General features: G+C 44.5%; 5 protein-coding genes across 7 annotated transcripts in view; 1 reads left to right on the forward strand and 4 right to left on the reverse strand.

The window, feature by feature from the left end:
- Window positions 1-1,400, reverse strand: part of LOC121572215 (transmembrane protein 54-like) — a 17,517-nt gene extending 16,117 nt beyond the window's left edge. The window contains exon 1 of the mRNA XM_041884152.1: window positions 1,250-1,400. Coding sequence (XP_041740086.1) covers window positions 1,250-1,262 — 13 coding nt within the window. The 5' untranslated portion in view covers window positions 1,263-1,400. The remainder of the gene's footprint in view (window positions 1-1,249) is intronic.
- A 547-nt stretch (window positions 1,401-1,947) lies between these two features.
- Window positions 1,948-5,024, reverse strand: LOC121572216 (gap junction beta-3 protein). Its single transcript, XM_041884153.2, has 2 exons — window positions 4,878-5,024; window positions 1,948-3,857 (listed from the first exon to the last, which is right to left on the reverse strand). Exon 2 carries the CDS (start codon window positions 3,771-3,773, stop codon window positions 2,991-2,993), a length of 783 nt encoding a protein of 260 aa, XP_041740087.1. The 5' UTR covers window positions 3,774-3,857; window positions 4,878-5,024; the 3' UTR covers window positions 1,948-2,990.
- A 1,246-nt stretch (window positions 5,025-6,270) lies between these two features.
- On the reverse strand, window positions 6,271-8,332 carry LOC121573003 (gap junction beta-4 protein-like). Its single transcript, XM_041885042.2, has 2 exons — window positions 7,463-8,332; window positions 6,271-7,224 (listed from the first exon to the last, which is right to left on the reverse strand). Exons 1-2 carry the CDS (start codon window positions 7,996-7,998, stop codon window positions 6,927-6,929), a joined length of 834 nt encoding a protein of 277 aa, XP_041740976.1. The 5' UTR covers window positions 7,999-8,332; the 3' UTR covers window positions 6,271-6,926.
- Window positions 8,333-10,309: 1,977 nt separating this feature from the next.
- Window positions 10,310-34,163, forward strand: LOC121572217 (homeobox-containing protein 1). 3 transcript variants are annotated; one of them, XM_041884155.2, is made up of 11 exons: window positions 10,310-10,874; window positions 11,350-11,484; window positions 14,354-14,786; window positions 18,436-18,521; window positions 23,439-23,561; window positions 24,851-25,105; window positions 28,344-28,500; window positions 31,623-31,705; window positions 31,886-31,981; window positions 32,323-32,441; window positions 32,594-34,163. In XM_041884155.2, exons 2-11 carry the CDS (start codon window positions 11,406-11,408, stop codon window positions 32,738-32,740), a joined length of 1,578 nt encoding a protein of 525 aa, XP_041740089.1. In that variant the 5' UTR covers window positions 10,310-10,874; window positions 11,350-11,405; the 3' UTR covers window positions 32,741-34,163. The 3 variants fall into 3 exon arrangements, with proteins under 3 accessions (XP_041740089.1, XP_041740090.1, XP_041740091.1); XM_041884156.2 differs by having other exon boundaries at window positions 10,559-10,874; window positions 23,439-23,549; XM_041884157.2 differs by lacking the exon at window positions 24,851-25,105 and having other exon boundaries at window positions 10,563-10,874; window positions 23,439-23,549.
- A 13,753-nt stretch (window positions 34,164-47,916) lies between these two features.
- On the reverse strand, window positions 47,917-117,633 carry LOC123491416 (CD276 antigen-like). Its single transcript, XM_045222135.1, has 4 exons — window positions 117,300-117,633; window positions 101,669-102,031; window positions 78,095-78,373; window positions 47,917-48,702 (listed from the first exon to the last, which is right to left on the reverse strand). The coding sequence occupies exons 1-4, from the start codon at window positions 117,493-117,495 to the stop codon at window positions 48,515-48,517; spliced, it is 1,026 nt and encodes a 341-aa protein (XP_045078070.1). The 5' UTR covers window positions 117,496-117,633; the 3' UTR covers window positions 47,917-48,514.
- Between the last annotated feature and the right edge of the window lie 26,546 nt (window positions 117,634-144,179).

Raw genomic sequence — 144,179 nt, forward strand, 5'->3', positions numbered from 1 at the left:
AAGGTGTATGTAAACTTCCGACTTCAACTCTATGAGAAGCTGACCTGGGTTCAAATACTATTTGAAATAATTTCAAATATTTAAGATGTGCTTGATTGAGCTTGCCTTTCGCAATGGACTAATAGAAAAGCCCCAAAAGTGCAAACTCAGCCGACAGGCCATTCCATTCAAACGCTTAAATTATTTGAAAGATGTCAAATAGTATTTGAACCCAGTTCATGTATGAGGTTGGGTTAACGGTGTGGTATAACAGGCAGACATGCCATCTAAAATCAGACCACATCCAGGCAGTGTGGAATAATGACAGTCTCAACACTTCTCACAACACTGTGAAACTGATCCTTTATAAATCGAGCCTAGTGACAGATTAATGTTGTATTTAGGATATGTACTTTACTTTATCATATTTCGTTTTACAGGTACAATGAGTCTTGTTGGACAGTGAAAACTGAGTAGAACATGTCTATCATAAAAATAAAAATAAAAATTTCAGAAGTTTAATTGAAAATTAACCAACGCATTTCACCACTATACGGCTTTAACAGGGTGCTTATGTAAGTTTAGATGTTTATAGGCATTTAGCCTTGGGTAGCTTCATCACCTCTGTATTACCATAAGGGGTGTCCACCCCCTTCACACAACCACAACGTTGTTTCACAACATCCACACTCCCACCAATCAAGGTTCTAATTAACAGCCAGGCCTACATTATGTTTCACCGGGCACATTTTCACACTGTTCCTCCCTACCTACTGGCCTGGCAGGTGATGGATAGACCGACTATAACTGATGCATTGGTCTGGTCCTGCCCCCCCGTCTGTCAGTATGACATATTAGATGTTGGTCATAAAACATGTGTCGACTGTGGGAATTCTAATCATCAAACATTCAAAGTGTAATGTCTATTCCCTTCAGTTTAACACAATGTCAGGAAATTGATGTGTGGAATATTTCTGTAATTTTTTTTGCAGCGGGAAACGTTCCAATTCAACCACTGGTCACCAGGCTCAGAGTGGTTTATACAACCATAAAGATCCTTCTATTGTCTAACGGCCTGGCGGTGACTTTTACCTCACTCTAACCCCATTCTTCAGTCAAAACAGTTCAAACAGAAACCTGATGGGACAGGATGGCTCAGTGGCTGAACTGAATAACTCACTATATTCTCTATCCTGTCTACCAGAATACTGTAGCACTCGTGTCAATTGTCAAAGGTTAAACAGATTATGAACTGCGGTCCAATATTCACCTGTATTGGCCATTGTTGGTGATTTGATCCCCCCGTTTAAGTCAGCATCTGTCCAGATTTTGTGTTAATGTAACAGATTCTATACGATGATTTTATATATGTTTTCTCTTTCCCTCCTCCGGTCGAACGTTCCACGTCAGTCCGTCCCCGACCCGACCACACAGCCGCATATATATATATATATATAAAAGAATTGGCGGATCCCCCTGGAATTTAAACACACACGTGACTTGTTGTTGTGATTTTCTCTTTTATTTTAAAAACAACATGAATTCAATCATAATACTTACGGAAACAAATGACATAAACTATAGTCAAAATGCAGTTATCAAATATTTCAAATAAAGTTACCCCCCCCCCAAAAAAAAAAGTTATTCAACGGAAAGGATATGATGGTACTTTGTCGCCACTAGGTGGAGAGATAGACCAATCAAAAAGCAAATATAACAGCCAGGCACGTGCACAGATAGGGTCTAACTGTGTCCAAGCACCTGCCCCATAGCCCTCCCACTTGCCAAGTGCACTTTTGTGTGGTGGTTTTTTTTATATATATATATATATATATATATATATATATATATATATATATATATTATTTTTTATTGTGTAGAATATTTGTCGTTGTTGTTCCGAACCCACCTCAACGAAGTCGTCGTGACGTCGTCAGTTCGCCCCCCCGCAAACCCCCGCCCCGCCCGTTGGTCTGCCCTGTATATCCACACAAGCCACTAGCCAGCCAGCCAGCCATATTTCATTAGTTTGAAGGTTATGAATATTAGGCTGTTTATCTGAAGTTATTAATTAAGAGCATTGAAGATAAATCACAATCAGTAAAAAAAAGTAATCTTAGCTAGCTAAATAGCAGATTTACATCAATCATCAATATCAATGATCAGCTGCTAGCCCACCCTCTTTCAGATGTCAATCATGTCTTCAGGAGGCTCTGTAACAAGCTTGCTTACAGTTTGTGATGAGTGAGTGTGTTGTGGTAGAAATAAACAGGCCTATGCTGAAAACATTTAAAATGTTTGCTAAAGAGGCAGTTAGTAGTTATGTCGCACGGGGGGCCAGTATGAAAAATAAAATAAAAAATAATGTATGCACTCACTAACTGTAAGTCGCTCTGGATAAGAGCGTCTGCTAAATGACAAAAAATGTCAATGTTATGTTCGAGATATGACTTTCATTTTGAGCACCTGCTCCCTGAAAGGTCTGTACACTGCCCTGCATTTCATTGTAAGCAAACTAGAAATTACTAAGGAACCAAAAATAAAACAAATTAAGATAATAATTAGAAGTTATCATGGCTAATCAATGAACTGTAAATCTTAAAAGCTAAAACAGTACAGAAAAATGCAGGGGACCAGATCAGATGAGCAGGGGGTTGCGTTCCCTTGCTCAGATGTTACATGCATCAACCAATGGTTGCATGCGACAACATCGACTGTGCCATCGGGCAACAGATTAGCACATGATGTGGTTAGCTGATACGTAAAATACCTACCAGGCGTTGTTAACTCTGGCATTCGTCAGTAACGTCTGAGCAGGGGAACACGACCTGTCAAATCCCTTTCAAGAACTCTTTCACCCTCACAGGGGTGTGTCCATAAGGGAGGGCGAGGTGTTGGCCATACAAATTACATTTGACTAAAATAAATGTATTGATAACAGTCAGATTTCGCTTACAACATTTAGTCAATAAAAGATTTGCATCTTAATAGAAGTTCAATTGTAAAAAGTTTCATGTCTGACTCAAAAGACAGATGTTCTTCTCGTTGCCCTTCTGCTCCTCTGCTGTCACCGCCAGCGTCTGACACCCATCACAGTCCAGCTCAGAGCAGCTCATCTTGGGGGAGGTGTGGAGGCTTCTGCTGTGGCTGATCCTCAGCACCCGGATGGCTATCAGGTAAAATATCTCACACACGTTGAGCACTATACACACAGCCGACGCTCCCACCATGAAGTAGGTGAACACCCTCTTCTCTGTGGGCCGGCCGACGTAGCAATCCACCTGGTTGGGACAAGGCCAGAGGTCGCACTTGACGCGTCGCGGCAGGTCAAAGTTGTTGTAGATGAGATGCAGGAGGTAGAGGAACGCCACCTCGATGGTCGTCTTGAAGAAGAGGCTGAGGAGATATGTCCACCAGAGTCCTCCGTGCTTCTGTCCTGTGTTGTCGTAGAGATGGGCGTTCTCACCATGTTTGATGCGGTACTTGCGTTCGCGTTCCTCGCGGTACGCCACGTGCATCACGACCATGAAGGTGGGACAGGTGACGAAGATGAGCTGGAGTGCCCAGAGCCGGGTGTGGGAGACGGGGAAGAAGTGGTCGTAACAGACGTTGGCACAGCCGGGTTGGCGGGTGTTGCAGTCAAAGTCTTTCTGGTCCTCACTCCAGACGCGTTCTGCGGCCACGACGAAGACCATGACGCGAAACACGAAGACCACGGAGAGCCAGATGCGTCCAAACGCGGTAGAGTATTTGTTGACCCCGCTAAGCAGCGCCTCAAACGTCTTCCAGTCCATGGTGAGATCGGAGTGGGACCCCCTTCTTTCACCGTTGAACTTTCACCCGGCTGTGTGGATGAGCTTCTGTCTTTGGACTTGAAGCTGGAGGAAGAAGAGAAAGTGATTAACTAATAAGTGTATGAATAATGGTTGAACAACCAGGGTATGGATTGAGCCAGGCCATCCTCCATGTCAGGGAAAGGGAACTACTTAAAATCAAGGTCCAGACCTCTTGGCATTACCTAACACTGGCATTGCCATCGCCTGCCCTACTGGAAGGCTACAGAATGATAGGTCAAAAAGCTTTCTGGATAAAGCTGCAAACAACAGGAAATCATCTACCAGCTGAAAAACATATACAGTACCAGTCAAAAGTTTGGACACACCTACTCATTCCTGGGTTTTTCTTATTTTTTTAAAAACGATTTTCTACATTGTAGAATAATAGTGAAGACATCAAAACTATGAAATAGCACATATGGAATCATGTAGTAACCAAAAAAAGTGTTAAACAAATCAAAATATATTTTATATTTGAGATTCTTCAAATGCCTTGATGACAGCTTTGCACACTCTTGGCATTCTCTCAACCAGCTTCACCTGGAATGCTTTTCCAACAGTCTTGAAGGAGTTCCCACATATGCTGAGCACTGTACTGTAATATGTTTACAACTCTTCAATGACAAATAGAAAGACGTTTCTTCTGGGTGTTAAAGTATTTTTCTTTTGAAAGATCTGTTCACAGCCTTTTATTTAGACTCTGATCAAGCTTTTCATCCAAATCTCCCTGCGACTCTCTCTTCACCTTCTGAAGCTGTTTGCTTAAAGGCGTGGGTTCTTTGAAGAAAGGCTGCTTTAATATTTGATCAAAACACACTATTTGCCTTCCATCAAGAGTCTAATGCTCACAAAATCACATTTTGTTGTTGCGGGATTTCATAGGGGAACATCTTGAGCAAAGTAATTTTTATGAAAACAGTGGAATGATATTCAAAAACAGGTACTTGTTGCTGAATACACATCATTTTGAGGCATTGTAAATCATGTTAACATATTTCCATTCAAACACAAAAGTAACTTGCATCACTATTACAGATTGATTATTAGTCAAGTCATACTTACAGTTGTTTCAGATCACTGGGCTGATGTTCAATCCATTTTTAGCTTGTCTGTCTCTCTGTTCAACGTTGCCTCAGTCTGATTTGAATATTGAATGCCAGGGCTGAACAAGGGCTGGTCTAGGTCTGGACATGGACTTTTAGCCCCACTCTGGAGGTGTGGTCAAGCTTTGGAATCAGTGAAGCTTTTCTTTTCACAGGCCAGTTAGTGATGCAATAATACCCTGTTAAAATCAAATGCACTATCAACATTGGAGTTGTCATGGTGACTAAGTGTTCCCACCAGGTGACTCTGATATTGGTACCAACCCAGGCCCACACAGGTGAGTATGGTTTGGTACCACCCTATGTCTGCCTAGTCGCCCCTCCTTTATCCGGCACTGCCACAGATTCCGAGATAAAACGCTGATCCTTTATTTGCCAGGAGAGCTGGAACTTTGGTACGGAGGTATCGGGATATGGGACATAGTGCTCTCCTGTCTCACAGAGAACTGATATGGTGACCACTAGTGGTTGTAGTATTTGTTGATTCACAGTTGTAGATACTCAAACACTGGGCATGAACATTGGTGTTCATGCCCATTCAGCAATGTACACATGCACATTTTACATTTTGAGTCATTTAGCAGACACTCTTATCTAGACTGACTAGACAGTTCATTCAGCTAGAGAAGGTGGCACCTGTCACCATCCCACAGCTGGACAGCTAGTGCTGCTGCCTAGTCTGATGGAGTAGAGTCATGCCGGATGTGACTGTGATCAGGTCATTTAATCTAGAGAGTCCAGTCTACCACCCCTGTTTACTGACCACTCCTGTCCTACTACCGCCAACCTGTAGATTAAACTATGATTTAATTCATTTCATTATCAAGGTGTGTCATTTTGTGGTTCTCTTTCATTGCAAAAACACTTTGATCACATCGGGTGTTTTGTAAGTTGCATGCCACTTGCACAAGGAATTAACTTTGTTACATTTAAGGTTCCGTGTGAATGTTTTTTAGAGTGGCTCTTGAACAAAACTTCATTCAAAGTTTATACATCACATATGATCATTGTCTGTGAGATTTGTTTCATAAAATATGTGATCCGTTTAATTACGTAAAATGTAAAGCGCTGAGAGCTTACTACTCAATTCAACACCTTCTAATGGAGCACTGTTGCATCTCCTGTGGTCGTAGCATGTGGTATGTAAAGTGCCCTAAAATGGTTGCTGGAATAAAAAAGACGGTCCAATCTGATTTACTCTAAGTTTTGTGCTCAATGGAGCCAAGTCAACTTGACTTAAGTTGAAAATCATCATGATATTTTAGTTGAAATTGAAGAAGCATTTATATTTATAGAAAATACAAAAAAATAATTCATAATAAAATGTTTTATTTCAAATTATTAGCAGACTACAATCATTAGGCTTGAAATTATATTACACATGGTATCAAAGAGCATATCAATAACTGAACAAGACTACAAATAATGTACATTTCATGAAATAAAAACTTCTTACAAAAAACAGATGTCATGTCATTCTCTAATCAATCATGACTAAAACATGTAAAAAATAAATAAAAAAAAGATGTCCCATTTTGGCAGTGACTTTGTAAACAGCATTTTGGAGTATTAGACCCATATCTTCATACTCAGACTAAACAGTGTATGAGGTCCTTGATACAGACATGACAGAACGTTGTGCACTGCCAAACACCCCGTAGGCTTTTGTTCCAGACCAGCATTAACACACAACTGATCAACTAATCATTTTACATTTACATTTTTAGTCATTTAGCAGACGCTCTTATCCAGAGCGACTTACAGTTAGTGAGTGCATACAATATTTTTTTATATATTTTTTTCATACTGGCCCCCAATGCCTTGATTACTGCCAAACACTCCATAGGCTTTCCATAGGCTTTTGTTCCGGACCAGTACTAACACACAACTGATCAACTAATCATCAATGCCTTGATTAGATGCATCTAATCATGTATTAGTACTGGGCATGAACGAAAGCCTGCACTATGCTATGGCGTCTCCAGGACCAGAATTAAAGATAACAGTCTTAGGAGATAGCCACACTGTAACCCGGAGCAGGGCTCTCTGTCTCAGCCACTCCACCATCAGCCATCTTCGTCTTCTCCAGTTCAGACTTCTTGAACACAGAGTTATCGTTCGCCATCAGGTGTATGGTAGCTGGCATGTTGAACCGGGGGCTCTCCCTGATGGCACGGGGCCCTCCACCGCCGACACACTCCCTGCACTTCTTCCCCAGCAGGTAGAGGATCTCACACAGAGTCAGGAGGATACACACGAAGCTAACCACCACCATGAAGACTGTGAACACTCGCTTCTCTGTTGGTCTGGGGGGGAGCAGAGAATAAAGATGAGCTTCATGAAATAATACAGGCCTATGGCTGTTCAAAATAACAATGCATTGTAATCACATCCTGGATTAGCTCATGTCATTCGCTACATTTGTGATTACTTAGGGCTCAGAGATTCTCCTGGTGGTCAGGTCACATGGTCAGGAGAACCGCAGGGCCACGGCAATGATCAGTACAAAGTGTTGTGCTCTGTTTGTAATAATAGCAAAAATACCTGGCAATAAAGCAGTCCACCTCGTTGGGACAGGGGTCCTCTGAGCACTTCACCACCAGCGGGAAGAAGTACGCCTCGTAGATGTAAAACAACAGGAAGATGAACACGCCGTCCACCACCATCTTGAAGAGCAGACTGAAGAAGTAGGTCCACCACAGGCCGCCACGCTTCTTCCCCGTATTGTCGTAAAGACGGGTGCATCCCTCGCCGTGCTTCAGACAGTGTTTCCGCTCTCGTTCATCTCTGTACGCAACATGGAGGACGACCAGTAGCGAGGGACACGTGACGAAGATGAGCTGGAGTGCCCAGAGCCGGCTGTGGGAGACGGGGAAGAAGTGGTCGTAACAGACGTTGTGGCAGCCGGGTTGGCGGGTGTTGCAGTCAAAGTCTTTCTGTTCGTCGCCCCACACCTTCTCCGCAGCCACGACGAAGACCATGAGTCTGAAGATGAAGACGACGGAGAGCCAGATACGACCGAACGCCGTGGAGTACTTATTGACCCCGCTAAGCAGGCCCTGCAAAAACGCCCAGTTCATAGTGGAGGTACAAGTTGTCGAATTTGTAGTAGAAGTTCAGTTCGGCCTCCAACAGGCCCCTGGCTCTTGCCTCACGTCTAAATTGTAAGTCTTGTCACAACTGCCAACTGTGGGCTTCTACCCTTGGTTAAAAAAAAATACTCAACTGCAAAAGTCAGGTAAGGTGTCTCTTTAATAAGACTTACTCAGCTGTGCCACATCGCAAAAGAGGGGAGGGAAGGACTGCATGCCTATACTGAGTGGACTAGCTGGGTAAACACACCTGCAACAGCCTCAGTGTAGGGAGTGGCTGATAACAACTCATTGTTCAACTTTTACCATAGAAAGAAGGAGACTGTGATTCCAACCACAAAAATGAGAGAGAGAGAGAGAGAGAGAGAGAGAGAGAGAGAGAGAGAGAGAGAGAGAGAGAGAGAGAGAGAGAGAGAGAGAGAGAGAGAGAGAGAATTTATGTCAAACTAATTGACAGAGTGAAAAGAAGGAAGCCTGTACAGAATATAAATATTCCAAAACATTACATTTACGTCATTTAGCAGGCGTTCTTATCCAAAGCGACTTACAGGAGAAATTAGGGTTAAGTGCCTTGCTCAAGGGCACATCGACAGATTTTTCACCTAGTCGGCTCGGGGATTAGAAGCAGCGACCTTTCGGTTACTGGCACTACGCTCTTAACCACTAAGCTACCTGCCGCCCTAATAAAAAAATAAAAACATGTATCCTGTTTGCAACAAGGCACTAAAGTAACACTGCAAAATATGTGGCAAAGCAATTCACAGTTTTCCCTGAATACCAAGTGCTATGTTTGGGACAAATCCAATACAACACATTACTGAGTACCACTCTCCATATTTTCAAGCATAGTGGTGGCTGCATCATGTTATGGGTATGCTTCTAACTGTTGAGGACTGGGGAGTTTTTCAGGATAAAAACATAACGGAATGGAGCTAAGCACAGGCAAAATCCTAGAGGAAAACCTGGTTCAGTCTGCTTTCCACCAGACACTGGGAGATGAATTCACCTTTCAGCAGGATAATAACCTAAAACACAAGGCCAAATCTACACTGGAGTTGCTTACCAAGAAGACATTGAATGTTCCTGAGTGGCCGAGTTACAGCTTTGACTTAAATCTGCTTGAAAATGTATGGCAAGACTTGAAAATGGCTGTCTAGCGATGATCAACAACCAACTTCACAGAGCTTGAAGGATTTAAAAAATAATAATGTGTAAATATTGTACAATCCAGGTGTGCAAAGCTCTTAGAGACTTACCCAGAACGACTCACAGCTGTAATCTCTGTCAAAAGTGTTTCTACAAAGTATTGACTCAGGGGTGTGAATATTTATGTGACTGAGATATTTCTGCATTTCATTTTAAATAAATTTGCTAACATTTGTAAAAACATGTTTTCACTTTGTGTGTAGATGTGTGAGAGAAAAATCAATTTAATCCCTTTTTGATTTCAGGTTGTAACACAACAAAATGTGTAATACTTTCTGAAGTCACTGTATCTTTCACTTGATGCCATTTATAAGTCTGCATGCAATCTGCATGATATGGGATCATGCCGATTGAAATACATACAGACATCCACTGAGAATGAAAAACCTTAAGGACAGACTGACCAGGTGAATCCAGGTAAAAGCTATGATCCCTTATTGATGTCACTTGTTAAATCCACTTCAATCAGTGTAGATGAAGGGGAGCAGATAGGTTAAAGAAGGATTTTTAAGCCTTGAGACATTGATTGTGTGTGTGTGCCATTCAGAGGGTGAATGGGCAAGACAAAAGATTGAATTGCCTTTGAACGAGGTATGGCAGGCGCACCGGTTTCTGTCAAGAACTCTAACGCTGCGGGGTTTTTCACACTCAACAGTTTCCCGTGTGTATCAAGAACGGTCCACCACCCAAAGGACATCCAGCCAATTTGACACAACTGTGGGAAGCATCGGAGTCAACAAGGGCCAGCATCCCTGTGGAACAACACCTTGCCTAACCAGTGTCCCCGCACATTGACTCTGTACCAGTACCCCCTATATAGCCCCTCTACTGTTATTTTATTTTACTGCTGCTCTTTAATTATTCGTTTTTTTTGTATTATTATTATATTTTTCCTTCTTTTTTTAACTTATCTTTATTTTTACACTTTTTTTTCTTTTCTTAAAAACGGCATTGTTGGTTAAGGGCTTGTAAGTGAGCATTTCACTGTAATGTCTACACCTGCTGTATTCGGCACATGTGGCAAATACTATTTGATTTGATTTGATTTGCCCTGACGAATTGAGGCTGTTCTGAGGTCAAAAGCCCTTAGTGCACTAGCTCCTGGACTATCACTAGGTCTACTTAATAAACAGATCAGATATAGAAATACCAACAGTCTACAGAAGGAATATAATCAAATGTAGCCTAATAGAGTTTTATCAATCAATGCATCAATCAAATGTATTAACAAAGCCTTTTTTTCATATTTGTCACAAAATGCTTTGCCACAAAGTGCTTTACGGATAACTTTATTATAGGCTAATAGCTATAAGGTTTGCACTATCAACTTTTTTTTTTTTTTAGCACTGAATGTATTAATAAATAAATAAACGTTTTGATTTTCCCTCCCAGATGTATAACTTCCTATATCATCCCGGGACAGTGTGGTGGGGTTGGAGGTCAGAAACTGAGACCGACTCGGTTTCTCTACGGTGCTGCTGCATCCCGGGACAATGTGACCGTGCACGGATCACCTTCATTAGCTAGTTGGAAACCGTTACGAAGTGGGTCGGTCGACGTGCATGGTTGAGCATTTCAAGAGAAGTGCCCAGATAGCGTCGCCTCCTGCAGCGTTAGCTACCCATCTACACGGCTGCAGCTTGCCACAGCAGCGGGAGGTAAGATAAAAGGGCCGCTGCGGGTTAGCACCATCAGTCTGCATTAGCATTCCATTACCTCTCACTCCGGCTAAATCAAGATCATTTTTTTGTGCAACGTTCTCTGGTTTATGACCTAATTAGCGTGTGCTAGCTACTGCTGCAGGGTGGATGCAATGAGCTAGCTAACTATCCAATGTAGCTGAAGTTAGCTACTTTTAATAGCAAGTTGCAAGCTAGTGTCAACAGATTATAGATAGCTAGCAAGCTAATAATTAGCTAGCATGATAAGCTAACCAGCTAACCGAACCAGACTGCAGCACGTCAGTGAAAGTGACTGGCACGTCTCACTTGGCAGATGGCTAGCAACAAGCTAACTTGAATAGCTAGTTAGCTAACTTGTTTAACAACAGACCATATCTAATTTAACTACAAAAACTTTTATCTTATCTGAAGTGAAGTTGCTAGCTGACTACAGTAGCTTTTTCCTCCCTAGTCCCTACACCGCAACAGCAACTGTCGCCTACCTCTCCCCGGCAGCTCCATCGAGCCATGCGACAGTGGTGCCTCCCGGCTGCGGCACCGCGAACCGAACCTCTGCCCACAGGGCGCCTCTCACCCCCGCTATCAGGTAGGCTGCAGGCTGGCACTGGAATGCCACGGGCAGGGGCAATGACACGCATTATTTTACAATCAATGCACATATTAAATTATTAATGTACAGTACATACTAGCATTCAACATCATGGCAATAAATACATAGGCTATTTTAGCCCAAGTTATGGTTGTTGTTTTTTTCCCCAAATGCGCCAGACACTTCCTTTGAAAAGCTGTTGCTAGTGGGTAGCTACAGTGCATTCATAAAGTATTCAGACCCTCTGACTTTTTACACATTTTGTAAGTTACAGCCTTATTATAAAATTGAAACAAAACAACCACACACACACACACACTCATCAATCTACACACAATACCCCATAATGACAAAGGGAAAACAGGTTTTTAAAATATAGAACGGAAATATCACAGTTACATACTTTAAGTATTCAGACCCTTTACTCAGTGATTACAGCCTCAAGTCTTCTTGGGTATGATGCTACAAGCTTGGCACACCTGTATTTGGGAGTTTCTCCCATTCTTCTCTGCAGATCCTCTCAAGCTCTGTCAGGTTGGATGGGGAGCTATTTTCAGGTCTCTCCAGAGATGTTTGATCGGGTTCAAGTCTGGGCTCTGGCTGTGGCACTCAAGGACATTCAGAGACTTGTCCTGAAGCCACGCCTGCGTTGTCTTGGCTGTGTGCTTAGGGTCGTTGTCCTGTTGGAAGGTGAACCTGATTGGTGTAGTGCTGCAGAGATGGTTGTCCTTCTGGAAGTTTCTCCCATCTCCACAGAGGAACTCTGGAGCTCTGTCAGAGTGACCATCGGGTTCTTGGTCACCTTCCTGACCAAGGCCCTTCTCCCCTGATTGCTCAGTTTGGCCGGGCGGCCAGCTCTAGTAAGAGTCTTGGTGGTTCCAAACTTTTTCCATTTAAGAATGATGGAGGCCACTGTGTTCTTGGGGACCTTCAATGCGGCATAATTTTTTTGGTACCCTTCCCCAGATTTGTGCCTCGACACAATCCTGTCTCAGAGCTCTATGGACAATTCCTTCGACCTCATGGCTTGGTTTTTGCTCTGACATGCACTGTCAACTGTGGGACCTTTATATAGACAGGTGTGTGCCTTTCCAAATCATGTCCAATCAAATGAATTTACCACAGGTGGACATCAATCAAGTTGTAGAAACATCTCAAGGATGATCAATGGAAACACGATGCACCTCAGCTAAATTGAGTCTCATAGCAAAGGGTCTGAATACTTATAAGGTATTTCTGTTTTTTTATTTTTAATACATCTGTAAAAATGTTGAAACCTGTTTTTGCTTTGTCATTATGGGGTATTGTGTGTAGATTGATGAGGGGGGGGGGAAAACTAATCCATTTTAGAATAAGGCTGTAATGTAACAATACTTTCCGAATACATTGTATGTTATTATAACTTTATGAGTAATCAGACAGTGAATCAGCACTGTCTTATGCCCAGGACAAATATGGCAGGGTGAGTGTAAGCATTGTGACCGTTGCCAAATATAAACTGTGCCAAAGTTTGGACAGGCAACTAGGCATTTATATTAACATTTAACGTTTCTGACTTGTACTTTTATGTTCACTGATGCCTCAGTAAAAGTATGTCAAATGTTAAATGCTACTATAAATGCCTAGTTGTTATTATGCTAAATGCTACTATAAATGCCTAGTTGTTATTATGCTAAATGCTACTATAAATGCCTAGTTGTTATTATGCTAAATAGTAGAGAGAATGATTTATTTCAGCTTGTATTTATTTCATCACATTCCCAGTGGGTCAGAAGTTTATATACACTCAATTAGTATTTGGTAGCATTGCCTTTAAATTGTTTAACTTGGGTCAAACGTTTCGGGTAGCCTTCCACAAGCTTCCCACAATAAGTTGGGTGAATTTTGGCCCATTCCTCCTGACAGAGCTGTTGTAACTGAGTCAGGTTTGTAGGCCTCCTTGCTCGCACACGCTTTTTCAGTTCTGCCCACACATTTTCTATAGAATGAGGATCTTTGTCCCCATGTGCAGTTGCAAACCGTAGTCTGGCTTTTTTATGGCGGTTTTGGAGCAGTGGCTTCTTCCTTGCTGAGCGGCCTTTCAGGTTATGTCGATATTGGCCTCGTTTTACTGTGGATATAGATACTTTTGTACCTGTTTCCTCCAGCATCTTCACAAGGTCCTTTGCTGTTGTTCTGGGATTAATTTGCACTTTTCACACCAAAGTACGTTCATCTCTAGGAGACAGAACGCTTCTCCTTCCTGAGCGGTTTGACGGCTGCGTGGTTTATGGTGTTTATACTTGCGTACTATTGTTTGTACAGATTAACGTGGTACCTTCAGGCGTTTGGAAATTGCTCCCAAGTATGAACCAGACTTGTGGAGGTCTACAATGTTTTTTGAGGTCTTGGCTGATTTCTTTTGATTTTCCCATGATGTCAAGCAAAGAGGCACTGAGTTTGAAGGTAGGCCTTGAAATACATCCACAGGTACACGTCCAATTGACTCAAATTATTTCAATTAGCCTATCAGAAGCTTCTAAAGCCATGACATCATTTTCTGGAATTTCCCAAGCTGTTTAAAGGCACAGTCAACTTAGTGTATGTAAACTTCTGACCCACTGGAATTGTGATACAGTGAATTATAAGTGAAATAATCTGTCTGTAAACAATTGTTGGAAAAATGACTTGTCATGCACAAAGTAAATGTCCTAACCGACTTGCCAAAACTATAGTTTGTTAACAAGAAATTAGTGGAGTGGTTGAAAAACGAGTTTTAATGACTCCAACCTAAGTGTATGTAAACTTCCGACTTCAACTGTACAGTATTTTAGAGACTTATTGAAAGTGTGTCTGTGAACAAGTCATGTGTGTTTTAACCCGTTAGATGTCAGGATGGAGTGTTGTGAGGTGGAGCCACGCTACACCATCGAGCAGATCGACCTCCTCCAGCGCCTCCGTCTCTCAGGGATGACCAAGCCACAGATCGTCCAGGCCTTGGGATCCCTAGAGCGACTAGACCCCGACTACTGCAATGACACCCACACAGCCAACCCCACAACCAACGCCACCCCTACCACAGCCTCCGCCCCGGCCCCCTCCTCCTCCTCTTCCTCCTCTTCCTCTTCCTCCCTCTCCCTGGCCTCTGCCACCACGCAGACACCCGGGATGGATGGCGCCTCCCTGTCGCCTAGCAACAGCTACGAGGCCTCGCCCCCGCCGCTTTACCCCCCGGGGGTCGGAGTTCAGAGGTCATTCAGCTATGACATCATGGCGGAGGAGGACTGGGACCTTGAGGAGAAGGTGGAGGAGTACATGAGGTGAGTTGGTTGAGGGGTTGGTTGAGGGTTTCAGTTATGGAGACAGGTAAGGAGAAAAGAGATGTAGGCCTATAGGATAGTATTGAGGAGAGGCCTACTGCTTAAAGATGGTAGAAGAAGCTTAGGAGAGATCAGTGAATCATGAAAAAGAGAAGGAGGGTTATTTGAGGTGAACACAGTAAGCGGAGGAAGAGAAGCTAGTCTTTGTTGCGCTGGGAGAGGATGATGATTACATCATTATCAGAAAATAACGGCCAGTCCCTGGTGATGATGGCTGTTAGCCTGACTAATTTGGGTCAGGTGTGTAGGGAGGGATGGGATGAAGAGAGCAGCCAGGCTAACAGGATCTACAGAAGGCAGAAGGCTTTATGACAGAGAGGGAGTTATTTTATGCTGGCCCGTTTTCAACCGGAGGGGGAGAGAGAGATAGAGAGAGAGAAGACTGGGACCTGGAGGAGTACATGAGGAGAGGATTTGAGGGCAGACCGACACCAACACACACACAACATGCACACACATTTATACTGACTCTACACACACTCGCATACAATCTTCATTTACACTGCTGCTAATCTGTTTATCAAATATCCTGATGCCTAGTCAACTTACCCCTATACATATCTGGCTATACATATCTGGCTCTTCGCTGGCCATGGCAGAACACTGACATTCCTGTCTTGCAGGAAATCATGCACAGAACAAGCAGTATAGCTGGTGGCATTGTCATGCTGGAGGGTCATGTCAGGATGAGCCTGCAGGAAGGGTACCACATGAGGGAGGAGGATGTCTTCCCTGTAACGCACAGCGTTGAGATTGCCTGCAATGACAAGCTCAGTCCGATGATGCTGTGACACACCGCCCCAGACCATGACTGACCCTTCACCTCGATCCTGCTCCATAGTACAAGCCTTGGTGTAACGCTCATTCCTTCGACGATAAATGCGAATCCGACCATCACCCCTGGTGAGACAAAACCGCGACTCGTCAATGAAGAGGACTTTTTGCCAGTCCTGTCTGGTCCAGCGACGGTGGGTTTGTACCCATAGGCGACGTTGTTGATGTCTGGTGAGGACCTGCCTTACAACAGGCCTACAAGCCCTCAGTCCAGCCTCTCTCAGCCTATTGTGGACAGTCTGAGCACTGATGGAGGGATTGTGCGTTCCTGGTATAACTCGGGCAGTTATTATTGCCGTCCTGTACCTGTCCCACAGGTGTTATGTTTGGATGTACCGATCCTTTGCAGGTGTTGTTACACGTGGTCTGCCACTGCGAGGACGATCAGCTGTCCGTCCTGTCTCCCTGTAGCGCTGTCTTAGGCGTCTCACAGTACGGACATTGCAATTTATTGCCCTGGCCACATCTGCAGTCCTCATGCCTCCTTGCAGCATGCCTAAGGCATATTGACCCTGTATATAGTATGCTTACCCCTATACATACATCCCCCTTGGTGTTTTTCCTATTTTGTTGCATTACAACCTGTAATTTATATAGATTTTTTTAATGTAATGGACATACACAAAATAGTCCAAATTGGGTGAAGTGTAATGAAAAAAAGAACTTCTTTCAGAAAATTCCTTCAGAAGTCACATAATTAGATTGCACACAGGTGGACTTTATTAACTAAGTGTCACATGATCTGTCACATGATCTCAGTATATATACACCTGTTCTGAAAGGCCCCAGAGTCTGCAACACCACTAAGCAAGGGGCACCACCAAGCAAGCGGCACCATGAAGACCAAGGAGCTCTCCAAACAGGTCAGGGACAAAGTTGTGGAGAGGTACAGATCAGGGTTGGGTTATAAAAACATATCCAAAACGTTGAACATCCCACGGAGCAACATTTAAATCCATTATAAAAAAATTGAAAGAATATGGCACCACAACAAACCTGCCAAGAGAGGGCCGCCCACCAAAACTCACGGACCAGGCAAGGAGGGCATTAATCAGAGAGGCAACAAAGAGACCAAAGATAACCCTGAAGGAGCTGCAATGCTCCACAGCGGATATTGGATTATCTGTCCATAGGACCACTTTAAGCCGTACACTCCACAGAGCTGGGCTTTACGGAAGAGTGGCCAGAAAAAAAGCCATTGCTTAAACAAAAAAATAAGCAAACACGTTTGATGTTCACCAAAAGGCATGTGGGAGACTCCCCAAACATATGCAAGAAGGTACTCTGGTCAGATGAGACTAAAATTTAGCTTTTTGGCCATCAATGAAAACGCTATGTCTGGCGCAAACCCCGAGAACACCATCCTCACAGTGAAGCATGGTGGTGGCAGCATCATGCTGTGGGGATGTTTTTCATCGGCAGGGACTGGGAAACTGGTCAGAATTAAAGAAATAATGGATGGCGCTAAATACAGGGAAATTCTTCTTGAGGGAAACCTGTTTCAGTCTTCCAGAGATTTGAGACTGGGACTGAATAGTTTTTTTATTTTTTATTTTATTTTATTTTTTTATATTTTGCATCTTCAAAGTGTTGTGTAAATCAAATGATACAAACCCCCCAAAAAATCCATTTTAATTCCAGGTTGTAAGGCAACAAAATAGGAAAAATGCCAAGGGGGGTGAATACTTTCACCTTACCCCTATACATATTTATTGTGTGTTTTCTGTTGTACCTTATCTAATTTTTAGTGCTACATTGATATTGATTACTGCATTGTTGTGTTTGGAGCTTGACACAGTAGTTGTGACATTAAAACTTGAAACTAGGCATCACGGTGCATCGTCCAGAAACAAACATCTCTTTAACATAAAATCAATGTTAGAATTTTATAACTAGTTTTCATTAGGAAAGCAGATAAAGCGTTTTTATCAAAACACAGAATCCTATTAATTACTACACATAATTAATTACGTGTTTTGTTTTGAGCCTGCTTTTTCGTCTGACAGAGCGGGGCACCTGGCTCACGCCCTGGAGGCAGCCCGGTTCCAAATCGAATGCAATCAACTTTCAGCCGGTGCAAAACAAGCCTACACGGGCGCCCGGGGCGAGATTAATCATACCCCCTCAGTCTCTGGCAATAGAGGGGTTAGTTGACAACGTCACGAAAACGATGCCCACGCTTCAATGGGGCAGAAGTCCACGTGTTGTGATTCTGGATGGCCAGATCGCTAGCAACAATGACAAGAAGCTGCCATGTGGGGAATCGTGGTGGCTCGTTTCCAGCTAGTTTTATCTTGTTCTTCGTGCCATGTCTTGTTTTGACTGATCTATTTTGCCACCTATGCTAATATGCTAGCTAGCTAGCTAACAACAACTCTAATGTTGTATTTGAGAGACAAGAGCTCGTTGTGCAAATGTATTTATGTTTTCAATAAACATTTGGAGACTAAATATAGTTTACATGTTGTTAATCTAAGCCCCGTCTGTTTTTCCCCACAATTTTGTAGACATTCCAGAAACCACAGTCGCTCTGATTCTGTGTGTACATTGATCTCCAAAAATGGTGAACCTCGAGTCATAGGCTCCGAATCTGTCAATCGTCAATCCTTCATCTGTTTGTCTAAAAGTACAGGGGAGGTAAAGCCCATGTGGTGGAGAATGTATTCACTTCCACCAGTAGTTCCACATTAGTGCAGATGTGAGGAAGCAGGAAGTGTGTGGTCTGTTCTTACTCTGTGGTCCCTGTTGTTTGTAGGAGGGACAGTAACCTGGTGAAGGAGGAAATCAAAACCTTCCTCAACAACCGCAGGATCTCCCAGGCCATCGTGGGACAGGTCACAGGTAATGCATCTATTCTGCTCAGACAGCTTTTAGTGTACCGGTCGCATCTGTTTTTTAGTGTGTACTGTTTACATCGTTTTGTATGACTATTACTGTCTTTCTCTCTAGGATATTTTATAATGCGTTCTCCCTGGCTCTCCTCTTCTCCTCTTCTTATCTACCTTCCTTCTCCTCCTCTCCTCTCCCTAGGTATCAGTCAGTTATATCTCCTCTCCCTAGGTATCAGTCCGAGTTATATCTCCTCTCCTCTCCCTAGGTATCAGTCCGAGTTATATCTCCTCTCCTCTCCCTAGGTATCAGTCCGAGTTATATCTCCTCTTCTCTCCCTTGGTATCAGTCAGAGTTATATCTCTTCTCCTCTCCCTTGGTATCAGTCAGAGTTATATCTCCTCTCCTCTCCCTAGGTATCAGTCCGAGTTATATCTCCTCTCCCTAGGTATCAGTCAGAGTTATATCTCCTCTCTCCCTAGGTATCAGTCAGAGTTATATCTCCTCTCCTCTCCCTAGGTATCAGTCAGATATATCTCCTCTCCCTAGGTATCAGTCAGAGTTATATCTCCTCTCCTCTCTATAAGTCAGTTATATCTCCTCTCCTCTCCCTAGGTATCAGTCAGAGTTATATCTCCTCTCCTCTCCCTAGGTATCAGTCAGAGTTATATCTCCTCTCCCTAGGTATCAGTCAGATATATCTCCTCTCCCTAGGTATCAGTTAGTTATATCTCCTCTCCTTAGGTATCAGTTAGTTATATCTCCTCTCCCTAGGTATCAGTCAGAGTTATATCTCCTCTTCTCTCCCTAGGTATCAGTCCGAGTTATATCTCCTCTTCTCTCCCTTGGTATCAGTCAGAGTTATATCTCTTCTCCTCTCCCTTGGTATCAGTCAGAGTTATATCTCCTCTCCTCTCCCTAGGTATCAGTCAGTTATATATCTCCTCTCCCTAGGTATCAGAGTTATATCTCCTCTCCCTAGGTATCAGTCAGAGTTATATCTCCTCTTCTCTCCCTAGGTATCAGTCCGAGTTATATCTCCTCTTCTCTCCCTTGGTATCAGTCAGAGTTATATCTCCTCTTCTCTCCCTAGGTATCAGTCCGAGTTATATCTCCTCTTCTCTCCCTTGGTATCAGTCAGAGTTATATCTCTTCTCCTCTCCCTTGGTATCAGTCAGAGTTATATCTCCTCTCCTCTCCCTAGGTATCAGTCAGTTATATATCTCCTCTCCCTAGGTATCAGAGTTATATCTCCTCTCCCTAGGTATCAGTCAGAGTTATATCTCCTCTCCTCTCCCTAGGTATCAGTCCGAGTTATATCTCCTCTTCTCTCCCTTGGTATCAGTCAGAGTTATATCTCTTCTCCTCTCCCTTGGTATCAGTCAGAGTTATATCTCTCTCTCTCCTAGGTATCAGTCCGAGTTATATCTCCTCTCCTCTCCCTAGGTATCAGTCAGAGTTATATCTCCTCTCCTCTCCCTAGGTATCAGTCAGAGTTATATCTCCTCTCCTCTCCCTAGGTATCAGTCAGATATATCTCCTCTCCCTAGGTATCAGTCAGAGTTATATCTCCTCTCCTCTCCCTAGGTATCAGTCCGAGTTATATCTCCTCTTCTCTCCCTTGGTATCAGTCAGTTATATCTCTTCTCCTCTCCCTTGGTATCAGTCAGAGTTATATCTCCTCTCCTCTCCCTAGGTATCAGTCAGAGTTATATCTCCTCTCCTCTCCCTAGGTATCAGTCAGATATATCTCCTCTCCCTAGGTATCAGTCAGTTATATATCTCCTCTCCCTAGGTATCAGTCAGTTATATATCTCCTCTCCCTAGGTATCAGTCAGTTATATATCTCCTCTCTCTAGGTATCAGTCAGTTATATATCTCCTCTCCCTAGGTATCAGTCAGTTATATATCTCCTCTCTCTAGGTATCAGTCAGTTATATATCTCCTCTCCCTAGGTATCAGTCAGTTATATATCTCCTCTCCCTAGGTATCAGTCAGAATTATATCTCCTCTCCCTAGGTATCAGTCGAGTTATATATCCTCTCCCTAGGTATCAGTCAGTTATATCTCTTCTCTCCTAGGTATCAGTCAGTTATATATCACCTCTCCTTGGTATCAGTCAGTTATATATCTCCTCTCCCTAGGTATCAGAGTTATATCTCCTCTCCCTAGGTATCAGTCCGAGTTATATCTCTTCTCTCCCTTGGTATCAGTCAGAGTTATATCTCTTCTCCTCTCCCTTGGTATCAGTCAGATATATCTCCTCTCCTCTCCCTAGGTATCAGTCAGAGTTATATCTCCTCTCCCTAGGTATCAGTCAGAGTTATATCTCCTCTCCCTAGGTATCAGTCAGAGTTATATCTCCTCTCCTCTCCCTAGGTATCAGTCCGAGTTATATCTCCTCTTCTCTCCCTTGGTATCAGTCAGAGTTATATCTCCTCTCCTCTCCCTAGGTATCAGTCAGAGTTATATCTCCTCTCCCTAGGTATCAGTCAGATATATCTCCTCTCCCTAGGTATCAGTTAGTTATATCTCCTCTCCTTAGGTATCAGAGTTATATCTCCTCTCCCTAGGTATCAGTCAGTTATATCTCCTCTCCCTAGGTATCAGTCAGAGTTATATCTCATCTCCTCTCCCTAGGTATCAGTCAGATATATCTCCTCTCCCTAAGTATCAGTCAGATATATCTCCTCTCCCTAGGTATCAGTCAGAGTTATATCTCCTCTCCTCTCTATAAGTCAGTTATATCTCCTCTCCTCTCCCTAGGTATCAGTCAGAGTTATATCTCCTCTCCCTAGGTATCAGTCAGTTATATCCCCTCTCCTCTCCCTAGGTATCAGAGTTATATCTCCTCTCCCTAGGTATCGGTCAGATATATCTCCTCTCCCTAGGTATCAGTCAGATATATCTCCTCTCCCTAGGTATCAGTCGGATATATATCTCCTGGGTATCAGTCAGTGTTATATCTCCTCTCCCTAGGTATCAGTCAGAGTTATATCTCCTCTCCCTAGGTATCAGTCAGTTATATCTCCTCTCCCTAGGTATCAGTCAGTTATATCTCCTCTCCTTAGGTATCAGTCAGATATCTCCTCTCCCTAGGTATCAGTCAGATATATCTCCTCTCCCTAGGTATCAGTCAGTTATATATCTCCTCTCCCTAGGTATCAGTCCGAGTTATATCTCCTCTCCTCTCCCTAGGTATCAGTCCGAGTTATATCTCCTCTCCTCTCCCTAGGTATCAGTCAGAGTTATATCTCCTCTCCTCTCCCTAGGTATCAGTCAGAGTTATATCTCCTCTCCTCTCCCTAGGTATCAGTCCGAGTTATATCTCCTCTCTCCCTTGGTATCAGTCAGAGTTATATCTCTTCTCCTCTCCCTTGGTATCAGTCAGAGTTATATCTCCTCTCCTCTCCCTAGGTATCAGTCAGTTATATATCTCCTCTCCCTAGGTATCAGAGTTATATCTCCTCTCCCTAGGTATCAGTCAGAGTTATATCTCCTCTCCTCTCCCTAGGTATCAGTCAGAGTTATATCTCCTCTCCCTAGGTATCAGTCAGATATATCTCCTCTCCCTAGGTATCAGTTAGTTATATCTCCTCTCCTTAGGTATCAGTTAGTTATATCTCCTCTCCCTAGGTATCAGTCAGTTATATCTCCTCTCCCTAGGTATCAGTCAGAGTTATATCTCATCTCCTCTCCCTAGGTATCAGTCAGATATATCTCCTCTCCTCTCCCTAGGTATCAGTCAGATATATCTCCTCTCCCTAAGTATCAGTCAGATATATCTCCTCTCCCTAGGTATCAGTCAGAGTTATATCTCCTCTCCTCTCTATAAGTCAGTTATATCTCCTCTCCTCTCCCTAGGTATCAGTCAGAGTTATATCTCCTCTCCCTAGGTATCAGTCAGTTATATCTCCTCTCCTCTCCCTAGGTATCAGAGTTATATCTCCTCTCCCTAGGTATCGGTCAGATATATCTCCTCTCCCTAGGTATCAGTCAGATATATCTCCTCTCCCTAGGTATCAGTCGGATATATATCTCCTGGGTATCAGTCAGTGTTATATCTCCTCTCCCTAGGTATCAGTCAGAGTTATATCTCCTCTCCCTAGGTATCAGTCAGTTATATCTCATCTCCCTAGGTATCAGTCAGTTATATCTCCTCTCCTTAGGTATCAGTCAGATATCTCCTCTCCCTAGGTATCAGTCAGATATATCTCCTCTCCCTAGGTATCAGTCAGTTATATATCTCCTCTCCCTAGGTATCAGTCAGTTATATATCTCCTCTCCCTAGGTATCAGTCAGTTATATATCTCCTCTCCCTAGGTATCAGTCAGAATTATATCTCCTCTCCCTAGGTATCAGTCAGTTATATATCCTCTCCCTAGGTATCAGTCAGTTATATCTCTTCTCCCTAGGTATCAGTCAGTTATATATCACCTCTCCCTTGGTATCAGTCAGTTATATATCTCCTCTCCCTTGGTATCAGTCAGAGTTATATATCTTCTCCTAGGTATCAGTCAGTTATATATCACCTTCCCTAGGTATCAGTCAGTTATATATCTCCTCTCTCCCTTGGTATCAGTCAGAGTTATATCTCCTCTCCCTAGGTATCAGTCAGTTATATATCTCCTCTCCCTAGGTATCAGTCAGAGATATCTCCTCTCCCTTGGTATCAGTCAGAGATATCTCCTCTCCTCTCCCTTGGTATCAGTCAGAGTTATATATCTTCTCCCTAGGTATCAGTCAGTTATATATCACCTCTCCCTAGGTATCAGTCAGTTATATATCTCCTCTCCCTTGGTATCAGTCAGAGTTATATCTCCTCTCCCTAGGTATCAGTCAGTTATATATCTCCTCTCCCTAGGTATCAGTCAGAGATATCTCCTCTCCCTTGGTATCAGTCAGAGATATCTCCTCTCCTCTCCCTAGGTATCAGTCAGAGTTATATCTCCCAGTGGTTGCTGCAGCAGGGCTTGGAGATGAGCGACTCCAAACGCAGATCTTTCTACCGCTGGTACCTGCTGGAGAGGAACAACCCAGGTAACAACCACGGTAGGAGGGGGGGCTACTGTTGGCTAGTCTATGGTGCTAGGGGAGGAAGGGGTTCATGTTGACTCTATGACAATTTAAGTGATCTTGGAAGCTGCTTGAGCTTGCCATCTGTCCCTCTGTACATTTTAGTTTATGTCCCATCCCTATGGCCAAGCATTGTGACACGGACGGACTCGCTCACACACACCACACACATGGTCCTGGAGGGCTAGATAGAGTTCAGTGAAGGACGGAGGTCAGGAGACAGAGATATTTATGACTCGTAGTAGGATAAAAACATAACTGTTACTGTAGATACTAATCAATAATGTGAAAGGAATCTGGTTTGAATGAATGTGGTTTCCATCTAGCTATATCTTAAAGGGATAGTTCTAGATTTAGGCATTTAAGCTCTATTTTTGGCAATTAAGCTAGCTGTTCCTGTCGACTTACTGTGTTTGCGCTAACGCTAGTTAGCAATGGCTCCAGCAACTACCTTCAACTTCGTTCAAACTGCACAGAGACATACAAATGGTGTCCATGAGTTCATCTGACTCTGGTTAAGTTAAAAAAAAAAAAAAAGGGTTAGTTTTCCAAATCTCCAACTATCCCTTTTAAGACAAGTTAGAGTGACATCATGATCTGGTAAGAGGATAACACCACCTTCAGACATGTGTGGGACTGTTTTCTAAACTATACTAAACTTTTTTTGCTCAATTCTACATCAGCGGAGATGGAGCCTAAATAATGGAATGTTTAGGCTATGTCCCATTTTTTTTTTTGTCTTTGAGTCACCATACAAGTCACATGAGCAAAAATGCATGAAATAAGCCCTCATCTCACCATCCCCGCCTCCTCTCCTTCCCAAGCTTTGCCACAGCTTCTGTGGTACTCAGACCTGATCCTGGAGGTGCTGGTTTTCATTCCTACATGGCTAACGATAATAACCCTATCTAACACTAACAGTGATGCTAATTCTGGATCCTAATGCTAACATGTTGTCTAGCATTTCTCTATGCCATTTCTACCAAGCAGGCACTTAATAATGCTACAATTATTAGCTTCTTAGGAGCTGTATACCTGTTCAGAACAGAACTCAACGATCAGTAGGATTCAGTTATAGAACAAGTTATGTCTGGCCTGCCATTTTAATAAACTATATTCCTGTTGATGGACATATAAACAGGTGATTTTTGACTGCAAGTGGCAACTTGGCTTCTGCTAAAACTCTCAAACCAATACTGCCAAAACTCTGTCTCCCTATATCTGGCTTTGGCCTGACCACTGGTTTGGTTTTGTCCTGACTGAAGGGCTGAGGTGGAGTGAAAGCCAGCACGGCCCGGCGGGTCTGGGGCTCGGTGGTCTCGGTCAGGGGTTGGGCCAAAACCCGGGCTCTGGACCCAGGGCAGCCAGGGGAGGGGACAGAGACGTCATGGTGACGGGCAACGCCGCTACGTGCACCACGGCCACTTCAGCCGTGACCGCCTCCACCACCTGGGGCAGACAGAGAGAGCTGCTGATGCACCTGCTGCCATGGTACACTGCAGCCGCTGCCGCACAGCCAGGTAACCACCAGCCACAGCCAGGTAACCACCAGCCACAGCCAGGTAACCACCAGCCACAGCCAGGTAACCACCAGCCACAGCCAGGTAACCACCAGCCACAGCCATGTAACCACCAGCCACAGCCATGTAACCACCAGCCACAGCCATGTAACCAGCAGACACAGCCAGGTAACCAGCAGCCACAGCCAGGTAACCACCAGCCACAGCCAGGTAACCACCAGCCACAGCCAGGTAACCAGCAGCCACAGCCAGGTAACCAGCAGCCACAGCCAGGTAACCAGCAGCCACAGCCAGGTAACCACCAGCCACAGCCAGGTAACCACCAGCCACAGCCATGTAACCACCAGCCACAGCCAGGTAACCACCAGCCACAGCCAGGTAACCACCAGCCACAGCCAGGTAACCAGCAGCCACAGCCATGTAACCACCAGCCACAGCCAGGTAACCACCAGCCACAGCCAGGTAACCACCAGCCACAGCCAGGTAACCACCAGCCACAGCCAGGTAACCAGCAGCCACAGCCAGGTAACCAGCAGCCACAGCCAGGTAACCAGCAGCCACAGCCAGGTAACCAGCAGCCACAGCCAGATAACCAGCAGCCACAGCCAGGTAACCAGCAGCCACAGCCAGGTAACCACCAGCCACAGCCAGATGACCAGCAGCCACAGCCAGGTGACCAGCAGCCACAGCCAGGTGACCAGCAGCCACAGCCAGGTGACCAGCAGCCACAGCCAGGTGACCAGCAGCCACAGCCAGGTGACCAGCAGCCACAGCCAGGTGACCAGCAGCCTCAGCCAGGTAACCACCAGCCACAGCCAGGTAACCAGCAGCCACAGCAGCCACAGCCAGGTAACCAACCAGCCACAGCAGACACAGCCAGGTAACCAGCAGCCACAGCCAGGTAACCAGCCGCCACAGCCAGGTAACCAGCAGCCACAGCCAGGTAACCAGCAGCCACAGCCAGGTAACCAGCAGCCACAGCCAGGTAACCAGCAGCCACAGCCAGGTAACCACCAGCCACAGCCAGGTAACCACCAGCCACAGCCAGGTAACCACCAGCCACAGCAGACACAGCCAGGTAACCACCAGCCACAGCAGACACAGCCAGGTAACCACCAGCCACACCAGCCACAGCCAGGTAACCACCAGCCACAGCAGACACAGCCAGGTAACCACCAGCCACAGCCAGGTAACCACCAGCCACAGCCAGGTAACCACCAGCCACAGCAGCCACAGCCAGGTAACCACCAGCCACAGCCAGGTAACCAGCAGACACAGGACACAGGAAACCTTCCCCCTTAAATCCTCCTGACCAAAACAGGGTGATCAACTCCACTCCTCCAGGTTTGTAGTGCAGTGTGTTCTGGGTTTACATTTAGTTTTGTGTCTTGTTTCACATTTTAATTTTCTTTTTGGCCAAAGTAGATTTTGGAATGGAATAAAGGTGGGAGGAATATGCTGTATTTGTTTTTTAGACTCAATAGGGCACTGTCTGTCTTAGACATGGAGGACTGGAGTTGAGCACCCATGTCTGGCTGAGACATGCCTGTCATCACATGGCCTAGCCTGCATGCCTACAGTGCCTTAGGAAAGTAGTCAGACCCCTTCCCTTTTTCCACATTTTGTTACGTTACAGCCTTATTCTAAAATTGATTAAATCACATTGTTTTTCCTCATCAATCTACACAAAATGCCCCATAATGAAAAAGCGAAAACAGGTTTTTAGAAATGTTTGCAAATGTATTAAAAATAAAAATAGAAATGCCTTATTTACATAAATATTCAGACCCTTTTCTAGGAGACACGAAATTGAGCTCCGGTGCATCCTGTTTCCATTGATGATCCTTGAGATGTTTCTACAACTTGATTGGAGTCCCCCTGTGGTAAATTCAATTGATTAGACATGATTTGTAAAGGCACACAATTGTCTAGATAAGGTCCCACAGTTGACAGGGCATGTCAGAGCAAAAACCAAGCCATGAGGTCGAAGGAATTGTCCGTAGAGCTCCGAGACAGGATTGTGTCGAGGTACAGATCTGGGGAAGGGTACCACAAAAATTCTGCCGCATTAAAGGTCCCCAAGAACACCGTGGCCTCCATCATTCTTAAATGGAAGAAGTTTGGAACCACCAAGACTATTCCTAGAGCTGGCCGCCCGGCCAAACTGAGCAATTGGGGGAGAAGGGCCTTGGTCAGGAAGTTGACCAAGAACCCGATGGTCACTCTGACAGAGCTCCAGAGTTCCTCTGTGGAGATGGGAAAACCTTCCAGAAGGACAACCATCTCTGCAGCATTCCACCAATCAGGCCTTTATGGTAGAGTGGCCAGATGGAAACAACTCCTCAGTAAAAGGCACATGACAGCCCAAAGACTCTCAGACCATGAGAAACAAGATTCTGTAGTCTGATGAAACCAAGATTGAACTCTTTGGCCTGAATGCCAAACGTCATGTCTGGAGGAAACCTGGCACCAGAGATCCTTGATGAAAACCTGCTGCAGAGCGCTCAGGACCTCAGACTGGAGCAAAGGTTCACCTTCCAACAGGACAACGACCCTAAGCACACAGCCAAGACAACGCAGGAGTGGCTTCGGGACAAGTGTCTGAATGTCCTTGAGTGGCCCAGCCAGAGCCCGATCGAACATCTCTGGAGAGACCTGAAAATAGCTGTGTAGCGACGCTCCCCATCCAACCTGACAGTGCTTGAGAGGATCTGCAGAGAAAAATGGGAAAAACTCCCAAATACAGGTGTGCCAAGCTTGTAGCATCATACCCAAGAAGACTCGAGGCTGTAATCACTGCCAAAGGTGCTTCAACAATGTACTAAGTAAAGGGTCTGAATACTTATGTAAATGTGATATTTCCGTTTGTTCTTCTTTTTTTTGCAAAATGTTCTAAAAACCTGTTTTTGCTTTGTCATTATGGGGTATTGTGTGTAGATTGAATAGGGGGGGAAAACTAATCCATTTTAGAATAAGGCTGTAATGTAACAAAATGCGGAAAAAGTCAAGGGGTCTGAATACTTTCCGAATTCACTGTATGTCCACTGTCGGCCTTCCTGGTGTGGGGGATTTTGTTAATTTGTAAATGTTAACTTGTCTTGAAACAGTTTTATACTTAGCAAAAGAAAATGGTTATTGAACAATCAGGCTACTAGTTGCAATCAGTGATCTTTTTTTGTAGGTGTGCCTTCTCCTCCATTATTTTCCTTCTCATCTCTCCCTCTGTCGCCCCCTGTAGGTGCTACCCTGTCGATGCGCTCCCTGGTGAAGGAGGAGCCTGATTGGAGGATGGGGGTCAGTCCCGGGGAGAGGGGCGGGGTGGTGGGCGGTCCTCTTAGGCTGCGGAGGGGAAGCAGATTCACCTGGAGGAAGGAGTGCCAGTCAATCATGGAGAGGTGAGCCAATCACAGACCCTGATTGGGTCAGGTTTCCACGACAACATACAGATCCAAAACGGATTAATCACCCAGCTATTGGCTGCCCGGGCTTTCGTTCTAGCCCAGCACTAACCAATGGTGGTTGAGTCTATTCATGTTAGTGATTCTGTCTCTAAAACCTTTTAGGGGTGCGTTCATTTCGCTTCAACATTTGCTACGTTGCGGTTTTGTATTGAATGACACGTTTCCTCAAAACGGTGCCTTTTTGAGGTACGTTTGCTCCCGTCAGGTGGGTGTGGTGAGGTGTGGCCTGATCAATATGGGTGTGACCCATTTTTGAAATGGGTTGACGGTTGGGGAAATTGCTTGAGCCGCACTGAGAATTCGAAAAGTGTGAAAGCCAACGGTCCAATATTCTAGAACACTGCTTTGTGGACATGTACAGGTTTATGGACTCTACTAGGCCAGTGGTCACCAACCCTGGTCCGGGCTGGAGGGCTGTGGGGTGTCCAGGCTTTTATTCTAGCCCAGCACTAACTAATAATAGTGGTTGAGTCTATTGAGGTTAGTGATGGGGCCTCTAAAACAGTCCACGTGATTCAATGTTTTGTTGTGCGACCAGGGGTTGTATTTTGGGAGTACTGTGCGACTATGGGAAAAAAAAAAAAAAAAAAAGATCTCCCAGATAATATTTGTTGTAATAAGGATTCACTGTACTGTTGTTTCACCAATATCACAGCGAAAAACGACTAGCTTCTAGCTCAACCAGGTCAAAAGATCTGACCTACAGTACATTTTACATTTTGAGTCATTTAGCAGACACTCTTATCTAGACTGACTAGACAGTTCATTCAGCTAGAGAAGGTGGCACCTGTCACCATCACACAGCTGGACAGCTAGTGCTGCTGCCTAGTCTGATGGAGTAGAGTCATGCCGGATGTGACTGTGATCAGATCATTTAATCTAGAGAGTCCAGTCTACCACCCCTGTTTACTGACCACTCCTGTCCTACTACCGCCAACCTGTAGATTAAACTATGATTTAATTCATTTCATTATCAAGGTGTGTCATTTTGGGGTTATTTTTCATTGCAAAAACACTTTGATCTCATCGGGTGTTTTGTAAGTTGCATGCCACTTGCACAAGGAATTAACTTTGTTACATTTAAGGTCCATGTGAATGTTTTCGCTTTGTCATTATGGGGTATTGTGTGTAGATTGATGAGGGGGAAAAATATATAAAATATATATTTAATCCATTTTAGAATAGCGCTGTAACGTAACAAGATGTGGGAAAGGGAAGGGGTCTAAATACTTTCCGAATGCACTGTATATTACCGGCGCAAAATCGTTTATCGTACTATAGCGGGATCGCTGGGAGGCCATTTTACATTCATAAACCATGTCGTGGGCCGTTCGAAAACCACTCTCGCGTTGACGTCGTCGTTAACCAGTTGTTGACGCTTTGTTCAGTCATGTTACCTCGTTGGTTAGCTAGCTGTGGGGGCACAGAAAGGGAAAAGGATAGCTTCTTCAGGAGATCAATGATCGTAGCAACACACATTCATTGATTGCAATGAATGAATGACACATCTCCTCTTGCATGTTGTCATCACAAACCTGCCGTTTTTTAAAGAGACAGTGTACAATTTTCAATGTAATACATCTCAATAGGAAAATAGTGCTTTTAGACAATGTAGAAACCTAATATTCCACAAATGACTTTGGAATTACAGGTATTTGTATCAACACTTAAGCTTTTTGTAATAATCTAATGTATTTACAGTGTTACATATTAGGTTATAGGGCACAACATGTGCATCAAAAGCATCTAGAATTCAGATAGGCCCAATATATAGGCTTTCTCTCAATCAATGTAAAAAAATATATTTTCTGGTGCTCCTAACTTTTTTAATATGGGAACACCAGTGCTACCAATGCAATGTTTTAATTTAGAGCCCAGTATGTACCTAACAGATTCTTTATAACCAGTTTATAACTGTTGTTTTTCTGTTTTTTAAAGGAAAGCATATCCTAATATAAGCGGTCGACTCTGTGATATTTCTAAGCAGAGGGCGCTCTCGGTAATGAGAATACACAGGCACTTAGACCAGCCGCGCCAACACACGGCTGTATGGATTACGCAAAGCCACTGCAGTGCTGCTTCTCTTCAGAGTCACTCTGAAGGACGACACTGTAGAGGTTATTGTGATGGCGGGAGGGAGGGAGAGGTGGGAGGCATGGAGAAGGAGGGAGAGACAGCGTAAGTGCTGCTCCTACATTTTGTGAAGTTATTCTTATTCAGACAGAAAAGGGTAAAGAAGGACAAATGGAGAGAGGAGTGGAGAGAGGAGGGGGAAGGAGAGAGGTGGAAGAAGGAGAGAGGAGTGGAGAGAGGAGGAGGAGGAAGGAGAGAGGAGTGGAGAGAGGAGGAAGGAGAGAAGAGGAGGAAGAAGAGAGGAGGAGAGAGGTGGGGGAAGGAGAGAGGAGGAGGAAGGAGAGAGGAGGAGGAAGGAGAGGAGGGGGAAGGAGAGAGGAGGAGGGAGGAGGAGGAAGGAGAGAGGAGGAGGAAGGAGAGAGGAGTGGAGAGAGGAGGGGGAAGGAGAGAGGAGAGGAGAGAGGAGGGGGAAGGAGAGAGGAGGGGGAAGAGGAGAGGAGAGAGGAGGAGGAAGGGGGAAGGAGAGAGGAGTGGAGAGAGGAGGAGGAAGGAGAGAAAAGTGGAGAGATAAAATGGAGGGGAGGAGTAAGCGGTCGTCACTACCCCGTCTGTCTCCTTAAAACCCTAACCACACTGCTACGTTGTGTCTGTGGTAACTAGTGAAAACTAGTGGTGCAATATATCTTTCTGTTTTTGTAAAATGTTTATTTGTATTTTTTTATGGCCTCCTAGGAGAGGAAAGGGAGAGTTATAAAAACTGTACTGAATGTAATCGACCTAATGTGTCCATTAATCTACTATACCACTTCAATGAGAGTGTCTCTGATTGGTTAATGGCCCTGATTGAGGCTGATGTAGCTGCACTCTCATTGGCTGGTTGGTGTCTGGATGATGTGTTTCTCCCGCCTCCACTATGATGAGAGCTTTTGATTGGTTATGGTCATGGGCAGGACTCTTCTTTCTGTTTTCTTATTGGCTATCAGTTTCTTCATGGAGAACCAGTACCCTGACGAGGCAAAGAGAGAGGAGATCGCTAATGCCTGCAACTCCGTCATCCAGAAACCTGGTCAGTTTGGTTTGTTTGTCTAGAACACACCTGCAACCAATATATCCCTTGGGTCTCTCAAACCTCTGATTTTGTCAATCAAATCCCATGTTTAAAAGGCTCTCACTAGCATGAAGAGGGAGCAGCTCACCCAATTTCATGTATTCACCTGTTCATCTCTTTTCTGTTGTCATTACCCAGGATGCAAGCTGTCTGAGTTTGAGCGTGTCACGGCTCTGAAGGTGTACAACTGGTTCGCCAACCGCCGGAAAGAGATGAAGAGGCGGGCTAATATAGGTGAGAATCTCTAATGCTCGATACCAAGTCATGCACGATACCAAGTCATACACGATACCAAGTCATGCACAAAACCTAATCGACCAATAGCAGACCTCTTGGAACATTGTGTAGATCTGAGAGGATTGGATAGGTATTAGCAATATGGTGATAGCTCCACCTTTCCCTCTGCTAAGCTAGTTGGGATTCTCACCTTGCTTACATCCATCCGATCCGTTCAGATCTAGCAGAGGGATCTACTGGTGGAGGGCAAGTGCTACATTCTCTTACCTGTTGCTCCCACTCTCTCATTCCTTATTTACCCACCTTCCTCTTTCCTTCCTCCCCTCTCTCTCCATCAGAGGCGGCCATCTTGGAGAGTCATGGTATCGAGGTTCCCAGCCCGAGCTGTCACTCCAACGGGGAGGAGCTGGAGCCACATGACTACGCAGAGCAAGTGAATCAACGATTCTTAGAGCGGGTGAGTCAGTGAATCAACGATTATTTGAGCGGGTGAGTCAGTGAATCAACGATTCAGTTAGCGATTTTGTTAAACTATCCCTGAAACACTGAACTGAATCGCATGTATCGGGAGACAACTGTTTAAGAAATTAATACCTTTTTCCTTCACAGGAAGAGATTTCATCCAGGAAGGACCTTGATCCACAAGACCCCTCCTCATTGGCTGCCGTCAATGTCCTTCCCCCTCCTAGCCCCGCCCCTCAGGTCCTAGAACACAAAGCTGACGAATCGAAAAGGGAGACTGTGGATGAGGAGTGACCTATGGGAGATGTGGATTTTTACATATATAATGGGATATAAAAATGAAAAATGACTGCTCTGAGTGTGTGGCCCCCTGGAGGTCTTCATGGGCTATGACTGCTCTGTGTCCCCCTTGGAGGTCTTCAGGGGCTATGACAGTGAGTTAATAGTGGAAAAGGGTGCTACAGCTCGCTCTGGTGCCTCTAGTGGTAGGGAGGCCACTATGTATACAGTAATCATGCTTTATAGTGATGGCAATATTTATCTCTATCTCTCTGTATGTATTCCAAGACGGTCTTAAACGAAAGACAACTCCTTAGAAGGAAGAGGGTTGTACCGGTAAGCGGATATATCGCCCCTTCTATAAGCTAAAAGCCTTTCTTTAAAAAATGTATTTGCAACTTTTCTTTTTAAAGGTATTGACAAGTGGTTGTGTAAATGGACTGGAGAGTGGAGTGAGTAAGGAATGTTTTGAACCTGCAGGTCAGGTGTGTTTGATAAGGTGACAGGTGTGTTTGGCTGAAGTGAGCGAGGTGAGTTTGGTTGATCTTTGGTGTGATGATAGTGTTTCCATAATATCAACATGAGGATGCCTTCTCTGCTAGCTTGAATGTCTTGACCCTATCTTAGTAACCTTGTTAGACTTTGGGCTCAATCAATCGATCGGACAAGTGATCAATCAAGTAGTCTGGTCAGAAGAGTCCAACCCTGAGGGACAAACGGAATCTCAGGTAAACCCAAAGATGGTGGATGAAGATGATGAATCGTCCAATGGAATGTTTCATATCATACAATACTGTTGACTGTTTTCTGCCAAAACATGGACACCCAGTGAGCAAAATGTGTTGAAATGATGTCTTTTCAACTAGTTTTCCTCACTGCGTCTACTATGTATTATGTCTGTCTATTGTTAATGTCAGCAAGCCGAGCTAGCCCATGGTTCCCCTTCTATATGCTTCCTCATGCTCCTATTTTGTCAGTGAATGTCCATTAATCAAAGGAACATTATGTATTAATAACTAATAGTAATTAGTTAATGATGTCCCCCTTCTCTTATCAACATACATTAACCATTTCAAGTCCACTGTCCTCTGAAACCCAAATAAGCTAGTCTGTAGTCTTAAAGGTTTGAGTTCTACAAATGTTCTAGGTAACATCAAATGTGTTGTTAATCATGACTTGTAATGTCTATGTGTGCCGTAAGCACCTCTCCTCATTCTAGAATAAGCTAATCTTCATATATGGTATCTGTGTATGACCGAAAGCTGCACTTCCTGGTGATTCCTTTACTCCATATATTTCCAAGAAGAGGAAAGAACACACACACACAACTATGTTAATGTATTTGCGCGTTCATTTTGTGTCAACTCTTTGCTCCTGGTCAAAACCTTGGGTTTCTGGGATGAAACTAAATGACATTTATGCATATGTAACAAAATTCTCTGCATGTGTTTTTGCCTTCTTTAAATGATATAGACAGTGTTTAAGGAAACACTTTGTTTTGTTTCGAATAAGGATTTTTGCGGTTCTCCCCCCTTAGCCACTGGCGCCAAGGCCTTAAGGGTTGTTATTCTCTATTGGTCATGGAATGCACCAAGTCATTTCTGTCGTTATCCTCACAGGGTTGAATCCTAACTTCACAGGCAAATCCCTAACTCTGTGACCTCTGCCTAAATCATACATTTTAAATAAATGGGGAAGATGTGCCTGAAAAGGCAAGTAGTAAAGCTTAAAGTGACTTCGCTGGTTAAATAAAACGTTAGGTTTCAGCCCCTAGATGGTCATGAAATGCTCCGAACCGCTTTCCTGCATGTGATTCCCCCCATTCTCATATAGGAACCAGTAGACACAGCTCTGTGATTCTCCCCCCCATGCTCATATAGGGAACCAGTAGACACAGCTCAGTGATTCTCCCCCCATTCTCATATAGGAACCAGTAGACACAGCTCTGTGATTCCCCCATGCTCATATAGGAACCAGTAGACACAGCTCAGTGACCCCCCCATGCTCATATAGGAACCAGTAGACACAGCTCTGTGATTCCCCCCATTCTCATATAGGAACCAGTAGACACAGCTCTGTGATTCTCCCCCATGCTCATATAGGAACCAGTAGACGCAGCTCTGTGATTCCCCCATGCCTCATATAGGAACCAGTAGACACAGCTCTGTGATTCCCCCCCCCCATTCTCATATAGGAACCAGTAGACACAGCTCAGTGATTCCCCCCATGCTCATATAGGAACCAGTAGACACAGCTCAGTGATTCCCCCCATGCTCATATAGGAACCAGTAGACACAGCTCTGTGATTCCCCCCATGCTCATATAGGAACCAGTAGACACAGCTCTGTGATTCCCCCCATGCTCATATAGGAACCAGTAGACACAGCTCTGTGATTCCCCCATGCTCATATAGGAACCAGTAGACACAGCTCAGTGATTCCCCCCATGCTCATATAGGGAACCAGTAGACACAGCTCAGTGATTCCCCCCATGCTCATATAGGAACCAGTAGACACAGCTCAGTGATTCCCCCCACCCCCATGCTCATATAGGAACCAGTAGACACAGCTCTGTGATTCCCCCCATGCTCATATAGGAACCAGTAGACACAGCTCAGTGATTCCCCCATGCTCATATAGGAACCAGTAGACACAGCTCAGTGTATTCGGAAAATATTCACACCCCCTGACCTTTTCCACATTTTGTTACTTTACAGCCTTATTCTAAAATTCATTAAATAGTTTTTAATTCCATCCATCTACACACAATACCTCAAAATGACAAAGCAAAAACAGTTTTTTTGTTTTTACACATTTTTATAAAAAATAAAACAGAAATATCACATTTACATACTGTAAGTATTCAGACCTTTTACTCAGTACTTTGAAGCACCTTTTGGCAGCAATTTACAGCCTCAAGTCTTCTTGGGTATGATGCTACAAGCTTGGCACACCTGTATTTGGGGAGTTTCTCCCATTCTTCTCTGCAGATCCTCTCAAGCTCTTGTCAGGTTGGATGGGGAGCTTCGCTGCACAGATATTTTCAGGTCTCTCCAGAGATGTTCGAAAGGGTTCAAGTCCGGGCTCTGGCTGGGCCACTCAAGGACATTCAGAGACTTGTCCTGAAGCCACCCCTGCATTGTCTTGGCTGTGTGCTTAGGGTTGTTGTCCTGTTGGAAGGTCAACATTCTCCCCAGTATAAGGTCCTGAGCGCAAGGATCTCTCTGTACTTTGCTCTGTTCATCTTTCCCTCGATCCTGACTAGTCTCCCAGTCCCTGCCGCTGAAAAACATCCCCACAGCATGATGCTACCACCACCATGCTTCACCATAGGGATGGTGCCAGGTTTCCTCCAGACATGACGTTTGGCATTCAGGCCAAAGAGTTCAATCTTGGTTTCATCAGACCAGATAATCTTGCTTCTCATGGTCTGAGAGTCCTTTAGGTGCCTTTTGGCAAACTCCAAGCGGGCTGTCATGTGCCTTTTACTGAGGAGTGACTTCTGTCTGGCCACTCTACCATAAAGGCCTGATTGGTGGAATGCTGCAGAGATGGTTGTCCTTCTGGAATGTTCTCCCATCTCCTCAGAGGAACTCTGGAGCTCTGTCAGAGTGACCTTCTCCCCGATTGCTCAGTGTGGCTGGGCGGCCAGCTCTAGGAAGAGTCTTGGTGGTTCCAAACTTCTTCCATTTAAGAATGATGGAGGCCACTGTGTTCTTGGGGACCTTTTAATTCTGCAGAAATTTTTCGGTACCCTTCCCCAGATCTGTGCCTTGACACAATCCTGTCTCGGAGCTCTACGGACAATACCTTCGACCTCATGGCTTGGTTTTTGCTCTGACATGCACTGTCAAATGTGGGACCTTTTATATAGACAGGTGTGTGCCTTTCCAAATCATGTCCAATCAATTTAATTTACCACAGGTGGACTCCAATCAAGTTGTAGAAACATCTCAAGGAAGATCAATGGAAACAGGATGCACCTGAGCTCAATTTCGAGTCTCATAGAAAAGGGTCTGAATACTTATGTAAATAAGGTATGTCTGTTTTTTATTTGTAATACATTAGCAAACATTTCTAAAAATCTGTTTTCGCTGTGTCATTATGGGGTATTGTGTGTAGATTAATGAGAAAAATAACAATTTAATACATTTTTGAATACGGCTGTAACGTAACAAAATGTGGGAAAAAGTCAAGGGGTCTGAATACTTTCCGAATGCACTGTATGTCCCCTGATTTATCCCGGTTATGACACAAACCACTGTTTAGGTTAGCACATTAGCTTGATCTAGGATATTGTAGGGAATTTGGGAGTAGCCCTGACCAGGACTCGAACCTGGGTCCAGGGACTGTCAACCCAACAGCTTTGCCGTTACGCCAAGAGATCCAATCCCCTTGAAGGGGTTGCTCGGTGTTGGTTTAAAGTCGCTGCAATATCTACAGTAACTCTAGCCAAGTAGCTGACCTCAAATCTGGGTTAGGGTCATGACAGGAGGTTATAAAGTCAGTGGTCATATACATAGCATTAGCTGTCACGACTGTTTTATGACACCTGTTATGTTATTGCTGAGCCAGCGTTCTGTAGGTCGGACGTTAGCGAGCCGGCGTAAAGTTATGTTACAACAGTGCAATAACTACAGACTAGGGTTGCACAATTCCGGTAACTTTCCCCCAAAATTCCCAGGTTTTCCAGGAATCCTGGTTTGGAAGATTACTGAAATGAGGAGAGCACAAGCAGGAATTCTGCAACCAGGGAACGTTCGGGAAGTTACTGGGATTGTGCAACCGAGGGGGACGGGGTTGAAGATGCCACTAGACACTGTTCTAAGGCCTGCTATAGGATCAGGGTATGTTGAATGGAGGATAAGATGATCCTAGATCTGTTCCAATTGACAAGAGGGATATAGTTACCCATGGACACTGATATTAAGTCAGTTATGTGTCCTCCCCCCATAATGATTAATGGAGGGTAATCTGATCCTATACTGAACAAAAATATAAAACGCAACTTGCAACAATTTCAAAGATTTTGACTGAGTTTATAGAAGGAAATCAGTCAATTGAAATAGACTCATTCGTCCCAAATCAATGGATTTCACATAACGGCGGTGGTGCAGCCTGGGAGGGCCAGCCAATCAGAATGAGTTTTTCCCCACAAAAGGGCTGTATAACAGACATAAATACTCCTGAGCACCCCTCTCCTCAGACGATCCCGCAGGTGAATAAGCCGGATGTGGAGTTTCCTGGGCTGGCATGGTTACACGTGGTCTGCGTTTGTGAGGTCGGTTGGATGTACTGCCAAATTCTCTTAAAACAATGTTGGAGGCGGCTCTGTTGGACAGTCCTGCAGTCAGCATGCCAATTCCACGCTCCCTTAAACGTGAGACTTCTGTGGCATTGTGTTGTGACCAAATTGCACATTTTAGAGTGACCTTTTGTCCCCAGCACAAGGTGGGGAAATAAGCTTTTTGTGCATATGGAAAATTTCGGGGATCTTTTATTTCAGCTCATGAAAAATGGGACCAACACTTTACAGGTTTGCGTTTATATATTTGTTAAGTATAGATCTGTGGTCAGGGGCAACTTGTATCTCAGGCTCTCCGTACAGACAGACAGGACCCTTAAAGACTATCTAAAGGTCTCCTTTTCTGTCTGCTTTTACCAGACAACTAAAAAATAAACATGTAAACAAACTTTAGTGTTGTTTGGTGTCATCGGTCTGACCATGTAAAGTCATTTAAAAAGTACAGTGTGTATGTATGCAGTACAGTGTAATTCCAGTGTAGGTTTACATAGTTCCCATATATCATTACAAAGTACCGGCCTGTAATAACTTATGTAGATGCATGTAAAGACAAAGGGAGACTTTTATGGATTTGTTTTTTTTGTGGGAGACTCAAGCCTGTGACTTCTCTTTTTCACCACCAGGTGGTGACATGTTGGCCATTGTAGGCTGATGTAAAAGTCCCCTGTCTAGTCTGACATACCAGACCTAAGGCAACTGGTAACATTGTGGGATGCCACCTGGCTTGTCTAGATCACAGGTGTCAAACTCATTCTGTGGAGGGCAGAGTGTCTGCAGGTTTTCACTCCACCCTTAATTATGAACTCCCCCTCACCTGGGGTGTATTCATTACGTCTTTGCGACGCAAAACATTTACCATTTAAGAACCAAAATGGAAGCAAAACGGAACAAAAAACGGGGAGGAACCTAGCTGCATTTGTCTAATAGAAACTGGTTTAAGTTGCAAAACATTTGGAGTAAACGATTTCTGTTGCAAAAAAAGTTTTGCAACAGACAATGTTTTGCAACAGAATTAGCGTAATGAATACACCCCTGGTACTTTAGGTCTTAAATTGGACACTAAATTAAACTAGCAGACACAAGGAATGAGTTGGACAGCCCTGGTCTAGACTCTAGGGAGACTATTGCCTGGCTAAAGACAAGTCAGACACTCATTACTGTTGTTTACTAACCTCTGGCTGAATCCATGTATTACGGTGTCTGGTTTCACACTGAGTGGCCTAGTTACAGTTATGAGTAAATCGGCGTGAAAAGCCGATTAGTAAGAATGTCTCACCCCATGTTCCAGAATGTCCTTTTTCCCTTTAAACAGATTACAACCCATCACTTTTGGTTATTGAAGAAGAAAAAAATCTATATTGCTATTTTTAAAACAAGCCATAGAAGGTTGGTTGCAATTTCAGTTTAATCCACCAGAAAACACAGAACAAATATTACAACAAATATTATGGTTAAACTCAAATATACTAATACATAACCAATATTTTTTAGAAAACATGTTTAAAAAAGGTATAATCTTTGTTAATGATATCATAAATAGGACTGGTGGAGTTACGTTACACATGCAGCTAATAAAAAAATATGGAGACGTCTGCTCTACTCAAAATTACAATCCAGGTATGCAAAGCTCACAGCTGTAATCGCTGCCAAAGGTGATTCTAACATGTATTGACTCAGGGGGTTGAATACTTATCTAAAGAAAATGTATTAGCAATAATTGAATATCTACGTAAGTAAAAGTTAACAATAACGAAAAATATTAAAAATTAAACGACAAAGCTAGTAAAACAAGTCATGTAATTATTTCCCATGTTCATTGTTTCAGATGTATGTTCCCTTCAACCCCAGTATGCAGTGCATTCGGGAAGTATTCAGAACCCTTGACTTTTTCCACATTTTGTTACGTTCCAGCCTTATTCTAAAATGAAATAGTTATTTTTTCTCTCTCATTAATCTACACACAATACCACAAATGTATTAAAAATAAAAAACGGAAATAAAACATTTACAAAAGTATTCAGACCCTTTACTCAGTACTTTGTTGAAGCACCTTTGGCAGCGATTACAGCCTCAAGTCTTCTTGGGTATGGCGCTAGAAGCTTGGCACACCTGTTTTTGGGAAGTTTCTCCCATTCTTCTCTGCAGATCCTCTCAAGCACTGTCAGGTTGGATGGGGAGCGTCGGTGCACAGCTATTTTCAGGTCTCTCCAGAGATTTTCAATCGGGTTCGGGCTCTGGCTGGGCCACTCAAGGACATTTAGAGACTTGTCCCAAAGCCACTCCTGCATTGTCTTGGCTGTGTGCTTTGGGTCGTTGTCCTGTTGGAAGGTGAACCTTTGCTCCAGTCTGAGGTCCTGAGCGCTGTGGAGCAGATTTTCATCAAGGATCTCTCTGTACTTTGCTCCGTTCATCTTTCCCTCTTTCCAGACTAGTCTCCCATTTCCTGCTGCTGAAAAACATCCCCACAGCATTATGCTGCCACCACCATACTTCACCGTAGGGATGGTGCCAGGTTTCCTCCAGATGTGACGCTTGGCATTCAGGCCAAAGAGTTCAATCTTGGTTTCATCAGACCAGAGACCAGAGAATTTCATCAGACCAGAGAATCTTGTTTCTTTGAGTTCCCAACTCAACCACTTTGAGTTCCCAGGTCACTTTGAGTGCACTGGGAGCTGGCTGGCTACGCTCTGAAGGCACCACTAGAACTCTCTATTCGTTTGATTTACTATAAGAGCTGGAATAGAGAGCTAAGCACCTTGGCTCTCTATCTAATCTAGTTATTGTAGGTTTCCGTAGGTAATTATTGTAGGTAAGTATTGTTTACGGCGGAGCCCGGCGAAGCACGAGGCTAGCTAGCTAGCGGGTAGCTACTGGTAACGTTTATTGGTAATTATCTGTTTAGTGCAACGGTGGAGAGTTGTTTCCAATGTTAATGTGCTAGCTAGCCAACGTTTAATTTTTGCTGCGTTATGAAAGGAACTAGACACGGACATGAATTATCTGTTTAGTGTGTTAACACACTCTTGGTATGCTAGCTAGCTAGCGGGTAGCTACCGGTAACGTTTATTGGTAATTATCTGTTTAGTGCAACGGTGGAGAGTTGTTTCCAATGTTAATGTGCTAGCTAGCCAACGTTTAACTTTTGCTGCGTTATGAAAGGAACTAGACACGGACATGAATTATCTGTTTAGTGTGTTAACACACTCTTGGTAGTTTGTTGTAACCAAGTATTGGTGCTAAACTGTGTGTTATTGGATGCTCGCATGCTAGTTAGCTATGGCGTCATAGCTAGGCATCGTGGGCTGTTGTGGGTAGTTACTGTAGGTTGGCATTGTTTTTCGACGGTGCCGGGGGTAGCACGAAGCTAGCTAGCTAGCCGTTCTTCAAACAAGGTCAACACAGTGGCCATTGCTAGCTAGCCAACACGACCAGCTAACTGTACTGTAGTAGCTAAATACAATATATTTGTGCTACATAGCCAACGTTAATTATTGCTGCGTTATGAAAGGAACTAGACACGGACACGAATTATCTGCTTAGTGTGTTAACACACTATTGGTGGTTTGTTGTGACCAAGTGTTGGTGCTAAACTGTGTGTTATTGGATGCTAGCATGCTAGTTAGCTATGGTGTCATAGTTAGCTAGCTGAATAAAGTGGGTTGAGTCTATTCCTTTAAACATTGAACCGCTGTGGTTCACAACAATTCTGATTTCTAAAGGTGGAAGTTGGTAGAGTTTTTGTTCGGGTGGTTCAGTGAAACAATTATAGTTTCTGAGGTAGAAGTTTTTTGGTGAGGGAGGCCCTGCTCTCTACTCTCCCAGATGTTTAGTTCATTTCATTCCGATCTCCTCTGCATTATTGTAGCCATTTGCTACAGCCTGTCAACTATGCCTCTGCCTATCCCTGTTCTCTCCTCTCTGCACAGGCTACACAAACGCCCCCACACCGCGTGGCTGCTGCCTCTCTAACCTGGTGGTCCCTGCACGCACCCCACACCTGGAGTTCCAGGTCTCAGGCAGCCTCTGGAACTGCCGTTCTGCTGCCAACAAAGCTGACTTCATCCCAGCCTATGCTAATCTCCAGTCCCTCGACTTCCTGGCGCTGACGGAAACATGGATTACCACTGAAAACACTGCTACTCCTACTGCTCTCTCCTCGTCTGACCATGTGTTCTCGCATACCCCGAGAGCATCTGGTCAGAGGGGTGGTGGCACAGGAATCCTCATCTCTCCCAAGTGGACATTCTCAATTTTTCCCCTAACCCATCTGTCTATCTCCTCATTTGAATTCCATGCTGTCACAGTCAGTAGCCCATTTAAGCTTAATATCCTCGTCATCTATCGCCCTCCAGGTTCCCTTGGAGAGTTCATCAATGAGCTTGACGCCTTGATAAGTTCCTTTCCTGAGGATGGCTCACCCCTCACAGTTTGGGGGATTTCAACCTCCCTATGTCCACATTTGACTCATTTCTCTCTGCCTCCTTCTTTCCACTCCTCTCCTCTTTTGACCTCACCCTCTCACCGTCCCCCCCTACTCACAAGGCAGGCAATACGCTTGACCTCATCTTTACTAGATGCTGCTCTTCTACTAATCTCACTGCAACTCCCCTCCATGTCTCCGACCACTACTTTGTTTCCTTTTCTCTCTCGCTCTCCTCCCACACTACTCACTCTGCCCCCTACACAGATGGTAATGCGCCGCCGCAACCTTCGCTCTCTCTCTCCCACTACTCTCTCCTCTTCCATCCTATCATCTCTTCCCTCTGCTCAATCCTTCTCCCTCCAATCTCCTGATTCTGCCTCCTCAACCCTCCTCTCCTCCCTTTCTGCATCCTTTGACTCTCTGTGTCCCCTATCCTCCCGGCCGGCTCGGTCCTCCCCTCCAGCTCCGTGGCTTGATGACTCATTGCGAACTCACAGAACAGAGCTCCGGGCAGCGGAGCGGAAATGGAAGAAAACTAAACTCCCTGCCGACCTGGCATCTTTTCACTCCCTCCTCTCTACATTTTCTTCATCTGTTTCTGCTGCTAAGGCCACTTTCTACCACTCTAAATTCCAAGCATCTGCCTCTAACCCTAGGAAGCTCTTTGCCACATTTTCCTCCCTGCTGAATCCTCCCCCCCTCCTCTCTCTCTGTGGATGACTTCAGTCAACCACTTTGAAAAGAAGGTTGACGACATCCGATCCTCGTTTGTTAAGTCTAATGACACTGCTGGTCCTACTCACACTGCCCTACCCTATGCTTTGACTTCTTTCTCCCCTCTCTCTCCAGATAAAATCCTGCGACTTGTGACTGCAGGCCGCCCAACAACCTGCCCGCTTGACCCCATCCCCTCCTCTCTTCTCCAGACCATCTCCGGTGACCTTCTCCCCTACCTCACCTCGCTGATCAACTCATCCTTGACCGCTGGCCATGTCCCTTCCGTCTTCAAGAGAGCGAGAGTTGCTCCCCTTCTCAAAAAACCAACACTCGATCCCACTGATGTCAACAACTACAGACCAGTATCCCTTCTTTCTTTTCTTTCCAAAACTATTGAGCGTGCCGTCTTTAGCCAACTCTCTTGCTATCTCTCTCAGAATGACCTTCTTGATCCAAACCCAGTGGCGGCTCCTGAAAAAATTCTCAGGAGGGGCAATTTTTCTGATGATTTAGGTGACCTACACACATTTAAAAAAAGATATGTCCAGCAACAACATGAAGACAGGGGCAGCATATAAGTCAATACCAGAAGCATTTATTGACTGATCTCAAAAGTGTTGGCTTACCAGGGTTGGTGGAGCCCTCAGTTTCATCTTTGCCTCGCAAAGCTAACTCAAACACTCCGCAAAACTTCACACACTGGATTAGCCGGCTGAGGATGTGGCGGTTCTTGCTAATGTCGTAGTAAATATATTTGTTATAGTGAATATGGAATATGATATGTTGAGTAAAATGTTGTGCTAAGATCTATTTAGGTCAGGAGCTGGTTATAAGTTATGTTCCTATCCAATAACAATGGACAAAAGGGTCCTATCTTGTCAGCCTTGTCAGCAGGTGGCCAAGGACAACACCCACGCCATAGGCCTCTCAGTTCTTCCAACTCACGAGTTCTTGCTCTGAGGACACACACACACAAACACACACACACACACACATCATCACTGTTAAACACACACACACACACACATCATCACTGTTAAACACACACACACACACACACACACACACACAAAAATCCCTCTCTTAGGCTGAACATTTGAAGACAGAGAACCCGACTCAGAGCCAATGCAACAGTGACAGTAGCCTGGAGGGGACCTCGCCCAACTCATCAGGACCAATCAGAAGATCAGAACTACTAGATTGAAACCTACTTCATTTATTGCATAAAATGTCTGCACACAATGTTTGGGGCTCTCTTCAGATAATAATAATAATAATAATATGCCATTTAGCAGACGCTTTTATCCAAAGCGACTTACAGTCATGCGTGCATACATTTTTGTGTATGGGTGGTCCCGGGATCGAACCCACTACCTTGGCGTTACAAGCACCATGCTCTACCAGCTGAGCTACAGAAAGTGGATACTCATGGATGCGCATTGCAATTGTAAAATGTCAACACAATTGGAGACACCACGTCATTTTTGGAGACATGTTATTGACAGTAAACTATTGTAGATGCGACCGCTAACTAAATAAAACATTTTAGCTGGCTAGCTAATCATCTTAGCTAAATGTGGGGCAAACAATTCAGTTATTTACCGTTAATTTGAGGGATTGGGGTGAAAAGAAATCGAGTTACATAGTGATACTTTACGATATACTGTATTGACAATATCGCAATATTTTAGCGCTAGTTGGCTGTACCTGCACCAAAACACCATTATTGTTCCTTCATAGCTTGTTCTCAATCTTTTCACATTGGGAGCCAATTTGTTTTCAGCACTTTTATTTCCATGACTGATCAAAACTCGTTCTCATGGCTTTCTGATCCCTCTGCAACAGACATATGGTGCGCAATAAAATCACAGTATCGAATCGCAATACGTATAGAATCATGAGACTACGCAATGCTGATGCATATATCTTATCGTGAGGTTCCTGGCAATTCCCAGCCCAAGTTCATTTGCCACAACAAATCTCTTCGCTAGCAAACGCAATGTGTCTCCAGCAATGTTTACTTTTTTGACGTTCTATGGCATCTCCACTTTCCAAGCATATATGACCACATGTAATATTTTGGTAAGTGATGCAAATAGTGAACTATGTAGGGCCAGGATGTAAAATATATGTAGCTGCAGCAATTTCTCTTATCTGATATGGTAAGTAATGGGGCTTGATTTATAGCTCCCTAAGAGTTTGACGAACGGGTCCGTGAACGCGATTGCAGATATCTTTACCTCTGAATAAACTGCCTTATATTATACAATTATCCACCTTGTCCAAAAGTCTCTACTTTTTCTCCGTTCTCCAGTAAACTTGTTTTATCAACAATAGTAAGGTTCAATGACACAGAAAGCAGTTCAATGTCGGGGTACAGTCGCTCTCTTACCAGGATCGCGGTCCGCTCTGACCAGGGTGAAGGTGGCCGGCTCCACCTCTCTGCCAGCAGCGTTTTCATTATTTAGTCCGTTCGTAGCGGGTATGTACACGATCAACAAGATCAGTCCAAAACCGAAGATCAGTCCAAAGCAGAATGTTTGCAGAATGTTTGTAAACTAAGTCTACAAATTAAAAACATAAAATAACGCCACACTGCAGGTCGCAACATAGACGCTGATAGCCGCCATTGTCTTAGTTACGTTCAACGTTACGTCACGTATGACGAAAGCGCGTAAGTGCATGCACACAGACACCCATAGAGAATGTATTGAAAGCTTTGAAATGTGAAAAAAATAGATTTTACATGACAGGCTATGAGAGACTTCTGGGCGATTTTCAACCTGACTGAAATCGCCCAAAAACGAGCGAGGGCCATTTGAAGCACTACTTTAGCCTGATTTGACATTTAGTGGCTGGCAGATCAGACGTGAACACTGATAACTGCTGTTGCCGTGATATAATTTTTTATAAATTTATAAAAAAAAATATATTTTTTTATTTTTTTTTATAATTGATTAGAAAAAAATCCCTTCCTTTTCCCGTTTGGCAGTGCGTCGCCCATATCGCCCTATTGAACAAGCCGTCCCTGTCCAAACCAGTCAGGTTTCAGGACTGGTCATTCAACTGAGACTGCTCTTCTCTGTGTCACGGAGGCTCTCCGCACTGCTAAAGCTAACTCTCTCTCCTCTGCTCTTGTCCTTCTAGACCTGTCTGCTGCCTTTGATACTGTGAACCATCAGATCCTCTTCTCCACCCTCTCCGAGCTGGGCATCTCCGGCGCGGCTCACTCCTGGATTGCGTCCTACCTGACCGGTCGCTCCTACCAAGTGGCGTGGCGAGAAGCTGTCTCCGCACCACGTGCTCTCACCACTGGTGTCCCCAGGGCTCAGTTCTAGGCCCTCTCCTTTTCTCCCTATACACCAAGTCACTTGGCTCTGTCATATCCTCACATGGCCTCTCCTATCATTGCTACGCTGACGATACACAACTAATCTTCTCCTTTCCCCCTTCTGATAACCAGGTGGCGAATCGCATCTCTGCATGTCTGGCAGACATATCAGTATGGATGACGGATCACCACCTCAAGCTGAACCCCTGGCAAGACGGAGCTGCTCTTCCTCCCGGGGAAGGACTGCCCGTTCCATGATCTCGCCATCACGGTTGACAACTCCGTTGTGTCCTCCTCCCAGAGTGCGAAGAGCCTTGGCGTGACCCTGGACAACACCCTGTCGTTCTCCGCTAACATCAAGGCGGTGACCCGCTCCTGCAGGTTCATGCTCTACAACATTCGGAGAGTACGACCCTGCCTTACACAGGAAGCGGCACAGGTCCTAATCCAGGCACTTGTCATCTCCCGTCTGGACTACTGCAACTCGCTGTTGGCTGGCCTCCCTGCCTGTGCCATTAAACCCCTACAACTCATCCAGAATGCCGCAGCCCGTCTGGTGTTCAACCTTCCCAAGTTCTCTCACGTCACCCCCTCCTCCGCACACTCCACTGGCTTCCAGTTGAAGCTCGCATCCGTTACAAGACCATGGTGCTTGCCTATGGAGCAGTGAGGGGAACGGCACCTCTGTACCTTCGGGCTCTGATCAGTCCCTACACCCAAACGAGGGCATTGCGTTCATCCACCTCTGGCCTGCTGGCTCCCCTTCCTCTGCGGAAGCATAGTTCCCGCTCAGCCCAGTCAAAACTGTTCGCTGCTCTGGCACCCCAATGGTGGAACAAGCTCCCTCACGACGCCAGGACAGCGGAGTCACTCACCACCTTCCGGAGACATTTGAAACCCCACCTCTTTAAGGAATACCTGGGATAGGATAAAGTAATCCTTCTACCCCCCCCCCAAAAAAATTGTAAAGTGGTTATCCCACTGGCTATAGGGTGAATGCACCAATTTGTGAGTCGCTCTGGATAAGAGCGTCTGCTAAATGACGTAAATGTGCCCTTGAGCAAGGCACTTAACCCTAATTGCTCCTGTAAGTCGCTCTGGATAAGAGCGTCTGCTAAATGACTAAAATGTAAATATGTAAATGTTTCTCATGGACTGAGAGTCCTTTAGGTGCCTTTTGGCAAATCATGTCCAATCAAGTGAATGTACTACAGGTGGACTCCAATCAAGTTGTAGAAACATCTCAAGGATGATCAATGGAAACAGGATGCACCTGAACTCAATTTCGAGTCTCATATCAAAGGGTCTGAATACTTATGTAAATAAGGTATGTTTTTTAATACATTTGCCAACATTTCTAAAAACCTGTTTTCGCTTTGTCATTATGGGGTGTAGATTGATGAGGAAAATAAGCCTGTAACGTAAGAAAATGTGGGAAAAGTCGAGGGGTCTGAATACTTAACGAATGCACTGTACACAGGAAAATAAATGAAAACATTGTGAACAAATGTCTAACGAACAAATGGTAAATGGCATTTCTCCTGCTCTGGAAAACAGGTTATGCCATAGGGCTCTGGTCAAAAGTAGTGCACTATATAGGGAATAGGGTTCCATTTGGTATTTATGTCTACTTGCTGTTGTCCATTCATTCACTCGTTTCCCATAAACACTGCTCTGGAATGTTGCTAGTTTCATCTCCCACCACAGCTATCAGATTGCTAACCCCTCAGGTCTGTAATGAGGATCTCAATAGCAGCTTTGTGTCTAGTTTCTTTCCTAGTCATCTAGTTTCGAAATGAAAACTGTGATTCATGGTTACTGCCAGACTGCCAACTTGATTTCCAGCTTTCTCAGGTCCAGGAAGGATGATAACATGAGACTACTAGACCAGAAACACACTATGGACTTGGCAGAGAACGAACAACGAGTCCCTTAAACTTCAGGGTGTACTGGGGCTAGGAGGTGAGGCGTCCGAATCGCAGTTGGATGTCTTTGCCACTATAGGATTAGTGTTCTAGTCACAAGTTTGTTCACGCCCAGTTATTTCTGCCATATTTTGTGATGTATATGTGGCTTTCCTTGTCCGTTTGTGTCGTAAGTAAAGAACTATGAGGACGATGACCAGGACTCCTGCAGGGATGAAAAACAACAGCAGTGTAGATCTGTCTCTGGGACAGTCGTCATGGTTTCTACTGCTTGACACTGTTGACACAAACAGAACAAATTATTAAACACCCAGTATATATCCACCCTGAAGAATGCAGTAATATAATATATTTGATTTTATTAGGATCTATTTTAGTCCTCATTTGGACTAATCTTCCAGGAGTACTTAAACATTAAAATATAATTTACAATACAATCACATTTTCACATACAGTATAACACACTGTTAAAAACAACATACATAATACACTGCCACAATGACCAGATAAATACTCTGACAGTCTGAAAAGATAGATTTGTTCCTTCATCTACCATAGTCAATGTATTATATGGTTCTAAGGTATTGTTTGAATGTACAGTACCAGTCAAAAGTTTGGACACACCTACTCATTCAAGGCTTTTTCTTTATTTTGACTATTTACTACATTGTAGACTAATAGTGAAGACATCAAAACTATGAAATAACACATATTGAATCATGAAGTAACAAAAAAGTGTTAAACAAATCAAAATATATTTGAGATTTGAGATTCTTCAAAGTAACCACCCTTTGCCTTGATGACAGCTTTGCACACTCTTGGCATTCTCTCAACCAGCTTCACCTGGAATGCTTTTCCAACAATCTTGAAGGAGTTCCCACATATGCTGAGTACTTGTTGGCTGCTTTTCCTTCACCCTGCGGTCCAACTAATCCCAAACCATCTCAATTGGGTTGAGGTCGGGTGATTGTGGAGGCCAGGTCATCTGATGCAGCTCTCCATCCCTCTCCTTCTTGGTCAAATAGTCCTTACACAGCCTGGAGGTGTGTTGGGTCATTGTCCTGTTGCTAAACAAATTATAGTCCCACTAAGCGCAAACCAGATGGGATGACATATCGCTGCAGAATGCTGTGGTAGCCATGCTGGTTAAGTGTGCCTTGAATTCTAAATAAATCACAGACGGTGTCACTAGCAAAGCACCCCACACAATCACACCTCCTCCTCCATGCTTCAAGGTGGGAACCACACATGCAGAGATCATCCGTTCACCTACTCTGCTTCTCACAAAGACACTGCGGTTGGAACCAACAATCTCAAATTTGGACTCATCAGACCAAAGGACAGATTTCCACCGGTCTAATGTCCATTGCTTGTGTTTCTTAGACCAAGCAAGTCTCTTCTTCTTATTGGTGTCCTTTAGTAGTGGTTTCTTTGCAGCAATTTGACCATGAAGGCCTGATTCACGCAGTCTCCTCTGAACAGTTGATGTTGAGATGTGTCTGTTACTTGAACTCTGTGAAGCATTTATTTGGGCTGCAATTTCTGAGGCTGGTAACTATAATGATTATCCTCTGCAGAAGAGGTAACTCTGGGTCTTCCTTTCCTGTGGCGGTCCTCATGAGAGCCAGTTTCATCATAGCGCTTGATGGTTTTTGCGACTGGACTTGAAGAAACTTTCAAAGTTCTTGACATTTTCCGGATTGACCTTCATGTCTTAGGGCTATCTTCTGTATACCACCCCCCTACCTTGTCACAACACAACTGATTGGCTCAAACGCTTTAAGAAGGAAAGAAATTCCACAAATTAACTTTTAACAACGCATACCTGTTAATTGAAATGCATTCCAGGTGACTACCTCATGAAGCTGGTTGAGAGAATGCTAAGAGTGTGCAAAGCTGTCATCAAGGCAAAGGGTGACTATTTTAATATATATTTTGATTTGTTTAAGCCTTACTACATGATTCTATGTGTGTTATTTCATAGTTTTGATGTCTTCACTATTATTCTACAATGTAGAAAATAGTAAAAATAAAGAAAAACCCTTGAATGAGTAGGTGTGCCCAAACTTTTGACTGGTACTGATATATATATATATATATATATATATATATATATATATATATATATATATATTGTGTACAGCGCCTTCAGAGTGTATTCATACCCCTTGACTTATTCCACATTTTTTGTGTTACAGCCTGAATTCAAAATGAAATAGATTGTTTTCTCTCACCCATCTACACACAATCCACCATAATGACAAAGGGAAAACATATATTTAGACATTTTGGCAAATGTATTGAAAATGAAATACAGAAATATCAATTTACATAAGTATTCACACCCCTGAGTCAATACTTTGTAGAATCACCTTAGGCAGTGATTACAGTTGTGAGTCTTTCTGGGTAAGTCTCTAAGAGCTTTGCACACATGGACTGTGCAACGTTTGACCATTATTCTTTTCGAAATTCTTCAAGCTCGGTCACATTAGTTGTTGATCATTGTTAGACAACCATTTTCAAGTCTTTCCATAGATTTTCAAGTAGATTTAAGTTAAAACTGTAACTCGGTCACTCAGAAACATTCACTGTCTTCTTGGTAAGCAACTCCAGTGTAGATGTGGCAGTATGTTTTGGGTTATTGTCCTGCTGAAAGGTGAATCCATCTCCCAGTGTCTAGTGGAAAGCAGACTGAACCAGGTTTTCATCTAGGACTTTGCCTGTGCTTAGCTCCATTCTGTTTCTCTTTTATCCTGAAAGACTCCCCAGTCCTTAACAATTACAAGCATACCCATAACATGATGCAGCCACCACTATGCTTGAAAATATGGAGAGTGGTATTCAGTAATGTGTTGTATTGGATTTGCTCCAAACAGAACACTTTGTGTTGAGGACAAAAAGTTATTTTCTGTGCCACATTTTTACTTTAGTGCCTTGTTGCAAACGGGATGCATGTTTTGAAATATTTTTTATTCTGTACAGGCTTCCTTCTTTTCACTCTGTCAATTAGGTTAGTATTGTGGAGTAACTTCAATGTTGTTGATCCATCCTCAGTTTTATCCATTCACAGCAATTAAACACTGTGACTGTTTTAAAGTCACCATTGGCCTCATGGTGAAATCCCTGAGCGGTTTCCTTCCTCTCCGGCAACTGAGTTAGGAAGGACGCCTGTATCTTTGTAGTGACTGGACGTCTTGATACACCATCCAAAGTTTAATTAATAACTTCACCATGCTTAAAGGGATATTCAATGTCTGCTTCTTTTTTAACCCATCTACCAATAGGTGCCATTCTTTGCGAGGCACTGAAAAAACCTCCTTGGTCTTTGTGGTTGAATCTGTGTTTGAAATTCACTGCTCGACTAAGGGTCCTTACAGATAATTGTATACAGTGCCTTCGGAAAGTATTCAGACCCCTTGACTTTTTCCACATTTTGTTATGTTACAGCCTTATTCTAAAATTGAATAAATACATGTTTTTCCTCAGCAATCTACACACAATACCCCATAATGTCACGACTTCCTCCTAAGCTGCCTCCTCTCCTTGTTCGGGCAGGCTTCGGCGTTCGTCGTCACCGGCCTTCTAGCCATTGCCGCATCACATCGCATCATTCCATTTGTTTTGTTTTGTCTATTACACACACCTGGTTCATATCCCCTCATTAGTATGTGTATAAGTGTTCCCTCTGCCCCCTTGTCCTTGTGGGTGATCGCTTAATGTGAGGAGAGTAGCTCGGTTGAGCTCAGTGTATTTTGTATTGCCGGGGTATATTTTCCCTGTGTGCCTGTTTTGTTCCAGTGTGCCTGTTTTGCACACTGGACTGTTTGACGCTATTCTGCGTAACTCTGTATTCCGGAATAAACTCTGTATTCTGTGATTTACACTCCTGCGTCTGACTCCTTCAAATCACAGAATCAAAGGAAGCGATGGATCGGGTTCTCCAGGTCGTCCAACACCTGGAGAGGAGAGGACCCGATCTGTCGAGACCAGCTGGGCGACCGGATCCAGCCACCCACACCCCAGCACCCAGAGGGATCCAGATATCCCGACCACGGGATTTCGACGGGACAGCTGCTCTCTGCCAGGGATTCCTCCTCAAACTGGATCTCTTCTATTCCAGCATCAGGCCGGCCCCATCGGAGCGGGAGAAGGTGTCTTCCCTCGTCTCCTGCCTCTCAGGGAAAGCCCTGGAGTGGGCCAACGCAGTTTGGAATGAAGGAGGAGCCGTGTTGGACAACTACGGGGAGTTCGCTCGCCTCTTTCGGGCTGTCTTCGATCACCCGCCCGAGGGTAAAGAGGCGGGCGAGCGGCTGGTCCACCTGAGGCAGGGGACGAGGACTGTGCAGGACTTCGCCCTGGAGTTCCGGACTCTAGCAGCTGGGTCCGGGTGGAACGAGCGGGCCCTCATCGACCACTTCCGGTGCCATCTGCAGGAGGACGTCCGAAGGGAGCTAGCCTGCCGGGACACCATGTTGTCCTTCAATCAACTGGTGGACATGGCCATCCGCTTGGACAATCTGCTGGCGGCCAGAGGACGTCCTGGAGGGGGTCTGCCCGTTCCAACCCCACCTGACTCGGATCATGTGCTGATGGAGCGGTAGAGTGGAGGATGACAGCGCCAGTGTCTGACTCCTTCAAATCACCCATCACACAAGCGAAAACAGGTTTTTAGAAATGTTTGCACATTTATTGAAAATAAATAAACAGTAATACCTTATTTACATAAGTATTCAGACCCTTTGCTATGAGACTCGAAAATTGAGCTCCGGTGCATCCTGTTTCCATTGATCATCCTTGAGATGTTTCTACAACTTGATTGGAGTCCACCTGTGGTAAATTCAATTGATTGGACATGATTGGAAAAGCACATACCTGTCTATATAAGGTCCCACAGTTGACAGTGCATGTCAGAGCAAAAACCAGCCTTGAGTCTTCTTGGGTATGACGGTAAAAGCTTAGCAACCTTTCCAAATTATGTCCAATCAATTGAATTTATCATAGGTGGACTCCATTCAAGTTGTAGAAACATCAAGGATGATCAATGGAAACAGGATGCACCTGAGCTCAATTTCGAGTCTGATAGCAAAGGGTCTGAATACTAATTTAAATAAGGTATTTCTCAAGGGGTCTGAATATATATATATATATATATATATATATATATATATATATATATATATATATATATATATATATATATATACACACACACAAAAGTATGTGGACACCCCTTCAAATTAGCGGATTTAGCTATTACAGCCACACCTGTTGCTGACAGGTGTATAAAATCTAACATAGCATTCAATCGCCATAGAAAAACATTGGCTGCAGAATGGCCTTACTGAAGAGCTCAGTGACTTTCAATGTGGCACCATCATAGGATGCCACCTTTCCAACAAGTCAGTTCGTCAAATTTCTGCCCTGCTAGAGCTGCCCCGGTCAACTGTAAGTGCTATTATTGTGAAGTGGAAATGTCTAGGAGCAACAATGGCTCAGCCGCGAAGTGGAAGCCACACAAGCTCAAAGAACGGGACCGCCGAATGCTGAAGTGTGTGGCACGTAATAATCGTCTGTCCTCGTTTGCAACACTCACTACCGAGTTCCAAACTGCCTCTGGAAGCAACATCAGCATAATAACTGTTTGTCGGGAGCTTTATGAAATGGGTTTCCATGGCCGAGCAGCCACACAAAAGCCTAAGATCACCATGTGCAATGCCAAGCATCGGCTGGAGTGGTGTAAAGCTCGCCGCCATTGGACTCTGGAGCAGTGGAGTGATGAATCACGCTTCACCATCTGGCAGTCCGAGGGACGAATCTGGGTTTGGCGGATACCAGGAGAACGCTACCTGCCCGAATGCATAGTGCCAACTATAAAGTCTGGTGGAGGAGAAATAAGGGTCTGTTTTTCATGGTTCGGGCTCCTTAGTTCCAGTGAAGGGAAATCTTAACGCTACTGCATACAATGACATTCTAGATGATTGTGTGCTTCCAACTTTGTGGCAACAGTTTGGGGAAGGTCCTTTCCTGTTTCAGCCTGACAATGCCCCCATGCACAAAGCGAGGTCCATACAGAAATGGTTTGTCGAGATCAGTGTGGAAGAACTTAACTGGCGTGCACAGAGCCCTGATCTCAACCCCATCGAACACCTTTGGGATGAATTGGAACACTGACTGCGAGCCAGGCCTAATCGCCCAACATCAGCGCCCGACCTCACTGACGCTCTTGTAGCTGAATGGAAGCAAGTCCCCGCAGCAATGTTCCAACATTCAGTGGAAAGACTTCCCAGAAGTGTGGAGGCTGTTATAGCAGAAAAGGGGGGGGGGACCAACTCCATATCAATGCCCATGATTTTGGAATGAGATGTTCGACGAGCAGGTGTCCACATACTTCTGGCCATGTGGTGTAGCTAGCTACGTTCCCTAGCTACAGTTACAGTTATAGAATTCTGTAAAGAACTTGCTTTCTATTTTCAACCCAGCCTCCCGGCCCTGGGACAGACGGACACACGCAACATCAGGGGATTTAGGTTCCTCTTTCTAATAATAGGTTGCGGTTGAGAGATAATTACATTGGCCTGGATGTTCCCATGGTAGGGTGTGGGTAATTTATGTGTTGTAAACACTGCTCAGCCCCTACATTAAAGGATTAGCTTATTCCAGAGTAAATGTTTGTCAGACATGTCACGCAATAGTTGGCATGGAATATTGTCTCGGCTTGACTCAGTGTCACAGGTTGGGTCTGAACCCCAGTCTCCCACAGGAGGAACCAGGCATCTTAACCAGTAGCCAAATAGGAAATTCACTCTTCGCCCAAGGGTGACAGTATCTATGTTTCCATTTTTTTTGTTGACGTTTAGAAAGTTTGCATAGAAAATAGATGTGACGATTGGTGCGTTTCCATTCAACCATCTTCTGTCGATTAAATCAGCTGGACGTGATGACGTCACACACAAAATATGCGAAAGTATTCACCACCCTTGGAATTGTCCCTATTTTGTTGCCTTACAACCTGTAATAAATAAAAAAAATTTGGGGGGGGGGTTTGTATCATTTGATTTACACAACATGCCTACCACTTTGAAGATGCAAAATATTTTTTATTGTGAAACAAACAAGAAATAAGACAAAAAAAAACAGAAAACTTGAGCGTGCATAACTATTCACCCCCTCCCCCACCCCACACAAATAGCAAAGACTGTAGCAACCCTGTGTTTATAAACGCTGATATCGACTTGACCACTTCAGCATTTGTGGCACAGTCGATGCCACGCAGGGCTATGGACTAGAAGGTTGAGGGTTCGCCGACCACCACAGACGAACGAACTCTCCCTGTCTGTTTCATTACACTATGATCCGAGCCGGCTGCAGACACTGATCAGCTAGGGGGGAAATCCGATTTTCAACATTTTGAAGCCATATTTATATACTGAACAAAAATATGAACGCAACATGTAAAGTGTTGGTCCCCTGTTTCGTGAGCTGAAATAAAAGATCCCAGATATGTTCCAATCCATCATAATGAAGCAGTAATCTCTGGATACACCCCATCCCCCACCCTACATATCCCATAGAAACCAATCCATCATAATGAAGCAGTAATCTCTGGATACACCCCATCCCCCACCCTACATATCCCATAGAAACCAATCCATCATAATGAAGCAGTAATCTCTGGATACACCCCATCACCCACCCTACATATCCCATAGAAACCAATCCATCATAATGAAGCAGTAATCTCTGGATACACCCCATCACCCACCCTACATATCCCATAAAAACCAATCCATCATAATGAAGCAGTAATCTCTGGATACACCCCATCACCCACCCTACATATCCCATAGAATCCAATCCATCATAATGAAGCAGTAATCTCTGGATACACCCCATCAACCACCCTACATATCCCATAGAAACCAATCCATCATAATGAAGCAGTAATCTCTGGATACACCCCGTCACCCACCCTACATATCCCATAGAAACCAATCCATCATAATGAAGCAGTAATATCTGGATACCCCCCGTCACCCACCCTACATATCCCATAGAAACCAATCCATCATAATGAAGCAGTAATATCTGGATACACCCCATCACCCACCCTACATATCCCATAGATTGTAGGTAGGTATTGTAGTTAGGTATTATAGGTAGTTTACTCAGGTAGTTATTGTAGGTTATTGTAGGTAATTATTGTAGGTAAGTATTGTATTCGGCAGACCCCGGCGAAGCACGAGGCTAGCTTACCCACTACTTGGACCAACAAAGCTAGCTAGCTAGCGGGTAGCTACTGGTAACTTTTAGCAACTGTGGTTAGTTGTTTCCAATGTTATTTCATGCTTAAGAGTACCTGTGATTGAGCCAGCTAGATGCCACCATTCAGCTGTTTTTCTAACCTCATTATCCGAGGCATTAACGTTAGGTGGTTGGTAGCTGCTGTACTTAATTACAGCTACTGATAACAGTCTGCTGTAGTTTACAACAATTCTAATTTCTAAAGTGGAAGTTGGGAGAGTTTTATTCGGGTGGTTCAGTGAAACAATTATAGTTTCTGAGGTGGAAGTTGGGAGAGTTATATTTTTTTGGTGAGGGAGGCATGCTCTCTCCTTTCCCAGATGTTTAGTTCATTTCATTCCGATCTCCTCTGCATTATTGTAGCCATCTGCTGCAGCCTGTCAACTATGCCTCTGCCTATCCCTGTTCTCTCCTCTCCGCACAGGCTACACAAACGCCTCACACCGCGTGGCTGCTGCCTCTCTAACCTGGTGGTCCCTGCACGCACCACACACCTGGAGTTCCAGGTCTCAGGCAGCCTCTGGAACTGCCGTTCTGCCGCCAACAAGGCTGACTTCATCCCAGCCTATGCTACCCTCCAGTCCCTCGACTTCCTGGCGCTGACGGAAACATGGATTACCACTGAAAACACTGCTACTCCTACTGCTCTCTCCTCGTCTGACCATGTGTTCTCGCATACCCCGAGAGCATCTGGTCAGAGGGGTGGTGGCACAGGAATCCTCATCTCTCCCAAGTGGTCATTCTCAATTTTTCCCTTAACCCATCTGTCTATCTCCTCATTTGAATTCCACGCTGTCACAGTCACTAGCCCATTTAAGCTTAATATCCTTGTCATCTATCGCCCTCCAGGTTCCCTTGGAGAGTTCATCAATGAGCTTGACGCCTTGATAAGTTCCTTTCCTGAGGATGGCTCACCCCTCACAGTTTTGGGGGATTTCAACCTCCCTACGTCTACATTTGACTCATTTCTCTCTGCCTCCTTCTTTCCACTCCTCTCCTCTTTTGACCTCACCCTCTCACCGTCCCCCCTACTCACAAGGCAGGCAATACGCTTGACTTCATCTTTACTAGATGTTGCTCTTCTACTAATCTCACTGCAACTCCCCTCCATGTCTCCGACCACTACTTTGTATCCTTTTCTCTCTCGCTCTCCTCCAACACTACTCACTCTGCCCCTACACAGATGGTAATGCGCCGCCGCAACCTTCGCTCTCTCTCTCCCACTACTCTCTCCTCTTCCATCCTATCATCTCTTCCCTCTGCTCAATCCTTCTCCCTCCAATCTCCTGATTCTGCCTCCTCAACCCTCCTCTCCTCCCTTTCTGCATCCTTTGACTCCCTGTGTCCCCTATCCTCCCGGCCGGCTCGGTCCTCCCCTCCAGCTCCGTGGCTTGATGACTCATTGCGAGCTCACAGAACAGAGCTCCGGGCAGCGGAGCGGAAATGGAAGAAAACTAAACTCCCTGCCGACCTGGCATCTTTTCACTCCCTACTCTCTACATTTTCTTCATCTGTTTCTGCTGCTAAGGCCACTTTTTACCACTCTAAATTCCAAGCATCTGCCTCTAACCCTAGGAAGCTCTTTGCCACATTCTCCTCACTGCTGAATCCTCCCCCCCACCCCCCCACCCCTCCTCCCTCTCTGTGGATGACTTCGTCAACCACTTTGAAAAGAAGGTTGACGACATCCGATCCTCGTTTGTTAAGTCTAATGACACTGCTGGTCCTGCTCACACTGCCCTACCCTATGCTTTGACTTCTTTCTCCCCTCTCTCTCCAGATAAAATCTTGCGACTAGTGACTGCAGGCCGCCCAACAACCTGCCCGCTTGACCCCATCCCCTCCTCTCTTCTCCAGACCATCTCCGGTGACCTTCTCCCCTACCTCACCTCGCTGATCAACTCATCCTTGACCGCTGGCCATGTCCCTTCCGTCTTCAAGAGAGCGAGAGTTGCACCCCTTCTCAAAAAACCAACACTCGATCCCACTGATGTCAACAACTACAGACCAGTATCCCTTCTTTCTTTTCTTTCCAAAACTATTGAGCGTGCCGTCTTTAGCCAACTCTCTTGCTATCTCTCTCAGAATGACCTTCTTGATCCAAACCAGTCAGGTTTCAGGACTGGTCATTCAACTGAGACTGCTCTTCTCTGTGTCACGGAGGCTCTCCGCACTGCTAAAGCTAACTCTCTCTCCTCTGCTCTTGTCCTTCTAGACCTGTCTGCTGCCTTTGATACTGTGAACCATCAGATCCTCCTCTCCACCCTCTCCGAGCTGGGCATCTCCGGTGCGGCTCACTCCTGGATTGCGTCCTACCTGACCGGTCGCTCCTACCAAGTGGCGTGGCGAGAAGCTGTCTCCGCACCACGTGCTCTCACCACTGGTGTCCCCCAGGGCTCAGTTCTAGGCCCTCTCCTTTTCTCCCTATACACCAAGTCACTTGGCTCTGTCATATCCTCACATGGCCTCTCCTATCATTGCTACGCTGACGATACACAACTAATCTTCTCCTTTCCCCCTTCTGATAACCAGGTGGCGAATCACATCTCTGCATGTCTGGCCGACATATCAGTATGGATGACGGATCACCACCTCAAGCTGAACCCTGGCAAGACGGAGCTGCTCTTCCTCCCGGGAAGGACTGCCCGTTCCATGATCTCGCCATCACGGTTGACAACTCCGTTGTGTCCTCCTCCCAGAGTGCGAAGAGCCTTGGCGTGACCCTGGACAACACCCTGTCGTTCTCCGCTAACATCAAGGCGGTGACCCGATCCTGCAGGTTCATGCTCTACAACATTCGGAGAGTACGACCCTGCCTTACACAGGAAGCGGCACAGGTCCTAATCCAGGCACTTGTCATCTCCCCGTCTGGATTACTGCAACTCGCTGTTGGCTGGGCTCCCCTGCCTGTGCCATTAAACCCCTACAACTCATCCAGAATGCCGCAGCCCGTCTGGTGTTCAACCTTCCCAAGTTCTCTCCACGCCACCCTCCTCCGCACACTCCACTGGCTTCCAGTTGAAGCTCGCATCCGTTACAAGACCATGGTGCTTGCCTATGGAGCAGTGAGGGGAACGGCACCTCCGTACCTTCAGGCTCTGATCAGTCCCTACACCCAAACGAGGGCATTGCGTTCATCCACCTCTGGCCTGCTGGCTCCCCTTCCTCTGCGGAAGCATAGTTCCCGCTCAGCCCAGTCAAAACTGTTCGCTGCTCTGGCACCCCAATGGTGGAACAAGCTCCCTCACGACGCCAGGACAGCGGAGTCACTCACCACCTTCCGGAGACATTTGAAACCCCACCTCTTTAAGGAATACCTGGGATAGGATGAAGTAATCCTTCCCCCCCACTGGCTATAGGGTGAATGCACCAATTTGTAAGTCGCTCTGGATAAGAGCGTCTGCTAAATGACTTAAATGTAAATGTAAATGATAGAAACCAATCCATCATAATGAAGCAGTAATCTCTGGATACACCCCGTCACCCACCCTACATATCCCATAGAAACCAATCCATCATAATGAAGCAGTAATCTCTGGATACACCCCGTCACCCACCCTACATATCCCATAGAAACCAATCCATCATAATGAAGCAGTAATCTCTGGATACACCCCATCACCCACCCTACATATCCCGTAGAAACCAATCCATCATAATGAAGCAGTAATCTCTGGATACACCCCATCACCCACCCTACATATCCCATAGAAACCAATCCATCATAATGAAGCAGTAATCTCTGGATACACCCCATCACCCACCCTACATATCCCATAGAAACCAATCCATCAGATAGAAGAACAGCGCCGGAGAAGATGGCTGCCGTTTTACAGCCCTCTAACCAATTGTACTATTATGTGTGTTTTTCCGCGTTATTTGTAATTTATTTTGTACATAATGTTTCTGCCATCGTCTCTTATAACCAAAAAGAGCTTCTGGATATCAGGACAGCGATTACTCACCTCGCATTGGACGAAGATTTTTTTCTTCAACGAGGCGGTCGCGATGGATATCCTACAGACACCCGACAAGGCCCAGATCCCCGTCATTCGCGTGAGGAAGAGACGGAGATATCGCGGACGCAGATCCGGGTGCCTTGTAGAGATCCGACGGCGAGCGAGTAAACTGCCTCTCCCATCAATCCTATTAGCCAACGTTCAAGCTTTTGAGAATAAAATGGACGATTTAAGATTACGGTTATCCTACCAACGGGACATTAAAAACTGTAATATCTTATGTTTCACGGAGTCGTGGCTGAACGACAACAATGATAACATTCAGCTAGCAGGCTATACGCTACATCGGCAGGACAGAACGTCTGACTCTGGTAAGACAAGGGGTGGCGGTCTCTGTATATTTGTAAACAACAGCTGGTGCACAAAATCAAATACTAAGGAAGTCTCGAGGTTTTGCTCGCCTGAGGTAGAGTATCTTATGATAAGCTGTAGACCACACTATTTACCAAGAGAGTTTTCATCTATATTTTTCATAGCTGTCTATTTACCACCACAAACCAATGCTGGCATTAAGATTGCACTGAATGAGTTGTACAAGGCCATTAATCAACAGGAAAACGCTCATCCAGATGCAGCGCTCCTAGTGGCCGGGGACTTTAATGCAGGGAAACTTAAATCTGTTCTACCTAATTTCTACCAGCATGTTAAATGTGCAACCAGAGGGAAAAAAACTCTAGACCACCTTTACTCCACACACAGAGACGCATACAAAGCTCTCCCTCGCCCTCCATTTGGCAAATCTGACCATAACTCTATCCTCCTGATTCCTGCTTATAAGCAAAAACTGAAGCAGGAAGCACCAGTGATTCGGTTAATAAAAAAGTGGTCAGATGACGCAGATGCTAAGCTACAGGACTGTTTTGCTAGCACAGACTGGAACATGTTCCGGGATTCTTCAGACAGCATTGAGGAGTACACCACATCAGTCACTGGCTTCATCAATAAGTGCATCGATGATGTCGTCCCCACAGTGACCGTACGTACATACCCCAACCAGAAGCCATGGATTACAGGAAACATCCGCACTGAGCTAAAGGGTAGAGCTGCCGCTTTCAAGGAACGGGACTCTAACACGGACGCTTATAAGAAATCCCGCTATGACCTCCGACGAACCATCAAACAGGCAAAGAGTCAATACAGGTCTAAGATTGAATCATACTACACTGGCTCTGACGCTCGTCGGATGTGGCAGGGCTTGAAAACTATTACAGACTACAAAGGGAAGCACAGCCGCGAGCTGCCCAGTGACACAAGCCTACCAGACGAGCTAAACCACTTCTATGCTCGCTTCGAGGAAAGCAACACTGAGGCATGCATGAGAGCACCAGCTGTTCCGGATGACTGTGTGATCACGCTCTCCGTGGCCGATGTGAGTAAGACTTTTAAGCAGGTCAACATTCACAAGGCCGCAGGGCCAGACGGATTACCAGGACGTGTACTCCGAGCATGTGCTGACCAACTGGCAAGTGTCTTCACTGACATTTTCAACATGTCCCTGACTGAGTCTGTAATACCAACATGTTTCAAGCAGACCACCATAGTCCCCGTGCCCAAGAACTCTAAGATAACCTGCCTAAATGACTACCGACCCGTAGCACTGACGTCTGTAGCCATGAAGTGCTTTGAAAGACTGGTCATGGCTCACATCAACAGCATAATCCCAGAAACCCTAGACCCACTCCAATTTGCATACCGCCCCAACAGATCCACAGATGATGCAATCTCTATCGCACTCCACACTGCCCTTTCCCACCTGGACAAGAGGAACACCTACGTGAGAATGCTATTCATTGACTACAGCTCAGCATTCAACACCATAGTGCCCTCTAAGCTCATCACTAAGCTAAGGATCCTGGGACTAAACACCTCCCTCTGCAACTGGATCCTGGACTTCCTGACGGGCCGCCCCCAGGTGGTAAGGGTAGGTAACAACACATCTGCCACACTGATCCTCAACACGGGGGCCACTCAGGGGTGCGTGCTCAGTCCCCTCCTGTACTCTCTGTTCACCCATGACTGCATGGCCAGGCACGACTCCAACACCATCATTAAGTTTGCCGACGACACAACAGTGGTAGGCCTGATCACCGACAACGATGAGACAGCCTATAGGGGAGGAGGTCAGAGATCTGGCCGTGTGGTGCCAGGACAACAACCTCTCCCTCAACGTGACCAAGACAAAGGAGATGATTGTGGACTACAGGAAAAAAAGAGGACTGAGCACGCCCCATTCTCATCGACGGGGCTGTAGTGGAACAGGTTGAGAGCTTCAAGTTCCTTGGTGTCCACATCACCAACGAACTATCATGGTCCAAACACACCAAGACAGTCGTGAAGAGGGCACGACAAAGCCTATTCCCCCTCAGGAGACTAAAAAGATTTGGCATGGGTCCTCAGATCCTCAAAAATTCTACAGCTGCACCATCGAGAGCATCCTGACTGGTTGCATCACCGCCTGGTATGGCAACTGCTTGGCCTCTGACCGCAAGGCACTACAGAGGGTAGTGCGTACGGCCCAGTACATCACTGGGGCAAAGCTCCCTGCCATCCAGGACCTCTATACCAGGCGGTGTCAGAGGAAGGCCCTCAAAATTGTCAAAGACTCGAGCCACCCTAGTCATAGACTGTTCTCTCTGCTACCGCACGGCAAGCGGTACCGGAGTGCCAAGTCTAGGTCCAAAAGACTTCTCAACAGCTTCTACCCCCAAGCCATAAGACTCCTGAACAGCTAATCATGGCTACCCAGACTATTTGCACTGCCCCCCACCCCATCCTTTTACGCTGCTGCTACTCTGTTAAGTATTTATGCATAGTCACTTTAACTCTACCCACATGTACATATTACCTCAACTACCTCAACTAGCCCGGTGCCCCCGCACATTGACTCTGCAACGGTACCCCCTGTATATATAGCCTCCCTACTGTCACTTTATTTTACTGTATATATAGCCTCCCTACTGTCACTTTATTTTACTTCTGCTCTTTTTTTCTCAACACTTTTTTTGTTGTTGTTTATTCTTACTTTTTTTGTTTAAAATAAATGCACTGTTGGTTAAGGGCTGTAAGTAAGCATTTCACTGCAATGTCTGCACCTGTTGTATTCGGCGCATGTGACCAATAAAATTTGATTTGATTTGATTTGATCATAATGAAGCAGTAATCTCTGGATACACCCCATCACCCACCCTACATATCCCATAGAAACCAATCCATCATAATGAAGCAGTAATCTCTGGATACACCCCGTCACCCACCCTACATATCCCATAGAAACCAATCCATCATAATGAAGCAGTAATCTCTGGATACACCCCATCACCCACCCTACATATCCCATAGAAACCAATCCATCATAATGAAGCAGTAATCTCTGGATACACCCCATCACCCACCCTACATATCCCATATAAACCAATCCATCATAATGAAGCAGTAATCTCTGGATACACCCCATCACCCACCCTACATATCCCATAGAAACCAATCCATCATAATGAAGCAGTAATCTCTGGATACACCCCATCACACACCCTACATATCCCATAGAAACCAATCCATCATAATGAAGCAGTAATCTCTGGATACACCCCATCACCCACACTACATATCCCAATAGAAACCAATCCATCATAATGAAGCAGTAATCTCTGGATACACCCCATCACCCACCCTACATATCCCATAGAAACCAATCCATCATAATGAAGCAGTAATCTCTGGATACACCCCATCACCCACCCTACATATCCAATAGAAACCAATCCATCATAATGAAGCAGTAATCTCTGGATACACCCCATCACCCACCCTACATATCCCATAGAAACCAATCCATCATAATGAAGCAGTAATCTCTGGATACACCCCATCACCCACCCTACATATCCCATAGAAACCAATCCATCATAATGAAGCAGTAATCTCTGGATACACCCCATCACCCACCCTACATATCCCATAGAAACCAATCCATCATAATGAAGCAGTAATCTCTGGATACACCCCATCACCCACCCTACATATCCCATAGAAACCAATCCATCATAATGAAGCAGTAATCTCTGGATACACCCCATCACCCACCCTACATATCCCATAGAAACCAATCCATCATAATGAAGCAGTAATCTCTGGATACACCCCATCACCCACCCTACATATCCCATAGAAACCAATCCATCATAATGAAGCAGTAATCTCTGGATACACCCCATCACCCACCCTACATATCCCATAGAAACCAATCCATCATAATGAAGCAGTAATCTCTGGATACACCCCATCACCCACCCTACATATCCCATAGAAACCAATCCATCATAATGAAGCAGTAATCTCTGGATACACCCCATCACCCACCCTACATATCCCATAGAAACCAATCCATCATAATGAAGCAGTAATCTCTGGATACACCCCATCACCCACCCTACATATCCCATAGAAACCAATCCATCATAATGAAGCAGTAATCTCTGGATACACCCCATCACCCACCCTACATATCCCATAGAAACCAATCCATCATAATGAAGCAGTAATCTCTGGATACACCCCATCACCCACCCTACATATCCCATAGAAACCAATCCATCATAATGAAGCAGTAATCTCTGGATACACCCCATCACCCACCCTACATATCCCATAGAAACCAATCCATCATAATGAAGCAGTAATCTCTGGATACACCCCATCACCCACCCTACATATCCCATAGAAACCAATCCATCATAATGAAGCAGTAATCTCTGGATACACCCCATCACCCACCCTACATATCCCATAGAAACCAATCCATCATAATGAAGCAGTAATCTCTGGATACACCCCATCACCCACCCTACATATCCCATAGAAACCAATCCATCATAATGAAGCAGTAATCTCTGGATACACCCCATCACCCACCCTACATATCCCATAGAAACCAATCCATCATAATGAAGCAGTAATCTCTGGATACACCCCATCACCCACCCTACATATCCCATAGAAACCAATCCATCATAATGAAGCAGTAATCTCTGGATACACCCCATCACCCACCCTACATATCCCATAGAAACCAATCCATCATAATGAAGCAGTAATCTCTGGATACACCCCATCACCCACCCTACATATCCCATAGAAACCAATCCATCATAATGAAGCAGTAATCTCTGGATACACCCCATCACCCACCCTACATATCCCATAGAAACCAATCCATCATAATGAAGCAGTAATCTCTGGATACACCCCATCACCCACCCTACATATCCCATAGAAACCAATCCATCATAATGAAGCAGTAATCTCTGGATACACCCCATCACCCACCCTACATATCCCATAGAAACCAATCCATCATAATGAAGCAGTAATCTCTGGATACACCCCATCACCCACCCTACATATCCCATAGAAACCAATCCATCATAATGAAGCAGTAATCTCTGGATACACCCCATCACCCACCCTACATATCCCATAGAAACCAATCCATCATAATGAAGCAGTAATCTCTGGATACACCCCATCACCCACCCTACATATCCCATAGAAACCAATCCATCATAATGAAGCAGTAATCTCTGGATACACCCCATCACCCACCCTACATATCCCATAGAAACCAATCCATCATAATGAAGCAGTAATCTCTGGATACACCCCATCACCCACCCTACATATCCCATAGAAACCAATCCATCATAATGAAGCAGTAATCTCTGGATACACCCCATCACCCACCCTACATATCCCATAGAAACCAATCCATCATAATGAAGCAGTAATCTCTGGATACACCCCATCACCCACCCTACATATCCCATAGAAACCAATCCATCATAATGAAGCAGTAATCTCTGGATACACCCCATCACCCACCCTACATATCCCATAGAAACCAATCCATCATAATGAAGCAGTAATCTCTGGATACACCCCATCACCCACCCTACATATCCCATAGAAACCAATCCATCATAATGAAGCAGTAATCTCTGGATACACCCCATCACCCACCCTACATATCCCATAGAAACCAATCCATCATAATGAAGCAGTAATCTCTGGATACACCCCATCACCCACCCTACATATCCCATAGAAACCAATCCATCATAATGAAGCAGTAATCTCTGGATACACCCCATCACCCACCCTACATATCCCATAGAAACCAATCCATCATAATGAAGCAGTAATCTCTGGATACACCCCATCACCCACCCTACATATCCCATAGAAACCAATCCATCATAATGAAGCAGTAATCTCTGGATACACCCCATCACCCACCCTACATATCCCATAGAAACCAATCCATCATAATGAAGCAGTAATCTCTGGATACACCCCATCACCCACCCTACATATCCCATAGAAACCAATCCATCATAATGAAGCAGTAATCTCTGGATACACCCCATCACCCACCCTACATATCCCATAGAAACCAATCCATCATAATGAAGCAGTAATCTCTGGATACACCCCATCACCCACCCTACATATCCCATAGAAACCAATCCATCATAATGAAGCAGTAATCTCTGGATACACCCCATCACCCACCCTACATATCCCATAGAAACCAATCCATCATAATGAAGCAGTAATCTCTGGATACACCCCATCACCCACCCTACATATCCCATAGAAACCAATCCATCATAATGAAGCAGTAATCTCTGGATACACCCCATCACCCACCCTACATATCCCATAGAAACCAATCCATCATAATGAAGCAGTAATCTCTGGATACACCCCATCACCCACCCTACATATCCCATAGAAACCAATCCATCATAATGAAGCAGTAATCTCTGGATACACCCCATCACCCACCCTACATATCCCATAGAAACCAATCCATCATAATGAAGCAGTAATCTCTGGATACACCCCATCACCCACCCTACATATCCCATAGAAACCAATCCATCATAATGAAGCAGTAATCTCTGGATACACCCCATCACCCACCCTACATATCCCATAGAAACCAATCCATCATAATGAAGCAGTAATCTCTGGATACACCCCATCACCCACCCTACATATCCCATAGAAACCAATCCATCATAATGAAGCAGTAATCTCTGGATACACCCCATCACCCACCCTACATATCCCATAGAAACCAATCCATCATAATGAAGCAGTAATCTCTGGATACACCCCATCACCCACCCTACATATCCCATAGAAACCAATCCATCATAATGAAGCAGTAATCTCTGGATACACCCCATCACCCACCCTACATATCCCATAGAAACCAATCCATCATAATGAAGCAGTAATCTCTGGATACACCCCATCACCCACCCTACATATCCCATAGAAACCAATCCATCATAATGAAGCAGTAATCTCTGGATACACCCCATCACCCACCCTACATATCCCATAGAAACCAATCCATCATAATGAAGCAGTAATCTCTGGATACACCCCATCACCCACCCTACATATCCCATAGAAACCAATCCATCATAATGAAGCAGTAATCTCTGGATACACCCCATCACCCACCCTACATATCCCATAGAAACCAATCCATCATAATGAAGCAGTAATCTCTGGATACACCCCATCACCCACCCTACATATCCCATAGAAACCAATCCATCATAATGAAGCAGTAATCTCTGGATACACCCCATCACCCACCCTACATATCCCATAGAAACCAATCCATCATAATGAAGCAGTAATCTCTGGATACACCCCATCACCCACCCTACATATCCCATAGAAACCAATCCATCATAATGAAGCAGTAATCTCTGGATACACCCCATCACCCACCCTACATATCCCATAGAAACCAATCCATCATAATGAAGCAGTAATCTCTGGATACACCCCATCACCCACCCTACATATCCCATAGAAACCAATCCATCATAATGAAGCAGTAATCTCTGGATACACCCCATCACCCACCCTACATATCCCATAGAAACCAATCCATCATAATGAAGCAGTAATCTCTGGATACACCCCATCACCCACCCTACATATCCCATAGAAACCAATCCATCATAATGAAGCAGTAATCTCTGGATACACCCCATCACCCACCCTACATATCCCATAGAAACCAATCCATCATAATGAAGCAGTAATCTCTGGATACACCCCATCACCCACCCTACATATCCCATAGAAACCAATCCATCATAATGAAGCAGTAATCTCTGGATACACCCCATCACCCACCCTACATATCCCATAGAAACCAATCCATCATAATGAAGCAGTAATCTCTGGATACACCCCATCACCCACCCTACATATCCCATAGAAACCAATCCATCATAATGAAGCAGTAATCTCTGGATACACCCCATCACCCTACTGTTTACTACCAACATTGTTGACGTTTAATTAATCCTTTGACTCTAAACAAGAGTGATCAGTTTAGTTTCAGTTAGACCTATATTCTATATTCTTTTCTTAAAGTGGCAATATCACAATATGTGATTGGTACAGCCATTATTAGCCTAAATAAATTCTGGACTGAAAATGTGCTTAACAAGTCACATAATAAGTTTCAAAGAGTGTTTAACATGATTTTTGAATGACTACCTCATCTCTCTCCACACATTAAATTATATGTAAGGTCCACAAAGACCAGGCAGGTCTTCCAATGCCTCGCAAAGAAGGGCACCTATTGGTATATGAAAAATCAAAAATAAAAGCAGACATTGAATATCCCTTTGAGCATGGTGAAGTTATTAATTACACTTTGGATAGTGTATCAATACACCCAGTCACTACAAAGACATAGGCGTCCTTCCTAACTCAGTTGCTAAAGAGGAAGGAAACCGATCAGGGATTTCACTATGATGCCAATGGTAACTTTAAAACAGTTACAGAGTTGAATGGCTGTGATAGGAGAAAACTGAGGATGGATCAACAACATTGTGGTTACTCCACAATACTAACCTAATTGACACAGTGAAAACAAGGAAGCCTGTACAGAATAAAAATATTCCAAAACATGCATCCTGTTTGCAATAATGCACTAAAGTAAAACTGCAAAGAAATTGGCAAAGAAATGACATTTATGTCCTGAATACAAAGTGTTATGTTTGGGGCAAATCCAACACAACACATCACTGAGTACCACTCTCCATATTTTCAAGCATGGTGGTGGCTGCATCATGTTATGGGTATGCTTGTCATCGGCAAGGACTAGGTAGTTTTTTATGATAAAAATAAACGGAATATAGCTAAGCATAGGCAAACTCCTAGAGGAAAACCTGGTTCAGTCTGCTTTCCAACAGACACTGGGAGACAAATTCACCTTTCAGCAGGACAATAACCTAAAACACAAAGCCAAATATACACTGGAGTTGGTTACCAAGATGACATTGAATGTTCCTGAGTGGCCTAGTTACAGTTTTGACTTAAACCGTCTTGAAAATCTATGGCAAGACTTGAAAATGGCTGACTAGCAATGATCAACAACCAATTTTTAAAAGAATAATGTGCAAATATTGTACAATCCAGGTGTGCAAAGCTCTTAGAGACTTACCCAGAAAGACTCACAGCCGTAATTGCTGCCAAAGGTGATTCTAACATGTATTGACTCAGGGGGTTGAATACTTATGTAAATGAGATATTTCTCATCAAGATAGTGTTTTATTTTTATTTTTTAAAAATGTTAGAATTTGTCTTCCACTTTGACATCACAGAGTATTTTGTGTAGATCGTTGACCAAAAAATATATATTAAATCAATTTCAATCCCACTTTGTAACACAACAAAATGTGGAAAAAGTCAAGGTGTGTGAATACATTCTGAAGGCACTGTAAATACCTAATGAGCTTAGTTCAACAGTCTTACCCCATCAGAACCCAACATATACAATTCCGTGAAAAGGTACTTGCCCCCTTTTAAATTTCTCTACTTTTGCATATTTTTGATACTGAATGTTATCAGATCTTCAACCAAAACCTAATATTAGATCAAGGGAACCTGAGTGAACAAATCACACAACAATTACAGTGAGGGAAAAAAGTATTTGATCCCCTGCTGATTTTGTACGTTTGCCAACTGACAAAGACATGATCAGTCTATAATTTTAATGGTAGGTTTATTTGAACAGCGAGAGACAGAATAACAACAAAAAAATCCAGAAAAACGCATGTCAAAAATGTTATAAATTCATTTGCATTTTAATGAGGGAAATAAGTATTAAACCCCTCTGCAAAACATGACATGGCAAAACCCTTGTTGGCAATCACAGAGGTCAGACGTTTCTTGTAGTTGGCCACCAGGTTTGCACACATCTCAGGACGGATTTTGTCCCACTCCTCTTTGCAGATCTTCTCCAAGTCATTAAGGTTTTGAGGCTGACGTTTGGCAACTCCAGACCTTAATGTGCTTCTTCTTGAGCCACTCCTCTGTTGCCTTGGCCATGTGTTTTGGGTCATTGTCATGCTGGAATACCCATCCACAACCCATTTTCAATGCCCTGGCTGAGGGAAGGAGGTTCTCACACAAGATTTGACGGTTCCTGGCCCCGTCCATCGTCCCTTTGATGCGGTGAAGTTGTCCTGTCCCCTTAGCAGAAAAACACCCCCAAAGCATAATGTTTCCACCTCCATGTTTGACGGTGGGGATGGTGTTCTTGGGGTCATAGGCAGCATTCCTCCTCCTCCAAACACGGCGAGTTGAGTTGATGCCAAAGAGCTCGATTTTGGTCTCATCTGACCACAACACTTTCACCCAGTTCTCCTCTGAATCATTCAGATGTTCATTGGCAAACTTCAGACGGGCCTGTATATGTGCTTTCTTGAGCAGTGGGACCTTGAGGGCGCTTCAGGATTTCAGTCCTTTACGGCGTAGTGTGTTACCAATTGTTTTCTTGGTGACTATGGTCCCAGCTGCCTTGAGATCATTGACAAGATCCTCCCGTGTAGTTCTGGGCTGATTCCTCACCGTTCTCATGATCATTGCAACTCCACGAGGTGAGATCTTGCATGGAGCCCCAGGCCGAGGGAGATTGACAGGTCTTTTGTGTTTCTTCCATTTGCGAATAATCGCACCAACTGTTGTCACCTTCTCACCAAGCTGCTTGGCAATGGTCTTGTAGCCCATTCCAGCCTTGTGTAGGTCTACAATCTTGTCCCTGACATCATTGGAGAGCTCTTTGGTCTTGGCCATGGTAGAGAGTTTGGAATCTGATTGATTGATTGCTTCTGTGGACAGGTGTCTTTTATACAGGTAACAAACTGAGATTAGGAGCACTCCCTTTAAGAGTGTGCTCCTAATCTCAGCTCGTTACCTGTATAAAAGACACCTGGGAGCTAGAAATCTTTCTGATTGAGAGGGGGTCAAATACTTATTTCCCTCATTAAAATTCAAATCAATTTATAACATTTTTGACATGCATTTTTCTGGATTTTTTTGTTGTTATTCTGTCTCTCACTGTTCAAATAAACCTACCATTACAATTATAGACTGATCATTTCTTTGTCAGTGGGCAAACGTACAAAATCAGCAGGGGATCAAATACTTTTCCCCCCTCACTGTACACACTTATTTCTGAAAACAAAGTTATGCAACACTCAATGCCCCTGTGTGAAAAAGTAATTGCCCCCTTATGCTCAATTACTGGTACGCTTCCTGTAGTTGTTGTCTTTGGCACACTCTTCCATGATGATTGGTCCCATTAAGTCTGGCGAAAACCAAACACTGCATTCCCACAGTATAATAATAAGCCATTTAGCAGACTCGTTTATCCAAAGCGACTTACAGTCGTGCGTGCATACATTTTTTTTTTGTGTATGGGTGGTCCCGGGGATCGAACCCACTACCTTGGCGTTACAAGCGCCGTGCTCTACCAGCTGAGCTACAGAGGACCACAGTAAGAACCTCATACCAACAGTCAAGCAGGTGATGGTTTAGAGATGCTTTGCTTCCTCAGGATCTGGACGACTTGCCTTAATAGAAGGAACCATGAATTCTGCTCTGTATCAGAGGATTCTAAAGGAGAATGTCAGGCCATCCGTCTGTGAGCTGAAGCTGAAGCACAGCTGGTTGATGCAGCAAGACATTGATCCAAAACACACAATCAAGTCTACATGAAAATTGTTTAAAAAAGCAACACATTTAAAGTTTTGGAATGGCCTAGTCAAAGTCCTGACCTAATCCCAATTGAGATGTTGTGGTAGGACTTGACACAATCAGTTCATGCTTGAAAACCCACAAATGTCGCTGAGTTAAAGCAGTTCTGCATGCAAGAGTGGGCCAAAATTCCTGATTGGTCAACAACTACAGGAAGCATTTGGTTGCAGTCATTGCAGCTACAGGTGGCACAACCTGTTACTTTCTCACAGAGGGGATTTGGGTGTTGCATAACTTTGTTAATTAAATAAATAAAACGGCCCTGTAAGCTTGCTTTATTCCATGTTAGTAAAACATATAATGGTAAACAAACACTGTATTCAAAACATGTTTAAAACTATATTTTTGATCTCATGAATGGCCAGTCTTTGCATCCATAGCTCTGTCTATGAATTTTATAGAATGGTCACATTTCTCCATCCCCACCCCTCAGCCATTTACCAAAAAAGGGCAGATGACTGCTTTGTTATTGTTTGAACAGATTGCCCCTTTAAGAAACAGTATGATCAAATCAAATCAAATTTTATTTGCCACATGCGCCGAATACAACAGGTGTAGACATTACTGTGAAATGCTTACTTACAGCCCTTAACCAACAATGCATTTATTTCTTAATAAAAAAGTAAAATAAAACAACAACAACAACAAAAAAGTGTTGAGAAAAAAATAGCAGAAGTAAAATAAAATAACAGTAGGGAGGCTATATACAGGGGGGTACTGGTTAGTTGAGGTAGTTGAGATAATATGTACATGTGGGTAGAGTTAAAGTGACTATGCATAAATAATGAACAGAGTAGCAGCACCGTAAAAAGATGGGGTGGGGGTGCAAATAGTCTGGGTAGCCATGTTTAGCTGTTCAGGAGTCTAATGGCTTGGGGGTAGAAGCTGTTGAGAAGCCTTTTGGACCTAGACTTGGCGCTCCGGTACCGCTTTCCGTGCGGTAGCAGAGAGAACAGTCTATGACTAGGGTGGCTGGAGTCTTTGACAATTTTGAGGGCCTTCCTCTGACACCGCCTGGTATAGAGGTCCTGGATGGCAGGAAGCTTGGCCCCAGTGATGTACAGGGCCGTACGCACTACCCTCTGTAGTGCCTTGCGGTCGGAGGCAGAGCAGTTGCCATACCAGGCGGTGATGCAACCAGTCAGGATGCTCTCGATGGTGCAGCTGTATAACTTTTTGAGGATCTGAGGACCCATGCCAAATCTTTTCAGTCTCCTGAGGGGGAATAGGCTTTGTCGTGCCCTCTTTACGACTGTTTTGGTGTGTTTGGACCATGATAGTTTGTTGGTGATGTGGACACCAAGGAACTTGAAGCTCTCAACCTGTTCCACTACAGCCCCGTCGATGAGAATGGGGGCGTGCTCAGTCCTCTTTTTTTTCCTGTAGTCCACAATCATCTCCTTTGTCTTGGTCACGTTGAGGGAGAGGTTGCTATCCTGGCACCACACGGCCAGGTCTCTGACCTCCTCCCTATAGGCTGTCTCATCGTTGTCAGTGATCAGGCCTACCACTGTTGTGTCGTCTGCAAACTTAATGATGGTGTTGGAGTCGTGCCTGGCCATGCAGTCATGGGTAAACAGGGAGTACAGGAGGGGACTGAGCACGCACCCCTGAGGGGCCCCCGTGTTGAGGATCAGCGTGGAAGATAGGTTGTTACCTACTCTTACCACCTGGGGGCGGCCCGTCAGGAAGTCCAGGATCCAGTTGCAGAGGGAGGTGTTTAGTCCCAGGATCCTTAGCATAGTGATGAGCTTTGAGGGCACTATGGTGTTGAACGCTGAGCTGTAGTCAATGAATAGCATTCTCACGTAGGTGTTCCTCTTGTCCAGGTGGGAAAGGGCAGTGTGGAGTGCAATAGAGATTGCATCATCTGTGATCTGTTGGGGCGATATGCAAATTGGAGTGGGTCTAGGGTTTCTGGGATAATGGTGCTGATGTGAGCCATGACCAGCCTTTTAAAGCACTTCATGGCTACAGACGTCAGTGCTACGGGCCGGTAGTCCTTTAGGCAGGTTATCTTAGTGTCCTTGGGCACGGGGACTATGGTGGTCTGCTTGAAACATGTTGGTATTACAGACTCAGTCAGGGACATGTTGAAAATGTCGGTGAAGACACTTGCCAGTTGGTCAGCACATGCTCGGAGTACACGTCCTGGTAATCCGTCTGGCCCTGCGGCCTTGTGAATGTTGACCTGCTTAAAAGTCTTACTCACATCGGCTACGGAGAGCATGATCACATAGTCATCCGGAACAGCTGGTGCTCTCATGCATGCTTCAGTGTTGCTTGCCTCGAAGCGAGCATAGAAGTGGTTTAGCTCATCTGGTAGGCTTGTGTCACTGGGCAGCTCGCGGCTGTGCTTCCCTTTGTAGTCTGTAATAGTTTTCAAGCCCTGCCACATCCGACGAGCGTCAGAGCCGTGTAGTACAATTCAATCTTAGTCCTGTATTGACTCTTTGCCTGTTTGATGGTTCGTCTGAGGGCATAGCGGGATTTCTTATAAGCGTCCGGGTTAGAGTCCCGCTCCTTGAAAGCGGCAGCTCTACCCTTTAGCTCAGTGCGGATGTTGCCTGTAATCCATGGCTTCTGGTTGGGGTATGTACGTACAGTCACTGTGGGGACGACATCATCGATGCACTTATTGATGAAGCTAGTGACTGATGTGGTGTACTCCTCAATGCTATCTGAAGAATCCCAGAACATGTTCCAGTCTGTGCTAGCAAAACAGTCCTGTAGCTTAGCATCTGCGTCATCTGACCACTTTTTTATTAACCAAGTCACTGGTGCTTCCTGCTTTAGTTTTTGCTTATAAGCAGGAATCAGGAGGATAGAGTTATGGTCAGATTTGCCAAATGGAGGGCGAGGGAGAGCTTTGTATGAGTCTCTGTGTGTGGAGTAAAGGTGGTCTAGAGTTTTTTTTCCTCTGGTTGCACATTTAACATGCTGGTAGAAATGAGGTAGGACGGATTTAAGTTTCCCTGCATTAAAGTCCCCGGCCACTAGGAGCGCTGCCTCTGGGTGAGCGTTTTCCTTTGCTTATGGCCTTATACAGCTCATTGAGTGCAATCTTAATGCCAGCATTGGTTTGTGGTGGTAAATAGACAGCTATGAAAAATATAGACGAAAACTCTCTTGGTAAATAGTGTGGCAAAACCTCGAGACTTCCTTAGTATTTGACTTTGTGCACCAGCTGTTGTTTACAAATATACACAGACCGCCACCCCTTGTCTTACCGGAGTCAGCCGTTCTATCCTGCCGATGTAGCGTATAGCCCGCTAGCTGTATGTTGTCCATGTCGTCGTTCAGCCACAACTCGGTGAAACATAAGATATTACAGTTTTTAATGTCCCGTTGGTAGGATAAGCGTAATCGTAGGTCATCTAATTTATTTTCCAATGATTGAAGATTGGCTAATAGGATTGATGGAAGAGGCAGTTTACTCGCTCGCCGTCGGATCCTTACAAGGCACCCCGACCTACGTCCACGATATCTCTGTCTCTTTCTCCTGCGAATGACGGGGATTTGGGCCTTGTCGGGTGTCTGTAGGATATCCTTCGCGGCCGCCTCGTTGAAGAAAAAATCTTCGTCCAATACGAGGTGAGTAATCGCTGTCCTGATATCCAGAAGCTCTTTTTGGTTATAAGAGACGATGGCAGAAACATTATGTACAGAATAAATTACAAATAATGTGAAAAAACACACATAATAGTACAATTGGTTAGAGGGCTGTAAAACGGCAGCCATCTTCTCCGGCGACATCATCACTCCCTAGGATATTTCCTAGGAAACAGGCACAGCTGTTTCCTAGGAAATATAAACACACCATGTAAAGTGTTGGTCTCATGTTTCATGAGCTGAAATAAAAGATCAACAGACATTTTCCATACACACAAAAAGCTTATTTCTCTCCAATTTTGTGCCCAAATTTATTTACATCCCTATTAGTGAGCATTTCTCCTTTGCCAAGATAATCCATCCACCTGACAGGTGTGGCATATTTTTTTTAGTGATCCAATTGACATTTTAGTCATTTAGCAGACGCTCTTATCCAGAGCGACTTACAATTAGTGAGTGCATAAATTTCATACTGGGAATCTCAAGTTTTGAGGGAGTGTGCAATTGGCACGCTGACTGCAGGAATGTCCACCAGAGCTGTTCCAAGATAATTGAATGTTAATTTCTCTACCATAAGCCAATTACCAATTTCTCTCAATGTCATTTTAGAGATTTTGGCAGTACGTCCAACCGGCCTAACAACCGCAGACCATGTGTAACCATGACAGCACAGAACCTCCATATCTGGCTTTTTCACCTGCGGGATCATCTGAGACCAGCCACCCGGACAGCTGATGAAACTGAGGAGTATTTCGTTGAAATTATTGCATGTTGCGTTTATTTTTTTGTTCAGTATACAAAGCTACAAATGTCCAGGGATGCTCAAATCAACGTGTTCAATCGAAAAGTAGTGTTTCTTGTTGGACAAGTTCAGATAGTATCTCCCCGTTTCACTCCCTGTTTCAGACACTGAACATGTCTCCATAGACAACGTGGTCCCTCAGTAGTCCAGGTTAACATCCCTACTCTAATCAGTTCAATGCCCATCAGTTCTCTGAATGGGCGAAAGGTGGCTTCTATCATTCTAGTTATACAGTCCATTGATTCATGGGAACGCAGCAGCAGTACAGGGCACCACACAGTATTTCCGGTGTCACCTACTGCCGTTGTTCTCTTGAACAAGGCACTTAGCCCCCAAACTGCTCCAGGGGTGCTGCTCTATGGACTGTGTGTAGTAGTGTCTTGTGGAGTTGTGAATTGTGACAGAAATAAAATTACTACTAATTTCCGTTCTAGCATCTATTCTACTCCCCTGTAATTTGTTGTGGGCTATGGAAAAAATGTAATCTTGAAGGTCAATCAGCATTAACAATCTGTAGGTGTGCTTCTTTCTCAATAAGATTACAAGGACTCCTGACCACATAATAACTAGGCCTACTCCTCCCCAAATCTAGTGGGGACTGTAGATATGTCTCATTGTTGTTTTTTTGTCCTGATTTTATTAATCCGCTTTCAACATTAATTGTTTTTCTTCTGTTTGTTTTTTTTCATATTTTTTTATAACGCTTTTTAAAATGTAACTTAAAAGAGTATTACTATTATCATTAATCAATCAATTAAGTATTCAATCAAACCATTCAGTGGACATCAGCTCACCATAGCTCACTGGCCTCTCTATGACCTGATCCAGGAGCTGGTTCCTCAGGGAGAAGGTGTAGTTGACTGCTCCTCCAGCCTGCACCACCAGCTGGGTACGGAGGGAAAGGAGCAGGCCCGGGGCCCTGGAGGACTGGGTCACTGAGATGTTATGGGTGAGGTTATGGCCATGCGGGTCCAACCAGCGGACCTCTGGTTCTGGGTAACCTTCAGTCTCATAGAGGAAGGTGACTTTAGAGGGGTGGGCCTGGAATGTGAAGTGAGGCTCTGTGTAGAATGCTAGAGAGAGAGAGAAGAGAGGGAGAGAGAGAGAGAGAGAGAGAGAGAGAGAGAGAGAGAGAGAGAGAGAGAGAGAGAGAGAGAGAGAGAGAGAGAGAGAGAGAGAGAGAGAGAGAGAGAGAGAGAGAGAGAGAGAGAGAGAGAGAGAGAGAGAGAGAGAGAGAGAGAGAGAGAGAGAGAGAGAGAGAGAGAGAGAATGAGCATGCAGCAACAGAGTTAAGGGCCTGGGCCCGGTTGCACAAAACATCTTAAGTACATTTTACCCTTATCTTTTCCTTTAAAGTTTCTTAATTTTAAGTCAGTTGCACAAAACATTTTCCCATTCAATTAAAAACTTAAGAGTGCCCATGAGGTCCCTTAACTGCTTCATTCAGTATGTACTGTATAACAATCTAAACAGCATTTGTGGAGGTGAATGTTGCTTTCCTCTGCCCTGGTTTCAAAAAGAAAACATCCACCAGCAAGCTAGGTAGCTAAACAATGAAAGGTGCACAATCCATGCCTACAAAGCTAGCTGTCTTGCTAGCTACCTACTCTGTAAGCTAGCTGTCTTGCTAGCTACCTACTCTGTAAGCTAGCTGTCTTGCTAGCTACCTACTCTGTAAGCTAGCTGTCTTGCTAGCTACCTACTCTGTAAGCTAGCTGTCTTGCTAGCTACCTACTCTGTAAGCTAGCTTGACGTGCTAGAAAGGAATAGAAACAAGTTGATAAAAGTAGTTAAAGTAACTAAAATAAACCTCTTATTATGTTCTGAATCCATTCGTTTCTCCTGTCTTGAATGTAAAAGTTATATTTTGCAATCACAAAATAAATGTGATCTCTTTGACATTCATTCAGTGTATTAGGTCATCTCCGTGGTAACCAGAGACTCTTTTTTGCCATACATGCCTTCAAACTACAGTAAAACCCTTAGATTACGCCCCTTACCTAATGAAATGTTTGAGGGGCTCTATGCAACGCCCATAAACAATTCCTTTAGGTAAGTGGAAATTATTCCTTAAGGTAAACCCTTAAGGGAATCACTTATGACCCGGTTGCATAAAACACCTTCAGCTAATGTTCCTCTTATCTTTTCCCTTAAAGTTTCCTTAACTAAGTCAGTTGCACAAAACATTTTTAAGGTGAATTTCCCCCTTAAATTAAGTTAAGAGAAAAGATAGAGAGAAAAGATACGAAACATAACAACTGTTCAGAGACGATAAAAGATGTGTAGGACAAAATCCATATTTTCACTTTTAGTGTTTGCATGTAGGCTACAACATGTCATGGAACTTCTGGAAGCATGGCCCCATCACTGCCAAGTGGCACAGAACAGATAGAGCACCCAAAGGAGATTCCTACACTCTGTGCCCTTTCAAACTTCACCTGCTTTCAAATGAGTTACAGCTCGGTCCACACTCTTGGCTCCCCTCTTCCTGCCACTGTAGCCATATAACATCTCTCCTCCAATCAACTCTTTGATTTCTTGCCTGACAGACTAACTACAGAGTTTGCCAATGTTAGCTGATTAGTTACAAAGCTGGGACAGTTTCCAAATGAATTGCATCGGTAGAAACGGGACAAATCATGCAACATGTTAGCTGGCTATGTAAACACATATACAACTCATCGTATGAGCTCCACTGTGCGGGAATCTACTACCCTGACACGACAGCTAAGCTGTAAAATGCTAGGAAAACGAGGCACTGTATAGTCTATGTGGCACGTTCGTTTACAGACGGGTCAGACCAAGGCGCAGCGTGATATGCATACATGTTTATTAGACTTGTAAACACAATGACAAAACAAGAAACGAAACATGAAGTCCAAGGTACACAAACAACATACCTCACACGGAACAAGATCCCACAACCCACTAGTGCCAATAGGCTGCCTAAATATGGTCCCCAATCAGAGACAACGAGCTACAGCTGCCTCTGATTGGGAACCACACCGGCCAACATTGAAATAGACATACTAGATTCTACAACATAGAACTAACACAACAAGGAATACTGTCACGCCCTGACTCAGGGGACGCTTATATGTTGAGTCAGGGTGTGTGTATTCCTTGTTGTGTTAGTTCTATGTTGTAGAATCTAGTATGTCTATTTCAATGTTGGCTGGTGTGGTTCCCAATCAGAGGCAGCTGTAGCTGTAGGCCCGGCCTGTTCCTGCCCCTCGCACCAAGCCAGTGGTGCGCGTCGCCAGCCCGGCCCGGCCTGTTCCTGCTCCTCGCATCAAGCCAGTGGTGCGCGTCGCCAGTCCGGCCCGGCCTGTTCCTGCTCCTCGCACCAAGCCAGTGGTGCGCGTCGCCAGCACGGCCCGGCCCGTTCCTGCTCCTCGCATCAAGCCAGTGGTGCGTGTTCCTAGTCCGGTCCGGCCCGTGCCTGCTCCTTGCACCAGACCAGTGGTGCGTGTGTCCAGCCCGGCACGGCCCGTGCCTGTTCCACCGGTGCCTGGTCCGGCACCGGTCAGCTGCTCCACTCCGGAGCCAGAGCAGTCCGCTCCACCGGTGCCTAGTTCAGCTCCGGTCAGCTTATCCACTCCGGAGCCAGAGCAATCCGCTCCACCGGGGTCCAGTCCAGCTCCGGTCAGCGGCTCCACTCCGGAGCCAGAGCAGTCCGCTCCACCGGTGCCTGATCCAGCTCCGGTCAGCGGCTCTACTCCGGAGCCAGAGCAGTTCGCTCCACCGTCGTCGGGTTCAGCTCCAGTCAGCGGTTCCAGTCCAGACCCAGACGTCAGCCCCTCTCCAGGTTCGGGGTCTCCCACACCAGGGTCCAGACAGGGCTTGGTACTTCGTGGGAGGAAGGAGAGGGCAAGCAGTGCGCCGAGGTCCAAACCAGACCAGAACAGGGAGGCAGAGAATAGGTGGTGGTCACGCCCGGAGCCGGATCCGCCTCCGAGGCGGAATGCCCACCCAACCCCTACCCTGTTATGTTTATGTTGCGAGGTCGGCGTCCGCACCTTTGGGGGGTACTGTCACGCCCTGACTCAGGGGACGCTTATATGTTGAGTCAGGGTGTGTGTATTCCTTGTTGTGTTAGTTCTATGTTGTAGAATCTAGTATGTCTATTTCAATGTTGGCCGGTGTGGTTCCCAATCAGAGGCAGCTGTAGCTCGTTGTCTCTGATTGGGGACCATACTTAGGCAGCCTATTGGCACTAGTGGGTTGTGGGATCTTGTTCCGTGTGAGGTATGTTGTTTGTGTCTACCTTGGACTTCACGTTTCGTTTCGTTTGTTGTTTTGTCGTTGTGTTTATTCGGTATAATAAACATGTATGCATATCACGCTGCGCCTTGGTCCGTCCCGTCTGTAAGCGATCGTGACACTATGAATATCTGTACCTGGCAAACATGACAAACCCTAACCTAAGCTCAACAAATACACACAAATTAGTCTAGCCTTCATTTCGGTGGCTAGTTAGCTGATTGTCTGTATGGCTACCTAGTGAAAGTGACAGCCAACTGCGGTTAACGCGTCGTGAGCACTGCCCAACTTTACCAGTACACACAACGTTTCTTGCCTGACAGACTAACTAGTTAGCTAGCTAGCTATAGCAAGCAGCTGGGCCGTTTTCTTATGAATTGCATCGGTAGAAACGAGACAAAACAACCAACTAGTTAGCTGACTATATACAGCTCAACAACTATTTCCATGAGACAGCGCGCTATCAATAGAGCGCCACCGCTGTCCGGTGATGTGCTCGCCTATACCAACCAAGTTAACTATCATGACGTGACAGGATTTGCTCATCTGTTAGCTCTTCCCCAAGTTTCACAGCATCAAACATCGACAACAACAAAAACATATCTGCTGTTTACTTATTTCACTCACCTCGACCTCATCTCTTTTCAAAGTGCAAGGACATGTGCGAATCCGTATCACCAACCAACATAGATAAAGCTTATTTCACAGTGAAAAGTCATGTCTGCTTTGGCGCTGTCATTTTGAGTCATAACGTTTAAAAAATAATTAAAAAGTCAAATGACAGCATACCCTGTTTCTGGTTGATGACAATAGCCACGCGAATACGACGACAGGTTGTTAGCAAGTCAATTTAGCAATACTGACACAGATATTATTGTTAGAAAAACAAGGCTGTTCGGGTTCTAAAGGGTTATTAACTGCTTTCATTCAGTATGGATACCAACGTAAACAGCATGTGTGGAGGTGAATGTCACTTTAATCTGCTCTGGTTACAAAAGAAAAACAGCTAGCTAACGTTCCTTAGCTAAACAAAGGAATGCACAATCCATGGCTACAACGCTAGCTGGCTAGTTAGCTATAGCTACTAGAAAGTAATATAAACAAGTTGAGAAAAAAAGAAGAAATGTGGTTTATTATCTTCTGAAGCAATTTTGTTATCCTGTCTTGATTGTAGAAGTTCTGTTGTGCTATCTCACAAAATGAAAACGATCTATTTGAGGAGACATTTATGGTGCATTTGTAAATTCACTCTGGAGTGCCAAAGATGAGCGCTCAGAGTGCGCTCTGGGCGTTCGTAAATTCAGAGCGTTGTCAGATTGTCCGTTGGTAAATTCAGAGAGCACAACGGGGAGTAGGGTTGATCCAACCGTTCTGACCTCACAACGGCAGTCATGCACCCAAGCTAACTGGGGTGCGTTCGGATATTCCCTCTGGCTATCTACTCAGAGCTCTCTCGTCTGAGTGTGCCAAAAGCGCATAATAACTGATACATTTACGAACGCTCAACACCCGTTGACTATGGCCGGTGTCAGTAAACCTCGGCAAAAAAGTGTAATTAAATTGTTGCCAGCAGCACAGTTACAGTCACCAACTTGCTGGATAACATGAAAACAGCCTAACCAGCTCTGCTAGGGCGAGTAAAATGGTCAGAATGAGGTGTTGTAGCCAACTTTAGCCAGTTAGCTATTAGCAGTTAGCTTGGGTGTTTGACTGCTGTTGTGATGTCAGAACCCTTGGATCAACCCTACTCCTCGGCCAGTGTGCGCTCTGAATGCTCTGAGAGCGAAAACGCTCTGAATTTACGAACACCCAGAGCGCACTCTGAGCGCTCGCTGGCACTCCAGAGTGAATTTACAAATGCACCCCTGGCTAAAGTTAGCTAGCTTGCTAGCTACTTCCAGACATAAATGAGAGAACACCTCACTCTGACCATTTTACTCGCCCTCGCAGAGCTGGTTAGGCTGTTTTCATGTTATCCAGAGCGTTGGTGACTGTAACTGTGCTGCTGGCAACAATTTAATTAAGCTTTTTTGGCGATGTTTACTGACACCGGCCATATTCAACGGGTGTTTGAGCGTTCATAAATTCATCAGTTATTCTGCGCTCCGGCACACTCAGATGAGAGTGCTCTGAAATCGGAGTAGATAGCCAGAGTGAAATTTACGAACGCGCCCTTAGTCATAAGGACATATTTGAGGGGTTCTATGCAACGCCCTTAAACAATTCCCTTAGATAAGGGGAGATTATTCCTTAAGGCAAACCCTTAAGGGAAACACTTAAGATGTTTGGGCCCTGTTGCATAAAACATCGGAAGTTATTTTCCCGCTTACATTTTCTCTTAAAGTTTCCCTAACTTTAAGTCAGTTGCACAAAACATTTTTGAATTTGAAGCCATTAAATGAAGTGAAAAGTTAAGGGTGCCGTTGAGGTAGATTAACTGCTTCATTCAGTAATGGATATCAATGTAAACTGCATTTGTGGATTTGAAAAGCATTTGCTTTCATCTGTCCTGGTTTCAAAAGGAAAACATCCACCAGCTGGGTAGCTAGCTACTTCACTGAACAATGGAAGGTGCGCAATCCATGGCTACACAGCTAGCTGGCTAGTTACTGTAGTTAGCTACTCTGTAAACTAGCTTGACGTGCTAGAAAGTAATAGAAACGAGTTGAAGTAACTACAAGAAACGTGGTTCATTACCCTCTGAAGCAATTTGATTATCCAAATAATGTTGATAGTATTAGTTCTATTTTGCTATCTCACAAAATTAATGTGTGAATTCTTTGACAAGACCTTTAGTCAGTGAATCAGGCTGTCTCCATGGTAACCAGAGACTCTTTCTGCTGTAGAGGTCTTCAACCTACTGTAAACCCCTTAAATTATGCCCTTACCTAAGGAAATATGTGAGGGGCTCTATGCAACGCCCATAAACAAGTAACATACTGCAAAGTGTTCAATTCCCTTAGGTAAGGGAAAGTTATTCCTTAAGGGAAACACTTAAGATGTTTTTTTGCAACTGGGCCCTGGGTTTACCTTAAGGAATCATTTCCCCTTACCTAAGGGAAATGAACACTAAGCAGTTTGTTATTTAATACTGAAAAGTGTGGACCCACATAGACACTGGACCAGTGTTAAATGTAACACTCTCAGTGTTATCATTTGCTGTGTGTGTGTGTGTGTGTGCCTGTCTGTGTGTGTTTGTGTGTGTGTGTGTGTGTGTATGTGTGTGTGTGTGTGTGGTCAATGTGTGAGAGATGAAAGACAAAAGACAATGAGAGTAGACTAGAGAGTAGAATAGAGAGTAGAATAGAGAGTAGAATAGAGAGTAGAATAGAGAGTAGAATAGAGAGTAGACTAGAGAGTAGAATAGAGAGTAGACTAGAGAGTAGAATAGAGAGTAGAATAGAGAGTATAATAGAGAGTAGACTAGAGAGTAGACTAGAGAGTAGACTAGAGAGTATAATAGAGAGTAGAATAGAGAGTAGACTAGAGAGTAGAATAGAGAGTAGAATAGAGAGTAGACTAGAGAGTAGAATAGAGAGTAGAATATAGAGTAGAATAGAGAGTAGACTAGAGAGTAGACTAGAGAGTAGAATAGAGAGTAGAATAGAGAGTATAATAGAGAGTAGAATAGAGAGTAGACTAGAGAGTAGACTAGAGAGTAGAATAGAGAGTAGAATAGAGAGTAGAATAGAGAGTATAATATAGAGTAGACTAGAGAGTAGACTAGAGAGTAGAATAGAGAGTAGAATAGAGAGTAGACTAGAGAGTATAATATAGAGTAGAATAGAGAGTAGACTAGAGAGTAGAATAGAGAGTAGACTAGAGAGTAGAATAGAGAGTAGAATAGAGAGTAGAATAGAGAGTATAATAGAGAGTAGACTAGAGAGTAGAATAGAGAGTAGAATAGAGAGTAGAATAGAGAGTAGACTAGAGAGTATAATATAGAGTAGACTAGAGAGTATAATAGAGAGTAGAATAGAGAGTAGACTAGAGAGTAGAATAGAGAGTAGACTAGAGAGTATAATATAGAGTAGACTAGAGAGTATAATAGAGAGTAGAATAGAGAGTAGACTAGAGAGTAGAATAGAGAGTAGAATAGAGAGTAGAATAGAGAGTAGACTATAGAGTAGAATAGAGAGTAGACTAGAGAGTAGAATAGAGAGTAGAATAGAGAGTAGACTAGAGAGTAGAATAGAGAGTAGAATAGAGAGTAGAATAGAGAGTATAATAGAGAGTAGACTAGAGAGTAGAATAGAGAGTAGAATAGAGAGTAGAATAGAGAGTAGACTAGAGAGTATAATATAGAGTAGACTAGAGAGTATAATAGAGAGTAGAATAGAGAGTAGACTAGAGAGTAGAATAGAGAGTAGACTAGATAGTATAATATAGAGTAGACTAGAGAGTATAATAGAGAGTAGAATAGAGAGTAGACTAGAGAGTAGAATAGAGAGTAGAATAGAGAGTAGAATAGAGAGTAGACTATAGAGTAGAATAGAGAGTAGACTAGAGAGTAGAATAGAGAGTAGAATAGAGAGTAGAATAGAGAGTAGACTAGAGAGTAGACTAGAGAGTAGAATAGAGAGTAGACTATAGAGTAGAATAGAGAGTAGAATAGAGAGTAGACTAGAGAGTAAAATATAGAGTAGAATAGAGAGTAGACTAGAGAGTAGACTAGAGAGTAGAATAGAGAGTAGACTAGAGAGTAGAATAGAGAGTAGACTAGAGAGTAGAATAGAGAGTAGACTAGAGAGTAGAATAGAGAGTAGAATAGAGAGTAGACTAGAGAGTAGAATAGAGAGTATAATAGAGAGTAGAATAGAGAGTAGACTAGAGTAGAATAGAGAGTAGAATAGAGAGTAGACTATAGAGTAGAATAGAGAGTAGAATAGAGAGTTGAATAGAGAGTAGAATAGAGAGTAGACTAGAGAGTATAATAGAGAGTAGAATAGAGAGTAGAATAGAGAGTAGAATAGAGAGTATAATAGAGAGTAGACTAGAGAGTAGAATAGAGAGTAGACTAGAGAGTAGAATAGAGAGTAGAATAGAGAGTAGAATAGAGAGTAGACTAGAGAGTAGAATAGAGAGTAGAATAGAGAGTAGAATAGAGAGTAGACAAGAGAGTAGAATAGAGAGTAGACTAGAGAGTAGAATAGAGAGTAGACTATAGAGTAGAATAGAGAGTAGAATAGAGAGTTGAATAGAGAGTAGAATAGAGAGTAGACTAGAGAGTAGACTAGAGAGTATAATAGAGAGTATAATAGAGAGTAGAATAGAGAGTATAATAGAGAGTAGACTAGAGAGTAGAATAGAGAGTAGACTAGAGAGTAGAATAGAGAGTAGAATAGAGAGTAGACTAGAGAGTAGAATAGAGAGTAGACTAGAGAGTAGAATAGAGAGTAGACTAGAGAGTAGAATAGAGAGTAGAATAGAGAGTAGAATAGAGAGTAGACTATAGAGTAGAATAGAGAGTAGACTAGAGAGTAGACTAGAGAGTAGAATAGAAAGTAGAATAGAGAGTAGACTATAGAGTAGAATAGAGAGTAGACTAGAGAGTAGAATAGAGAGTAGAATAGAGAGTAGAATAGAGAGTAGAATAGAGAGTAGACTAGAGTGTAGAATAGAGAGTAGACTAGAGAGTAGACTAGAGAGTAGAATAGAGAGTAGAATAGAGAGTAGACTAGAGAGTAGAATAGATAGTAGACTAGAGAGTAGAATAGAGAGTAGACTAGAGTGTAGACTAGAAAGAACAGGCAGCCATTAAATGAAGAGGGAAACAGGGGGACAAAGTAACCATCCACAAAGGCTACTTATATCAAAGGTAAAATCCACAAAGGCCTCTTTGGGACTTTCCAGGGGAGGAAGAGTAAAGTGTTGCCAGAGAACGAGAAAGAGAGAGAAAGAGAGAGAAAGAGAGAGAGAGAGAGAGAGAGAGAGAGAGAGAGAGAGAGAGAGAGAGAGAGAGAGAGAGAGAGAGAGAGAGAGAGAGAGAGAGAGAGAGAGAGAGAGAGAGAGAGAGAGAGAGAGAGAGAGAGAGAGAGAGAGAGAGAGAGAGAGAGAGAAAGGAAAGAGAGAGAGAGAGAGAGAGAGAGAGAGAGAGAGAGAGAGAGAGAGAGAGAGAGAGAGAGAGACAGAGAGAGAGAGAGAGAGACAGAGAGAGAGAGAGAGAGAGAGACAGAGACAGAGAGAGAGAGAGAGAGAGAGAGAGAGAGAGAGAGAGAGAGAGAGAGAGAGAGAGAGAGAGAGAGAGAGAGAGAGAGAGAGTAGACTAGAGAGTAGACTAGAGAGTAGAATAGAGTAGACTAGAGAGAACAGGCAGCCATTAAATGGCTCTGTGGCTTGATGACTCATTGCGAGCTCACAGAACAGAGCTCCGGGCAGCTGAGCGGAAATGGAAGAAAACTAAACTCCCTGCCGACCTGGCATCTTTTCACTCCCTCCTCTCTACATTTTCTTCATCTGTTTCTGCTGCTAAGGCCACTTTCTACCACTCTAAATTCCAAGCATCTGCCTCTAACCCTAGGAAGCTCTTTGCCACATTCTCCTCACTGCTGAATCCTCCCCCCCTCCTCCCTCTCTGTGGATGACTTTGTCAACCACTTTGAAAAGAAGGTTGACGACATCCGATCCTCGTTTGTTAAGTCTAATGACACTGCTGGTCCTGCTCACACTGCCCTACCCTATGCTTTGACTTCTTTCTCCCCTCTCTCTCCAGATAAAATCTTGCGACTAGTGACTGCAGGCCGCCCAACAACCTGCCCGCTTGACCCCATCCCCTCCTCTCTTCTCCAGACCATCTCCGGTGACCTTCTCCCCTACCTCACCTCGCTGATCAACTCATCCTTGACCGCTGGCCATGTCCCTTCCGCCTTCAAGAGAGCGAGAGTTGCACCCCTTCTCAAAAAACCAACACTCGATCCCACTGATGTCAACAACTACAGACCAGTATCCCTTCTTTCTTTTCTTTCCAAAACTATTGAGCGTGCCGTCTTTAGCCAACTCTCTTGCTATCTCTCTCAGAATGACCTTCTTGATCCAAACCAGTCAGGTTTCAGGACTGGTCATTCAACTGAGACTGCTCTTCTCTGTGTCACGGAGGCTCTCCGCACTGCTAAAGCTAACTCTCTCTCCTCTGCTCTTGTCCTTCTAGACCTGTCTGCTGCCTTTGATACAGTGAACCATCAGATCCTCCCTCTCCACCCTCTCCGAGCTGGGCATCTCCGGCGCGGCTCACTCCTGGATTGCGTCCTACCTGACCGGTCGCTCCTACCAAGTGGTGTGGCGAGAAGCTGTCTCCGCACCACGTGCTCTCACCACTGGTGTCCCCCAGGGCTCAGTTCTAGGCCCTCTCCTTTTCTCCCTATACACCAAGTCACTTGGCTCTGTCATATCCTCACATGGCCTCTCCTATCATTGCTACGCTGACGATACACAACTAATCTTCTCCTTTCCCCCTTCAGATAACCAGGTGGCGAATCGCATCTCTGCATGTCTGGCCGACATATCAGTATGGATGACGGATCACCACCTCAAGCTGAACCCTGGCAAGACGGAGCTGCTCTTCCTCCCGGGGAAGGACTGCCCGTTCCATGATCTCGCCATCACGGTTGACAACTCCGTTGTGTCCTCCTCCCAGAGTGCGAAGAGCCTTGGCGTGACCCTGGACAACACCCTGTCGTTCTCCGCCAACATCAAGGCGGTGACCCGATCCTGCAGGTTCATGCTCTACAACATTCGGAGAGTACGACCCTGCCTTACACAGGAAGCGGCACAGGTCCTAATCCAGGCACTTGTCATCTCCCGTCTGGATTACTGCAACTCGCTGTTGGCTGGGCTCCCTGCCTGTGCCATTAAACCCCTACAACTCATCCAGAATGCCGCAGCCCGTCTGGTGTTCAACCTTCCCAAGTTCTCTCACGTCACCCCCCTCCTCCGCACACTCCACTGGCTTCCAGTTGAAGCTCGCATCCGTTACAAGACCATGGTGCTTGCCTATGGAGCAGTGAGGGGAACGGCACCTCCGTACCTTCAGGCTCTGATCAGTCCCTACACCCAGGCGAGGGCATTGCGTTCATCCACCTCTGGCCTGCTGGCTCCCCTTCCTCTGCGGAAGCATAGTTCCCGCTCAGCCCAGTCAAAGCTGTTCGCTGCTCTGGCACCCTAATGGTGGAACAAGCTCCCCTCACGACGCCAGGACAGCGGAGTCACTCACCACCTTCCGGAGACATTTGAAACCCCACCTCTTTAAGGAACACCTGGGATAGGATAAAGTAATCCTTCTACCCCCCCCAAAAAAAGTATAATGGTAAAGTGGTTATCCCACTGGCTATAGGGTGAATGCACCAATTTGTAGTCGCTCTGGATAAGAGCGTCTGCTAAATGACGTAAATGTGCCCTTGAGCAAGGCACTTAACCCTAATTGCTCCTGTAAGTCGCTCTGGATAAGAGCGTCTGCTAAATGACTAAAATGTAATGTAAATGTAAATGAAGAGGGAAACAGGGGGACAAAGTAACTTATATCAAAGGCTACTTATATCAAAGGTAAAATCCACAAAGGCTTCTTATATAAAACATCCAGAAAGGCTTTTTGACATTTAGACCGTACCTCTTTGGGACTTTCCAGGGGAGGAAGAGTAAAGTGTTGCCAGAGAACGAGAAAGACAGAGAAAGAGAGAGAGAGAGGGGATAGAGAGAGAGAGAGAGAGAGAGAGAGAGAGAGAGAGAGAGAGAGAGAGAGAGAGAGAGAGAGAGAGAGAGAGAGGGATAGAGAGAGAGAGAGAGAGAGAGAGAGAGAGAGGGATAGAGAAAGAGAGAGAGAGAGAGAGAGAGAGAGAGAGAGAGAGACAGAGAGAGAGAGACAGAGAGAGAGAGAGAGAGAGAGAGAGAGAGAGAGAGAGAGATTCTGAGGTCTGGGTTCCGCTCACCAACCAAGAATTCACAAAATGGGACAAACACCAAATTGAGACTCTGCATGCAGAATTCTGCAAAAACATCCTCCGTGTACAACGTAAAACACCAAATAATGCATGCAGAGCAGAATTAGGCCAATACCCGCTAATTATCAAAATCCAGAAAAGAGCCGTTAAATTCTATAACCACTTAAAAGGAAGCGATTCCCAAACCTTCCATAACAAAGCCATCACCTACAGAGAGATGAACTTGGAGAAGAGTCCCCTAAGTAAGCTTGTCCTGGGGCTCTGTTCACAAACACAAACAGACCCCACACAGCCCCAGGACAATAACAACAACAACAACACAATTAGACCCAACCAAATCATGAGAAAACAAAAAGAGAATTACTTGACACATTGGAAAGAACAAACAAATAAACAGAGCAAACTAGAATGCTATTTGGCCCTAAACAGAGAGTACACAGTGGCAGAATAGCTGACCACTGTGACTGACCCAAACTTAAGGAAAGCTTTGACTATGTACAGACTCAGTGAGCATAGCCTTGCTATTGAGAAAGGCCGCCGTAGGCAGACCTGGCTCTCAAGAGAAGACAGGCTATGTGCACACTGCCCACAAAATGAGGTGGAAACTGAGCTGCACTTCCTAACCTCCTGCCAAATGTATGACCATATTAGAGACACATATTTCCCTCAGATTACAGCGATCCACAAAGAATTTGAAAACAAACCCAATTTTGATAAACTCCCTTATCTACTGGGTGAAAAACCACAGTGTGCCATCACAGCTGCAAGATTTGTGACCTGTTGCCACAAGAAAAGGGCAACCAGTGAAGAACAAACACCATTGTAAATACAACCCATATTTATGTTTATTTATTTTCCCATTTGTACTTGAACTATTTGCACATTGTTACAACACTGTATATATACATAATATGACATTTGAAATGTCTTTATTCTTTTGAAACTTCTGAGTGTAATGTTTACTGTTAATATTTATTGTTTATTTCACTTTTGTTTACTATCTACTTCACTTGCTTTGGCAATGTTAACACACGTTTCCCATGCCAATAAAGCCCTTAAATTGAATTGAGAGAGAGAGAGAGAGAGAGAGAGAGAGAGAGAGAGAGAGAGAGAGAGAGAGAGAGAGAGAGAGAGAGAGAGAGAGAGAGAGAGAGAGAGAGAGAGAGAGAGAGAGAGAGAGAGAGAGAGAGAGAGAGAGAGAGAGAGAGAGAGAGAGAGAGAGAGAGAGAGAGAGAGAGAGAGAGAGAGAGAGAGAGAGAGGGAGAGAGGGAGAGGGAGAGAGAGGGAGAGAGAGACAGAGAGAGAGAGAGAGAGAGAGAGAGAGAGAGAGAGAGAGAGAGAGAGAGAGAGAAAGAGCGAGAGAGAGACAGAGAGAGAGAGAGAGACAGAGAGAGAGAGAGAGAGAGAGAGAGAGAGAGAGAGAGAGAGAGAGAGAGAGACAGAGAGAGACAGAGAGAGAGAGGAGAGAAGAGAGAGAGAGAGAGAGAGAGAGAGAGATATAGAGAGAGAGAGAGAGAGAGAGAGAGAGAGAGAGAGAGAGAGAGAGAGAGAGAGAGAGAGAGAGAGACAGAGAGAGAGAGGAGATAGAGAGAGAGAGAGAGAGAGAGAGAGAGAGAGACAGAGAGAGAGAGTAGACTAGAGAGTAGAATAGAGTAGACTAGAGAGAACAGGCAGCCATTAAATGAAGAGGGAAACAGAGGGACAAAGTAACCATTCACAAAGGCTACTTATATCAAAGGTAAAATCCACAAAGGCTTCTTATATAATACATCCAGAAAGGCTTTTTGACATTTAGACCGTACCTCTTTGGGACTTTCCAGGGGAGGAAGAGTAAAGTGTTGCCAGAGAACGAGAAAGACAGAGAAAGAGAGAGAGAGAAGAGAGAGAGAGAGAGAGAGAGAGAGAGAGAGAGAGAGAGAGAGAGGGATAGAGAGAGAGAGAGAGAGAGAGAGAGAGAGAGAGAGAGAGGGGGATAGAGAGAGAGAAAGAGAGAGAGAGAGAGAGAGAGACAGAGAGAGACAGAGAGAATAGAGAGAGAGAGAGAGAGAGACAGAGACAGAGACAGAGACAGAGAGAGAGAGAGAGAGAGAGAGAGAGTATTAAAGGCAGAAACGGACAAAACTAGAGGGAAAATAAATAACAGTGCAGAGATGAGAGGGAGAGGGGGACGGTTGAAGAGAGATTTAGGGGGATATGTAGCTCGATAATGTAGCTCCATTATGTAGTTCCATAATGTAGCTCGATAATGTAGCTCCATTATGCAGTTCCATAATGTAGCTCGATAATGTAGCTCCATTATGTAGTTCCATAATGTAGCTCGATAATGTAGCTCCATTATGTAGTTCCATAATGTAGCTCGATAATGTAGCTCCATTATGTAGTTCCATAATGTAGCTCGATAATGTAGCTCCATTATGCAGTTCCATAATGTAGCTCGATAATGTAGCTCCTTTATGCAGTTCCATAATGTAGCTCGATAATGTAGCTCGGTCAGTCCAGCGGGCCCTGGTCAACAGTAGTAGACTACATAGGGAATATGGTGCCATTTGGGACGCAATCCAAGAGTTGGGGAATTTTCCAGACCAAAATGATGTGTATTTGTTGATCTGTAGGCTATGACCTAGTTGACGGGAAATTGTCTTTCAAACTACTTCCTACTTCCTACCGTGAAGTCTGAGAAATGACGGGCATGTTTTTCTAAGTTTTACAACAATATTACCACTTCTTTACTGGATCTGATCCCTTGGGGTAACAACACTAAATGTGGAAATGAGTTGTGGCCTTGAAGGACTGGTTCCCAGACCCTTTCTGGTGAAGCATACTTTTAGAGTGAAATAGAGAAACTCAATTCGGGTCAGCCTGTCTGCTTTCAAACCAAGGCTTAATCTAGGTCTGGGAAGGGCTGTTGCAGTCATTACATTTTGTCAGCAGGTTATTGTCATGCAAAAGTCTGCCAGTCTAACAGTAATTTACCATTCATCAACATGAACAACTTTAGCATCTCCAGGCCTCCATGCATACAAGCCGCTGATGTGAGCCTTTGGAACATCTACATTCAATAAACCATCCCAAAACATCCATGATTTATTTTAGGCAGGTCTAAAGAAACATTATGATATGAAGAAAATGTTGCCACAAAGTTGGAAGCACAGAATCATCTAGAACAGGGGTGTCAAACTCATTTTAGCTCAGGGGCCACATGGAGGAAAATCTATTCCCAAGTGGGCCGGACCGGAAAAATCATGGTATACAGTGAGCTCCATAATTCATTGGACAGTGACAATTTTTTTGTTATTTTGGTTCTGTACTCTAGCACTTTGAGTTTGAAAGGATACAATGACAATGAGGGTGAAGTGCAGACTGTCAGCTTTAATTTGAGGGTATTTTCATATATATCGGATGAACTGTTTAGAAATGATAGCACCTTTTGTACATGGTCCCCCCATTTTAAGGTACTACAAGTATTTGTTAAATTGGCTTCACAGATGTGTGTCGTTAGGCAGGTGTATTCATTTGTGTCGTTAGTGAATGCAGGAGAGCTGTTGATGAGTAGTATTGATTCTAGACTTTGCTATTACCTTTGGAGGTTGTTGTTGGGGTGTGACAACATGAGGAAGACAGCAGTGTCGATGCAAATGAAGCTGGCCGTCATAAGGCTCAGAAATGAAAATCAATCAATCAGGAACATTGCAAAAACCCTGGCCATGCCCAAGTCAACAGTTTGGTTCATCATTAACAAGAAAAAAACAACCGGTGAACTCAATTATGTCAAAAGACCCGGTAGACCGAGGAAGACCACTGTAGTGGATGACCGGAGAATACTCTCTATGGTGAAGAAAACCCCCCTGACAACAGCCCAACAGATCAAAAACACTCTCCTGGATGCAGGTGTAGATGTGTCAAAGTCTACCATACGTAGAAGACTACACCAGCAGGACTACAGAGGGTACACTACAAGATGCAAACCACTGATAAGCCTGAAGAACAGAAAGGCGAGATTACAGTTTGCTAAAAAGCACCTAAAAGAGCCCCAAGAGTTCTGGAAAAAAGTATTGTGGACAGATGAGACAAAGATTAACATGTACCAGAGTGATGGAAAGAGGAAAGTGTGGAGAAAAAAAAGAAATGCCCATGATCCAAAGCATACCACCTCATCCGTGAAACATGGTGGAGGGGGGTGTTATGGCTTGGGCCTGTATGGCTGCCAGTGGAACAGGCTCACTTGTCTTCATCGATGATGTGACTGCAGACAGAAGTAGAACAATGAATTCTGAAGTCTATAGAAATATTTTATCTGCTCAGATAAAACCAAATGCCTCCAAACTCATTGGACGGCACTTCATCATGCAACAAGACAATGACCCTAAACATACTGCTAGAGCAACAAAGGGGTTTTTGATGGCCAAAAAATGGAAAATCCTTGACTGGCCGAGTCAATCACCGGATCTGAATCCAATTGAACATGCATTTTACATGCTGAAGAGGAGACTGAAGGCAATAAGTCCCCAAAATAAGCAGGAACTGAAGATGGCTGCAGTACAGGCCTGGCAGAGCATCACCAGGGAAGATACCCAGCATCTGGTGATGTCAATGCATCGCAGACTTCAAGCAGTCATTGCATGCAAAGGATATGCGACCAAATATTAACAATGATTACTTTATTCTACATTATGTTAAACTGTCCAATGTTTTTTGATGCCCGAAAAAGGGGGGACCATGTACAAAAGCTTCTATAATTTCTAAACGGTTCATCCGATATGTATGAATATACCCTCAAATTAAAGCTGACAGTCTGCACTTCACCCTCATTGTCATTGTATCCTTTCAAACTCAAAGTGCTAGAGTACAGAACCAAAATAACAAAAAAAATGTCACTGTCCAATGAATTATGGAGCTCACTGTATATAACTTAAAAACAACAACTTCAGATTGTTTTCTTTGTTTTAATACGATCAACATAAAACATAAAGCTGGAGCCTGAGGACAGTGTGTCCAAAATAGTACAAGCACAACATCACTATTAATCATAAAACACGTCAAGTTTATTTGAAAATTCTAAAGAAAAAGAACACAAACACACAATGCCTCAGTGATTCACAGAACTGTTTCACAGATCACAGAACTATATCAGGGTGTCATTTCTCAGGCAGAAATGTAGATACAAATAATGAAATCCTGTTCCCCAAACAAGTGCAAGAACCACAGAGTCAAGAATAGGTTAAATATACAAATAAAATAAAATCAATTAAAAACAATAGCACATCAACATAAAAACATATAAACATAAAGCTGGAGCCTGAGGACAGTGTGTCCAAAAGCACAACATCACTATTAATCATAAAACACCTCAAGTTATTTGAAAGTTCTGAGGACAAAGAACACACAAACACACAATGCCTCAGTGATTCACAGAAGTATATCACAGATCACAGAACTATATCAGGGTGTCTCATGCAGCACTTTAAGTGGGGTTGCATAGTTTATTTGACTCCTGATACCTGGTATCTTTTAGCTTTCACCAGCGCATCAATATCAGGCGTCACATCCTGAGTGGCAGCCAACTTCAGGATGTGATTCAAGTGCTTGTGCGTGAGCCTTGAGCGCAGCTTTGTTTTATTTATGCTCATTACAGAGAAAACTTGCTCACAAAGATATGTGGTTCCAAACATGCACAACAGTTTTGCAGCGAGGGCTGTCAAGTTGGGGTAACCTGGCAAGAGATTCTGATAAAATGTGTCCAAGCCAGCTGCGGCAAATTTGCCCTTCAAATCCGAGTCACACTGCAAGTCTATTATTTCAAGTTGGATGCTGACGGGCAGATCAGAGGGATTCACGGTGAATGGCGAGCAAAAAACGTTGAAGTCTTTCTCCAGTTCACCAAAAATCTGAAAGCGTTGCTCAAACTCCCTTAACAGTCCCGTTATTTTATCTTTGAACCGCATCATGTCTGCCACATGTTGGGTCGCGCACACATTTTTCAGACAGGGGAAGTGAGCTGCATCACCACCGGCAAGTTGCGTCTCCCACAATGACAGCTTCAACTTGAAAGAACGTATGCTGTCATAATACTGCGTGACAACTTTGTTGCGCCCTTGCAGCTGTTTGTTCAAGTTATTCAGGTGCTCTGTAACATCCACCATAAATGCAAGGTCCTGCATCCATTCTGCGGAATGAAATTCTAACACTGGTTTGCCCTTTTCTTCCATGAACTGTTCAATTTCTTCTCGTAAATCAAAGAAACGCCTCAGCACAGCACCTCGGCTTAACCATCTTACCTCAGTGTGGTATGGCAGGCCATTGATGTGGTCTTTCTCTCTGAGAAGGCTGTCAAACTGACGGTGATTCAGGCTTCTGGATCGGATGAAATTAACAGTTTGGATGACCACCTTCATGACGTTATCCATCTTTAATGACACAAAGCCTCCTGGTGCAAAATACAGTGAAAAGTAAAAAAATCACGTCCTCCATTTGCAGATTGCACTTTCTCTCTGAACTTTGTCACAACGCCTGCTTTTTTCCCGATCATTGAGGGCGCACCATCTGTAGCCAGGCTGACAGCGCGGGACCAGTCCACTCCGACCCTGTCCAGCGCGCCGACGAGTGCGGTAAAAATATCAGCTGCTGTCGTTGTATCTGTCATCGGCACCAACTCCACGAACTCCTCGGTGACGGTCAATGTGTCATCAACTCCGCGGATGAAAATGGCCAGTTGTGCAACATCTGTAATGTCCGTGCTTTCATCAATTGCAACCGAAAACGCAATAAATGACTTTACTTTTTGCTTCAACTGGCTGTCCAAATCCACTGAAAGATCGGAAATCCTGTCTGCAACTGTGTTTCTTGTCAGGCTGATATTTACAAAAGCCTGACGCTTTTCAGGGCACACAATCTCCGCTGCCTTCATCATGCATGTTTTTTACAAATTCACCCTCACTAAATGGTTTTGAAGCCACTGTGATTTCATTAGCAATGAGGTAGCTAGCTTTCACTGCAGCGTCACTGATGTCTCGGCTGTGAGTAAACACAGACTGCTGTTTCTTCAGACCCGCCAACAGTTCATTCACCTTCTCTCTTCTCCGCTGTCCTTGAAAGTTGTCATATTTGTCGGCATGAAGACTCACATAGTGGCGACGAAGGTTATATTCTTTCAGCACTGCAACATGCTGTGAACACACCAAACATACAGCTTTCCCATTCAATTCCGTGACTAAATAGGAGGATGACCATTTTTCTTGGAACACTCTGCAATCTGCGTCCACTTTTCTCTTTTTTGACAGAGACATATTGGGGCAATGAGGGTGCCAAAGCACATAATGTTAAAAGTAGAAGCCGTAGTAAATATCGCGGGCAAAACAAAGTAGCTCATCCGGACTGGCTGCATGTGCTTGACCTACTTGCTCTGCCCCGGTATAAACAGTTTGCTTGCTTAACACAATTGCTATTGCGCCATCCAGTGGACGCAATTGGAACAGCAGTTTATTTTATTGAAGAATTGCAGCGCATTTTTATACTTTACAAAATCATCACGCGGGCCGGATTAAACCCGTTTGCGGGCCTGATCCGGCCCGTGGGCCGGATGTTTGACACCCCTAATCTAGAATGTCATTGTATGCTGTAGAGTTAAGATTTCCCTTCACTGGAACTAAGGGGCCTGGCCTGAACCATGAAAAACACCCCAAGACCATTATTCCTCCTCCACCAAACTTTACAGTTGCCACTATGCATTCGGGCAGGTAGCGTTGTCCTGGCATGCGCCAAACCCAGATTCGTCCGTCGGACTGCCAGATGGTGAAGTGTGATTCATCACTCCAGTTTCCATTGCTCCAGAGTCCAATGGCGGCGAGCTATACACCACTCCAGCTGACGCTTGGCATTGCTCATGGTGATTTTAGGCTTGTGTGCGGCTGCTCGGCCATGGAAACCCATTTCATGAAGCTCCCGACTAACAGTTATTGTGCTGACGTTGCTTCCAGAGGCAGTTTGGAACTTGGTAGTGAGTGCTGCAACCAAGGACAGATGATTATTACGTGCTTCAGCACTCGGTGGTCTGTGAGCTTGTGTGGCCTACCACTTCACGGCTGAATCATTGTTGCTCCTAGACGTTTCCACTTCACAATAACAGCACTTACAGTTGACTGGGGCAGCTCTAGCAGGGCAGAAATTTGATGAACTGACTTGTTGGAAAGGTGGCATCCTATGACGGTGCCACATTGAAAGTCACAGAGCTCTTCAGGACCATTCTATTGCCAATGTCTGTCTATGGAGATCGCATGGCTGTGTGCTCGATTTTATATAGCTGTCAGCAATGGGTGTGGCTGAAATAGCCGAATCCACTAATTTGAAGGGTTGTCCACATACTTTTGTCTATATAGTCTCTCTCTCTCTCTCTCTCTCTCTCTCTCTCTCTCTCTCTCTCTCTCTCTCTCTCTCTCTCTCTCTCTCTCTCTCTCTCTCTCTCTCTCTCTCGCTGTCTCTCTCTCGCTTTCTCTCTCTATATATACAGTACCAGTCAAAGGTTTGGACGCACCTACTCATTCTAGGGTTTTTCTTCATTTTAAACTATTTTTCTACATTGTAGAATAATACTGAAGACATCAAAACTATAAAATAACACATATGGAATCATGTAGTAACCAAAAAAGTGTTAAACAAATCAAATTAAATACGTCAGATAGAATAGTATATGTACAGCAATAGTTAAATAGGATGGACTTGACTAGAATACAGTATATATACATATATGAAATGGGTAAAACCGTATGTAAACATTATTACATTACATTAACATTACATACTGTTTTACCCATTTCATATGTACACTACCAGTCAAAAGTTTGGACACACCTACTCATTCAAGGGTTTTTCTTTATTTTATATTTGAAGAATCTCAAATATAAAATATATTTTGATTTGTTTATCACTTTGTTGGTTACTACATGATTCCATATTGTCACGACTTCCGCCGAGGCTGCCCTCCCCTCCTGGTTCGGGCAGGCTTCGGCGTTCGCCGTCACCGGAGTACTAGCTACTGCCGATCCCATTCTCATCACTCCACTTGTCGTGTCTTGTCAATCACACACACCTGGTGCTCATTCCCCTAATTAGTATGTGCATAAGTGTTCCCTCTGTTCCCCTTGTCTTTGTGAGTGATTGTTTTGTTGTGAAGAGCGTGTAGCTCGGTTGAGCTACATTTCACTGTGTTATTGCCAAGGTGGATGTTTTCCCTTGTACTGTTTCGTTTGACGCTTGGGGCGCTTGATTTATGCAAAATAATTCAACTCTGTACTTCGGTATTTTACCTCCTGCACTTGACTCCTTCTTTCACACCTCGTCACACATATGTGCTATTTCATAGTTTTTGATGTCTTCACTATTATTCTACAATCTAGAAAATCGTAAAAAATAAAGAAAAACCCTTGAATGAGTAGGTGTGTCCAAACTTTTGATTGGTACTGTACATATGAAATGGGTAAAACAGTATGTAAACATTATTAAAGTGACCAGTGATTCCATGTCTATAGGCAGCAGTCTTTAAAGTTCAGGGCAGGATACTGGGCGGAGGCCTGCTAGTGTCTAATGGCCTGGAGACAGATGTTGTTTTTCAGTCTCTTAGTCCCAGATTTGATGCATCTGTACTGAAATAAGTTCAGGAGTAGAAATGTGCTTAACAAGTCACATAATAAGTTGCATGGACTCACTCTGTGTGCAATAATAATATGAAAATGTATGCACTCACTAACTGTAAGTCGCTCTGGATAAGAGCATCTGCTAAATGACTAAAATGTAAATGTAAAATGTAAAATAATAGTGTTTAACATACTATTTGAATGACCATCTAATTTCTGTACCCCTCAGTCGAGCAGTGAATTTCAAAAAGAGATTAAACCACAAAGACCTGGGAGGTTTCACGTAAGGTCCCTGGGTTTTTATTCTGCAAGTTCCCTCAGTCGAGCAGTGAATTTCAAACAAAGATTCAACTATAAAGACCAGGGAGGTTTTCCAATGCCTCGCAAAGAAGGGCACCTATTTAAAGCAGACATTGCATATATCTTTGAGCATGGTGAAGATATGAATTACACTTTGGATGGTGTATCAATACATCCAGTCACTACAAAGATACAGGTGTCCTTCCTAACTCAGTTGCAGGAGAGGAAGGAAACCTCTCAGGGATTTCACCATGAGGCCAATGGTGACTTTAAAACAGTTACAGAGTTGAATGGCTGTGATATGATGAAACTGAGGATGGATCAACAACATTGTAGTTACTCCACAATACTAACCTAATTGACAGAGTGAAAAGAAGGAAGCCTGTACAGAATAAAAATATTCAAAAACATGCATCATGTTTGCAATAACGCACTAAAGTAATACTGCAAAAAAATGTGGCAAAGAAATGTATGTAATGTAGTTACGAAAGTTCAATCAGTAAGGCTGGTCTTTCATTGATCTAGTAAAGACATAATTCACATCGCTTCCAATCTCACTCATCAGCATAGCAGGTATTTACTGTATATATACTGCTAGATGGTAGTGTCTATGTTACCTCGTCAACTCTCTTCCTCCTTTCCTATTAGCTAGCGTGCGGAATGTCATTCCCCTATTAAACTTCAGCCTATGAGCATGGCACACTAAGGTTCCTGAATAACTTATTGGCTCACTTGTGCAATAATCACTATACTTTCTTTCGACCAATGGACATTAATCTAGGGGAGTAGTTATATATCAACTCAAAGCAACAGTCTTCCAACGACCTTCCACCTTATTATATTCTGTCTCTGGTTGTCATTCAGTTAAGCCTGTACTCGATTGAACTGATTACAAAGCGTTATGTTTGGGGCAAATCCAAGAAGAAGAGGTGATTTGATTTGACGGAGGAGAGAAGAGAAGAGGCGAATGATAAGTACAAAGAGGATAGGAGGGGGAGAAGAGAAGAGAGGTGAGGATAGGAGAGGAGAGGAGAGGAGAGGAGAGGAGAGGAGAGGAGAGGAGAGGAGAGGAGAGGAGAGGAGGAGAGGAGAGGAGAGGAGAGGAGAGGAGAAGAGAGGAGAGGAGAGGAGAGAACAGGAGAAGAGATTAAAGAGAAAATAGAATAAATCAGGAAAGAGGACATTGGGAGAAGCAGGAGGGATAAAAGAGAGAAGATATGTTGTTATCTCTCCATGTTGAACCTACCTGCGTATTTGAGCTGGACCTCAGCCTTTCCTGTCCCCTTCATGGTACTAATCGAACAGAGATATCTTCCCTGATCCCCTGGACCTACACTCTCCAACCTGAGGGATGCATTTCCCCCAGGGAGCTGGGAATGGAACAGTCCGGTGCGGTTGTGGTACTCCCCGCTCTGGTGCTCCAGTTGGTCTGTTCCGTAGTAGAAACTGTGGACCACCCGCATATCTTCTACCCTCTGCCATGTCACCACGAGACCCTCATCCAGACGGGCACCAGGGTCAAGGCTAGGGGGGAACACACAGCCCAAAACAGCCGGTTGGTCATAGACGGCTACCACTCTGGGCTGGGGCGTCCGTACTTCGAAAGCATCTGGAGGAACAAGGGAGAGACTTGAGTTTGTGTGTCTGTGTGTATTTGTAGTATGCTGGTGTGTGTGTGTGTGTGTGTGTGTGTGTCATGGTATTTTGACAGGGACAAAAGGGTTAGTAAGATCTTAACTTATAACAAAGCGGAGAGATGTGGTGTGAGATGTGGTGTGAGATTTGGTGTGAGATGTGTGAGGGTTTGTAAAGCAGAGGAGCTGGATTTCCCATCAGTACCGTAGGCTCCTGTCACGCCCTGACCTTAGAGATCACCTGTATTCTCTGTTTGGTTAGGTCAGGGTGTGATTTGGATATATTCTAGTTTGTCTATTTCTATGTTGGCCGGGTGTGGTTCCCAATCAGAGGCAGCTGTCCATCGTTGTCTCTGATTGGGGCCCATACTTAGGCAGCCATTTGGCACTAGTTAGTTGTGGGATCTTGTTTCTGTTTGGCTTGTTTGATGTTTTAGCCTCTTGAACTTCACGTTCTGTTGGATTTTGTTATTTTGTCGGTGTTTATTAAAATAAACAACTATGTACGCATACCACGCTGCACCTTGGTCCGATCCTTTACTCAACGAACGTGACAGCTTGTCACGCCCTGGCTCTAGGGACTCTTTTATGTTGAGCCAGGGTGTGTAGAGTCTATGTGTTTATGTTCTGTGTGGGAGTTCTAGTTGTGGTATTTCTATGTTGGCCAGAGTGGCTCCCAATCAGAGGCAACGAGTGTCAGCTGTTGCTGGTTGTCTCTGATTGGGAGCCATATTTATACAGTCTGTTTCCCTTAGTGTTTGTGGGATCTTGTTTCCGTTTGGTTTGTTTCTGTGTTAACTGTAGGACTGCACGTTTCGTTTATTGTTTTGTTGATATATTATCACTAACGATAATAAAGTTAAGTATGTTCGCAACTAACGCTGCGCATTGGTCTACTCTCTACGACGAGCGTGACAGAAGATCCCACCAAAACTGGACCAAGCAGCGTGAAGAGGAGAGAGGAAGGACTTGGGATCAGTGGAGTAGGAGTCTCGACTGGGCCAAGCCAAGTGAAGAGCAGAGAGGTTGGACTATGGAGCAGTGGATTAAGAGTCTCGACTGGGCCAAGCCAAGTGAAGAGCAGAGAGGTTGGACTTTGGAGCAGTGGGGTGAGAGTCTGGCGAGAACTAGGGAGGCCTGGTCCACGGGGAGGAGAGACCCCCAGAATTTTTTTAGGGGGGGGCTCACGCCGTGGACGACGGGGCAGCAGGAGGCCGCGATGGAGCGGCCCAGCGGGTGTGCAGAGGAGGCCACCAGGTTAAGGGGGCCACTGGTCACAGAGGAGAGGGAAAGTGTGGAGGCACGGCGAGAGGTACTGGGGTGTGTTACCAGTCCGGTCCGGCCCGTTCCTGATCCCTGCGTAGGGCCAGTGGTGTGTGTCCCCAGTACGGTCCGGCCTGTTCCTGTTCCTCGCATCGAGCCTGTGGTGCGTGTCGTCAGCCCGGCCCGGCCTGTTCCTGCTCCCCGCACCGAGCCTATGGTGCGCGTCGCCAGCCCGGCCCGGCCTGTTCCTGCTCCCCGCACCAAGCCTATGGTGCGCGTCGCCAGCCCGGTCCGGCCTGTTCCTGCTCCCCACACCAAGCCTATGGTGCGCGTCGCCAGCCCGGTCCGGCCTGTTCCTGCTCCCCACACCAAGCCTATGGTGCGCGTCGCCAGTCCGGCCCGGTCTGTTCCTGCGCCCCGCACCAAGTCAGTGGTGCGCGTCGCCAGCCCGGCCCGGTCCATTCCTGCTCTCCGCACCAAGTCAGTGGTACGTTTCGTCAGCCCGGCTCGGCCTGTTCCTGCTCCCCACACCAAGCCAGTGGTGTGCGTCGTCAGTCCGGCACGGCCCGTGCCTGTTCCACCGGTGCCTGGTCCGGTACCGGTCAGCTGCTCCACGTCGGAGCTAGAGCAATCCGCTCCACCAGTGTTCAGTCCAGCTCCGGCCAGCAGGGCCAGACCGGACCAGGGGTACTGTGGGGGGTTAGAGAGGGAGTGGGGATCATGCCCAGAGCCGGATCCGCCGCCAAGGCGGAGTGCCCACCCGGTCCCTCCCCTGTGGTGTTCTGTTGGCGCGGTCGGAGTCCGCGCCTTTGGGGGGGGGTACTGTCACGCCCTGGCTCTAGGGACTCTATATGTTGAGCCAGGGTGTGTAGAGTCTATGTGTTTATGTTCTGTGGGGGAGTTCTAGTTGTGGTATTTCTATGTTGGCCAGAGTGGCTCCCAATCAGAGGCAACGAGTGTCAGCTGTTGCTGGTTGTCTCTGATTGGGAGCCATATTTAAACAGTCTGTTTCCCTTAGTGTTTGTGGGATCTTGTTTCCGTTTGGTTTGTTTCTGTGTTAACCGTAGGACTGCACGTTTCGTTTATTGTTTTGTTGATATATTATCACTAACGATAATAAAGTTAAGTATGTTCGCAACTAACGCTGCGTATTGGTCTACTCTCTACGACGAGCGTGACACAGCTCCGCTCCACAGTGCACATAAATCATGTCCATAAATGCACACAACTTCAATTTCACTCAGTTGACAACCTGCCTGCCAGCTCTAATCCATGGGTCAGTGTAGAGGTCTAATGTAGCAAGCAGATCCAGTATATTAGATTGCCCTAAAATTCAAAGTGGAAGGGTTAAAGGGGCAATCTGCGATTTCTACATCAATTTTTGGGCTTTTGTATTAATGATACATCACCATTGATTCTTGAAGAACACTGTCTTAGTGTGCACCAACACATTCCAAAACATAAGGTTGTTTTTACTCCATTGTTTGTAAACAATGTAATAGTAAATAAAACACTATATAGTTTAAAAACATTGCTTCCATTGTTTTGTCTAGGGATGTAAGAGTAGTTATGGACAGTTAAACATTTAGTGGAGCTGGTCCAACTGGAGGTGTCCCAAAAAATACATGTATCCCACTCCCTAACCGTAAAAATATTTTCACATGACACTCCCCCATCATAATATTTACTCAAAAAAGAATGATTACCACCACAAATAGCAAAGACTATAGCAACCCTGTGTTTATAAACGTGGATATCGACTTGACCACTTCAGCATTTGTGGCACAGTCGATGCCACGCAGGACTATGGACTAGAAGGTTGAGGGTTCGCCGACCACCACAGACGAACTAACTCTCCCTGCCTGTTTCATTACAATACGATTCGAGCCGGCTGCAGACACTGATCAGCTAGGTGGAAATCCGATTTTCAACATTTTGATGCTATATTTATAATTTGGCCTATACTGAATAAAATACACTGCTCTAAAAATTAAAGGGAACACTTCAACAACACAATCTAACTACAAGTCAATCACACTTCTGTGAAATCAAACTGTCAACTTAGGAAGCAACACTGATTGACAATACATTTCACATGCTGTTGTGCAAATGGAATAGACAACAGGTGGAAATTATAGGCAATTAGCAAGACACCCCCAATAAAGGACTGGTTTTGCAGGTGGTGACCACAGACCACTTCTCAGTTCCTATGCTTCCTGGCTGATGTTTTGGTCACAGTAATACAGAAATATCTCATTTACATAAGTATTCACACCCCTGAGTCAATACGTGTTAGAATCACCTTTGGCAGCGATTACAGCTGTGAGTCTTCCTGGTTAAGTCTCTAAGAGCTTTGCACACCTGGATTGTACAATATTTTCCCATTATTCTTTTCAAAATTCTTCAAGCTCTATCAAGTTGGTTGTTGATCATTGCTAGTCAGCCATTTTCAGGTCTTGCCATAGATTTTCAAGCAGATTTAAGTCAAAACTGTAACTCGGCCACTCAGGAACATTCACTGTCTTCTTGGTAAGCAACTCCAGTGTAGATTTGGCCTTGTGTTTTAGGTTATTGTCCTTCTGAAAGGTGAATTAATTTGCCAGTGTCTGGTGGAAAGCAGACTGAACCAGGTTCTCCTCTAAGGTTTTGCCTGTGCTTAGCTCCATTCTGTTTCTCTTTCATCCTGAAAAACTCCCCAGTCCATAACAATTACAAGCATACCCATAACATGATGCAACCACCACTATGCTTGAAAATATGGAGAGTGGTAGTCAGTAATGTGTTGGATTGGATTTGCCCCAAACATAACACTTTGTATTCAGGACAAAAAGTTAATTGCTTTGCCACAATTCTTGCAGTTTTACTTTAGTGCCTTGTTGCAAACAGGATGCATGTTTTGGAATATTTATCTTCTGTACAAGCTACCTTCTTTTCACTCTGTCAATTAGGTTAGTACTGTGGAGTAACTACAATGTTGTTGATCCTATCCTCAGTTCTCTCCTATCACAGCCATTCAACCCTGTAACTGTTTTAAAGTCACCATTGGCCTCATGGTGAAATCCCTGAGCGGTTTCCTTCCTCTCCGGCAACTGTATCTTTGTAGTGACTGGGTGTATTGATACACCATTTAAATCAATAACTACTCCATGCTCAAAGGGATATTCAATGTCTGTTTATTTAATTTTTTACCCATCTACCAATAGGTGCCCTTCTTTGCGAGACATTGGAAAACCTCACTGGTCTTCATGGTTGAATCTGTGTTTGAAATTCACTGCTTGACTGAGAGACCTTATACAGTTGATGTCGGAAGTTTACATCCACCTTAGCCAAATACATTTAAACTCAGCTTTTCACAATTCCTGACATTTAATCCTAGTAAAAATTCCCTATCTTAGGTCAGTTAGGATCACCACTTTATTTTAAGAATGTGAAATGTCAGAATAATAGTAGAGAGAATGATTTATTTCAGCTTTTATTTATTTCATCACATTCCCAGTGGGTTAGAAGTTTACATACAATCAATTAGTAATTGGTAGCATTGCCTTTAAATTGTTTAACTTGGGTCAAACGTTTCGGGTAGCCTTCCACAAGCTTCCCACAATAAGTTGGGTGAATTCTGGCCCATTCCTCCTTACAGAGCTGGTGTAACTGAGTCAGGTTTGTAGGCCTCCTTGCTCGCACACACTTTTTCAGTTCTGTCCACAAATGTTTTATAGGGTTGAGGTCAGGACTTTATAATAATAATAATAATATGCCATTTAGCAGACGCTTTTATCCAAAGCGACTTACAGTCATGCGTGCATAAATTTTTGTGTATGGGTGGTCCAGGGGATTGAACCCACTACCTTGACATTACAAGCGCCGTGCTCTACCAGCTGAGCTACAGAGGACCACAGTCTTTGTGATGGCCAATCCAATACCTTGACTTTGTTGTTCTTAAGCCATTTTGCCACAACTTTGGAAGTATGCTTGGGGTCATTGTCCATTTGGAAGACCCATTTGCGACCAAGCTTTAACTTCCTGACTGATGTCTTGAGATGTTGCTTCAATATATCCACATAATTTTCCTTCCTCATGATGCCATCTATTTTGTGAAGTGCACCAGTCCCTCCTGCAGCAAAGCACCCCCACAGCATGATGCTGCCACCCCCGTGCTTCACGGTTGGGATGGTGTTCTTCGGTTTGCAAGCGTCCCCCTTTTTCCTCCAAACATAACGATGGTCATTATGGCCAAACAGTTCTTTTTTTGTTTCATCATACCAGAGGACATTTCTCCAAAAAGTAAAATCTTTGTCCCCATGTGCAGTTGCAAACCGTAGTCTGGCTTTTTTTGTGGCGGTTTTGGAGCAGTGGTTTCTTCCTTACTGAGCGGCCTTTCAGGTTATGTCGATATAGGACTTGTTTTACTGTGGTTATAGGTATTTTTGTACCTGTTTCCTCCAGCATCTTCACAAGGTCCTTTGCTGTTGTTCTGGGATTAATTTGCACTTTTCGCACCAAAGTCCATTCATCTCTAGGAGACCGACCGCGTCTCCTTCATGAGCGGTATGACGGCTGAGCGGTATGACGGCTGCGTGGTTCCATGGTGTTTATACTTGCGTACTATTGTTTGTACAGATGAACGTGGTACCTTCAGGCGTTTGGAAATTGCTCCCAAGGATGAACCAGACTTCTACAGCTATGACATCATTTTCTGGAATTTTCCAAGCTGTTTAAAAGGCACAGTCAACTTAGTGAATGTAAACTTCTGACCCACTGGAATTGTGATACAGTGAATTATAAGTGAAATAATCTGTCTGTAAACAATTGTTGGAAAAAATACTTGTGTCATGCACAAAGTAGATGTCCTAACCGACTTGCCAAAACTATAGTTTGTTAACAAGAAATTTGTGGAGTGGTTGAAAAACAAGTTTTAATGACTCCAACCTAAGTGTATGTAAACTTCCGACTTCAACTTTAGATAATTGTATGTGTGGGGTACAGAGATGAGGTAATTCAAAATCATGTTAAACACTTTTATTGCACACAGAGTGAGTCCATGCAACTGATGATGTGACTTGTTAAGCACATGTTTCCTCCTGAACTTATTTAGGCTTGCCATAACAAAGAGGTTGAATACTTATTGACTCAAGACATTTCAGCTTTTCATTTGTAATTCATTAGAAACATTTTGAAAAACATAATTTCACTTTGACATTATGGGTGTAGGCCAGTGACAATTTTAAATCCAGGCTGTAACACAACAAAATGTGGAAAAACTCAAGGGGTGAATACTTTTCTGAAGGCCCTGTATATCTAGACGTGTTGAATGAACTTCAAGTATCTACTAAATTAGTTTTGCAGCAACACAATTCAAAAGGAAGGCTACAGCTACATTTTTTTCAGTTTTACTGTTTGCAATTCACTAATTATCCTTTTGATTCCCATGATTCAATTCACTAATTAACCTTTTGATTCCCATGATTCAATTCACTAATTATCCTTTTGATTCCCATGATTCAATTCTCCGCGATTTAACCGAACCCCAACTACTACAATGGCGAAGCACATTATTCAATTTGTCAAAAATAATAGTTTAAAAATAGTAGTTTCATATTAATTAAATGAATCACTATTTTATTTTTTATTTGTTTTGCTATTTTGAGAAATGTGAAGAGGGGCAACCGTCATATAGTACATTTAATGTGTAATAAAATAATAAAAGTGTGTGGTCCAATTGGCCCAGCATCTTCAGGGTTAGGGGAGGGTTTGGCCGGCTGGGATGTCCTTGTCCCTTTTGCAATTATGTTAGCACAGCTGAAAACTGTTGTGCTGATTAAAGAAGCAATAAAACTGGCCTTCTTGACACTAGTTGAGTATCTGGACCATCAGCAATTGTGGGTTCGATTACCAGCTCAAAATGGCCAGAAACAAAGAACTTTCTTCTGAAACTCGTCAGTCTATTCTTGTTCTGAGAAATGAAGGCTATTCCATGTGAGAAATTGCCAAGAAACTGAAGATCTCGTACAACGCTGTGTACTACTCCCTTCACAGAACAGAGCAAACAGGCTCTAACCAGAATAGAAAGAGGAGTGGGAGGCCCCGGTGCACAACTGAGCAAGAGGACAAATACATTAGTGTGTCTAGTTTGAGAATCAGACGTCTCACAGGTCCTCAAACTGACAGCTTCATTAAATAGTACCCACAAAACACCAGTCTCAACGTCAACAGTGAAGAGGCGACTCCGGGATGCTGACCTTCTAGGCAGAGTTGCAAAGAAAATATCTCAGACTGGCCAATAAAAAGAAAAGATGGGCATGATGTAAAAAGTGTCATTACATATTTGGATGTGCTATTCACTGAACTCAACTGTGTTTACAGTATGAGCGGTCGTGAGTAGATGCACTTGTTTTGAGATCAAAGCGAGAGCTGCAAGTAGCCACGTGTGCACATTTAGTTCATATCCTTTGCTAGTTAGTGAGTTATTAGCCCAGTTATAGATCATTTGTAGTCAGCAATAGGGGAGGGATTGCTTCCTACAAGAGCACAACACGTATACATTTCTAGACATCTTTGAAAAGCAAGTCAGGTAAAGAGCTTTATTTTCCTGTCTTAAAGGGGCAGTGTTGTATTTTGAGACAGGCTTGAATAAGCTAAGTAGCCAATAGGCAGAGGGTAGCATAATTTGTCTGATTCTCTGTAATAATGGTTTAAGAATAATAATGCATTTTATTTTGTAAAGTGGTTTCTTGCATCAAACAACAAAATGTTCAGTCACCTCCTTGTCTGAAGGGCAAGTGGATAAACAGGTTAATGTCAAGCCCTGCATGTTTTTTTCAAAAGTCTCATGGAATGTAGGCCTACATTGAACACCACACATTGGTTGCTGAATGAAAGAACAGCTATTTACATGTTAAAATGTTATGTAATCCTTTTCCCCCCCATTGTTTTTGATGGTAGGCCACTCTGGTAGGCCTACATTGTGATCACGTAGCCTACTTGGCCATTGTTAAAAACAGTAAATGAATGTGGGTACAGCCTCAGTGTTCACAGTAAACGCACGCCAGAAGTTGCACAGAATGTTTTTACAACGTTCAGGTTTGTGCTCAGCAGACCTGAAATTTGCTGTCCCAATTTTCTTTTGATGGAACATTGATGGAGAGTAATGGCTGGTTAGGGGATGCAGCTTGCTGATCACAGCGGTCACACGTCATATTGGATGAAGCATTCATTTCCGATATGACGTCACGCTCTGAACTCTGTTTGATATTCTCATTCTGATAGAACAGTGTTAAGTTCATGTTTTAAGTATCTCTACATATTTCTGTTATTACGGTGCTATCACTCTGTTATTAATATGCCTGTACGGTAGTCTCACTGTCGAAGGACCTGGCCTGAGTGCAATGGCAACCGTGTGCTGTGGAAATACGGTTTAGTAAACACGGTTAAACTTTTACCAAGTCGTCGTGTCATTTTAAGGTAAACATTGGTAGCGGAGGATGGTTAATAACTACACTGTGCCACCTGGCTTCGACGAGAAGAGGTCATGTGAGAGTTAGAATAATTAACTTGGAATCTGGACACGGGTTAACACGCGTTACTAATCTGGACGAGAAAAAGCAAGCACTTGCGGTGGAATTATCGCTCGAGGGAAGAGCGAGAGATACAGCGCTGGAAATATCCATGGGAACTTTGATCAGAGCACTGGAAATATCCATGGGAACTTTGATCAGAGCACTGGAAATCTGTGTTTCTTAAAAGAAGCGAAAGCCTACGAGGCATATTCAAACTTTGACGGTGTTACTAGAGACATTTCGGTTGCAATGACGGACTACATCATTGATTTCGAACAGAGGTCTAACAGGATTATATCTAATAAGATGCGCAAGTACAACATGGTTTCCCCCGGATGCAGTGTTAGCTTTCCAAGTTGCTAGATACTGCCTGTCTGGATGGTAGGGAGAAACAGTTGGCTTTGACCGCTTGTACTGCGCTGACTTTCGCGTCAATGAAGTCGGCACTAAAAATACTTTGTTTTGTGAGAAGACGTCCCTCGCGCCAATAACAGATGGAATGCATGCGAGTGACGTGGCATATTACACTGAGCTGCAGAGAAAAGGCCCCAACAGGTCACATTCTCAAGACAACCAGATGAGGGCGCCATTGCCCGGTCGGGAAATCCACTGGACAGGTATGGAAGGAGATCAAAATGTGCCATTTGTCAAAGCTCTTAGCATCGGGTTAAAGACTGTCCTCGTAAAAAATGAACACGTTAAAACTAACAGAGGAACATGTAAAAACACAAGTGATGGAGCAGTGTAACATCACACTGTTTCAAACGAATCTGCTTCTGATACTGAGATCTTTACAGTTGAATCCTTAGGATCTGCTGTGATTGATACTGCACAGTGTGTGGTCCAAAATGGCTTGATAGCCATGTCAGTGAACTAAATATGAAAGTACAACATTTGATTGACACACCGAGCAACAGAGCTTTCAAATTTGGAGATGGGAGAATCGTCCATTCTACCAAGAGAGTCAAGGTACCAGCAAAAATTGGTCAGACTAAGTGTCACATTGAAACAGAGGTGGTCCCTGTAGATATCCCCTTACTATTAAGCAAAGCTTCCCTGAAGAAGGCAGAGGCTGTACTAGACATAAAAAATGACAAGGCAGTGATGTTTAAACAACCAGTGACCTTTGAACTTACTACCTCAGGACACTATTGTGTAAACATTTTAGACAAAAGACATCACACAGAGTCCATGTAAAAAAACGAGATTGACGGACACAGAGCACATGGAGATTCTGACAGTCACAGAGAACATGAACACAGAGGGAAAAACACAAAGTATTGTTAAAACCTCAAACAGTTTGGACATGCTACAAGTTGACAGACTTCAGAAATTACTCAAGCAGTTCTGGGAATAATGACGACAGTATTTCCATTCTACGGTAGTGTTATGTGAATTATTTAACAAACTATTTTAGTGTCTCTGTGCGTCTCCCAAAAGGTTGTAAGTCTTTTGGGATTTAAGTAACGGCCAGAGTCCCGGTCTGCATAGTCAGAGATATTTATTCATTGAGAATTCTGCCATCACAATTTCAGAGTCCATCTTTTATACTCATACGTCATACAAAAAGAAATCCCTCCCCTCTGTAGGCGGGCTGTAGTTTTCCACTCTAAAACTGCTTTACTGACCTTCAGTTCACACACACACACACATATACACACCTGCATACACACATACATACACACACACACACACATATCCTACTCCCTGCTTTACTCAGTTATTGCCACAATATTCTGCACCATGTTTTCATAACAGTTTCTCCCCTCCCTAAATTGGGAGGCCTCTTTATCTTAGTTTCTCAGTTGTCTTTGTTGTCTGGCCTAACTCTTACTCACATTGCTAAATAGTGGCTCAATGCCATAGCCTTTACTGGTCCTACACTCACACATTTCTAACACATTATACACAGTTTCAGGGTGTAATAATTAGTCATTAATAATTAATCTATCAGGTAGATAGTTGACAGTTGTGAGACATGCCAGAAGAACAGCAAACCTAAGCCCAGACCAGCTGTTGGTTTGTGTTAGATTAATTTGGATTTTAAGAATAATGAGTAAAGGATTTTACCCCAAACACAGTATAAATGTTAGAATTATCATGTAGTGTCAACCCACTAACAGAGGGGGCGGTACTAAACATTCAAGGGGGAAGGCGGAAACTGTTTAGAAAAGTCACCTAAAGGTGGGAGGAGTCAAGTCCAGGAGGTATAAAATCGTATGTTTGGGTCTTTGGCCCCAGAGCTCTCCATGAATAAATATACAGATAAATACTTGTGGGTTGTGGACCTTGAATCATTGATGATTAAAACCAGAGCCTTACGACCTCTGGTAATGATTCAAGCTTAGGTTGAAATTAGAGATAGAAATTCACATGACAGATTGGTCCTAAATAAAATCAATAGCGGAGCTTTTTGAGCTTTATGTGTCTCATGTCTTCACTGTTCTTTCATGCTCAATGATGCACCTGGCCTCTCCACTGTCTATCAGCTATTCCTCTATGTTCTTGTGGATTTATATAGAAAATTGGTGCAGATTTTATTGATTTTATGTATGGTATGATTGCTAGTTAGCCTATTGCAGATCTGGACAAACAATCCACCTACCATTATAGTCACTATGGATAGAGGGTAGTATAGAGTGGACTGTATCATAAGCGTAGTGCATATGGGAACTACCAAAACACCTTGATGGGCTAGCATTACATTTTACATTTTAGTCATTTAGCAGACGCTCTTATCCAGAGCGACTTACAGTTAGTGAATACATTTTTATTTTATTTTTATACTGGCCCCCGTGGGAATCAAACCCACAACCCTGGCGTTGCAAACGCCATGCTCTATCAACTGAGCTACATCCCTGCCGGCCATTCCCTCCCCTACCCTGGACGACGCTGGGCCAATTGTGCGCCGCCCATGAGTCTCCCGGTCGCGGCCGGCTGCGACAGAGCCTGGATTCGAACCAGGATCTCTAGTGGCACAGTTAGCACTGCGATGCATGATGCATGATGCATGATGGGCTTTTTTGTACGAATTAAGTGTGAGATTGTGTTGTCAGCTTGCATACAGTCTCTTAATTCGTACAAAAAGTATTTCAGCAGATTTTGTGCATTTTTGTGTGGCCTAATTTGTGTGAAAATACAAATTTTTTTTTTGCGACTTAAGTCAAAGGAAAATACATTTTTTGGGGGGGAAAACTTCGGAATCAATCTTTTGAAAGTTATTAAAGCAATGCATGATGGGCAATGGTGTTCTACACTGCCTTTTGTTTGTGTGCCACATTTATTTATATAAAAAAAATGAACATGTTAACAACCCAATATTGTTAATCAACCAGGTTGTCACCTCAATAATTATAATATAATAGTAGCTTTATGTTGTTTTAATTTATTTATGCCAATACTGTTTCCTATGCTTGTTTTCACTTAATACTTTGGGATACTGGTGCACTTGTAGTCAGAAAGGACCTTTTTTCTACTGTTGCCTACGATTTAGTTCATAATGCATTTCATATTTCACATTACACCAAACTTCAGACGGCCCTGTATATGTGCTTTCTTGAGCAGGGGGACCTTGCGGGCGCTGCAGGATTTCAGTCCTTCACGGCGTAGTGTGTTACCAATTGTTTTCTTGGTGACTATGGTCCCAGCTGGTCCCAGCTGCTTTGAGATCATTGACAAGATCCTCCCGTGTAGTTCTGGGCTGATTCCTCACCGTTCTCATGATCATTGCAACTCCACGAGTTGAGATCTTGCATGGAGCCCCAGGCCGAGGGAGATTGACAGTTCTTTTGTGTTTCTTCCATTGACGAATAGTCGCACCAACTATTGTCACCTTCTCACCAAGCTGCTTGGCGATGGTCTTATAGCCCATTCCAGCCTTGTGTAGGTCTACAATCTTGTCCCTGACATCCTTGGAGAGCTCTTTGGTCTTGGCCATGGTGGAGAGTTTGGAATCTGATGGATTGATTGCGTCTGTGGACAGGTGTCTTTTATACAGGTAACAAGCTGAGGTTAGGAGCACTCCCTTTAAGAGTGTGCTCCTAATCTCAGCTCGTTACCTGTAGAAAAGACACCTGGGAGCCAGAAATCTTTCTGATTGAGAGGGGGTCAAATACTTATTTCCCTCATTAAAATGCAAATCAATTTATAAAATTTTTGACATGCGTTTTTTCTGGATTTCTTTGTTGTTATTCTGTCTCTCACTGTTAAAATAAACCTACCATTAAAATTATAGACTGATCATTTCTTTGTCAGTGGGCAAACGTACAAAATCAGCAGGGGATCAAATACTTTTTTCCCTCACTGTATATACACACATATATACATACATGCACACATACATATACAATTGGAGCATGGCGCTTGTAACGTGGGTTATGATCCCCGGGACCACACATACTGTGGGGAAAAAAAGTATTTAGTCAGCCACCAATTGTGCAACTTCTCCCACTTAAAAAGATGAGAGAGGCCTGTAATTTTCATCATAGGTACACGTCAACTATGACAGACAAATTGAGGAAAAAAAATCCATAAAATCACATTGTAGGATTTGTAATGAATTTATTTGCAAATTATGGTGGAAAATAAGTATTTGGTCACCTACAAACAAGCAAGATTTCTGGCTCTCACAGACCTGTAACTTCTTCTTTAAGAGGCTCCTCTGTCCTCCACTCGTTACCTGTATTAATGGCACCTGTTTGAACTTGTTATCAGTATAAAAGACACCTGTCCACAATCTCAAACAGTCACACTCCAAACTCCACTATGGCCAAGACCAAAGAGCTGTCAAAGGACACCAGAAACAAAATTGTAGACCTGCACCAGGCTGGGAAGACTGAATCTGCAATAGGTAAGCAGCTTGGTTTGAAGAAATCAACTGTGGGAGCAATTATTAGGAAATGGAAGACATACAAGACCACTGATAATCTCCCTCGATCTGGGGCTCCACGCAAGATCTCACCCCGTGGGGTCAAAATGATCACAAGAACGGTGAGCAAAAATCCCAGAACCACACGGGGGGACCTAGTGAATGACCTGCAGAGAGCTGGGACCAAAGTTACAAAGCCTACCATCAGTAACACACTACGCCGCCAGCCAGACACTACGACTCAAATCCTACAGTGCCAGACGTGTCCCCCTGCTTAAGCCAGTACATGTCCAGGCCCGTCTGAAGTTTGCTAGAGTGCATTTGGATGATCCAGAAGAGGATTGGGAGAATGTCATATGGTCAGATGAAACCAAAATATAACTTTTTGGTAAAAACTCAACTCGTCTTGTTTGGAGGACAAAGAATGCTGAGTTGCATCCAAAGAACACCATACCTACTGTGAAGCATGGGGGTGGAAACATCTTGCTTTGGGCCTGTTTTTCTGCAAAGGGACCAGGACGACTGATCCGTGTAAAGGAAAGAATGAATGGGGCCATGTATCGTGAGATTTTGAGTGAAAACCTCCTTCCATCAGCAAGGGCATTGAACATGAAACGTGGCTGGGTCTTTCAGCATGACAATGATCCCAAACACACCGCCCGGGCAACGAAGGAGTGGCTTCGTAAGAAGCATTTCAAGGTCCTGGAGTGGCCTACCCAGTCTCCAGATCTCAACCCCATAGAAAATCTTTGGAGGGAGTTGAAAGTCCGTGTTGCCCAGCGACAGCCCCAAAACATCACTGCTCTAGAGGAGATCTGCATGGAGGAATGTGCCAAAATACCAGCAACAGTGTGTGAAAACCTTGTGAAGACTTAAAGAAAACGTTTGACCTGTGTCATTGCCAACAAAGGGTATATAACAAAGTATTGAGAAACTTTTGTTATTGACCAAATACTTATTTTCCACCATAATTTGCAAATAAATTCATTAAAAATCCTACAATGTGATTTTCTGGAAAAAAAATTCTCATTTTGTCTGTCATAGTTGACGTGTACCTATGATGAAAATTACAGGCCTCTCTCGTCTTTTTAAGTGGGAGAACTTGCACAATTGGTGGCTGACTAAATACTTTTTTCCCCACTGTATGTAAAACATTTATGCGCACATGACATGACTGTAAGTCGCTTTGGATAAAAGCGTCTGCTAAATGGCATTATTATTATTATTATTATTATTATTATTATTATAACATTCCCTTACATTTCTCCAGACTCATCCAGCTGTTTACCAAAATAGTGATTACCCCATTAAATATTTAGTTGTACGTCTTCAAACAGCTGCAGTAGCCGTGACAATAACATCCTTCATCCAGCTCTTTAAACGTGTTTATGAATCCCCACGGCATAAGGCTATTACTGTGTAATAATAATAATAATAATGAAACATTACTTTGACTTAAAAACCGTTGGAACTGGCACAACTAAGATATCTCAATACGTGTGCTGCTCATATATAATTACAAAACAATCTGAAAATATCTTCATCGTATTAAAAACTTACCAATGTCTCTGAGTGCAGCGATGATCAGAATAAATAACCAGTAAGACATCTCTAATCGTTTGATGGGAACAATTTCGACTTTCCCACGGCGACTTTTTATTATTTCCACGGATCTCCAATGTCGGCTACGGATAATGGGTGTACCTTTACACTTCTTAGAAACAACGAAATGTTCAACCAGAGACCGCCATGGCATCCTATCCTGGTACAGATGGAAAACGGGAACACGTCATCCTATGTCTGTGGTTAGCTAGAGGGGCCATTTAGCTCCAACAGGTTATAAACAGCCGGATTCATACTCGCGTGTAGATGAATCATGTCGCGTGTATACTAGAATAATCTTGACCGATCGTTGCCTAGTCATCCTGTTTCCCCTAATTAAGCAATTGTTCGTAATATGGTTGTTTTTGGTTAAGCAACAAGTAGGCTAGTGTTGGTAAAGTAGGGTTTACTTTAAAACACTAAAGTGCATTATGGGTAACGTAGTAAGTTAACTTTGGTTTTTGATGGAATTGTTGTAATATAATAATAATAATAATATGCCATTTAGCAGACGCTTTTATCCAAAGCGACATACAGTCATGCGTGCATACATTTTTGTGTATGGGTGGTCCCGGGGATCGTGTTGTGTGACAGATGTAGCCAAACAGTGAGCCAGGGTCTTTTTGCTCCCTTAGCCCACCCTTATAAAACCCTTTTTACGACTGATTAATCACTGTCATACCTTATAGGGTCCAGAGTTTTCCTGGTTAGGTTAACAGATAAGGAAAAACTCTGGGCCCCAAGGGGTAAAAATCCCCCCACTCTGGGACCTAAATTGCCCCCCCACTCTGGGACCTATGGTGCCACCAGTCTGCTTGCAGCTATCAGTTATCGTCAGGTTTGTGTATGATCGGGGCTTTATTCAGAAATGTTTATTGGGCTACTTTGATGTGTAAAGTGGGCGAGATGCGCAGTCTGTGTTTAACTTCATGGACAAACTTGTTGTTCAAACCTACGATGGCGCAGTTGTAATGGAATGTATCTGCTATTTGTACAGTTGAAGTCGGAAGTTTACATACACTTAGGTTGGAGTCATTAAAACTCGTTTTTCAATCACTCCACACATGTCTTGTTAACAAACTATAGTTTTGGCAAGTCGGTTAGGACATCTAATTTGCATGACACAAGTAATCTTTCCAACAATTGTTTACAGACAGATTGTTTCACTTATAATTCACTGTATCACAATTCCAGTGGGTCAGAAGTTTACATACACTAAGTTGACTGTGCCTTTAAACAGCTTGGAAAATTCCAGAAAATGTTGTCAAGGCTTTAGAAGCTTCTGATAGGCTAATTGACATCATTTGAGTCAATTGGAGGTGAACCTGTGGATGTATTTCAAGGCCTACCTTCAAACTCAGTGCCTCTTTGCTTGACATCATGGTAAAATCAAAATAAATCATCCAAGACCTCAGAAGAAATATTGTAGACCACCACAAGTCTGGTTCATCCTTGGGAGCAATTTCCAAACGCCTGAAGGTACCACGTTCATCTGTACAAACAATAGTACGCAAGTATAAACACCATGGGACCATGCAGCCGTCATACCGCTCAGGAAGGAGACGTGTTCTGTCTCTTAGAGATGAATGTACTATGGTACGAAAAGTGCAAATTAATCCCAGAACAACAGCAAAGGACCTTGTGAAAATGCTGTAGGAAACAGGTACAAAAGTATCTATATGCACAGTAAAACGAGTCCTATATCGACATAACCTGAATGGCCGCTCAGCAAGGAAGAAGACACTGCTCCAAAACCGCCATAAAAAAACCAGACTACGGTTTGCAACTGCACATGGGGACAAAGATCGTACTTTTTGGAGAAATGTCCTCTGGTCTGATGAAACAAAAATATAACTGTTTGGCCATAATGACCATCATTATGTTTGGAGGAAAAAGGGGAAGGCTTGAAAGCCGAAGAACACCATCCCAACCGTGAAGCACAGGGGTTGGCAGCATCATGCTGTGGGGGTGCTTTGCTGCAGGAGGGACTGGTGCACTTCACAAAATAGATGGCATCATGAGGAAGGAAAGTATGTGGATATATTTAAGCAACATCTCAAGACATCAGTCAGGAAGTTAAAGCTTGGTCGCAAATGGATCTTCCAAATGGACAATGACCCCAATCATACTTCCAAAGTTTTGGCAAAATGGCTTAAGGACAACAAAGTCAAGGTATTGGAGTGGCCATCACAAAGCCCTGACCTCAATCCTATAGAACATTTGTGGGCAGAACTGAAAAAGTGTGTGCGAGCAAGGAGGCCTACAAACCTGACTCAGTTACACCAGCTCTGTCAGGAGGAATGGGCCAAAATTCACTTAACTTATTGTGGGAAGCTTGTGGAAGGCTACCCAAAACATTTGACCCAAGTTAAACAATTTAAAGGCAATGCTACCAAATACTAATTGAGTGTATGTAAACATCTGACCCACTGGGAATGTGATGAAAGAAATAAAAGCTGAAATAAATCATTCTCTCTACTATTATTCTGACATTTCACATTCTTAAAATAAAAGTGGTGATCCTAACTGACCTAAGACAGGGAATTTTTACTAGGATTAAATGTCAGGAATTGTGAAAAACTGAGTTTAAATGTATTTGGCTAAGGTGTATGTAAACTTCCGACTTCAACGGTACGTCTCGCGATCAGACACTGATTCGTACTGCTTGCCATCAAGAAACTAGCAGAGAAAACTGAGCAAGGGAACACAGGGAAGTAAGGGCATAAATACACAGGTGAACAGGTAGACACAGGTGACACCAATAGGATCATGATTAGTCCAGACTGTGATTGAGGAGGTGCCTAAAGTTGTCGGAGGAGGACACCTAGTGGGTCGCTGCGGAACTGCGACCCCCCCCTCCTGTATCAGTGGTGTACAAGTTTAATAAATGACAACTACTTCAGTGGAATTCCAGACTAACTCGCCATTAGCAGCAGATAAGATCCCCAAATGTGGGAACTACCCCAGAGCATCCGTAAATTGCTCTGGCCCTGGAGCTAGCAAGAGAAGGCTCCCCTGAGCCGTCCGACTACGGTCTGGGGGGCGAGGCAGGAAAGGTAACACTAGCCAGCAGACCCGACTCAATTGCTTACTTACTGCTGCACTAGGATTGGACAGGCTTCCAGGTCGGACAGGCTTCCAGTGTAGATTAAGCAGATTAAGACGGAAATTAGAGGTAGTTTCAAAGAGCCAATGCTAACAAGCGTTGGTACAATGACTGGACGTCTACAGGAACAGTTAGCATGCTAGCTGTTCCTGTTAATCTCTGGGGACGTAGATAATGACTATCAATCAAATAAAAGCAGAGAGAAAAAAAAGAAAAAAAGAAAAAAAACGGGCTTTCAGCTCTCTCACATGTCCATTGATTTTGTTATAAATGTTTGAGCAAAGAAACACAGCATTAGCCATGGCAAAATACATAGAATTGCAGGAAATTAGCTTTAAAGCTGCGAAATTGTCACAGCTCAATAGATTGTTAAAATTAAAAAAAAAGACAAAAAAAATTGTTTTTATTGCGGAAAATTAGCCTTACAACGGCAACATTTTCTCTAAAAACGATTGATTTTAAAATGTTGATTACTTCTACTTGCCACTATCATTCACTTGATGATAAGACCTGATTTAAAAAAAAATCATTTTGCTAATAAATGGGGGTCCCTGGGTCGCCGGTTTGCCTGGGCGGGGGTCCTTAAGCACGAAAAGATTTGAAACCCTGTCTTGTTGTACCAACCATGTTCAGGCTTGGAGAGAGACGGTAATGATATTGATGTTTTTAGTGTAGCATCCACTGAAGTTGATTATCTCAGGCTTATTACGCTTTCTCTGCTCATCTGCAGAGGTGTTTCAACAGGGAGGTTTCAAATGATCATTTCATACACTTTCCCTGTTTTCCTTATCTGTTTCCTGTTTTCCTTCTCTGTTTCCTGTTTTCCTTCTCTGTTTCCTGTTCTATTGCTTTACTGTTTCTCTGTGTTTTCCAGAAGTCATTATCAGTCTCTAACACATTTCCACAAAGACAATGTTACACACACACACACACACTCTAAACCCACATTTGCTCTTCTGTCTTTCAGTCCCTTAGACAGAGACAGACTGGGACCAGAAATCAGCCATGGCATTTCTGACACACCGGCACATAAAAAAATAAAAATAAAATAAGGGTGGTAGTCCCACTGGCTATCCTAAGTTGAATGCACCAATTTGTAAGTCGCTCTGGATAAGAGCGTCTGCTAAATGACTTAAATGTAAATGTAAAAGGTACAGAACGGCAGGCAGGCTCAGGGTCAGGGCAGGCAGAATGGTCAAAACTAGAAAACTAGAAAACAGGAACTTGAGAAAGACAGGAGCAAGGGGAAAGCCACTGGTAGGCTTGACGAAACAAAACGAACTGGCAACAGACAAACAGAGAACACAGGTATAAATACACTGGGGATAATGGGGAAGATGGGTGACACCTGGAGGGGGGGTGGAGACAATCACAAAGACAGGTGAAACAGATCAGGGTGTGACACAAATAATGATAATTCTGCGCAAAACCCCCAATTTAGACCTAGTAGGCTAAAAAATGGACCAGCCCATCTGGCATTTGCCAGAATTGCCCTATGAACAGTCCGCCCTTAGACGTCTTTCCCTCTCTTCTATTCATCCCTTTCTCCTGCAGGAAACAGAATTTGTGAACTGTCGCCTTTCCTGCTGACTGTCTAGGCATTTAGATGCGTTAGTAAACATTTTATCATCGTCCTGTAATTGAAACTGTCAGAGGTTGTTGTTGAAAAGCAGTTGTTTTGATCATGTGTGTTTTCAGCAGGGTTTTCCCCTGTTGTTGCATAATGAAGGGTTTTAATCCTGGGCTGGGCTAACATTGTGAATTGTGCTAACATTTCACTCTGCTAACATTTCACTCTGCTAACATTTCACTCTGCTAACATTTCACTCTGCTAATATTTCAGTCTGCTAATAAGTGGCTCTCGCGCTATTCTCTCAATTCAATATTTTCAATTTAAAGGGCTTTATTGGCATGGGAAACATATGTTAACATTGCCAAAGCAAGTGAAATAGAAAATAAACAAAAGTGAAATAAACAATAAATATTAACAGTAAACATTACACTCATAAAAGTTCCAAAATATTAGTCATTTCAAATGTTATATAATGTCTATATACAGTGTTGTAACGATGTGCAAATAGTCTCTCTTTCTCTCTCTTGCTCCTTTTCTGTCTCGGCAGTAACTTTTATTACCATCACGCCCTCCTTCTCTCTCTCTCTCTCTCTCTCTCTCTCTCTCTCTCTCTCTCTCTCTCGTGCAAATAGTCTCTCTTTCTCTCTCTTGCTCCTTTTCTGTCTCGGCAGTAACTTTTATTACCATCACGCCCTCCTTCTCTCTCTCTCTCTCTCTCTCTCTCTCTCTCTCTCTCTCTCTCTCTCTCTCTCTCTCTCTCTCTCTCTCTCTCTCTCTCTCTCTCTCTCTCTCTCTCATGTGAATTGCATACCTCAAGTTTGATGTTATCTATCTTTGAGGTCTAATTTAGGATGTGCTACTACAAAAATAAGTTGAAAGAATCTCAGACTGATGAGTTGCCCTGAATAAACCTCCAATCCCGAAATGTACCCCTCTGAATATGTGTTGTTGATGATTTCCCTGGTTAGGAAGCAGTCAGTTTGGATGCTGAATCAAGATGAGTCAAGGTCCCTCTTGTGGTGCAATTTGGCAGTTAAAATAAATCACCTTACTAAGCTTGTCTGTGTGAATCTGAGATAATCACCTCCAGAGGTTTTTTAGTTTTAGTTTCTTCACTCTTCATTTTCTCCATCTGTTCCCTTTTAATTTCTCTTCCTCTCTCTCTCTCTTTATAGCCCCCACAGTCCCTATCTCCCTCCCTCTCTCCCCCCCCCAGTCTCTCTTTCTCTTTCCATCCACTGTAGTTCTACCTATCGTTCTAGCCCTCCTTCCCTCCCTCTCTCTCTGTATCCCTCTCTCCTCTCCCCCCCTCACTCCCCCTCTCCTGCTACTTGACCTTGTAATATTGTTATTCCCCTCATTACAGCTTGACTATAGAGACGTGCACCAGGAAGGGCACACAGCTGACCTAGGAGCCATTCAAACCACGATAGCTCATTTAAAAACACCTGGAGAAGAGTCCCCTAAGCAAGCTGGTCCTGGGGCTCTGTTCACAAACACAAACAGACCCCACAGAGCCCCAGGACAGCAACACAATTAGACCCAACCAAATCATGAGAAAACAAAAAGAGAATTACTTGACACATTGGAAAGAGAGAAAAAAAAACAGAGCAAACTAGAATGCTATTTGGCCCAAAACAGAGATTACACAGTGGCAGAATACCTGACCACTGTGACCCAAACTTAAGGAAAGCTTTGACTATGTACAGACTCAGTGAGCATAGCCTTGTTATTGAGAAAGGCCGCCGTAGGCAGACCTGGCTCTCAAGAGAAGACAGGCTTTGTGCACACTGCCCACAAAAGGAGGTGGAAACTGAGCTGCACTTCCTAACCTCCTGCAAAATGTATGACCATATTAGAGACACATACTTCCCTCAGATTACAGAGACCCACAAAGAATTCGAAAACAAACCTAATTTTGATAAACTCCCATATCTACTGGGTGAAATACCACAGTGCGCAATCACAGCAGCAATATTTGTGACCTGTTGCCACAAGAAAAGGGCTGTCACGGTTTCGGCCGAGGCTGCCTCTCTCCCTTGTTCGGGCAGGCTTCGGCGTTCGTTGTCTCCGGAATACTAGCTGCCACCGTTGTATGTTTCATGTTCGTTTGCTTTTGTCTGTTTGTTGTCACACCTGTTCTCGTTTAGCGTAATTAGTGTCCTATAAGTTTCTCGTTGTGTTTGTCTAGTGTTGTGTGTTATTGGATTTTGTCTGTCGTGTGTAGGGCTTATTTTCGCCTTTTCGCTCGGTTGAGCTTTCCTCCACTGCGTTGGAGCGTTACGCACCTGTTAGTGCGCTTGTTGCTATTTCGCCTTTGTGCGTATTTTTGCCTTCGGGCAAGTGTTGTCATTTTTCCTGTTTGGAGAGTTACTAAAGTTGTTTGGACTATCCTTCGGTGTTCTGCGTTTGATTCCACCACTACACCCACCTACTGCACGCTTGACAGAATAACACACCAATAATGGAATCAGCAGGAGCCGCAGCAGCCCAGACGACGCTGGAGGACCAGGTCCGGGAACAACGGGACCAGATCCTGCAGATGGGGACCGCACTGCAGGAGGTGATCACCACCATCCGAGGCTGGGGAACGCCTTCACCGCCACCCTCCCTGCCAGCACCATCGGCCAGTCCGCCCATTCCCGCACCGGAACCTCGAGGAGTCCGACTCTCGCTCCCGAGGGCCTATGATGGAACCGCGGCCGGGTGTCAGGGATTCCTTCTCCAGGTGGAGCTGTACCTGGCCACCGTGCACCCGGCGCCCTCGGGACATGAGAGCATGTCCGCCCTGATCTCCTGCCTTTCCGGGAAGGCATTGGAATGGGCCAACGCGGAGTGGAGGAGGATCGACGCGGACACCATCACGTACGACGAGTTCTCCCGCCGCTTCAGGGCGGTGTTTGACCATCCCCCGGAGGGGAAAGCGGCGGGGGAGCGTCTGGTCTTCCTCCGGCAGGGGAGGAGGAGTGCCCAAGAGTTCGCCCTCGAATTCCGTACTCTAGCGGCAGATGCAGGGTGGAATGATCGGGCTCTCGTCGATCACTACAGATGTAGTCTACGAGAGGACGTCCGTCGGGAGCTGGCTTGTAGGGACACCAGCCTCTCGTTCGACCAGTTGGTCGACATGTCCATCAGGCTGGATAACCTACTAGCTACCCGCGGACGTCCCGAGGGGGGGTCCGTCCATTTCACCCTCCAGCGCCTCCGAGCCGTGTCCCATGGAGCTCGGGGGCGCTGGTGCTAGAGAGAGGAGGGGTCGGCTTACTAGGGGGTCCATCCCCCTGCACCAACTGTGGTCGGGGAGGACACACCGCGGCTAGGTGCTGGGGATGGCCTCCTAGGGGAGAGGACGACAGGTCCCGCACTGGGGATTCCTTCCAGGTGAGTAGGCGCCCCACTCACCCAGAGCTCTCTGTTGCACATTTCTGTATGCCTGTGAGTTTTCCACAGGTAGCACCTCATTCCCAGCATAAGGCGCTGGTAGATTCAGGCGCGGCTGGGAATTTTATTGATAAGAAGTTTTGTTTAGCTTTAGGGATTCCCCTTCTTCCTGTTGATGTCCCTTTCCCCGTTCATGCCCTAGATAGCTGTCCGTTGGGTGCGGGCTTGATCAGGGAGGTCACTGCGCCACTTAGGATGTGTGCGCAGGGGGGTCATCAGGAGATGATTCAACTATTTCTGATTGACTCTCCTGCGTATCCGGTGGTGCTGGGCATGCCCTGGTTGAGTACCCATAACCCATCTATTTCGTGGCAGGAGAGGGCTCTGATGGAGTGGTCTGCCCAGTGTGTGGGTAGATGTTTAGGCGTTTCCGTAGGGGCTACCTCGGTGGAGAGTCCAAACCAGGTGCCCGCATTGCACGTTCCACCTGAGTATGGGGATTTGGCTATTGCGTTTAGTAAGTCGAGGGCGACGCAGTTGCCGCCCCATAGGCAGGGAGATTGTGCGATAGACCTCCAGGCAGGAGCTGCGCTCCCACGGAGCCATGTGTATCCTCTGTCTCAGGAGGAGAAGAAAGCTATGGAGACTTACATAGACGAATCTCTGAGACAAGGATACATACGGCCTTCCACTTCCCCTGCGTCCTCGAGTTTCTTTTTTGTGAAGAAGAAGGATGGTGGTTTGCGCCCGTGCATCGATTACCGTGGTCTCAATCAGATCACGGTGAAGTACAGTTATCCACTCCCGCTGATTGCGACCATGACTGAGTCCTTGCATGGGGCGCGTTTCTTCACTAAATTAGATCTCAGGAGCGCGTACAACTTGGTGCGCATCAGGGAGGGCGATGAATGGAAGACAGCCTTTAGTACCACCTCGGGCCATTACGAGTATCTTGTCATGCCATACGGGTTGATGAACGCTCCGTCAGTTTTCCAATCATTCGTGGATGAGATCTTCAGGGACATGCAGGGGCAGGGGGTCGTGGTGTACATAGATGACATTCTCGTGTACTCGCCTACCCGTGTCGAGCATGTGGCCCTGGTGCGCAGAGTGTTGCGGAGGCTGGTGGAGCACGACCTGTATGTTAAGGCAGAGTCTGTTTTTCCAGGAGTCGGTCTCCTTTTTGGGGTATCAGTTGTCTGCGTCAGGGGTGAAGATGGAGGTAGACCGGGTGTCAGCCGTGCGTAATTGGCAAACACCAACCACTGTGAAGGAGGTGCAGCAGTTTTTGGGGTTTGCGAATTACTACCGGAGGTTTATCCGGGGTTTTGGACAGGTGGCAGCTCCCATCACGTCTCTCTTGAAGGGGGGCCCGGTGCGTCTGCAGTGGTCTGCCGAGGTGGACAGGGCATTTGGGAGGCTAAAGGACCTGTTTACCTCGGCTCCAGTGCTGGCGCATCCGGATCCCTCTTTACCATTTCAGGTAGAGGTGGACGCGTCTGAGGCCGGTATTGGGGCCGTGCTTTCACAACGGTCAGGCGCGCCACCTAAACTCCGCCCCTGTGCCTTCTATTCCAAGAAGCTCAGTCCGGCGGAGCGAAACTATGACGTAGGGGACAGGGAGCTGTTAGCCGTGGTACATGCCCTAAAGGTGTGGAGGCACTGGCTTGAGGGGGCTCAACACCCTTTCCTCATTTTGACGGACCACCGTAACCTGGAGTACATCCGGGCAGCGAGGAGGCTAAACCCTTGGCAGGCTAGATGGAATATGTTCTTGACCCGGTTTACTTTTAAGATCACGTACATCCCTGGGTCACAGAACGGTAAGGCAGATGCGCTGTCTCGGCGGTATGACACGGAGGAGAGGTCCGTGGAGCCCACTCCCATACTGCCGGAGTCGTGTCTGGTGGCACCGGTAGTGTGGGAGGTCGATGCTGAGCTCGAGCGGGCGTTACGCACCGACCCTAGTCCACCACAATGCCCGGAGGGTCGGAAGTATGTTCCGCTCGAGGTTCGGGATCGATTGATCTATTGGGCTCACACGTCACCCTCCTCTGGACACCCGGGTATCGGCCGGACAGTGCACTGTCTTAGTGCCAAGTACTGGTGGCCCACGTTGGCAAGGGATGTGAGGGTTTATGTTTCCTCCTGCTCGGTGTGCGCCCAGTGTAAGGCGCCTAGACATCTGCCTAGGGGTAAGTTACTACCCCTTCCCGTTCCACAGCGACCATGGTCCCACCTCTCGGTGGATTTCCTTACTGACCTTCCTCCTTCACAGGGGAATACCACTATACTGGTCGTTGTGGACCGGTTTTCTAAGGCCTGTCGTTTGCTCCCCATGCCGGGCCTTCCTACCACCCTGCAAACTGCCGAAGCCCTATTCACCCATGTGTTCCGGCACTACGGGGTACCCGAGGATATTGTGTCTGATCGAGGTCCCCAATTTACCTCCAGAGTCTGGAGAGCTTTTATGGAGCGGTTGGGGGTCTCGGTGAGCCTCACCTCGGGTTACCACCCGGAGAGTAATGGGCAGGTGGAACGTGTGAACCAGGATGTGGGTAGGTTTCTTAGAACATACTGCCAGGACCGGCCGGAGGAGTGGGCAAGGTACGTTCCCTGGGCCGAAATGGCCCAGAATTCCCTACGCCATTCCTCCACTAACCTAACCCCCTTTCCAATGTGTGTTGGGTTACCAGCCGGTTCTGGCACCTTGGCAGCAGAGCCAGATCGAGGCTCCTGCGGTGGATGAGTGGGCGCGGCGCTCGGAGGAGACATGGAACGCTGCACACGTCCACCTGCAGCGGGCCCTCCGACGTCATAAGGCGAGCGCCGATCTCCACCGCAGTGAGGGACCGGTGTACGCACCTGGTGATCGAGTCTGGCTCTCTACCAGAAACCTGCCCCTCCGCCTGCCCTGTCGGAAACTGGGTCGGCGGTTTGTAGGGCCATTTAAAGTCCTGGGAAGGTTGAACGAGGTGTGTTATAAATTACAACTACCTGTTGAATATAAAAGTATTAACCCCTCGTTCCATGTGTCCCTTCTCAGGCCGGTGGTAGCTGGCCCACTCCAAGAAAGTGAGATCAGGGAGACTCCTCCGCCCCCATTGGACATCGAGGGGGCACCGGCGTACTCCGTGAGGTCCATCTTGGATTCGAGACGTCGGATGGGGGGTCTCCAGTATCTAGTGGAGTGGGAGGGGTACGGTCCGGAGGAGCGGTGCTGGGTGCCGAGGAGAGACATTCTGGACCCGTCTCTTCTGACGGAATTCCATCGTGGGCACCCGACGCACCCTGCTCCGCATCCTCCGGGTCGTCCCCGAGGCCGGAGTCGGCGCACGTCTGGAGCCGCGCGTCAAGGGGGGGGTACTGTCACGGTTTCGGCCGAGGCTGCCTCTCTCCCTTGTTCGGGCAGGCTTCGGCGTTCGTTGTCTCCGGAATACTAGCTGCCACCGTTGTATGTTTCATGTTCGTTTGCTTTTGTCTGTTTGTTGTCACACCTGTTCTCGTTTAGCGTAATTAGTGTCCTATAAGTTTCTCGTTGTGTTTGTCTAGTGTTGTGTGTTATTGGATTTTGTCTGTCGTGTGTAGGGCTTATTTTCGCCTTTTCGCTCGGTTGAGCTTTCCTCCACTACGTTGGAGCGTTACGCACCTGTTAGTGCGCTTGTTGCTATTTCGCCTTTGTGCGTATTTTTGCCTTCGGGCAAGTGTTGTCATTTTTCCTGTTTGGAGAGTTACTAAAGTTGTTTGGACTATCCTTCGGTGTTCTGCGTTTGATTCCACCACTACACCCACCTACTGCACGCTTGACAAGGGCAACCAGTGAAGAACAAACACTATTGTAAATACAACCCATTGGAACTTCTGAGTGTAATGTTTACTGTTAATTTTATTGTTTATTTCACTTTTATCTATTATCTATTTCACTTGCTTTGGTAATGTTAACATACGTTTCCCATGCCAATAAAGCCCTTAAATTTAATTGAGAGAGACAGAGAGAGGGAGAGAGAGAGAGAGAGAGAGATAGATAGATAGAGACAGACAGACAGACAGACAGACAGACAGACAGACAGACAGACAGACAGACAGACAGACATAGAGAGAGAGAGAGATAGAGACAGAGAGACAGACAGAGAGAAAGAGAGAAGGATATAGAGAGGGAGGGAGACATTGAGACATTGACATTGAGAATCTGTTCTGTCTGAGAGATGAGAGATGGGTGTTTAAGGAGCTACAGTTCGTCTGGAACATAGCAGGATATTAATACGCATATTAACTCTTCAGCTCACATCATGATTAAGACCTGCAGAGACATGGAGAGTAGGAATATTTTAATTACTAAATAGTACATTAAATGGGCTGAAAACTTGAGAAGTGTGTTTATGCGAGAGAGAGAGAGAGAGAGAAAGAGAGAGAGGAGAGAGAGAAAGAGAAGAGAGAGAGAGAGGGGGGGAGGGAGAAGGAGAGAAGAGAGAGAGAGCGCAAGAGAGTAAGGGAGAAGGAGAGAGAGAGGGAGGGAGAAAGAGAGGGAGATAGAGAGATAGAGAGGGAGGGAGACAGGGAGATCATGAGACATACAGTGGCTTGCGAAAGTATTCACCCCCTTTGGCATTTTTCATATTTTTTTTGCCTTACAACCTGGAATTAAAATATATGTTTTGGGGGTTTGTTTAATTTGATTTACACAACATGCCTACCACTTTGAAGATGCAAAATATTTTTTGTTGTGAAACAAACAAGAAATAAGACACAAAAACAGAAAACTTGAGAGTACATAACTATTCACCCCCCCCCCCCAAAGTCAATACTTTGTAGAGCCACCTTTTGCAGTAATTACAGCTGCAAGTCTCTTGGGATATGTCTCTATAAGCTTGGCACATCTAGCCACCGGGATTTTTGTCCATTCTTCAAGGCAAAACTGCTCCAGCTCCTTCAATTTGGATGGGTTCCGCTGGTGTACAGCAATCTTTAAGTCATACCACAGATTCTCAATTGGATTGAGGTCTGGGCTTTGACTAGGCCATTCCAAGACATTTAAATGTTTCACCTTAAACCACTCGAGTGTAGCTTTAGCAGTATGCTTAGGGTCATTACATTTACATTTTACATTTACATCATTTAGCAGACGCTCTTATCCAGAGCGACTTACAAATTGGTGCATTCATCTTATAACCAGTGGGATAACCACTTTACAATTTATTTATTTTTATTTTTTGGGGGGTGGGGTAAGGGGGGGTAGAAGGATTACTTTATCCTATCCCAGGTATTCCTTAAAGAGGTGGGGTTTCAAGTGTCTCCGGAAGGTGGTGAGTGACTCCGCTGTCCTGGCGTCGTGAGTGAGCTTGTTCCACCATTGGGGTGCCAGAGCAGCGAACAGTTTTGACTGGGCTGAGCGGGAACTGTGCTTCCGCAGAGGTAGGGGGGCCAGCAGGCCAGAGGTGGATGAACGCAATGCGCTCGTTTGGGTGTAGGGACTGATCAGAGCCTGAAGGTACGGAGGTGCCGTTCCCCTCACAGTTCCGTAGGCAAGCACCTTGGTCTTGTAGCAGATGCGAGCTTCAACTGGAAGCCAGTGGAGTGTGCGGAGGAGCGGGGTGACGTGAGAGAACTTGGGAAGGTTGAACACCAGACGGGCTGCAGCATTCTGGATGAGTTGTAGGGGTTTAATGGCACAGGCAGGGAGCCCAACCAACAGCGAGTTGCCTGTATTAGGACCTGTGTCGCTTCCTGTGTAAGGCAGGGTCGTACTCTCCGAATGTTGTAGAGCATGAACCTACAGGATCGGGTCACCGCCTTGATGTTAGCGGAGAACGACAGGGTGTTGTCCAGGGTCACGCCAAGGCTCTTCGCACTCTCGGAGGAGGACACAACGGAGTTGTCAACCGTGATGGTGAGATCATGGAACGGCAGTCCTTCCCCGGGAGGAAGAGCAGCTCCGTCTTGCCGAGGTTCAGCTTGAGGTGGTGATCCGTCATCCACACTGATATGTCTGCCAGACATGCAGAGATGCGATTCGCCACCTGGTTATCAGAAGGGGGAAAGGAGAAGATTAGTTGTGTGTCGTCTGCGTAGCAATGATAGGAGAGGCCATGTGAGGATATGACAGAGCCAAGTGACTTGGTGTATAGCGAGAATAGGAGAGGGCCTAGAACTGAGCCCTGGGGGACACCAGTGGTGAGAGCACGTGGTGCGGAGACAGATTCTCGCCACGCCACTTGGTAGGAGCGACCGGTCAGGTAGGATGCAATCCAAGAGTGAGCCGCACCGGAGATGCCCAGCTCGGAGAGGGTGGAGAGGAGGATCTGATGGTTCACAGTATCAAAGGCAGCAGACAGGTCTAGAAGGACAAGAGCAGAGGAGAGAGAGTTAGCTTTAGCAGTGCGGAGAGCCTCCGTGACACAGAGAAGAGCAGTCTCAGTTGAATGACCAGTCTTGAAACCTGACTGGTTTGGATCAAGAAGGTCATTCTGAGAGAGATAGCAAGAGTTGGCTAAAGACGGCACGCTCAAGAGTTTTGGAGAGAAAAGAAAGAAGGGATACTGGTCTGTAGTTGTTGACATCAGAGGGATCGAGTGTTGGTTTTTTGAGAAGGGGTGCAACTCTCGCTCTCTTGAAGACGGAAGGGACATAGCCAGCGGTCAAGGATGAGTTGATGAGCGAGGTGAGGTAAGGGAGAAGGTCACCGGAGATGGTCTGGAGAAGAGAGGAGGGGATAGGGTCAAGCGGGCAGGTTGTTGGGCGGCCGGCCGTCACAAGTCGCAAGATTTTATCTGGAGAGAGAGGGGAGAAAGAAGTCAAAGCATAGGGTAGGGCAGTGTGAGCAGGACCAGCAGTGTCATTTGACTTAACAAACGAGGATCGGATGTCGTCAACCTTCTTTTCAAAATGGTTGACGAAGTCATCCACAGAGAGGGAGGAGGGGGGAAGGGGGAGGAGGATTCAGCAGGGAGGAGAAGGTGGCAAAGGGCTTCCTAGGGTTAGAGGCAGATGCTTGGAATTTAGAGTGGTAGAAAGTGGCTTTAGCAGCAGAAACAGATGAAGAAAATGTAGAGAGGAGGGAGTGAAAAGATGCCAGGTCCGCAGGGAGTCTAGTTTTCCTCCATTTCCGCTCGGCTGCCCGGAGCCCTGTTCTGTGAGCTCGCAATGAGTCATCAAGCCACGGAGCAGGAGGGGAGGACCGAGCCGGCCGGGAGGATAGGGGACATAGAGAGTCAAAGGATGCAGAAAGGGAGGAGAGGATGGTTGAGGAGGCAGAATCAGGAGATTGGAGGGAGAAGGATTGAGCAGAGGGAAGAGATGATAGGATGGAAGAGGAGAGAGTAGCGGGAGAGAGAGAGCGAAGGTTACGACGGCGCATTACCATCTGAGTAGGGGCAGAGTGAGTAGTGTTGGAGGAGAGCGAGAGAGAAAAGGAAACAAAGTAGTGGTCGGAGACATGGAGGGGAGTTGCAGTGAGATTAGTAGAAGAACAGCAGGTGAACTGTAGGTGAACCTCCGTCCCAGTCTCAAATCTCTGGAAGACTGAAACAGGTTTCCCTCAAGAATTTCCCTGTATTTAGCGCCATCCATCATTCCTTCAATTTTGACCAGTTTCCCAGTCCCTGCCAGTTAAAAACATCCCCACAGCATGATGCTGCCACCACCATGCTTCACTATGGGGATGGTGTTCTCGGGGTGATGAGAGGTGTTGGGTTTGCACCAGACATAGCCTTTTCCTTGATGGCCAAAAAGCTCAATTTTAGTCTCATCTGACCAGAGTACCTTCTTCCATATGTTTGGGGAGTCTCCCACATGCCTTTTGGCGGACACCAAACGTGTTTGCTTATTTTTTTCTTTAAGCAATGGCTTTTTTTCTGGCCACTCTTCCGTAAAGCCCAGCTCTGTGGAGTGTACGGCTTTAAGTGGTCCTATGGACAGATACTCCAATCTCCGCAGTGGAGCATTGCAGCTCCTTCCGGGTTATCTGGCCCTTCATTTGACACTGTGTTAACAAACCTCCAAACGAGCTTCAATGCCATACAACACTCCTTCCGTGGCCTCCAACTGCTCTTAAACGCTAGTAAAACTAAATGCATGCTCTTCAATCGAACGCTGCTTGCACCCGCCCGCCCAACTAGAATCACTACTCTCGGCGGGTCTGACTTAGAATATGTGGACAACTACAAATACCTAGGTGTCTGGTTAGACCGTAAACACTCCTTCCAGACTCACATTAAGCATCTCCAATCCAAAGTTAAATCTAGAATCGGCTTCCTGTTTCGCAACAAAGCCTCCTTCACTCATGCTGCTAAACATGCCCTCGTAAAACTGACTATCCTACCGATCCTTGACTTCGGCGATGTTATTTACAAAATAGCTTCCAACACTCAACTCAGCAAATTGGATATAGTCTATCACAGTGCCATCCGTTTTGTCACCAAAGCCCCATATACTACCCACCATTGTGACCTGTACGCTCTTGTTGGCTGGCCCTCACTACATATTTGTTGCCAAACCCACTGGCTCCAGGTCATCTATAAATCACTTCTAGGCTAATGACAGCCTTATCTTAGCTCATTGGTCACCATAGCAACACCCACCCGTAGTATGCGTTCCAGCAGGTATATCTCACTGGTCATCCCCAAAGCCAACACCTCCTTTGGCCGCCATTCCTTCCAGTTCTCTGCTGCAAATGACTGGAACGAACTACATACATCTCTGAAGCTGGAGACACTTATCTCTCTCATTAACTTTAAGCAACAGTTGTCAGAGCAGCTTACCGATTACTGTACCTGTACACAGCCCATCTGTAATTAGCCCACCCAACTACCCCATCCCCATATTGTTATTTACATTGTTATTTATTTTGCTCATTTGCACCCCAGTATCTCTATTTGCACATCATCTTCTGCGCATCTATCACTCCAGTGTTAATACTAAATTGTAATTATTTTTGCACTATGGCCTATTTATTGCCTTACCTCCATAACTTAATACATTTGCACACACTTTATATAGATTTTCTATTGTGTTATTGACTGTACGTTTTTGTTTATTCTATATGTAACTCTGTGTTGTTGTTTTTATCGCACTGCTTTGCTTTATCTTGGCCAGGTCGCAGTTGTAAATGAGAACTTGTTCTCAACTGGCTTACCTGGTTAAATAAAGGTTAAATAAAAATTAATAAATACATATTTGGTCTCTTTGTTGCCTCTCTGATTAATGCCCTCCTTGCCTGGTCTGTGAGTTTTGGTGGGCGGCCCTCTCATGGCAGGTTTGTTGTGGTGCGATATTCTTTCCATTTTTTAATAATGCTCTGTGGGATGTTCAAAGTTTCGGGTATTTTTTTATAACCCAACCCTGATCTGTACTTCTCCACAACTTTGTCCCTGACCTGTTTGGAGAGCTCCTTGGTCTTCATGGTGCCGCTTGCTTGGTGGTGCCCCTTGCTTAGTGGTATTGCAGACTCTGGGGCCTTTCAGAACAGGTGTATATATACTGAGATCATGTGACAGATCATGTGACACTTAGATTGCACACAGGTGGACTGTATATATAGAGAGAGTGATATAGAGAGTGATTGTGCCAAGACTAACTGCATACTAATAAGTGAATAGAAAACGGTTAATGTCTTGTGTATTAGTCCCCTATCTCCCTCTCCTCCACTGCAGTAGACTGTCACATATCTCCCTCTCCTCCACTACAGTAGACTGTCACATATCTCCCGCTCCTCCACAACAGTAGACCGACAGACATAGCAGCTCTGCTTCTAGAATTGGATCCTTTGTTCGTACCCCCCAGGGCAATTGAACTTATCCCAGAAGCTGCTCCAAGACGCCGCCGGCGGAGAAGAGGTATTCGGAGTGGACTTCTAGTCCGACTCAGGAGGTGTGCACACCTTCCACCGCTTCCAAGTATATTACTCACTAATGTTCAGTCTCTGAACAATAAAGTAGACGAGCTCAGGGCGAGGATCTCCTTCCAGAGACACATCAGGGGACTGTAACATACTCTGTTTCACGGAATCATGGCTCTCTCGGGATATACTGTCCCCGTCCATACAGCCAGCTGGGTTCTCAGTCCTTCGCACAGACAGGAATAAAGAACTGTCCGGGAAGAAGAAAGGCAGGGTTGTATGCTTCATGATTAACGACTCATGGTGTGATTGTGATTGCATACAGGAACTCAAGTCCTTTTGTTCACCCGACCTAGAATACCTCACAATCAAATGCCGACCGTATTACCTCACAAGAGAATTCTCTTCGGTTAGAGTCACAGCCATGTATATTCCCCCTCAAGCCGATACCATGACGACCCTCAAGGAACTAGACTGGACTTTATGCAAACTGGAAACCACATATTCTGAGGCCCCATTTAACAAAGCAAATTTGAGGAAAACGCTACCGAAGTTCTATCAACACATTGACTGTATTACTCACCTAGGAAAAACACTAGATCACTGCTACTCGCCTTTTCGAGATGCCTACAAGGCCCTCCCCTGCCCTCCCTTTGGCAAATCAGATCACGACTCCATTTTGCTCCTCCCTTTCCATAGGCAGAAACTCAAACAGGAAGTACCCGTGCTAAGGTCTATTCAACATTGGTCTGACCAATCGGAATCCATGCTTCAAGATTGTTTTGATCACGCGGACTGGGATATGTTCCGGGTAGTCTCTGAGAATAACATTGATGCTTACACGGACATGGTGACTGAGTTCATCAGGAAGTGTATAGGGGATGTTCCGTATTGACTGACCTTCAGGTCTTAAAGTAATGATGGACTGCCGTTTCTCTTTGCTTATTTGAGCTGTTCTTGCCATAATATGGCCTGGTCTTTTACCAAATAGGGCTATCTTCTGTATACCCTCCCTACGTTGTCACAACACAACTGATTGGCTCAAATGCATTAAGAAGGAAATAAATTCCACAAATTAACTTTTAAGAAGGCACACCTGTTAATTGAAATGCATTCCAGGTGACTACCTCATGAAGCTGGTTGAGAGAATGCCAATAGTGTGCAAAGCTGTCATCAAGGCAAAGGGTGGCTATTTGAAGAATCTCAAATAGAAAATATAATTTGATTTGTTTAACACTTTTTTGGTTACTACATGATTCCATATGTTTTATTTCACAGTTTTGATGTCTTCGCTATTATTCTACAATGTAGAAAATAGTAAAATTAAAGAAAAACCCTGGAATGAGTAGGTGTGTTCAAACTTTTGATTGGTACTGTACACATATGGACGAGCAATGTCAGAGCGGCATGGACTAAGATACAGTAGAATATTATAGAAATATGAGATGGGTAATGCAGATATGTAAACATTATTAAAGTGACTAAGATACCGTAGAATAGTATAGAATACAGTATATACATATGAGATGAGTAATGCAAGATATGTAAACATTATTAAAGTGGCTAGTGTTCCATTTCTTGAAGTGGCCAGTGATTTCAATAGGCAGCAGCCTCTAATGTGCTAGTGATGTGTGTTTAACAGTCTGATGGCCTTGAGATAGAAGCTGTTTTTCAGTCTCTCAGTCCCAGCTTTGATGCACCTGTACTGACCTCGCCTTCTGGATGATAGTGGGGTGAACAAGCAGTGGCTCGGGTGGTTGGGAGGCTGAAGAAATTCGGCTTGGCCCCTAAGACCCTCTCAAACTTTTACAGATGCACCATTGAGAGCATCCTGTCGGGCTGTACGGCACCGTACCTGGTACGGCAACTGCACCGCCCGCAACCGCAGGGCTCTCCAGAGGGTGGTGCGGTCTGCCGAACGCATTATCGGGGGCAAACTACCCGCCCTCCAAGACACATACAGCACCCGATGTCACAGGAAGGCCAAAAGGACATCAACCATCCAAGCCACTGCCTGTTCACCCCGCTATCATCCAGAAGGCGAGCTCAGTACAGGTGAATCAAAGCTGGGACCGAGAGAATGAAAAACACCTTCTATCTCAAGGCCATCAGACTGTTAAATAGCCATCACTAGCACATTAGAGGCTGCTGCTGCCTATTGAAATCACTGTGCACTTTAAGAAATGGAACACTAGTCACTTTAATAATGTTTACATATCTTGCATTACTCATGTATATACTCTATTCTATAATATTCTACTGTATCTTAGTCCATGCCGCTCTGCCATTGCTTGTCCATACATGTATATACTCTTAAAATTCCATTCCTTACTTAGATGTGTGTATTGGGTATATGTTGTGAAATTGTTAGATATTACTGCACTGTCGGAGCTAGAAGCACAAGCATTTCGCTACACCCGCTATAACATCTGCTAAACACGTGTAAAATTTGATTACAAAATTCCAGCAACTATCCCAAAATTCCCATGTTTTCCAGAAATTCAGATTGGAGGATTCCTGGAATAGGTAGGGAATTAGCAGGAACTCCAGAACACTCAAACCACAATTTATTTATTTTGCTCATTTGTACCCCAGTATCTCTATTTGCACATCATCTCTTGCACATCTATCATTCCAGTGTTAATACTAATTGTAATTATTTTGCACTATAGCCTATTTTATTGCCTTACCTCCATAACTTGCTAAATTTGCACACACTGTATATATATGTATTTCTGTTGTATTTTTTTTTTTGACTTTGTTTTGTTTTACCCCATATGTAACTCTGTGTTGTTGTTTTTATCGCACTGCTTTGCTTTATCTTGGCCAGGTCGCAGTTGTAAATGAGAACTTGTTCTCAACTGGTTTACCTGGTTAAATAAAGGTGAAATAAAAATAAAAAAAATAAAAAATAAAAATCTGACTGAAATCATACATCCCATCTTTAGTTAGAAAAACTATAAATTATAACCAACACAAAATAAATACATATAGGTAAATAATACTGATTATGGTCCAAATAGTACTGCTACAGTCCAAATAGTACTACTATCTACTATGGTCCAAATAGTACTACCATGGTCCAAATAGTACTACCATCTACTATGGTCAAAATAGTACTGCTATGGTCCAAATAGTACTACTATCTACTATGGTCCAAATAGTACTACTATCTGCTATGGTCAAAATAGTACTGCTATGGTCCAAATAGTACCAGCTTCTACTACCATGGTCCAAATAGTACCAGCTTCTACTACCATGGTCCCAATAGTACTCCCATGGTCCAAATAGTACTACCATGGTCCAAATAGTACCAGCTTCTACTACCATGGTCCAAATAGTACTCCCATGGTCCAAATAGTACTACCATGGTCCAAATAGTAATACTATAGACTACTGCAGTACATAGAAATGAAAAAACAAAGTAAACAAAACTAAATAATGTAGGTTGACACAATGTGTGTATGATAGAAAATGTACAGTGGAATTATAGGCTGTATTATTGCTTTGTTGTGTGTGTGTGTGTGTGTGTGTGTGTGTGTGGGGGGGGGGTCCCAAATCAAATCCCTAGCCTCTACCCATAGACTCTTCCTGGCGGCCCCATGTAGATCTATAAAAACTTGGATGAAACTTAAGCAATATGACAGAATCTCAGCCAAAGCTCTCAACCTATGCAGTCCTTTCAGATCTATTAGGTCAGTACAGGTGCATCAAAGCTGGGACCGAGAGAATGAAAAACAGCTGCGCTACAGACGTCTATTTCAGTCCGCTAATACTAGTAAAGGCCCAGTGCACTACTTTTGTGAAAAAATATATATTTCAAAAAAGTATGTTTCTTTTTATTAATATATTTGTATGAAAATGTATGCACTCACTAACTGTAAGTCGCTCTGGATAAGAGCGTCTGCTAAATGACTAAAATGTAAAAAAACAAAAAAAATGTAAAATGTGTTTAATTCTGATTTTTCACGGGGTGCTGCACCACCCTCAGCACCACTACTTCCTGTTGCCCTGTCCAGGCTCTGTCGTAGCCGACCGGGAGACTCATGGGCGGCGCACAATTGGCCCAGCGTCGTCCAGGGTAGGGGAGGGAATGGCCGGCAGGGATGTAGCTCAGTTGGTAGAGCATGGCGTTTGCAACGCCAGGGTTGTGGGTTTGATTCCCACGGGGGGCCAGTATATGAAAAAAGATGTATTCACTAACTGTAAGTCGCTCTGGATAAGAGCGTCTGCTAAATGACTAAAATGTAAATGTAAAATTTCTCTAGTTAGGAAGCAGTCAGTTTGCGTGCTGAATCAAGATGAGTCAAGGTCCCTCTTGTGGTGCAATTTGGCAGTTAAAATAAATCACCTTACTAAGCTTGTCTGTGTGAATCTGAAATAATCACCTCCAGAGGTTTTTTAGTTTTAGTTTCTTCACTCTTCATTTTCTCCATCTGTTCCCTAATTTAATTTATCTTCCTCTCTCTCTCTCTTTATAGCCCCCACAGTCCCTCTCTCTCTCCCTCCCTCCCTCTCCCCCCGCCAGTCTCTCTTTCTCTTTCCATCCACTGTAGCTCTACCTATCCTTCTAGCCCTCCTTCCCTCCCTCTCTCTCTGTATCCCTCTCTCCTCTCCCCCCTCACTCCCCCTCTCCTGCTACTTGACTTTGTAATATTGTTATTCCCCTCATTACAGGTTGACTATAGAGACGTGCACCAGGAAGGGCACACAGCTGACCTAGGAGCCATTCAAACCACGATAGCTCATTTAAAAACACCTGGAGAAGAGTCCCCTAAGCAAGCTGGTCCTGGGGCTCTGTTCACAAACACAAACAGACCCCACAGAGCCCCAGGACAGCAACACAATTAGACCCAACCAAATCATGAGAAAACAAAAAGAGAATTACTTGTCACATTGGAAAGAGAGAAAAAAAAACAGCGCAAACTAGAATGCTATTTGGCCCTAAACAGAGAGTACACAGTGGCAGAATACCTGACCACTGTGACTGACCCAAACTTAAGGAAAGGTTTGACTATGTACAGACTCAGTGAGCATAGCCTTGCTATTGAGAAAGGCCGCCGTAGGCAGAACTGGCTCTCAAGAGAAGACAGGCTTTGTGCACACTGCCCACAAAAGGAGGTGGAAACTGAGCTGCACTTCCTAACCTCCTGCCAAATGTATGACCATATTAGAGACACATACTTCCCTCAGATTACAGAGACCCACAAAGAATTCGAAAAACAAACCTAATTTTGATAAACTCCCATATCTACTGGGTGAAATACCACAGTGCGCAATCACAGCAGCAATATTTGTGACCTGTTGCCACAAGAAAAGGGCAACCTGTGAAGAACAAACACCATTGTAAATACAACCCATATTTATGTTGATTTATTTTCCCATTTGTACTTTAACTATTTGCACATCATTACAACACTGTATATATACATAATATGATATTTGGAATGTCTTTATTCTTTTGGAACTTCTGAGTGTAATGTTTACTGTTAATTTTATTGTTTATTTCACTTTTATCTATTATCTATTTCACTTGCTTTGGTAATGTTAACTAATGTTTCCCATGCCAATAAAGCCCTTAAATTGAATTGAGAGAGATAGAGAGATAGAGAGATAGATTGATAGATAGATACAGAGACAGACAGACAGACAGACAGACAGACAGACAGACAGACAGACAGACAGACAGAGAGACAGACACACAGACAGACAGAGAGAAAGAGAGGGAGAGAGACAGACAGACAGAGAGAGAAAGAGAGAAAGAGAGACAGACAGACACACACACAGACAGACAGAGAGAAAGAGAGGGAGAGAGACAGACAGACAGACAGAGAGACAGAGAGAGAGAAAGAGAGACAGACAGACAGACAGACAGACAGACAGACAGACAGACAGACAGACAGACAGACAGACAGACAGACAGACAGAGAGAGAGAAAGAGAGGGAGAGAGACAGACAGACAGACAGACAGACAGACAGACAGACAGACAGACAGACAGACAGACAGACAGACAGACAGACAGACAGACAGAGAGAGAGGGAGAAAGAAAGAGAGAAAGAGAGACAGACAGACACACACATAGACAGAGAGAGAAAGAGAGGGAGAGAGACAGACAGACAGACAGACAGACAGACAGACAGACACACAGACAGACAGACAGACAGACAGACAGACAGACAGACAGACAGACAGACAGACAGACAGACAGACAAGAATCCTGCCAGATACTGTTCTTAGTTATACAACTACCTTTTTTTGCCAAAGCAGAGATGCAGATTATTAATATTATTATTTATTTATTTATTTTGGGGGGGGTGGGGGGGTTCTGCGCTACAGACGTCTATTTCAGTCCACTAATACTAGTAAAGGCCCAGTGCACTACTTTTGTGAAAAAATATATATTTCAAAAAAGTATATTTCTTTTTATTAATATATTTGTATGAAAATGTATGCACTCAATAACTGTAAGTCGCTCTGGATAAGAGCGTCTGCTAAATGACTAAAATGTTTAAAAAAATCAAATGTAAAATGTGTTTAATTCTGATTTTTCACGGGGTGCTGCACCACCCTCAGCACCACTACTTCCTGTTGCCCTGTCCAGGCTCTGTCGTAGCCGGCCGGGAGACTCATGGGCGGCGCACAATTGGCCCAGCGTCGTCCAGGGTAGGGGAGGGAATGGCCGGCAGGGATGTAGCTCAGTTGATAGAGCATGGCGTTTGCAACGCCAGGGTTGTGGGTTCGATTCCCATGGGGGGCCAGTATAAAAAAAAATATGTGTTCACTAACTGTAAGTCGCTCTGGATAAGAGCGTCTGCTAAATGACTGTAATGTAAATGCTATGGACTGAAGGCAAGGGAGTGAAAGGGAGTCAACAAGTGCAGACTGAAGGCAAAAGGAGTGAGTTATCTTATTTGGAACTGCACCCACTTGCCAAGAAAAAGTAATTCCTCCTTTTATGAGCCAATTGCTATTCAGTTCACACAGCATCAATTTTGTCAATGACAAGAGCAATCAGGACAACCTTGCAGTCCCCAGTGCTAATAACTTAACCTGCATCCCAAATGGAATCATATTCCCTACATAGCGCACTACTTTTGACAAGGGGCTCACTTCATAGGGAATATGGTGCCATTTGGGACATAGCCATGGTAATGGTCCGAGATAGATCAACTTGAGTGCTGAGAGTTAAAGAGGGGACGGCCTCCCATAAGCATTTACTGCCGACCATATTTGCTTTCATTTATTTAAAATGGATTCACGCTCGGGTACACACAGGGGGGGGGGGGTTGATGATAATAGTTTTCACTCCAGCAGAGGATTGACGAATCACTGTTCAGTGTTTATTCACATTGACTTTTACAGCAGAATAGTTGGAGGTATGAAACTGCCCCATTCCACCGAGCTACAACCACACTTTAATCACCGACTCTAACCTCAACCCCAATCACAACTGTCACGATCGTTATTAGAGGCGGACCAAGGCGCAGCGTGATAGGCGTACATCTTTTAATGAGTACTTTACACCAACAACAAAACAACAACAAAACGATACGTGAAGTCTAAAGGTTCACCAACACAAACCTATACAGAACAAGATCCCACAATACTAAAGTGCCAAAAGGCTGCCTAAGTATGGTCCCCAATCAGAGACAACGAGCTACAGCTGTCTCTGATTGGGAATCACACCCGGCCAAACATAGATATGAACGATCTAGAACAGACCCAATGAAAACTAAACGTAACAAGTCCACACCCTGGCTCAACATTTAAGAGTCCCCAGAGCCAGGGCGTGACAACAACACATTAACACTCTTGTTGCGTTCAAGCTAAGTGAAGCTTTCCTCCACTTGTATTGCATTATCGCTGGCGCCAGCTTCATTGGGTAAGTGAGTACTGATGGAATACTGGTATCCTGCAGCTGGGTTTTATTAGGCGGAAGAAACCAGACTGAAACAGAGAAGGGACTCTCATTGGTGGTCCCCATTGGTGATTCACTATAATCAAATCAAATAAACGTTTATTTGTCACATACACGTGTTTAGCAGATGTTACTGCGGGTGTAGCGAAATGCTTGTGCTTCTAGCTCTGACAGTGCAGTAATATCTAACAAGTAATATCTAACAATTTCACAACATCTACCCAATACACACAAATCTAAGTAAGGAATGGAATGAAGAATATATACATATATGGACAAGCAATGACAGAGCGGCATGGACTAAGATACAGTAGAATATTCACCACCTGGGGGCGGCCCGTCAGGAAGTCCAGGACCCAGTTGCACAGGGCGGGGTTCAGACCCAGGGCCCCGAGCTTAATCATGAGCTTGCAGTGTACTATGGTGTTGAACGCTGAGCTATAGTCAATGAACAGCATTCTTACATAGTTATTCCTCTTGTCCAGATGGGATAGGGCAGTGTGCAGTGTGATGGCGATTCATCGTCTGTGGATCTATTGGGGCGATAAGCAAATTGAAGTGGGTCTAGGGTGACCGTTAAGGTAGAGGTGATATGATCCTTGACTAGTCTCTCAAAGCACTTCATGATGACAGAGTTGAGTGCTACGGGGCGATAGTCATTTAGTTCAGTTACCTTTGCTTTCTTGGGTACAGGAACAATGGTGGCCATCTTGAAGCATGTGGGGTCAGCAGACTGGGATAGGGAGAGATTGAATATGTCCGTAAACACACCAGACAGCTGGTCTGCGCATGCTCTGAGGACGCGGCTAGGGATGCCGTCTGGGCCGGCAGCCTTGTGGGGGTTAACATGCTTAAATGTCTTACTCAAGTCGGCCACGGAGAAGGAGAGCCCACTGTCCTTGGTAGCGGGTCGCATCGGTGGCACTGTGTTATCCTCAAAGTGGGCGAAGAAGGTGTTTAGCTTGTCCGGAAGCGAGACGTCGGTGTCGGCTACGTGGCTGGTTTTCATTTTGTAGTCCGTGGGTCA

The sequence above is a fragment of the Coregonus clupeaformis genome, chromosome 8 (assembly GCF_020615455.1).
Source record: "Coregonus clupeaformis isolate EN_2021a chromosome 8, ASM2061545v1, whole genome shotgun sequence".
Lineage (NCBI taxonomy): Eukaryota > Metazoa > Chordata > Actinopteri > Salmoniformes > Salmonidae > Coregonus > Coregonus clupeaformis.

Coding starts and splice junctions, on each gene's coding strand:
- LOC121572216 (XM_041884153.2), bottom strand. CDS start 3,773: ATGGACTGGAAGACGTTTGAGGCGCTGCTTAGCGGGGTCAACAAATAC.
- LOC121572217 (XM_041884155.2), top strand. CDS start 11,406: ATGCGACAGTGGTGCCTCCCGGCTGCGGCACCGCGAACCGAACCTCTG. Junction 31,706..31,885: donor CTCCGTCATCCAGAAACCTG/GTCAGTTTGGTT, acceptor GTCATTACCCAG/GATGCAAGCTGTCTGAGTTT. Junction 32,442..32,593: donor ATCAACGATTCTTAGAGCGG/GTGAGTCAGTGA, acceptor TTTCCTTCACAG/GAAGAGATTTCATCCAGGAA.
- LOC121573003 (XM_041885042.2), bottom strand. CDS start 7,998: ATGAACTGGGCGTTTTTGCAGGGCCTGCTTAGCGGGGTCAATAAGTAC. Junction 7,225..7,462: donor GTGGACTGCTTTATTGCCAG/GTATTTTTGCTA, acceptor GCTCCCCCCCAG/ACCAACAGAGAAGCGAGTGT.
- LOC123491416 (XM_045222135.1), bottom strand. CDS start 117,495: ATGCCATGGCGGTCTCTGGTTGAACATTTCGTTGTTTCTAAGAAGTGT. Junction 102,032..117,299: donor CGCTGCACTCAGAGACATTG/GTAAGTTTTTAA, acceptor TTGTTCCTCCAG/ATGCTTTCGAAGTACGGACG. Junction 48,703..78,094: donor AGAGAGGCCAGTGAGCTATG/GTGAGCTGATGT, acceptor TTGTGTCAACAG/TGTCAAGCAGTAGAAACCAT.